The following is a 144179-nucleotide window of genomic DNA, read 5'->3' on the forward strand; positions in this document are numbered from 1 at the left end:
GATTGCAAATGGAGGAACAATAAATTTCTCTAGAAAGTGCCATAATATCAAGCTATCCATGGGAGAATATGTATTGACTAGCCCAATGCTTTCCATTCCAATGGGAGGTGCTGATGTTGTACTAGGAGTCCAATGGCTACAATCCCTGGGTACAATAGCTTTTAATTTTCAAGAACTTTTCATCAAATTTTCTATGGAAGGAAAGGAAGTTGAATTAAGGGGTATTGTAGGGAAACCAGGAAAGATAATCAGCTCTAATAGTATGAAAGAGCTTCTAAAAAAGGAGCAAAGAGGTGTAATTGCACAATTATGCTCGCTAGATGTTTCCACATTGGAATCATCTATTTCTCCAGATCTCCAAAAAGTCCTAGACAATCATTCCAAGGTATTTGAGACTCCCAAAGGTCTCCCACCTATGCGTGATCATGATCATGCTATTCATCTGATTCCAGGAAGTGTTCCTCCAAACATCAGGCCGTACAGATATCCCTATGTCCAAAAGAGTGAAATTGAACGTATGGTTGCAGAAATGCTAGAGGCTGGTATAATTCAACCGAGTCAAAGTTCTTTCTCTGCTCCAGTAGTATTGGTGCACAAGAAGGATGGATCATGGTGCATGTGTCTGGATTATAGGGAGCTCAACAAGCTCACTATTAAAGATAAGTTCCCCATTCCTGTCATTGATGAATTACTGGATGAATTGCATGGATCAATTTACTTCACCAAGTTGGATCTTCGTTCAGGATATCATCAAATCAGAATGAAGACTGAAGACATTTCGAAAACAGCATTTAGAACTCATGAGGGTCATTATGAATTTTTGGTCATGCCTTTTGGCCTTACCAATGCACCTTCAACATTTCAAGGTTTGATGAATTCAATTTTCAAACCATTCCTTAGAAAATTTGTGTTAGTATTTTTTGATGATATACTAATCTACAGCAAGTCTTGGAAGGATCATGTTGAACATGTTGACAGGGTGCTACAACTATTGAAGGAGAAACAATTATATGCAAAAAGATCCAAATGTTTCTTTGGAGTCCAGGAGGTGGAATATTTGGGTCATATTGTATCTCATGAAGGAGTTAAGGTAGACCCTAGAAAATTTAAAGCCATTAAGGAATGGAAAATCCCCACATCCATAAAGCATCTGCGAGGATTTCTTGGGTTGACAGGGTATTATCGCAAGTTTGTTAAGAATTATGGGAGAATAGCAGCACCTCTAACAACATTATTGAAGAAAGATGCATTTTCATGGACTCCAGAAGCAACAAAGGCCTTTGAACATCTTAAAGAGGCAATGTGCCAAGCACCAGTCTTAGCTACACCGGACTTCACAAAAACCTTTATTGTGGAATGTGATGCTTCAGGAAATGGAATTGGTGCTGTTCTAATGCAAGATGAAAGACCCATTGCTTTTGAAAGTCGTCCAATCAAGGGAAAGTTTTTAAGCAAAGCTATTTATGAGAAGGAAATGTTGGCAATACTCCATGCACTTAAGAAATGGCGACCCTACCTAATGGGAAGACACTTCAAGGTAAAAACAAATCATGATAGCCTTAAATACTTTTTAGAACAAAGATTATCCTCTGAAGAGCAACAAATGTGGGTCACAAAGATGTTGGGTTATGACTTTGAAATCATCTACAAAAAAGGGAAGCAAAATGTGGTGGCAGATGCACTCTCAAGAAAGGATGAGGATGTGGAAGCATTGTTGTGCGCCATTTCTATTATCCAACCAGATTGGATAAACGAAGCAAGGGAGGAATGGAAGAATGATGAAGAAGTGTGGGCACTTATTCGAAAGTTACAACAAGATTCCAGTACGCCTGATACATTTAGCTGGAAAAATGATTCGTTATGGTACAAAGATCGCTTATACCTCTGTAAGAATTCCCAGCTAAAACAAAAGATTGTTATGGAATTGCACACTTCTCCCTTAGGAGGGCACTCAGGATTTTTAAAAACTTACCACAGGGTTAAGAAGGAATTTTTTTGGGATGGCCTTAAATCATATATTCAAAAGTTTGTGGCAAAATTTTTGGTTTGCCAACAAAATAAAGTTGAAACAATTAAGACACCGAGTCTATTACAACCTTTATCCATTCCAAGCCAATGTTGGGAGGAGGTTTCAATGGATTTTATCACAGGTTTACCCAAGTCTGAGGGAAAGAGTGTCATCATGGTGGTAGTTGACAGACTTACCAAGTATGCACACTTTTGTGCATTATCACATCCATTTAAAGCCAGTACAGTTTCTACTGCATTTATGGAAACAATTCAAAAGCTACATGGAAACCCAAAGATTATTGTAAGTGACAGAGATCCCATTTTCACTGGAAATTTTTGGACAGAATTATTTTCTTGTCTTGGTACTCAGTTAGCTCATAGCTCATCTTATCATCCTCAATCTGATGGGCAAAATGAGATAGTAAACAAATGTTTGGAAGGATATCTTCGTTGCTTTGTATCTGATAAACAGACACAATGGGTCAAATGGTTGCCTCTGGCTGAATGGTGGTATAACACTTCCTTCCATACAGCAACAAAAATGACCCCATTTATGGAACTTTATGGGTATCAACCACCATCCATCACATCATATTTAAGAGAAAATTCTAAGGTTCAGGCAGTGGAACATCACATCGAACATCAACAACAAGTCCTCCAACTCTTAAATGATAACCTCGTGTTGGCACAAATTAGAATGAAACAACAGGCAGATCAACATCGCGGTGAAAGAAGTTTTGATGCAGGTGATTGGGTATTCCTACGGCTACAACCATATAAGCAAATGTCCCTCAAGCAAGCGAAGAAGGATGATAAATTATCACCAAAGTATTATGGGCCGTACAAGGTATTGCAAAAGATTGGTACTATGGCATACAAATTGGAGCTCCCTGCAGCTTCTCGATTGCACCCAGTTTTCCATGTTTCATGTTTAAAGAAGGTTATACGCGACAAGCTCCCAATTCAAACAGTATTGCCATAACTTGACGAGGAAGAAAAAACTATATTGGAACCGGAAGCAGTCACAGAAACAAGAACTCGACAGCTATGAAATCATTCAATTTCAGAGTATCTTATCAAGTGGAAGAACTTATCCGCTGAAGATTCCACATGGGAGGATGAGAATTTTATGCAGAAGTATCCAGAACTACTCAAGCGTTGAGGACAACACTTTTTTTAAGGAGAGGGGCATGTTGGGTCCCTATAATACTAGTGATTATCCCATTACTATTGTAGTTATACCCCTTATTAATATTTTTGTGCCCCTATTGCCCCCATATTGTTATTATTGTGCCCCATAGAATCCCTCTATTTTTATTTTTGTGGCTTTATATTATTATTGTTAGGTCAGCTGGATTATATTGTGACTCCTTAGACTCCTATATATAGAAAGGAGGTTTTGTCATTTTAATTATCCAATAATTGTTCATTTATGTAATGTAAAGGAGGTTTCCCCCTCGAAGAGGTTTAATTCTAAGGTGTTGACCTATCTTTTCTATCTTTTCTTGAGCTGGTTTCATAACATGGGGATTTACTAGAAAGGATTGCACAATTTCTTCTGGGAGGCTGGCTGACTGGCTACCAAAATTACACAAAAGGAAGTCTTGGCTATCTGGAGATGTTAGCTGGCTGTTGGATTTGCACAATGAGCAATCTAGGCTAGCCTACTGACTTCTAGAATTGTACAATGCACAATTTCAGCTAGCAGTGGTTGCAGGCCTAGTGAATGCATTACGTAATTTTATGGGCCAGTAGTCACTGTCCCTCAGAATTGCGCAAAGCATGCTTGGAGGATAGTCACCAGGCAAAGATGCACATTTCGTGACGGGAAGAGAGAGCCTTCTTTCTCAAGATTGTGTAATGTTTCCTTGGTGAGGCAGAGTCTGAGCCAAGGCTTGCCAAACCTATTAATGGGCAACTGAAAGCAAATGCGAAAGCGAATTCATGGCGATAGTCAGTTTAAGAAAGAGTGAAATTATTTTGCATGCAAACAGTGAATGAAAGATTCAAAAAATAGAGCAACATGCATGTGGGTGAAGCGAGTCACTGAATAGTCGACCTGATGAGCCTAGGTATTGTAACAAGAATGCTGCAACTACTAGGGCTACCATATTTACCTATCAACCCAGGGTTCATACAAACATGGAGGTGACTATGCTATATACACAAGTAGAAGTGAAGATACTGCCTGTTGTCAATACTCATCTGGCAAGATACCTAAGGGGTTCCGAGCGAAATTTTGTTAGGGTCAGAAGAAGCTTGATTTCGATGGAAGGACATCAAACCTAGTCTAGGGGAGAGCTATTCTACTGCATAAATGAATAAAGAAACATGCAATCCTAAATCACACCATAACCTAATTAGTATGGAAATGGTTATGCCTTAACAGAATTGGAAATTAACACTAACCTACTGCTACTATCTAAGTTGCAGAGGCAAAAAGCATCAAAATTGGGCTAAGGGGTAAACAATGGAAACTAAGCTAATTCTATGTCTAAGCATAAGAATGGTCAAAGATCAAAATGGTGAAAAGAGGACGTGAGGTAGAAACAACACATAAAGAGCATTGAATCAGGCAGGTGAAAGGAAAAGAAATAGGAGAGATCGGATCACAGGAGGGTACGTAGGAAAATGGGTGAACATGTTGAGCTAACAGGATGGACGGTTGGGATTATATCATGCAGGTGGGGTCAGGCGATGGATAGAGAGGATTAATTGGCACATGGATAATGGAGATTGGGTCATGAGAAAAAGGAATGTGTGGAAATGGTATCGAGTGAAGTGGCACCCATCGGATCAGCTGAGGCAGATCGAAGGTGGGAGGGCAAGGTGATAAAGTGATCAAGTAATGTGATGGTTATCATATGAGGAGACAAATAGATGGTGGAGATGGAAGTGGGAGAAGAAAATGTGCAGAAAATGGGAAAGCAGTTTTAGAGGGTGGTAAGTAGTATATCGTATGCCCTCAAAGTTGTAAGCAGTTTTGTAGAATTTCAAGCGAGTTGCCTCCCTGGCCGACACGCAGCATGGAGAAACCACCCATATCGTGTGCCCTCAGTTGGATAACGATCGGACGAAAATCCATGTGATATTGCATGATGGCCATCAGATCTGGCAAAGCAGATCTATGGTAGAGATTTGAGCAAGCTGGTTGGTGAGCAGGTGCATGATAACTGTTGGATCTAACAAGCCAAATCAACATTAGGGATTCAAAGGGTGAAAAGTAAAATGCAAAAAGAAATATGAGTAATGATTGGTCAGTTTTGTTGTGTGAGGTGATTTACCAACAAAAACTGTTTAAACATGATTTTAATAGCTTCTGCTCAAGAATTTCATGCTGAAGGAGGATGACATGGGAATGTGATTGACGTCTAATGACAGAAAGAGAGTGAAGGGGCAGATGACCGTGAAATGGTCAAAGTAATATGCAATGAACTTAGTGACTACATCAAACAAGAAACCCTCTGTGAAAACCAAAACCGTGTGTTTTTAGGGTTGCTACAGGGTTTCTTCCTCACATCATGGTCCTAGAGGGTGGAGGTGAGGCGGAGACACCTGGGAGCAACCTTTTGGATCTTTTCTTTATCACCCTACTGATTGAATGCAAGCATAAATGGAAGCAAACTAAACCACAACTAATCTACTCTACACTACTATAATCAAACTGCAACTATTTAAGCAAATGAATAGAGAATAGGAAGCTACTTATGTCAATGAGCAGGAAAGACATAAATCTATGTTGAACCACTGTAATGAAAATGCATCTACTTGAACAAATGAATAGTCAAACCATGCATCTATGCTACTGCTATAATGGAAATGATCTTCTTAAGTGAATGAACAGAAAATAGGAAGCTAAGCTAGAATAACAATACAATAAAGAGGAGCTTTGGCTGCTAGGGTCGAGCCCTAACCCAAGAGCTTCAACCCTCTGAGTTAACTCAGTTTTGGCTCAAATAGAAACTCATCTTCATTATAAAATAACACTGTATTACATCAAATAGTTACAAGTCTAGACTTGGCTATTGGTGGCTAACTAGTTGACTAATCATTGGCTAACTCCCTAAAAAAACCCGAGGTCCTAAGCCTCTCTATTTATACATCTGAAGTCTCAATGAATTCCCTCAAAATTAGGGAGGTACAACACCCAACTTAATGGTAACTTGTCCTTTCACATTCACTAGCTTGATTGCCTTCTAGTAGGGAGGTTGCTTGTACTTCTACTTGCTTGGTTGTCTTTTAGTACTCCTGATTTGGCTATTTGTACTTTTAGATGATGGAGGGATATTTGAATGGATGGGTAGTAAATGAGGAAGATTTACCTCATGTAATTCCTCTCCCTTGTCCCATTTGAGTTTTTACCAAGGTATTTTACCATAGTTCCTTGCTTTCACCTTTTATCCCTGCATTTCCATTGCTTTTATCCTTTATTCCTGCATTACATGCACATTAAACCACAAAGAAAAATATCCAACTCTAACTCAACCCATAAGAAAAATATATTCAAAAGTATGAAATAAGTTATGAGAATAGTTGGTTTGACTAAGCTAGGAGGTGAATTAAGGCCCACATAATTATTCAATGATGAGACTCATCATCACCTCCCTACTGAAAGTGTTGCTTATCCTCTAAGCAAATTAGTGGCTCTGGTAGCCTCTCTGACATCTCATGCTTCTACTGTAGTCTTTTCTTATGGTTTATAGTAACCTGCTTTCCTTTCTCCATCTGCCTACTAATATTCTCTGATCTTCAAGCTATGTGGTAGTGTTTTCCATATTTTTTAGCGAGTATGTTGTTATAGACATTTTTGTGCCTTACAACATAGAGCATGAAATGTCAATAATCTAAGGGATCCAAAGTCCCTAAACATGTTGTTCTTACCCTTAGAGGAACAAGGTCAGCAAACCACAGCACTGCAAATCAGTTCTCCACTGAAAAACACTCAAAAACAGGTCAATTTTGGATCAAAGCAGCTGCTCCAAAGGCTACCTGCGCTGCATAGCAAGTGCAACAAGGGCTACCTGCGCTGCATAGCAGGTGCAACAAAGGCTACCTGCGTTGGGCGTACTTGGACATGTGGAGGAATCTTTTTCTCAATGTGCCAGTGCCCAGGAAGCTTCCAAAAAGACACTTAATCATAAGATTCGCCTAATGATGAGTTAAGAGCTTCTAAAACTCCAAGTGGAAGACAGAAACTCCAAGTGAAGAACTGAAGAACAACTGGAGTTGAAGAGGACAACAAGTCATACATCAAGCTGACTTATCTTCACTCCAAAACTCTATATAAGGATCTCATCCCATGGGATCTGGAGGCCGGAATTTTGTGAAAAGAATTGCTGTTGGTTTACTGTTGAGAGTATTGGGTGATTGCTTGAGGGAGGTGAAGAAGAGATTTCTCTCCGTCGGGAAGGTGATGCTGGATTGGACCTCTCATGGTTGTATCACCGCCTGAACCTTACTTTCATATATTAATAAAGCATTTGAGGTTCTTCTATTCGCATGTGTTTCAATGGTGAATTGTCTTACTTGCATTTTTTATTTATGCTAATCCTTGAATCGATTATGAATGCATGCTTCTTGTAGTTTCCTCTTCTTGTCTTATTTGCAGGATCTCGTGTAGCTGGGCCCGTGAAAAGACTTGGAGCTGGGAGCAAGCGACAAACAAAGGAGATTGGATCGACCATTTGCGCAAGACATCGGTAAGTGGATCTCTCCCTTTTATCTCTTGCATGTCATAAAGAAGAAACTTTAGATAGCTTTGCTTTCAGCTGTTGCTAAGGAACTGTCACCCTTAGAGTGGGTTAGGGTCATTCCGAGTTGGATACTTTCCCCCACAACAGACTGGCAACTCCGCTGGTGATCGTGTCTTGTTGGTAGCTTGTGTTTATTGCTATTCATTTCTTAAACAAAGGGAGTACCGAATCGAACTGCATTCGAGTCCTTCGAATGCAAAGTAGAGGGCTGCTACTCTAGCCCAGTGCTGGGCATGTTTATGATCTGAAGAGCTGATCCACAAGGACTCTTTTTAGCTCTTTGTGATAGTGTTCATCTTCCTTTAATCATCCTCTAGTGTATACTTGACTGATAGCCTCTGATTTGGCCAAAAACCATTGATTTTTGAGCAAACTGTGACCCGGAATCTGAGAGAGACGAGAGTTGTCTCATCAGTGCAGCTACAGCAAAGGCTACCTGCACTGCAACGCAGGTCCCAAAGGGGCTACCTGCGCTGCATCTCAGATTGACAGTGCAGCACCTGCGCTGATCCAGTTTTGCCTTGTGCAACTAGGATTCCCCACTGTCTGTTGCCCAGTTTTCAGTATTGTTTTTGCAGCCTGTTGTCAACCTGTATACCCAGCTGAAACCACTTCTCTTTGCCTTCATTCCGCCTCAGTTGTATGAAGAAACCGTGATTTTTCTTATTGTATTTCTTGCTGTCATTCATAGTTTCCCATAGCTAAAGTGAACTAGTCTTGCTATGACCTCTTGGATCTAGACCTATGAGAAAGTGTCGTTGTGATTCTAAGAGTTAGTTTATTGTTGTTCATAGCTTCTTGAGCATTTGCTTTCGTTATATGGTTCGAATTTCAGTATTTCTTGTGTTGAAACGAGTGAATCTTAAGGTGTTCTTTTGATTATTGGACAAAAACTTGTTTTCTTTCGCTTGAAATTGAATTCGAAATTATACAACAACTTTCTTTTTGTAATACATCAACATTAATGAAGAAGAAAAGAAATACTTGCATTGTGCATGTGCATTTTGACAGCTTGCATGTCGATTTAGGAAAAGTGCATCAGTGAGTGCTCTATGATCTGTTTGAAAATATGATGTCTTTCTTTTCCTTCAGTAGTTAAGGTTTTCATAAGTTGAAAGAATTGAAAAAGCTTGCTTATCATTCTTAGACTGCATTTAGGAGTTGTATCATACATTACGTGGTGATCCGTAAAGGCAAACTGCTAAGCAAGATCAACCTAAAAAGAACTGAATTTATCTAACAACGCTTTGAAACATAACGAAACACAGTAGAGGTCTAGGTAGAGACGTGAACCGGCGTCGTTAAACATAGTGACTGTTGATCTCTACGAAGGTGGGTGATTCCTCCTGAGGGACGATAGCACTAATACGGACTTGTGCCCCCACGTACCGTCGCGTATATTGGGGGACCCCTATAGGAACAAAGCCTTTATCCATAGGAAGCTGTGTCGGCCGCCCTACTGATCGCGATGCAGTGAACACAGCATTCACGAAGATCGACCACTCGTACCGTAAAACGTATTCTGTGGTTTCGCGAAAGGTTTGGCACACCCTTGCCTAGAACTCCAGAGTAGTTTCTTTTGGCCTTTTTCAAACTCTATAACTGAAAAAGTCCATCCGAGCATTTGTCACTTCGGGCTCGTTAATACATCGAAGGAGACTAGAGTCATGTTTAGCTTTTTCTCGACTCTTAAAAAGTGAAAAAGCAAGTTGTGTCTAAAGCGTCGTCATATAAAATTCATCTTAAACGGAACATATTACCCCTAATTCCTGCGTTGATCTTAAGGTTGAGAACATGGAACACACCAACAAAGGGATTCCACATGATGGGACCCCTAGCCCTTTCTCCTCTTGGGGAGAAGTTGGTGCGCCCCACATGGCCACATTGTCGCTTCCAGGGCTGATAATTGGCCTGCCAGTTTGGCTATTCTCAACCGCTGTAGTTCAGACCACTGCGGTTCCTAAACAGTCGAGTCAATAGTTAGACCAGTCTAGAGCTACCCTCCAGCCTTCCACTTCTTATACACCTTCCTCCGATCCTTCTTCTTCGAAAGGTCAAGCCGCCAAAAGCGCGGCTCCCATAGAAAAGAAGAAGGAAAAGAAGAAGAAAGAAAAGAAGCAGAAGGAGCCAAAGGCGCCTGGGGGCAAGCAAAAGGTATCTAACGAAAACCCACACACAGCATGGACCGGGCCCAAATCGCCATGTGTCATATGTAGAGGGAACCACCTCCACCGTGATTGTCCCAGTATTCCCCGGATACTAAGGGACTGGTCCCCTCGTTTGCACAGTTCGGAAGCGTCAACCTCTGACAACCAGGTTGAATGCTTATCGTCGACCAGCGAAAGTGAAGGTTCTAGACGACGAAGGGGAATGAGATTCCCCTACGAACTGTGTGAAGGCAATCACACCCTTCGACGTTGTCCCTTTTTAGACGAAGCAAAGAGAGTTTTGGAAGATCAACCGGTTGCACCGTTACTACTTCCTCCTGGATACCAAAAACTCGCGCCAAGTCCTTCGTTGGTCGAAAATACAGCTGCCCCGCTCATAGGGCCAGCTGAAGTGTCAGTCACTGAAAGTGAACCTACTGAATCCGGACCGGACGAAAGTCCAAAGGTCAAAACGACAGTTGACCCGGTTCTCCCTTCAGAAGTTTCATCTTCGAATACCACAGTCACTGAGGATTCATCTTCAGTTGACACCCCCACCGAAGAGAGTAAGGATGACACCGTCCAGGTTCTCTTCATCAACACCGATTCTGATGGACATCAGGGCAATGTGCCCACTCCTTTATCGTAGGAAGGAGCGTCGTTAGGATCATATCTGGCCGTATATTCGGTCCCACCACCAAGCAACCTAGTTGTGTCCTTTGATTGGAACCAACTAGGCAGACCCCGGTTACCAGCCAGTATACCATTTAGAATTATAGTCCAAATATACAAAATGGTGATGGCTGGAACTATCATTGATGAAGGGGCGTCTGTGAGTATCCTGTCCTCTATTGCTTGGAAAGCATTGGGTTGCCCGGCGCTTTTGCCCGAGACAAGGCGTCTCTCGGGTTTTGACAAAGGAACCAGTCGACCATTAGGGATTCTACCTAATGTGCCTATTACACTGAAAGGGAAGGCTGTCAAGATGAATTTGATGGTCGTCCAAGGACCCTTGGATTATAACCTACTCCTTGGACGAGACTACGTATATTGCATGGAAGCAATAGTCTCCTCGCTCTTTCGAATAATGTGTTTTCCATACGAAGGAAGGATGGTCAAGCTCGTAGACCAACTTTCACTTCCGGGATCACTCATCGCAAGTAGTCACGTACCTATCCTCAATGGTCTATTTGATCAAGAAAGGTCTCTACCTTCGGTTCTTCTTCCTGATGAATGCGAGTAATTCGGGAAAGGAAGGCCGGAACCCAGGGGGCATGCATCCTGGTCTACTCTGGAGGCAGAAAAAACCTTGGGTGTAGAGTAGAATTTCCGCGGGAGAATATGACTAGTCCGTACCCCGTCCCCTCCTTCTTCTTTGTAAAATAGAAGAGCCGAGAAGAGCTCTCATGCGGAAGAAGGGGCTGTTAGGAATGGGGTTGTTCTGGAAAAAGATTCTTTTGTTAAAGTTATGTGGGAGGACGGGGGCCCGTTACTCACCTTTTTCTAAATAAGTAGGCTCTGCCAAAGAAGGGGATCCATTTGCGGCAGCAAGTAGTAACCATCTTTGGATTAAAGGCAAGCCTTACCCATTAAAACAAATGTTTTAGAGGATAAGTAGGGGCAGCCTCCAAAGAAAGAGATTCTATTGCTGCAACAAATTGTAACCATCTTTGAGTAACCTAATGATAGACATCGCCGAAGAAAGTTTCTGTTTGAAAGAATTAGCAGAACAATCTTTGGGTAACCTGAAAGAGGTAAGCCTCACCTGTTGAAAACAAAGGTTTTTGACGGAAAAAGTAAGGGCAGCCTTGAAATTAGACTTACACCTGGGGGCATGCAAACCTCTTGGAATGCAAGCGAGGGCGGCTTTTTAGTTTTAGGTAGGACTAACCCCTCTAACCCGTAGGATAGGCCGATACCCAGCTTGCATGAAGAGAGGATATGGAGCAAAGCGTAGGGAGATGAGGCTCCTTAAAAAATAGGAATCTTCCATGAGACCTTACTACTTTATGACTGGTAAAAACGAGCAGTTTTGGCAAAGTTCATGCTCGTTAAAAAATAAACGCAAGATCCGAGCAGTTTTAATGCAGAAATTCATGCTCGTTAAAAAATAAACATAAGCTTGTGAGAAGGCTTCCCCCAGTGTTCAAGCTCATTCAGAAAAAATGAACCGGTAAATAACCATTTGACACCGTAAATTCATCAGCCATAAAAGCCTTGGTCATGTTTGTGCACTGTCACCTCCACCTTTCATTTGGCCGATCATTCACATCCACTTGATTGTTTACCTATTTTGAGGAACAGCTGCGAAGAGTGATCCCACCTAGCCATCCTTGTAATACTGCCGTGATTGGAAAATTCCAACCTGTACCTGGAATTTGCTGCTATCCCTGTTTATCACTCGTTCCTCAAAAGACGAGTCTTCTTTGAGCTCTTTTCACTGACTTGTAAAAAATGAAAATTTTGCCGAGTTTTGGCCTTCCAACTCATTAAAAGGACCGGAAGAGCTATCCCTCCTCTAGATTTTAATCTTTTTGGACCTGAGGGATTATTGCACAAAAAGATCGAGCGCTTGTCTAGTTCGGCTCGATAAAGACATCGAACATTCATCCCTCCTGTATTGTGAAGCAGAAAATCTCTGGGATAACAGAAATATATATAAAAATGTTTTATTAATAAAATGAATAGACAGATGATGCTGATTTACACTGGGTTGCCTGGCTTATATACCGCCATGGGCACCCTTTGGGAAAAGGCATGATCTTATGATCGTGCCCTTTCGCCTAACTAAACCTAAATTAAATAATAAACCTAAAATTAACTAAATTTTTACATAACATTGCCTTCCTCTCGAAAGAATGCTTTGTCCTCAAAGCATAAGTAACGACGGATGTTGTTGGAGAATATTTCATTCTCCCAGAAAGCATCTTCTTCGGGTAAGTCCTTCCACTTGATCAGATACTCCAAGATGATCAAAGTCACATGCTTTAAAAGATCTTGAATTAATCTCTCAATTCCCGCTTTTTGGAGATGTGGATATCGGTATGGCTTGATGTTGATGGGGTTTGACTCTGTTTTAACTTCTGTTCTACGCTCAATTTCTGTATTAGGCGGCATCTTCATAGGTAGGTCTTGAATCTCTAGTGATTCTTCTCTGGTCATATTTGCAGATAACATTTCTAATTGGTGACATTGTATTGCATAAGCAGGTGCTCTTCTTCGACTCAGCTTCATCATCTGAGATGATGATACAACATGATTTTCTGGTGCTTGGAATCCATGTAGTTTGTACTTCTGACCTCCCCATTTGAATTTTATAAATTGTACTTGATGGTTGGCGGCATAAGTACCTAAAGTTCGTAGCCATTGGATACCTAAGACTACATCTACTCCTCCTAACGGTACTATGAAAAACGGAGACTCTAAACTGAAGTCTTGAATCTGCAATTTAAACTTATGGCATTTTCCCACCTTTTCAATCTTCTTACCGTTAGCTATCATCACTTTCATGTTTGGTAAGGGAAATGAAAATATATTGAGTCTCTTTGCCATGGTTGCATCTAAAAAATTGTGTGTGCTTCCAGAGTCGACGAGAACCACTACGTTGTTCTTCTTTATGTGTCCTTTTAACTTTAAAGTCTGAGGTTGTGATATACCTGTCATAGCTGATAATGATACTTGTGGAATACTTCCATCATCTAGTTCTGGTGAAAAGTCTGGAGCATCTTCTGTGTCTTCTACGTCATAATCTTCACTGTTTGAATCATTGGTTGCTTCACAATTATATAGGTTCTTTGGTTCTTTTCCCTTAGCACATCTATGTTTGGGGTCCCACTTCTCACCACAGCGTTTACATTTACCCTCTTTTATCCTTTGTATTTCCACATTAGATTTTTCATCTTCACGACGATGTGGTGGAACATATCTTGTATTATTTGAGTCCACATACTGGGGTATCCTTCGTCTTGCATAAGCTTTTTCTACTGTTGACCAAAATATTGGTTCGGATTTCTTTTCGGCTATTTTTGCTTTTCGTCTTGCTTCTTCTATAGATGTAATATCATGCATCTCAAGTTCTGCTTGTAAATGGGTTTTGAGTCCCAAGATGTATGACTGAATTAGACGAGATTCTGATAACCCAGGTACTCGTGTTACTAAGGTTTCCCATTCTTGAGTGTATTCATCCACACTTCCTTTTTGTCGTAATTTGATGAGTTTTGAAAAGAATTCTTCTTCCTTTACACCTTGGAATCTTTTGAAGAATGCATCTTTAAACTTTCTCCAGCTAATGACGTGTGTTGTTTTTTTCCACCACATATACCAGTTGTATGCTTCTCCTTCCATTTTCATGGATGCATGCCTGAGCTTTTCGTCATCGTCAGTGATGTCATATATCTCAAAGTATTCTTCTGCTTTATTTATCCATGCAACATTGTTTTTTTCGTTTCCATCGAATTTAGGCATTTCGACCTTTGCCCTTCGCTGGTATGTTGCCACTGGTTGAGCGAAAAAAGGGTGTTGATTGGTAAAGTTATCCCAGAGTTGCTTGTTTGTAAAGACTGTGTTACTTGCTTCTTGGTGGGGTGTCACTGATTTTTTTGGGGATTCAACCTTGTCATGCGAGTCTGTGGACTTAGTTGAATCCGACGAGACGTGTTCTTGATTCTCTTCACCTTCTTTCAGTAGTTGCTCGGGCGTACAATTCGACCTTTTACACAGAATTTTTAGCATTGTTAAGACCTCTTTGAAGTTGACTTCTGTTTGGACATGTTGACTTTCCATTTTTATCTCTATTCGATTTGTCGTATCTTCCAGATTTTTGATTTTGTCCGCTTGCTCCCCAAGCTTGCTCTCGACTTCATTTAATCTTTTACTGACCTCATCGTGGTTGTTATTTATCTTTTGCTCTGCATCCAACAACCCTTTTTGGAAATCCGCCATTGTCATTGTCGACATTGAGCGGGTTTGCGGAGGCGTGTATTTATTTGCTAGCTAAAATATTTTTCCTTCCCTACTTTTTTTTTGTGTTTTTTTTTAAATAATTAAATTAAATTAATTTAATAATTTAAATTAATTAATTATTATATATATATATATATATATATATATATATATATTTAAATTAAATTAAATTAATTTAATAATTTAATTTAACTAATATATTTTTTTTTAAATTAAATTAAATTAATTTAATAATTTAATTTAATTAATATTTTTTTTTTAATTATAAATTATAATAATTATAATTTATAATTATTATATATATATATATATAACATATATATAAATTAATAACTATATTATATATATTAGATATTATTATCGAACAGTCACTTTATATATATATTATATATATATGTTAATTAAATTATATGTAATATATATATATATATATATATATATATATATATCACCTTATATGTCACCTTATATATAAATATAAAAGTTTAATTAATGAAAATATATATATTATATATAATATAATTAAATAAAGTTATGTAATATATATATATATATAACATATATATAAATTAATAACTATATTATATATATTAGATATTATTATCGAACAGTCACTTTATATATATATTATATATATATGTTAATTAAATTATATGTAATATAATTATATAATTATATATATATATATATATGTATGTCACCTTATATGTCACCTTATATATATTATATATAATATATCGCACGTTATATATTTATGAGATATATATTATATATAAGGTTTATATGTCACGTTATATTTTTATTTTTTTTATATATATCATAAACTTCTGAACAGTCACGTCTATTCAGAAATATATCGAATATCACCGTAATTTTTTTTTAACGGACGCTGTTTTTTTTTTAAATCGTGAACAGTGCGGAGGCAGCGGCACAGTGCGGAGGCAGCGACAATTGGAACAGTGCGGGGGCAGCGGCACAGTGCGGAGGCAGCGACAATTGGAACAGTGCGGGGGCAGCAGCACAGTGCGGAGGCACTCTGAACAGTCCGTCGATGACTGTACGGACAATCGACAGGAGGACGGGGGACTGTGGAACAGTTGGTTTTGTGGTACTCTGGTGCAGGGATGGAATGAACAGCGTCGGGGTGGAGGGTCGAGTGAGGATATGCAGCGGAAGACACAGATAGAATGTCAAAATCTAGAGTTTGACAGGGTCAACGAGTGGTAAGGGAACAGCGGATGTGGACCAGCGATGGTGAGGGTGTGAGGAAGTATGGAATGGATGGTGAAACCAGCACAGGCAGGGGGATTCGATGGCTCTGATACCAGATGAAGCAGAAAATCTCTGGGATAACAGAAATATATATAAAAATGTTTTATTAATAAAATGAATAGACAGATGATGCTGATTTACACTGGGTTGCCTGGCTTATATACCGCCATGGGCACCCTTTGGGAAAAGGCATGATCTTATGATCGTGCCCTTTCGCCTAACTAAACCTAAATTAAATAATAAACCTAAAATTAACTAAATTTTTACATAACATATTGTTTTATACTTTTTCGGACTTAAGGGATTAGATGATGAAAAAGGACCCCTGGAGTCTACTTTATGTACCCTTTTCAGACTCTCTAAAAATGAAAAGGACCGAGTTGTCTTTGTCGCTGGGCTCGTTAAAAATATTAGATAGCGACAAACTTGTCTTTAGACAAGAACGAGTTTCCCTATTGCTAGGCTCGTTAAAACATAGCGATGGGCTTGCCCGAAGTGCAGGTTATAGATCAAGCATATGTTATCCTCCTCAAGCTTGACAAAAATAAAGAGGTACTGGTCAGAAATGACTGGGGAAAAATTGGGAAGAACCTCAAAGCTTAATGGTAGCAAGTCGCTCTTGAACATGACACTTTTGCCTCCATAAATATCGGGTTGGGTTATTATCATTCACCGGTCCATTCACCATGGTCTCGCCATACCATCCATACATGGGATAATGCTACCGATCCATCACATCAGTGTCGTTTTATGTTCAAGAGATGTCATTCAGAAAGTGTCAACCAGGTCCCATCCACTACCGTACATCATCTTTCATCCTTCCATGACCGCCACCCTGAATCATATTTCACAGATCGTTTTCACCATCATCACTAGCTCCGTTCCGTGTCACTGATGTGGGATTCATTAAGGCCCTCCTTTGACGGATCACTTCTTGTCGACATCAGCTCATTATCCAAGAAGTTGATCTAGGGACACCCCCTCAGTACTTTGAAGCTTGCATGCCTCAATGGCAAGTTTCTCACTCCCGGCGATAGGTATACATTAATGACCTTCGACCAGGAGACTTTGCGTGGTGTTCGACGTCAGATCCTATATTCACACCACGTGAATTGTGCTGCAGTACCTTGAGGGTCATCATCATTATCGATGATTCCTCTCGCGCTTGTTAACAGTTTACATTATTGACTGGTAATCAAGCGATGTCTTTCCATGTTCGACTTCAAGAAATTCTCACATGGATCGACTTGTACTAGAGTGAAGGTTGGACAAGTTTGAAGACCTCGGATCTAGTTTCATCCATCCGGGCTGCGATATATATTCAGGAGATAAAAACATAGACATGTGCAGCAGATGATCATCCTACTGAAAGGATGATAATTGAAAGCAGAGAATTATCAGTCTGTTATCAGACGATCATCTATTTATGTACAGCAAATGTATTTATAAAGCTGAGCATGGGAAATGCCCGCATCAGCTAGATCATGAAAAGAAAGTATGAAAATATAATGTATTGTATTGTATTTTTGTTACAGGTCACCTCCCGATGATTGAATGAACTTCGAACCCTCCTAATAAAGCATTTCACCCGATAAACGACCTCATACTTTAGGGGGCAACTGTTATAGACATTTTTGTGCCTTACAGCATAGAGCATGAAATGTCAATAATCTAAGGGATCCAAAGTCCCTAAACATGTTGTTCTTACCCTTAGAGGAACAAGGTCAACAAACCACAGCACTGCAAATCAGTTCTCCACTGAAAAACACTAAAAAACAGGTCAATTTTGGATCAAAGCAGCTGCTCCAAAGGCTACCTGCGCTGCATAGCAAGTGCAACAAGGGATACCTGCGCTGCATAGCAGGTGCAACAAAGGCTACCTGCGTTGGGCGTACTTAGACATGTGGAGGAATCTTTTTCTCAATGTGCCAGTGCCCAGGAAGCTTCCAAAAAGACACTTGATCATAAGATTCGCCTAATGATGAGTTAAGAGCTTCTAAAACTCCAAGTGGAAGACAGAAACTCCAAGTGAAGAACTGAAGAACAACTGGAGTTGAAGAGGACAACAAGTCACACATCAAGCTGACTTATCTTCACTCCAAAACTCTATATAAGGATCTCATCCCATGGGATCTGGAGGCCGGAATTTTGTGCAAAGAATTGCTGTTGGTTTACTGTTGAGAGTATTGGGTGATTGCTTGAGGGAGGTGAAGAAGAGATTTCTCTCCGTCGGGAAGGTGATGCTGGATTGGACCTCTCATGGTTGTATCACCGCCTGAACCTTACTTCCATATATTAATAAAGCATTTGAGGTTCTTCTATTCGCATGTGTTTCAATGGTGAATTGTCTTACTTGCGTTTTTTATTTATGCTAATCCTTGAATCGATTATGAATGCATGCTTCTTGTAGTTTCCTCTTCTTGTCTTATTTGTAGGATCTCGTGTAGCTGGGCCCGTGAAAAGACTTGGAGCTGGGAGCAAGCGGCAAACAAAGGAGATTGGATCGACCATTTGCGCAAGACATCGGTAAGTGGATCTCTCCCTTTTATCTCTTACATGTCATAAAGAAGAAACTTTAGATAGCTTTGCTTTTAGCTGTTGCTAAGGAACTGTCACCCTTAGAGTGGGTTAGGGTCATTCTGAGTTGGATACTTTCCCCCACAACACATGTATATTATCATTCTTTAGCAGCCTAAACATATCCTCAAAATGCAAAATTTCTTGCTCTTGGGCAACAAGATGTCTAAGTGCTAGTTGAGGATGATTTGCAATTAGATTATTGAGTGCTAATTAGGATCATGGGATTTCATTGTTCAACTTCTTACCTGTCCCTGAAGCCACTTAGCTCTTTTGTTTCTTGCTGCTCGTTTTTTTTTTTCACTACCTACTTTTTCTTCTATTGTAGCATCATGTTCCTTTGTGTTCTTCTTCATCATGTCCCTCTGTATTAGTTTCTTCTTTATCCATCTCATCCCCATCTAGATCTGTATCTGCTTTTCCTTGTTTTGTCTCCTCCTCACTGACAGAAGGACTAACACCATAGATGAAGTTTTTGATGTCATCCTCTGATGGTATGTTATTGAAGACTACCCATGTTATAGGGATCCTGAGGTTTTGGAGGTCATAGCCTCTTTTTAGAAGAAACTGGCCACCTTTTTACTTATAAACCAACTACCTCTTAACCTTTAAAACTTTTGATAAAATGATGCATATGATTGAGAGAGTGGGATACTTACCTGTGGCCTTAATGCCATGCTACAAGTGTCAAAGATTAGAGGTGTTGTTGATGGTCATTCTTCCTCTTCTTTTTTCTGCTAATGGTGTTTGTGACTACAGATCTGATGCTTTTGCTACTTTGTAGTCATCTTTCTTCCTCCCCTGCTATCTGCTGATGGTGTTTGTGAGGATGCTACAATGAATGGACAGAGGGAGTAGGAGTGTGTGTGGATGTAGGGATGATGGTCATGGTTATGGTGATTTTGCGGAAAACAAAATCTTCACCTAAATTGAAGCAATGAAGTGAAAAACAATGGAACAAATGAAGGGGTGCATGGTAAGGAGTGGAGGTGATGAGTACATGTGAGGTAGGCTTCCCTTTTGATATTCTATTTTCTCCCTGATTCATCCACCTACAAAAAAATTACTTTTTTCTTTTCTTATATATATATATATATATATATATTTAAAACACCTAGGCTGCTTCAGAGGTTTCTACCTTAGGTATCTGCCCTGAGTGCCTCAAGGAAGGTTTTCACCCAGGGATCTTCTTTTTATTTCCATTTTTCTTATACTCGGGCCGCCTCATGGAGGTTTTCACCTGAATCCTTATTCTGTTTTTTTCTTTTTCAGTGACCTGATGAGGGAGGAGCTGAAACTTGCTCCAACATCATCACTGTCTTATTGATGCTATCAACAAACTCTTGTTTAGATGAAGGCCTCTCGTATAATTTCAATTTGTGCCCATTAACTAGTAATGGAATGGCTTCTTCATCTATAGTCCTTATTCGCACTGTACCATTATCATGGCATCTTTCCACCCCATATGGTCTGAGCCATCTTGTTCTTAGCTTTCCCTTGAAGTTTTTGTACCTTGAATCATATAATAATTCCTAGTCTCCTTCTTTAAATAACTTCTCTTTAATATGCTTGTCATGCTAGATCTTTCTCTGAAGCTTAATTATCTCTCTATGGAGGAGGCCCTACATTCTGAATTCATCTAAGTCATTCATATGGAACAACCTCTTGTTATGTGCATGGCTGAGATCTAAATCTAATTGGGCTGCCATCCTTAATGTGTTATATTAAAATTCAATGGATAGCAAAGCCCTTTTCCCATAGACCAACTCATAGGGTGTAAATCTAGTGGTGGTCTTCCATGTTATATTATAGGCCCAGGTGGCCTCAACTAGTCTCTTATCCTAGTCCTTTCTGCTGTTGTTCACTACCTTGATCAGGATGTTCTCCAGTGCTTTGTTTGTCACTCCCACTTGCCTGTTAGGTTGTGGATGATTAGGAGTGTAGGTTTTATGCTTGATCTTGTGATGCTTAAGTAGTTCTTCAATCATGCTAGAGGTTAACTGGTTACCTTAGTTTGTGACTAGCTCTCTAGGGTACCCAAATTTGTAGAATATATTTTCCCTCAGGAAATTAGCTACCTTTTCTTCTATTGCTACCTTAATTCTTTAGTTTTAGCCCACTTAGTCAGATAATCGGTGCACACAATGATGTGTTATTTTTTCTTTGAAGGAGGCTTGATAGGCCTAATGAAGTCCATGTCCCACTTGTCAAATGGCTCGAAAGTCACTTGAGGTTGTAGTGGAATTTCATCTCTTGGAGTCAGCTTTCCCATCCTCTAGCACTGTTCACACTGACAAACATACTTCTTCACATCCTGATGAAGAGTAGGCCAATAATAGCCTGCCTGCAACACCTTGAAGGCAGTCCTTTTTGCTACAAAGTGACCTCCACAAGGCCCATCATGACAAGTCAAAAGGATGTCAAAGACATCCTCTTCCCTTACACATCTTCTCAAGATTTGATCTAGGCCAAGTTTGAATATATTTCCCCCAATCCAGGTTAAGTGGGTACTTTTCCTAATTATCTTGCTCTTCTCTCTGGAGGGCAGGTTTGGTGGGAATTGTGCTAACACCAGATAGTTTGTTATATCAACAAACCATGGGGAGAGAACTGAAATAGAAAACAAATTCTCATATGGGAACTGATCATCCATCATTCCTGCTTTACCTGTAGGAAGATTCATTCTAGACAAAAAGTCAGCAACAACATTTTCCTTACCAGGCTTATCAATTATAGTTAGATCAAACTGCTATAATAAAAGTAACCATCTTATGATTCTAGTGTTTACATATGGTTTATTCATCAAATATTTAATGGCATCATGATCAGTATGCACAAATGTCTGATAGCATGTAATGTAATGCCTAGACTTGTTTAATGAATGCACAATAGCTAGGAGTTCTTTTTCTGTCATAGTATTGTTTAGTTCAGCCTTTGACAGGTTTTTACTCGTAAAGTAGATGTCATAAGGCAATTTCTCTTCTACCTGACCTAAGGCTACTCCTATGGATCTATGTGAGGCATCAACGCCAATGTGAAAAGGGAGGGCCCAGTTTGGGCCTCTAAGGATTGCTGCAATGGTTACCTTACCCTTTAGAATGTCTAGGGCCTCTAGACAACTCTTTTACCATATAAATTCAGAATCTTTGGTTAATAATCCAAACAAAGGAGAGGCTAACTTACTAAAGTCTTTTATGAATCTTCTGTAATATCCAGCTAGCCCTAAGAAACTCCTAACATCTCTCTACTTTTGTGGAGGTGGGACCCTTTAAACGATTGCTACTTTGTTTGGGTCCACCTGTAGTCCTTGCCAAGATATTGAGTGACCTAGCACAGTCCCTTCAATCATTAAGAATTCACATTTTTCTAAACTGAGAGATAGGTTCATCTCTTTGCATTTGTGTAATACTTTTCCTAGGTTAGTTAGGGCCTCTTAGAAATCACATCCATAAGGTGTAAAATCATCCATGTAAATTTCCACAACGTCATGAGATAATTTAGCAAAGATACTCAGGACTGCTCTCTGGAAAGTGGAAGGAGCATTGCAAAGGCTGAAAGGAAGGACCCTATAGGAAAAATTACCCCAAGGACAGGTGAAAGTGGTCTTATCCTGGGCTTCTGGGCAGATTTGGATTTGGTTGTACCCACTGAATCCATCTAGGAAAGAAAATAACTTCTTCCCTTCTAGGCCATCTAACACTTGGTCAATGAAGGGTAAGGGAAAATTATCCTTCTTGGTGGCTTTGTTCAACGCCCTATAATCGACATAAATCCTCCACTTCCCATTTTTATTTGGAACTAACACTAAAGGAGATACCCACTCACTATTAGAAATAGGGTAAATGAACCCTACATCTAACAGTTTATGCAATTCCTCCTTGATTATGTCTTTGAGGGTTGGATTCATCCTCCTTTGTGGTTGCTTGACTAGATTGCAACCTTCCTTGATGTATATGTGTTGAGGACACACCAAGGGGTGTACTCCCTTCATTTCCTTGCAACTCCAAGAAAAGGCTTCTAAGTTTTCCTTCAACAAGCTTCATAGTTGTTCCTCTTCTAAAGTAGAAAGAGATGAATTAATCTTCAATGCTTTTTCTGGGCCAAATTCTATGGCTTTGAATCCGATTGGGTTGGAATCAACCAAGCATAAGTCAATTGGATGATTTTTCATTGTTTCCTTTACTTCTTCTTCTAGTCATAATGGACTAGGAGTTGGACTTTGGAGTAGGTGTTCAATTACATCATCCTCATCTCATTGTCCTCCTCCTACGATGGCTTCCAAAGTATACAATTCAGCAGAATAAATCTCATCTTATTCCTCCTCCTCCAACCATAAAGGTAAGTCATGTTATAGGAAGGGTTGAGCAGGAGGGTATAGGACTAATTTTTTGGACATATGCCCATTCGTGATGGTCATATTCCCAGCTCTGCAGCTAATGTAGGCATCAGGTGTGGACAATCATGGCCTCCCTAGGATGAGAGGGTAACCAGTGAGATTAGACTTAGGCTAGAGAACTAGGAAATCTATTGGGTACTCCCAGGAATAATTGGAGACCATCACATCCTCCGCAATTCCCTCAGGGGTGACTATGGAAAGATCTATAAGTTGCATCAATGTTGTGGTCTTCCTTAATGACCCTTGGAGGTTAAGCTTGAGCATGGTGTCCTTGGTCATCACATTAATGGCAGCCCCAAGATTAATCAGATTGTCTGGGACAATGGTACCATTGATGTGGACATCGACTACAGGGCTTCCAGGGTCTAAGTATTTTGGACATATTGCTTGCCATAGAATTAAGTCATATAATTTCCCAATGACATGAATGGTAGCGGCATCCCTTTTTCTTCTTCATGAATGCTCAAAGCACTTCTCCTTAATCAATTTATTGTAAAGAGGAACATCTCTGATTTCCTAGAGAAGGGGAATCTTTACACATAGGTTTTCCACTTCTCCCATAAGTTCAGTTTCTTCTCGGGTAGGCTGGTGTGTTTGGGCTAATTTTTCAGGAAAGGGTAGATTTGTTTTAATATTACTTTCCTCTCTTTTTTCCTCAACCTCCTTATGTGGAGAGGGAGGTTGGTTATCTGGGAGAATTCTCCTAGATCTCAAGTTGATCTACTGAATTTCAACAACATAATCTAGGTATGATGTCTCTCCACCATAAGTTTGCCTATTTTTTGGGTTTGGATTTGGCTGGGAAGGCATCTGGGGTTGCCTAGGTGGAGCAGAGTGCAGGAGTTGCAATTGGGTAGGTGATGGAGGCAATAGAGCTGGAACATTGTTGAATTGGGGCCTCCACCCTTGGAGTGGGGTATTCCACTAACGTTGTGGGTGATTATAAGGTTGAAATGACTGGTTCAGTGGCTAGGAATGATATTGAGATGCATAGGACCAAGGAGGGGCTATAGACTAGGAAGGATGAGTAGGGGGTCCCCAAGAAGGTGTGGTTGTGGTTTGGTTGGGTCTGTAATATGCATGGGATGTTCCCTGCATACCCTACAGGTATGGTCTAGGTCTAGGAGGTCTCCTTTGGTTTAACAAAGCTACTCAGTGACTCATTTAGGTCCTTGATATATGACTTTGAGCCTAAGTAAGGAAGGGAACTTGTCTATGGAGTGGTTTTCTTCATAGACTAAGCAAATCTCAATACAGTTTAATGGGCATTCATTCCTAAGATGCCTCTTGGTGCACCTAGGACAAAAGATGGCCAAGGCTCTCTCTGCTTCCTCTTGCTTCCTTATGATATTCATGGTATCCAATTGCAAGGTAAGGGTTTGCAGAATCTCACTTTTTAAGTCCTCTAGCATATTTCCAATTTCACCCTTGATGGATGAGTTGGAAGATGAGGTACTGGCCATAGGTTGACTACTTCTACACTTGTTTCTAGTTTCCCTAGAATGGTTTCTAAAGATATTCTGGATGTCCACATAGGGTAGTTGGTAGGTATATCGTCTTGCTAACATATGTAAGGTGTATAGGATATCCTCCCTTACTCCTCTAAGTAGGACCAACTTTAGTGACTCAAGGTCAACTGTGCACCTGACCCTTTTGTAACTGAGCTGGAATCTCTCTTTGTAGTCTTCTAGGGATTCATCATGGCCTATGATCATCGTAAAGATCTCATCTTTAGAGTCCCTTGACCTACAATAGTCCCTATATTTTTTGTTAAAGGCCTGTTGTATCTAAGCCCAAGTTGATATGCTATCCCCAAGTAAACCCATGAACCAGTGCAATGCTGCCTCCTTGAGGGTAGATGGAAACAGTTTCAACTTATGCTCATCATCTGTGTAGTCATAGGTTTGGTAGACAACAACAAACTCAAATAAGAAAGTGTCATGGTCCTTTGTGGTCAAGCCATGGAAGTGAGGTAGAGCAGAGGGGCTTATGTTCTTTATTTTAGTGTCCCCATTGGGTTCCCTGATGGGGAAGGCACCCTCAATTCTCCCTCTATTTCCTCTGTCATTTAGGTGTTCATCCATGGGTTCTTTAGGAATAGGTTCTTCCTCTTCTTCTTCCCCTATAGGTTCCTCAAATATTTCAGGGTTGCTCACCCAAAGGTTCTTCCAATTCACCATCAATGAAGAAGAAAGAAGGTTGACTATTGGATGAGGTGAGGGTGTTTGGCAAGAATTTTCCTGAATTATCCCTAATCCTACGAGGCATGAAAGGAAATGTTTTTGGGTTTTTGTGAGATTTTCTTTAAAGCTGGAAAGTACTCTTCAGAAGGGAAATTGATGATTAAATAAAAAAAGACTAACAGAATGGAAACTACTTTGCAGAATGAAATTGCTTAATTGAGTGAAAACCCTAACAAGAGGAACTACTTGTTGAATTGAAATTGTTGAATGAAAGACCATTGATAGAAAGAAAACTACTTGCTGAATTGAAATCCTACTTGCAGAATGGAAATGAAACTAGATTAACTTGAAGAACGGAAAGGAAAGGAAAGAAGATAAATGACAAAGTGAAAGAAAGAAACTAGATTACTTTTGTAGAAATACACAAATGGAAGAAATTTGGACACTAGAAAATAGAAGAAAAGAACAGTAATCACTACTACTTTGACACTTCCCTGGAAACGACACCAAAAAGTGATGAGCCTAGGTATTGCAACAAGAATGTTGCAACTCCCAAGGCTACCAACTTTACTTATCAACTTGGGATCCGTACAAAATTTGAGGTGATTGTGCTATATACACAAGTAGAAGTGACATTACTGCTTGTTGTCACTACTCATCTGGCAAGAAACCCCAGGGCTTCCATGCCAGACTTCTATAGGGTCAGAAGAAGCTTGATTTTGATGGAAGGAGAGAAAACCTACTCTAAGGGAGAGCTATTCTACTACATAATTGAAGAAAGCAACATGCAATCGTAAATCACACCATAACATAATTAACCATGGAAACAATTATGCCTTAACAGAATTGAAAATTAACACTAACCTACTACTATTATCTGAGTTGTAGAGTCAAAAATCATCAAATCTAGACTAAGGGGTAAATAATGGAAACTAGGCTAAGACTGTGTCTAAGTGGAAGAATGATCAGAGATCAAAATGGTGAAAAGAGGATGTGAGGGAACAACAATGCATAAAGACCGTTGGATCAGGCAGGTGAAGGAAAACAAATAGTTTAGATCGAATCGCAGGAGGGTATGTAGGTAAATGGGTGAACATGGTGAGCTAATAGGATTGACGGCTGTAATCATATCACGCGGGTGGGGTCAGAAGATGGATAGACAAGATTAATCAGCAGATGGATGGCGAAGATTAGGTTACGGGCAAATAGAATGTGTGGAAATGGTATCGGGTGAGATGACAGCCATCAAATTGGTTGAGGCAGATCGATGGTGGGATTTCAAGGTGATAAAGTGATCGGGTGATGTGATGGCCATCAGATTAGGAGATAGATCGATGGTGGAGATGGAAGCGCAAGAAGAAAACATGCAGAAAATGGGAAAGCGGGTTTAGAGGATGGTAAGCAGTATATCACACGCCCTCAAAGCTATAAGCAGTTTTGTAGAATTTCACACGATTAGCCTCCTCGGTCGACACGTAGCATGGGGAAACTGCCCATATCATGTGCCCTCAACTAGATAACGGTCAGATGTAAATCCACATGATATCACACGATGGTCGTCGGATATGGCAAGGCAAATCTACGGTGGAGATTTGAGCGAACTGGTTGGTGAGCGGGTGCACAATAATCATTGGATTTGACAAGGCAGATCAATGGTCGGGATTCAAAGGGTGAAAAGTCAAACGAAAAAATGAATTTGAGTGGTGATTGGTCAATTCTACTGTGTGAGGCGATTTACCAGCAAAAATCATTTAAACATGAACTTAACAGCGTCTACGCAGGTGTTTCATGTTGAAGGAGGATGACATGGGAATGTGAGTGAGGTTTGATGATAGAAAGAGAGCGTAGGGGAAGATGACCATTAAAGGGACAAAGTAATATGCAATGAACTTAGTGATTGAATCAAACAACAAACCCTCTGCAAAAACCAAAACCCTGTGTTGTTGGGGTTGTTTCAAGGTTTCTTCCTCACATCATGGTCCCAGAGGGAGGAGGTGAGGCAGAGACACCTGGGAGCAACCTTGTGGATATTTTCTTTACCACCCTACTGATTGAATGAAAGCATAAATGGAAGCAAAATAAACCACAACTAATCACCTCTGGACTAATATAATGAAACTACAACTATTCAAGTAAATGAACAAAAAACAGGAAGCTACTTAAGTCAATGAACAGGAAAACCATAAATCTATGCCAAACCACTATAATGAAAATTCATCTACTTGAACAAATGAACAATCAAACCACGCATCTATGCTACTGTTGTAATGGAAATGAACTACTTAAGTGAATGAGCAGAAAACAGGAAGCTAAGCTAGAATAATAATACAATAAAGAGGAGCTTTGGCTCCTAGGGTTGGGCCCTAACCGAGGAGCTTCAACCCTCTTAGTTAACTCAGTGCTGGCTCAAATAGAAACTCGTATTCATTATAAAAGAACATTGTATTACATCAAATTGTTGCAAGTTTGCACTTGACTATTGGTGACTGACTACTTGACTAATCACTGGCTAACTCCCTAAAAAAAACCGAGGTCCTAAGCCTCTCCATTTATACATCTGAAGTCTCAATGACTTCCCTCAAAATTAGGGAGGTACAGCTCCCAACTTGATGGTAACTTGTCCTTTCACTTTCACTAGCTCAGATGACTTCTAGTAGGGAGGGTTCTTGTAGTTCCACTTGCTTGGTTGTCCTTTAGTACTCCTGATTTGGTTGTTTGTACTTTTAGTTGATGGAGGGATATTCGAATGGATGGGTAGTAAATGACGAGGATTTACCTCCTGTAATTCCTGTCCCTTGTCCCAATTGAGTTTTTACCAAGGTATTTTACCATAGTGCCTTGCTTTCACCTTTCATCCCTGCATTTCCCTCACTTTCATCCTTTATTCCTGCATTACATGCACATTCGACCACAAAGAAAAATATCCTACTCTAACTCAACCCATAAGCAAAATATAATCAAAAGTATGCAATAAGTTGTGAGAATAGTTGGTTTGACTAAGCTAGGAGGTGAATTAAGGCCAATTAAGGCCGATATAAGTACTCAATGATGAGACTCATCACGATCATTCGTACAAAATAGTTTCATGCATGTGATAGCAGTGATATGCTAATGAAATAGAAATGGTGCTATTACAAGCTAGTATACATGTAAGCAACAACAAGCATTCACAAAAATCAAGCAAACAACACTCACAAAAGCAAAAACACAAAAAGTGACAGAAATGTTGTAAAAGAAAAGTTGAGGCCACTTACCCGTGAATAGCTGAGCTAGATGTGTTGAAGAGTCCTAGATGTACTTTGGGATGTTAGAGCTCCAAGATCGATGTGAAGAAATGAGTTCTGAAGCGTCGAATAAATAAGTTTGAAGCTCATGACACACATGCCACAAATCTAGGAAAAGGTGACACTTTGAGGAAAGATTCTGAAATGATCTTTCCATGTAACCTCCAGCTGCTAAAAAATAGCTCCCTAAATTCTAGGGATAATTTTTGCATGTAGCTTTCTCTATTCCATGAGAAAGTAGGCCATGCATGTAAGTCAAGTTTTCTTGGTCCCAGGTGGAACTAGTCAACTCAAATCCACATGCAATAGTATGCTCAACAAGGAGGAAAAAATTCACATTTCTGGGAGGGAGTTGGATAAGCTGCCCGGGAGATTTTCACAATTTCTGGGCAGAGCAACTAACTGCTACCTGGTATTGTGAAATTCCTCGGCTGAGTAGTGCTTCTGGGAAGAATTGTCCAATTTTCTCTATGAGGCTTGACTAGAAGATTTATGCAATTTTGGAGCCTAGTAGGCTGCCATAGAATTTCATAATTTCTAGAGGGAAGGTTGGTTACCCTCCAAAATTTCACAATTTCTTGAGAGAGCTACTCAACCTACAGTTGGACTAAGTCCAGAGAGATAGCTTGTGAGGGGAATGCAACAATATTTGATGGACAGGCTCTCATTCTGTAAGAAAATCACTGAATCATGTGTACTCGACGAAGCAAGACATGCTATTTTGAAAGGTTTGTAGGGAGGCTCCAAAATAAAGCTAAGGAAAAATTTTGGAGTGTGGTTCTAGCCGCTACAATAAAACTAATAATACCATCTATTGAACCTAATTTATATTAGGAAGCCCTTCGAGAGTTCGACAAATTGCAGGACCTTGTGTGAGTACTTGATCAGGTTGTATACCAAGCTTACATACAACAATCTGTTGAACTTTCTATGCTTACCATTGTAGAATCTACTTCATATTCCTAATCAATTCATCTAACATCAGTTCACCCTAGCTCTTCTGTAATTTCTACTACTCATCTAGTAGTATCACAAGTAATAACTCAATTAATTCCCACAAATCCTATATTTTCTCCTCCCTTAAGACTAAATATCATGGATGCTTGCTATGAACTCCTGGTTTTACCTTCCCAATTACATGATATGCCCCAAGAATACCAAACAAGGATTCCCCAATTTGATGGTACTATTGTTATCACTGCATAGAAGCACATAGATAGGATGAATGACTTTTTTGATCTTCGTGTTTTTTCTCAGAGCTTAGGTGGATAAGTCAGAAAGTGGTTCAAAAACTTAGTAGCAGGTAGTATAACTGACCTTGCTATTTTTCACCAATCTTTCCTAACTAGGTGGGAAATTAAAAAATTCCTCTGCAGATCCTTAATGACTATAAAAACCTTAAAATAGGACACAATGAAACTGTAGAAGAGTACTATGACATATTTAATAGGTTTTACAATGCAATTCCCATTGCCATTAAACCACCCCTGGGCTTGGCCCTGATACATTTGCTAGAATGATTCAATGTTGATATGGCATATCAACTAAAAGAAAGAGATCCTGTAACCTTAAAGGAGATGCAAGAAAACACACTTAAAGTAGAGGCTAATTTATTAGCCAAGAAAGCTAAGTTAAAGGCTGGAAAAAGAGTAATAATCAAAGAGGAACCTTCATCCTCTATTTCCGCTGATTACAAATTAGACAGTCTACTGAGAACAATACAAAAAATGATGGATAGAGTCAATATAGATGATAGGGCTACTGAGAGAGAAAATCAAACTGGGAAATAAGAAATCCAAATTATTGAAGAAATCAACCCTAGATAAAACAAAGGGATGCAAAAGGTCCAGACCATTAGGTAATACCTTCTTTCCAAGAAAGTTATAAATATGAGGAGGCTGAGATAGCTAATGATATAGAGGATGCTCAAATAAATCTCATGTGAGTAAATGATAATAACTATATTTTTCTTACTAAGGAAGAACAAGATCTTTTCATGTTATCCCAAAATGAAATAGAACCTAAAGAATCAGAGGATTAGAAGAAAGGTTTTGAGAAGGCCATTATGGAATTCCATAAGAAATACAACCTTAGGAGTAGGAAAACACCTGATACTCCAACAAAGAAACCATTTCAAAACACCTGCCAAAAGGAGTGTTAAGATTCTTACTACAAAGAATCTTGATGTTCTAATCCAGAAAATACCTGGTACTATATCCAAATAAATTCAAATTAATGATACCTCTACTAGCCAACCAATAGGTATACCCCAAAAGAAAGTGGCTGATAAACAAGAAGTTGCCAATTCAAATAAAGCACAAACATAATTTAATATAGAAAATGAATTGGAACAACTCAAAATACCCATTCCCTTAACGAAATTGATGAATAAAATTTCTTATAGATCCCATGTAATGAAAGCACTGAGCATAGGAGAAAATGCAGATGTATTTAATGTATCAGATGATCAACTTGACATACTATTTGGTGCAAAAGTTGATGTCAAATTTCAAGAGGGAGATGTGCCTCCCTTTTATGTTATCCTAACTATACATGATAAAACATTACACAATGCTATGCTTGACATAGTGGCCTCCCACAATCTTATTCCTAAAGTAATTATGGAGAAGTTGGGATTAGATATTACCAAAAGGTATAAAGACCTGTATTCATTTGATTCTAGCCAAGTTAAGTGCCTTGGACTTATAAAAGATTTATGTGTAAATTTAGTCCAAACTAGCCAAAAGTGTATTTATGGACATAGTTGTTGCCGATATCCCTTCCAAATACGGCATGTTGCTTTCCTATTCATGGGGAGCCAAAATTCAAGGAACCTTGTAGATGGATATGTCCTATGCAAAAATACTTGTCTTTGGTAAGAATGGAAGACTTTATAGAGAGAAACTTATGAAATTCATGGTCACCACTTAAGATAGGCCTAACAATTATCCTATATATTATGGTCATTCTAATTTGGACTCATGTATTCTGTACAATGATGTAAGTACATAAGAACAAGTTCCTAATCATAATACTGCTCTTTGTCTCAACACTGATGCTCAAACATTAATCAATGAGTAGGATAATTCACATGAAGTTTTATGGAATTTGAGTTTCGATGGATCAGTGAGTAAAGGAGTTGGTGCTGGAGTATGGGTTTCTAATACATATACTCATCACTCATAAGGTCACTCCTACAAATTGAATTTCCAGTGTTCAAATCATCTTGCAGTGTACGAAGCCTTAATATTAGGTTTAAATATTTTGAAGAAACATGGTGTTAAATGGATTTCCATTCATGGAGATTCCAAGTTAGTGATAAAACAAATCAAAGGAAAATACTTTGCAAAACATCCTAGGATGAAAGCTTATATAAATGTTGTGTTAGATTTTCTATAATCTTTTACTGAATATAATTTGTCTATGATTTCAATAGATCAAAGCATTCTGCCTAATGGTTTTGCTACTTCGGCAAGTACTTTTAAATTACCATTTCATCCTACTCGTCCATATACTGTCGAAGTGAAAAATATACCTACTATACCTAATAACATTAGGTACTGGCAGGTTTTTGGGGTTGATGCTTAGATTGAAATTTTTTTCAGTCTAAAGATGAATTTGAAGATGCTAATATAGATATATAATTTTATATAGAAGATATTGTACATAGTAGTGTGAATAAATTATAATTACATGAAATAGATGAAGAAAAACAAGAAACAAATATCTTACAATTGAAAGACAATATCCTACCTAGAGGGCTTGTTCCATTATAAGATTTATTCGATTTCAATGATGTAGCTAAGAAGCCTAAAATTGAACTCACTAGAGCTGGTGTTGAGGAACATAATATTGGGATTGAACTCCAACCTAAAATAATCAAACTATCCAAATCCTTACCCCCAGCTGAAAAGTTGAAGTACATTAAATTGTTCAAATAATTCATTGATGCTTTCACCTCGAGTTATGAGGACTTAAAATCATATGACACTAGTATCATACAACACAAAATTCCCTTGAAATAAGATCGTAAAGCATTTAAACAATAATTAAAGAGGATTAATCCCATGATTATGCCTCTGGTTGAAAAAGAGGTGAAAAGAATGTATGATGCAAAAATCATAGTACCTCTAAGATATTCCAAATGGGTGTCCAATTTGGTTCCCACTCAAAAGAATACTAGTGAAATTAGGCTCTGCATTGATTTCCAAAATTTAAATAAAGCCTCTCTAAAATATAATTAGCATTTTCCCAAGATGGACAGTATCCTACAGAAGATTGTTGGATCTAGCAATATTTCCTTGCTGGACGACTTTTCTTGTTATAACCAATTCTTAGTACATGTAGGCGATCAAGAGAAGACAACGTTTACCACACCTTGGGGCACTCTATTGTATGTAAAAATGCCTTTTTGTCTAATGAATGCTAGAGCAACTTTTCAAAGAGCCATGGATTTTACTTTTGTTAATGAAATGGGTCATTTCATAGTTATATATCTAGATGAAATCACTACTTTTCGAAAACAAATGATGAACACTTAAATCACCTAAGAAGAGTTTTTGAAAAATGTCAGAAATTTGGCATTTCCCTCAACCCCAAGAAAACATTATTCAGTTTGCAAGAAGGAAAACTATAGGGAAAAATAATTTCAAAAGAAGGAATCAAGATAGATCCTAGCAGAATCAAAGCTATACTAAAAATTAATCCCCAAGAAATATAAAGGAAGTTCAATATTTTAATGGACATATAAATTTTCTAAGGAGATTCATCCCAAATTTAGCTGAGCTTTTAAAGAATATAACCTATATGCTAAAGAAATACATTGAGGTGAAATGGAACATGGAAGCAAGACAATCATTTAACAGTGTAAAGAAGGCTTTAACTCAAGCATGTGTGCTCATTAGTCTAGATTTTACTAAAGATTTCCTTATTTTTTCATTCTCTTCTGAGCACACCATTTTTGTAGTTCTCTTACAAAAGAAAAATGAGGGCCATGAACAACCTATTTCCTTTTTTAGCAAAGATTTGAGAGATGCAACATTAAAATATGACATTATGGAAAAACAAGCTTTTGCCCTGGTAAAGGCCATAAAATATTCTACAGTGTATATTCTTCATTCAGACATCATTTCTTATATTCCAAGTGCAGTAGTAAAAGATATACTGACTCAAAATGATCCTAATGTGAAAAGGGTTATGTGGATTGTTGTTATATTAGAATATGATAATGAAATCCAACCGACTAGACTCATCAAAGTTCAAGGGTTAGCAAAATTAATGGAAGAATCTAACTTACATGCTTTAAATATAAATTTCGAGGAAATATTTAATGAACTAAATGAGTTGGTGACTCCATTGGTAGCGAGAGATTTTGCTACCTCTCCCTAGTATGCATACATTATTTATGTCCCACATAATTTACAAGATCCTCCTGGTTTAACTAAAACAAAGGCTAGATTTATTAAACTTAAAGATATTAAGTCTGGTATTTTGGATAAAAATCTATATTGGAAAGATGATGGTGGTGTTTTACTAAACTGTTTGTTGAAAAATGAAGCAGATAAAGTCATGCAAGAGTTCCATTAAGGAGCCTACGGTGGACACCTATATTGGAAGACTACGGAAAATAAGATTCGGAGGGCAGGTTTTTACTGGCCCACCCTATTTTCTGATATCCAAAAGAAGGTTACTTCATGCCACAAATGAAAAATATTTGAAGGTAAAATGAAGCTTTTTTCTTTACCCTTGAGGCCTATATTTGCTGAAACCCCTTTCCAACAATGGGGCCTTGACTTCATAGGAGAAATCCACCCCGCCTCATCTACCCAACACAAGTGGATTTTGAGCACTATTGCTTACTTTACAAAATGGATAGAAGCCATACCTACCAGACAAGCTCCACATGTTTTCATCATAAAATCCCTGGAGAGCAATATCCTTGCAAGATTTGGTTGCCCTAAAAAAATTATTTGTTGTGAACCAACTCACAAAAAGAAAGAAAATATAGATCAACAACTTCCAAATCATTCTCCCCAACGGGGCAACCTCCTTTACATTACACAAATGAACAATTCTTGGATGATACAAATAATTAAACCTCCTTTATATATATAAGAGTGTAAGGTGTCACAATATAATCAAAGCTGACAAAACAATAATAATATAAGGGCACAATAATAACAATAGTGGGCTTCTATCGGGCACACTAGTAATGGTATGGGGATAATAGGGGCACAATAATAACAATAAGGGCTACAGTGATAATAGTAATTGGGGAATCACTAGTATTATAGGGACCTAACATGATCCTCTCCTTCAAAAAAGTGTTGTCCTCAATGCTTGATAGTTTTGGATGCTTCTATATAAAATTATCATACTCCCATGTGGAATCTTCAGTAGGTAAGTTCTTCCACTTGATGAGATACTCTGAAATTGATCGATTTCGTAGGTGTCGTGTTCTTGTTTCTATGACTGCTTTAGGTTCCAATATGATTTTTCCTTCCTTGTCAATTTCTAACAATATTGTTTGAACTTGGAGCTTGTCAACTATAAACTTATTTAAATATGAAACCTTGAAAACTAGGTGCACTCGAGAAGCTGCAACAAGCTCTACTTTGTATGCCATAGTACAAATATTTTGCAACACCTTGTATGACCCATAATACTTTGGTAATAATTTATTATCCTTCTTAGCTTGATTGAGGGACATTTGTTTATATGGCTGGAGTCGTAGGAATACCCGGTCACGTACACCAAAATTTCTTTCGATGTGATGTTGATCTGCTTGTTGTTTCATTCTATTCTGCACCAAAGTTAGGTTATCCTTTAAGAGTTGGAGAACTTGTTATGATGCTTGATGTGATCTTCCACTGCTTGAACCTTAGAATTTCCTCTTAAATATGATGTGATGGATGGTGGACGATATCCATAAAGTTCCATAAATGGGGTCATTTTTGGTGTTGTATGGAAGGAAGTGGCATACCACCATTCAGCCAGATGCAACCATTTGACCCATTGTATATGTTTATAAAAGACAAAAAAACAAAGATATCCTTCCAAACATTTGTTTACTATCTCAATTTTCCCATCAGATTAAGGATGATAAGATGAGCTATGAGCTAATTGAGTACCAAGACAAGAAAATAATTATGTCTAAAAATTTCCAGTGAAAATGGGATCTCTGTCGCTTACAATAATCCTTGGGTTTCCATGTAGATTTTGAATTTTTTCCATAAATGTAGTAGAAAATGTACTGGCTTTAAATGGATGTCATAATGCACAAGAGTGTGCACACTTGGTAATTCTGTCAAATACCACCATGATGACACTCTTTCCTTCGTACTTGGGTAACCTATGATAAAATCCATTGAAACCTCCTCACAACATTGGCATGGAATGGATAAATGTTGTAATAGACCTGAGGTCTTAATTGTTTCAAAGTTAATTTGTTGGAAAACCAAAAATTCCACCACAAAATTTTGAATATCCAATTTAAGGCCATCCCTAAAGAATTCCTTCTTAACCCTGTGATAAGCTTTTAAAAATCCTGAGTGCCCTCCTAAGGGAGAAGTGTGTAATTCCATAAGAATATTTTGTTTGAGTTGGTAATTCTTACATAGTATAAGTGATCTTTGTACCATAACAAATAATTTTTCCATCTAAATGTATCAAATGTACTAGGATCTTGTTGTAACTTTTGAATAAGTGCCCACACATATTCGTCATTCTTTCCCTTGCTTCATTTATCCAATCTGGTTGGATAATAGAAATGGCACTAAGAAATTATTCCACATCCTCATCCTTTCTTGAGAGTGCATGTGCTACAACATTTTTCTTCCCTTTTTTGTAGATGATTTCAAATTCATAACCCAACATCTTTTTGAACCATTTTTTCTGCTCTTCTAAAGATAATATTTGTTCTAAAAAGTATTTATGACTATCATGATCCGCTTTTATCATGAAGTGTCTTCCCAATAGGTAGGGTCACCATTTCTTAAGTGCACGTAGTATTCCCAACATTTCCTTCACATAAATAGCTTTGTGTAAATACTTTCCTTTGATTGGATGACTTTTAAAAGAAATAGGTCTTTCTTCTTGCATTGAAACAACATCAATTCCATTTCCTGAGGCACCACATTCCACAATAAAGGTTTTTGTGAAGTTTGGCGTAGCTAAGACCGGTGCTTGGCATATTGCCTCTTTAAGATGTTAAAAGGCCTTTGTTGCTTCTGTAGTCCATGAAAATGCATCTTTCTTCAATAATTTTGTTAGATGTCCTACTATTCTCCCATAACTCTTAACAAACTTGTGATAATACCCTTTCAACCTGAGAAATCCTCGTAGATTCTTTATGGATGTGGGGATTTTCCATTCCTTAATAGCTTTAATTTTTCTAGGGTCTACCTCAACATCTTCATGAGATACAATATGACCTAGATATTCCACCTCTTGTACTCCAAAGAAACATTTGGAGCCTTTTGCATATAGTTGTTTCTCCTCCAATAGTTTGAGCACCCTGTCAGCATGTTGAACATGATCCTTCCAAGACTTCTTGTAGATTAGTATATCATCAAAAAATACTAACACAAATTTTCTAAGGGTTTGAAAATGGAATTGATCAAACCTTGAAATGTAGAAGGTGCATTGGTAAGGCCAAAAGGCATGACCAAAAATTCATAATGACCCTCGTGAGTTATAATAATTGTTTTTGAAATGTCTTCAGTCTTCATTCTGATTTGATGATATCCTAAACGAAGATCCAACTTGGAAAAGTAAATTGATCCACGTAATTCATACAATAATTGATGAATGACAAGAATAGGAAATTTATCTTTAATAGTGAGCTTGTTGAGATCCTTATAATCAGGACACATGTTCCATGATTTGTCCTTCTTGTGCACCAATACTACTGGAGCAGAGAAAGAACTTTGAACTAGTTCAATTATACCAACCTCTAGAATTTCTGAAACCATACATTCAATTTCACTCATTTGGGCATAGGGATATCTATAAGGCCTGATGTTTGGAGGAACACTTCCTAGAATCAAATGAATAGAATGATCATGATCAAGAATAGGTGGGAGGCCTTTGGGAGTCTCAAATACCTTAGAATGATTGTCCAAGACCTTTTGGAGATCTAGAGAAATATATGATTTTGATGTGGGAACCTCTAGCAAACATAATTGTGCAATTATTCATCTTTGTTATTTCTTTAGAAGCTTTGTCATTCCGTTAGAGCTGATTATCTTTCCCAGTTTCCCTATGATACCCCTTAATTCAACTTCCTTTCCTTCTGAACAAAATTTCATGAAATGTTCTTGAAAATTAAAAGTTATTTTACCCAAGGATTGTATCCATTGGACTCCTAGTACAACATTAGCACCACCTACTGGAATGGAAAGCATTGGGCTACTTGATACATATTATCCCATGGATAGCTTGATATTATGGCACTTTCTAGAGAAATTTATGGTTCCTCCACTTGTAACCATCACTTGACACTCTAGTGCTAGATATAGGAAGAAATTCAATTCCTTGGCTATCTTACAATGAATAAAATTATGGGTACTGCTCGAATCAATCAACACTATTACCTGTTTCTTCTTGATATGTCTTTCTACCTTGATAGTTTGAGGAGTGGTAATTCTAGACAATGCATTACAAGATATGGTCATATTCATTTCTTCTTTCTCTAGGGTTTGTTCCTGGTGTATATCCTCTTCTTTTGACATTTCTTGGTCCTTTTTTTCCTCCTCTTCACAATCTATGTAAGATAACTTCTTCTTAGCAGACATATGACCTTTAGTGTATTTGCTATCACAACTATAACAAATCCCTTTAGCTCTTTTTTCTTCCAATTGTTTTGGTGTCAAACTTGTAGGCTATGGAAGGCTAGGGGAACCAACAATTAAATCTTTGTAGGTGTGAGTGGTAGGCTTCCTGGTTACCATAATTTTTCTTTCCATTTTTCTTGCCAACCTGAATTCCTTCTCCAATGAATCAGGTTCCCAAAGGCGAACCTCATGTTGGATGTCATCCTTTAAAGTCCCTATGAACACAACAATCATATGCTCCTCTAGAATATTTTTTACCCTTATATTCAATTTTTGGAAGTCCTCAATGTGCTCCATCATTGAACCCTTTTGTTTGAGATTTATCAATTGGGTAAAAACAATGTTATTTTTTGTATCCTCATAATGTGTTATCATTTCTTACATAAAAATTTCCCAAGTGACAATTTTTTTTATGAAAGTAGAGGCATCGATACCATCCAAACTGATTTGGTTCCAAATATAAAGTTGCAATGCATACCTTTTTTGTGTTTTGCACATTATGGAGATGAAAATATTCCTCCATCTGTAGTATCCATGTTACAGGATTGTTGCCATCATACTTCCTCATATCGACCTTTGGAGCATGGTGGGTACGCAATCCAACACTAGAGTCTATGAAATCATGATTAACATTTCTTTTGTTCTCATCATGATGCACCGAACTCCTGTGCTCAATCCAATTAGGTTACAACTTATAGCACAACAACAATACAAACAGAAAAATTCTGTTTATCTTTAAGAAGGCGGAATGTCGAAATGAAAACCCTGTTACAATTAAATATGAGAACTAATTCTTTCGATTTGTTATACAGGCGCAGCCTTCCAATTCTTTTACCAACGCATAATAGGTAACATCCACTGGTTTCAAATGAAACAAAAACATTTGCCACCTATCTAGGTTGCATTCTTTGCAATTTACAAATGTCATCAAAACCAATTACGCCCCATCTGTGTTATTAGTGTTGCAATTAACGAATAAAATAACCATATATCGATTGAAACATTCCAATGCAATCTATTTCATTTGCCAGAACGTAAACATCACTAAATCGTTTTATATCTGTGTTAAAACGATTTTACACAATACATCTATACCTAAAAACGCTTTTCCACTATAGATTTACGTTTTAGCTTTGCTGGTCTGGAACAGGAGGTACTAAAACTTCGTTCTGCTCCCTTAACTTAGATCCATCTGCATTTTTTTCAATCTTTCGTGATTTGGAATGGCGCTGTCCATGATTGACTCCTCCCGAAATGGTGATTCGAACCCAACGCATCGGAAGCCACCAGATTCTGTTTCATATCGAATCCACTATTCGATATGGCCAAGTCAATTGCATTTTTTTTCCGTGATCCAATACACAACTGCCAGTTAATGCATATCCAATCTGATTCGTTCTACAACTGGCAATTAACAACCTCCAGGATTTTGAGGCGAAATTTCAGGAATCACAAATTCCAAATCCGCATTGTTCCGAAATCCACGCAGTCTGTTTTCTTGATTATCCTCTGTGGGAAGATTCCACGCAAAAAACTTAACACATATCACAGATATTTGAATTGAAACCATAGTTCAGCATTCCATTGATACGAATCTAATATGTTACATTTATAACACAGATTTCCATCACACATTGGCGCAAACAATATTTTTTTTATTCATAAGCAACAGCAACAGTAATAAAAAACAGAGATTTGTTTCGATGACTTCTCACAAAGAACGATCTCCAGTTTTATTCAAAAAAACACAGTCCTCTTATTTAATTAGAGCTTTTCGCCCAAAAACAAACATCCACACCACACCTACGCTCCCCCCCTCACACCTTCAACCTTTCTCTAATTTATACAAATATGAGAAACTATTCTTCTCAGAATAGATTTCTTCTAGAGTTTCTCAACAAACTAATACCCCCTATTATTTAGCATTTTCCCTATTTTGGTTCTATTCCACGCAGGGAAAGAAACCAACTCTATTATTATGCCGTATTTAATTAAACAACTACAATTCTCCTAAAATAAATAGCAAATTTAATAAAATATATTATTTAAACTATTTCTAGTCTAATATATTTTTAACTAGCCACAACATGTAACCAAGATGTCAAATTGCTGGCTAAGTGCTTGATGCTCCTGCATCAGACTCCCGGGGAAGAAAACTAATCTTGTAGTTGTTTAGAGTTGATCCTCATTCTCTGTAGCTCTACTGACGTCCTCTACTGGTTCCTCTTTCCACTTGGTCAAACACTGATAATGAGTCTGACTCCTGGTTCTCTTTAGCACTTTCTTTTTCCTTTTCCCTGCTTTGGGCTTCCGTCTGTTATGGGGTCTCTTTGTGGTTATTCTTCTGGCTTTTAGAATAGGTACTATTCTGGCTCGCTGCTTGTCTTTGCTACTGCATTCCTGCCATCTGCTTTTGACATCTCCCTCAAATATGCTTCTAGGAGTTAGCCAATTCACATATACTTGGATCTTCTTCGGACTGAGTGCTATTGGCACAGAACATGGATTAAGGCTTCCACTGATTAGCCATTTATCCATCAACTCTTTCACTTGTGTTCTAGCTTCGACATTTTCCTGCATTACCCTGTAGGCTACTTTATTCGACACACTGACTCCCGATATTAGATCATTATGTTCACTAATACTCCTGATGGGTAATAACTCATCCACAACAATATCAGCACAATAATTCAAGAAATTCTGAATTTCTTCAGGTAAATCTTCTAAATTTGTAGAAGTTAAAATTACCTTGGGTTTGCCAACACTAGTAAGATGCATCTCCTTACCCTTCTCATCTTCCTGCAACAGGATCTTCTCATTCATATATGTAACACTGTTTCCAGCTGCTTCTTTATCAGCTTTAGCTTTCAACGGCAGTAGTGTATGCTTATTCCCATCTTTTTCCAAAGTATAAGTATTTCTTCTGCCATCATGAATGGCATTTCGGTCAAATTGCCAGGGCCTTCCAAGCAATATGTGGCATACATCTATCGACATTACATCATATAAAATGACATCATTATAAGTACCAATCTGAATTTCAACTTGACATTGTTCAGTTACAAAAATTTGATGGCCCTTTTGAAGCCACGATACTTTGTAAGGAGTGGGGTGTACTGTTCTCTCCAACTTCAACTTGTCCACCATCTCTATAGAAACAAGGTTGTCAGTACTACCACTATCAATTATCAACTTGCAACACTTACCCTTGGACTTACATACAGTTCTGAATAAAATCTTCCTTTGAACTAGTTCTTTAGCTTCCTTAGCTCCTTCCAATAATACCCTCTTCAGTAATAGGGACTCTCCATCTTCTGGTGGTTCCTCTTTAGCTTCAGGTTGAGGAATCTCTTCCTTGGCTTCTGCAACATTCACGTTGCGCTGGTTTGCTGATCTCTGATGAGGACAATCCCATTGTACATGTCCCCATTCACCACATGCAAAGCACCGGACATCTCTTCCTCGGCCTCTGCCTCTGGGCACAAACCTTCCACGGCCAAAATCTCCTCTTTGTGGTGCTCTATTGCTTGCACTCCCTGCCTCATTCTGAGAGTGTTGAACTTTGGATTCAAGTATCCTTCCTTCTTTCGCTGGATTCTTACCTTTGTTTCTCTGGTTTTGTTTGCGCAACAGTTTTTCCTCTGCCTTCAAGGCTGCTTGATAGGCATCCTCAACATTTTTTAAACTTAACAGGCTAATCTCATCTTGGATCTCATACCTTAGCCCATTAATATACCTGGCTACTTTCTCCAAATCATCTTCTACATGCCCTGTTCTGATATTTAACCTGTAAAATTCTTCAGTGTATTCTTTAACAAACATTCCTTTCTGCTTCAGATTTTGCATCTGCTTAAAAAGATTCAAATGATAGTCTTTAGGCAAAAACTTGGCTTTTAGTTTACTTACCATTTTATCCCACTGCTTGATCTTAGATTTCCCCTTTCTCGCTCTTGATGTCTGTAACTCGTCTCACCAGATGGCTGCATGGCCCTTCAGTCTAGTGACTGCAAACTTCACCCTCTTATTCTCCTCAATCTCTTCATAATCGAAATATTGATCTATGGATCTGATCCAATCCATGAGCTCCTCAGCATTTAAACTTCCTTCATACATAGGAATTTCTATCTTGGGTTTGCTTCCAAATTTTGCCAGCATCTTGAGGACTTTGGTAGTTTCATTTTCTTCTCCTGCTTCCTCCTCTTCATCAGATTCTTCTGAAGAACTCTCAGTTCTCTCATCAGGTGCTCTTCTCTGGGCTGTTTCCATTGTCTCCATTCGTTCACGCAGTCTCCGCACTTCTTCTATCAGGACTGCATGTGGTTCTGGTCTTCCTCGACCAATTCCTCGCCTTGGCGGCATCTTTGCTGCAACACCTGTGACTGGCTCTGATACCAAAAATTGATGCACCGAACTCCTATGCTCAATCCAATTAGGTTACAACTTATAGCACAACAACAATACAAACAGAAAAATTCCGTTTATCTTTAAGAAGGCGGAATGTCGAAATGAAAACCCTGTTACAATTAAATATGAGAACTAATTCTTTCGATTTGTTATACAGGCGCAGCCTTCCAATTCTTTTACCAACGCATAATAGGTAACATCCACTGGTTTCAAATGAAACAAAAACATTTGCCACCTATCTACGTTGCATTCTTTGCAATTTACAAATGTCATCAAAACCAATTACGCCCCATCTGTGTTATTAGTGTTGCAATTAACGAATAAAATAACCATATATCGATTGAAACATTCCAATGCAATCTATTTCATTTGCCATAATGTAAACATCACTAAATCATTTTATATCTGTGTTAAAACGATTTTACACAATACATCTATACCCAAAAACGCTTTTCCACTGTAGATTTATGTTTTAGCTTTGCTGGTCTGGAACAGGAGGTACTAAAACTTTGCTCTGCTCCCTTAAATTAGATCCATCTGCATTTTTTTCAATCTGACGTGATTTGGAATGGTGCTGTCCATGATTGACTCCTCCCGAAATGGTGATTCGAACCCAACATATCGGAAGCCACCAGATTCTGTTTCATATCGAATCCACTATTCGATATGGCCAAGTCAATTGCATTTTTTTTCCCGTGATCCCATACACAACTGCCAGTTAATGCGTATCCAATCTGATTCATTCTACAACTAGCAATTAACAACCTCCAGGATTTTGAGGCGAAATTTCAGGAATCACAAATTCCAAATCCGCATTGTTCCGAAATCCACGCAGTCTGTTTTCTTGATTATCCTCTGTGGGAAGATTCCACACACAAAACTTAACACATATCACAGATATTTGAATTGAAACCACAGTTCAGCATTCCATTGATACGAATCTAATCTGTTACATTTATAACACAGATTTCCATCACACATTGGCGCAAACAATATTTTTTTTATTCATAAGCAACAACAACAGTAATAAAAAACAGAGATTTGTTTCGATGACTTCTCACAAAGAACGATCTCCAGTTTTATTCAAAAAAACACAGTCCTCTTATTTAATTAGAGCTTTTCGCCCAAAAACAAACAACCACACCACACCTACGCTCCCCCCCTCACACCTTCAACCTTTCTCTAATTTATACAAATATGAGAAACTATTCTTCTCATAATAGATTTCTTCTAGAGTTTCTCAACAAACTAATACCCCCTATTATTTAGCATTTTCCCTATTTTGGGTCTATTCCATGCAGGGAAAGAAACCAACTCTATTATTATGCCGTATTTAATTAAACAACTACAATTCTCCTAAAATAAATAGCAAATTTAATAAAATATATTATTTAAACTATTTCTAGTTTAATATATTTTTAACTAGCCACAACATGTAACCAAGATGTCACATTGCTGGCTAAGTGCTTGATGCTCCTGCATCACATCATGAGTTTCCTTTACTACCCTTTCACCAATAGTAAACATTTCTTGTAGCAACTTTGTCAAATCTGTCTTCAAACCTTTCATTTTTCCTTCCATCTTAGCTTCCCATAGCTTCTATGACTTTCTTTAAACCATCCATCTTAGCTTCTGTTAATTTTTGTGAGATTGAATTTTGTTGTACTTGGTCTCGTAATTTTGATATATCATGTTGCATTTCCTCCTCTTCTTCATCAATCGTGCTAGATATTTCAAGTTTATTACTAGGTTTTTCCATTTTCTTTCTTCGGGGAATCAATTAGTGATAAGTGTTCTTCACTATGCCCTTCGAAATCATTCAAACTAATTTTTCAAACCAAAGTTATGCAAAATTAAAAAAAAAACTATACACTTTTTTTCACTTTGTAGAAGCTTGATATTGAATCTGATGTATCTATGAAATTTCAGATCTCCAAGGTTTGAAATTATGAACTATGGTAGCTCTCTGAGTCCTATTTCCAATGCCACCAGTCTAATCAAAATTGGATTCTATAAGAAAGAGTTATGCCCAATCTCCCATGATGGCTTGATTATACACTTTTTCAGTAGAGCGAACTTGTATGAAGTGCCACGTGTCACTGTTTCAACCTTCGGACATGAAAACAATTTATAGAAAACTACGATCCATCCTATTTTCGCAAATTTTTACAAAATTTCAATCTGATACTCAGAGAGAAGGCTAATGAAGATTTTCCCAAGGTCACATGTTTGGGATATATTTCGGGAGCCTGCAAAAACCCTAACTTCCTTAGATCACATCTTCGAAAATATAGTGAGACAATATTTGAAATTCAGACCCGAGGATCATTGCGCTTCCTTATCAAATGATTTTTTAGCTTCTAAAACATCGCAAAAAAAACATTATAGCGAAAATTCCATGATGACCTGTTTGGAGCAGCAAAACCCTAGAATCCAAACCTCTAATACCAAATGTCATGAACCAACTCACAAAAAGATAGAAAAGATAGATCAACAACTTCAAAATCAACCTCTTCAAGGGGGAAACCTCCTTTAAATTACACAAATGAACAATTCTTGGATGATACAAATGACTAAACCTCCTTTCTATAAATAGGAGTCTAAGGGGTCAGAATATAATCAAAGTTGACATAACAATAATAATATAAGGGCACAACAATAACAATAGTGGGCTTCTATGGAGCACACTAATAACAATATGGGGACAATATGGGCATAATAATAACAATAAGGTCTACAATGACAATAGTAATGGGGGAATCACTAGTATTATAGGGACCTAACATTATTACTTACAATGTTGCATCTTTCAGGTCCAAAAGGATGGTGGATTTTTGGAACAAGTATCAGATAACATTGGGACATTCTACAACCCCTAAGGGAAATGGACTCAAAGAATATTCCAATAAAATATTAGTTAACATTATTAAAAATTTGTTGCATGAAAATAAAAAATCATGGCACAAGAAGCTGGTTAATGCATTGTGGGAAGATAGACTTACTACCAAAAAGTTAATAGGCATGTCTCCATATCAACTAGTTTATGGGATAGATGTCATTTTTCCAACTTCGTTGGGATTTCCTGCGTTAAAGATGATGCAAGAATTGGAAGTGGAAACAAATGATTTACAAAGGAGAATAAACCAGACCATTCATTTGCATCAGACCAAAGAAGCAGTTCATAACAAAACTTAGTTGATCCAAGATAGCATCAAGAAGACGTTTGACCAAAGGACTAAAGTTGATGACTTTTGGATCAGAAATAATGTTCTAAAATGGGATTCCAAAAGGGAAGAAAAAGGGAAACATGGTAAGTTTGAAAACTTCTGGCTGGGACCTTACATTATTGATTCTTACTGAGGTAACAGTGCACTTTTTCTGAAGAACACAGATGGAATCGAATTACCTAGAGGACATGTCAATGGAAGGATGCTAAAGCATTATGTTTTTCAGTACTAACAAAGTGTTTTATCACACACATTGTAGATACCATTTACCTTTGTACTATGATGAGTGGGTAGCTTATGTCTGAAAGTTGAAGCACATGAAGAAGGACCTGAAATTTGAGGCATTTTTCCACTATAACTACAAAAAACAAAAAAATCAAATGTAGCCAATACTAAAGATGAGGATTCGAGGCTACTAGTCTACGTTGTTCTTGACACCTCATTTGGAAGTGCCATTTCCAGTTGGAGCTGCTATTAGGGTCCTATAATATTTAGGATCAAATGATCATTGAATAATTACTTTCATTATTTCATATTGTAAATAATATTGCTTGCTGCAAATGATTTCCAAAAAAAAAAGATAGAAAAATGAAAATAAAAAATGAAAATAGGTATAAATACAAAAAATAGAAAAGAAAAGGAAAAGGAAAAGAAACGATAAATGAACCCCACAAAAAAATCAATAAAAGTGAAAGTGATGCTAGCTTAAGTACCACTACTAGCCTTTCGGCTTGTTAAAGAATAAATTCATGAAATTGTGTGAAACTTGTTTAAAATTCCACAATCCCTTTCTACTTGTAACATATAGTTTAATAATGTTCAAGCTAGTTTCAATTTATGTTAAATTTGATTACAATAAATAACTTAGCCAAACAGTGTAATCTTGGCTAAGATTAGATAGGTAGAATAGGTTAATAAAGTTAATCCAATAGTTTAATTTGGATTAATTTAGTTGATTAGATTAGTTTAATATAAATATTCTTAATCTCTTTAGAAGGAAAAAATTGACAGGGTTTGCATGTTTAAAAGCAGCGTCAGTTGATTTAAAAGAGAATTTAGGATAGGAAAATAAAGGTTTTTTTCATTGTAATAGTCTATGGTGGTTCATTGTCCAAACTATTGGACTTTGGGTTATAATACATATGAACGAAACATGTTGTGGAACCAACTAGTGTTATGCCCCGCTCTTTTCACGCACTCCTGATCATCTATCACATTGATCCGACAAGCTAGGGTTGTTTCTAGACCTCCCCGTAGTAATAATTTTTAATGGTAGGGGGGTCCAAAAAGTAGTTTCCCACCCCCCACATGTCAACACCATAGGATTTCAGACCCCCCCCCCCCCCCTCCCGCCCAAATCGCTTACCGGATACCAGCTACCCCCCTTTTTTCCTCCCGTCATAACCTGCTTTCACGCCAACTATCACCTCCTCATCTCATCTCAGCCACCATTCCCATCACACCATGTGTCCCTCCTCCCATCACTCCCACTAACTGTCCCACACCATTCGCCCACCAAACCTCAACTACCACGTCCACGACCATTGCACCTGTCCTTGAGTTTCTTTCTATTCACCCGCACCATTACAGAAAGTAATGCTATATCAAGACTGTTAAGCCAACAGTTAAGCCTAGTCTGCAACCAATAAAAAATGAATTTTCCTCTTCGATTACACATTTCCTTCCTCACTTAATGAATATTTCTCCCGCCCGTGTGTGCTTTGATTTTCAGAGTAGCATTCCCATTGCTTGTCTCTGATTAGTTAACAAAGGTGCTTCCATTTAATTCCCCTAAATTATTGAAACTTACTGCCAATTCCTTATTTTACATCCTTCCCTTTTTATTCTTCAGCTATAATGGCACCCAAAATTTCCCTTCTAGTGAATCCTATTCTCACTCCCCCTGTCAACTTAGACCACATTCCACTCACTGACAAAGACTATAAGATTTCCAAAACACAGTGTGAATTCAACCTCTTCGAATTATGCTGATGGTTTCACGATAATTTCCATGATCAAACCAGTGAAATAAACCTCTGGAAATCTAGACTTCCTCTGTTTTCCCCCAAGTCCTATCCTTTTCTTGAATTGTTTTTAAAATTCCAAGCCTCCTACCTTTCATGTAGGAGGGCTATTATTTCCACAAATGGTGAAATTCTCTTCACCATTATAGCTGAGAGCATAAATTAAATGTTGTTGGTCCCCCACAGTGATTCCCTCACCCCTTTTTCCCTTGAAGCTCTAAAAGAAATGTATTATAAAGTAACCTTTCCCCAGAAAGCTACAATTTTTGAAATTTTCCTCCCCAAAGAGTCTCAACTCCATAAGAAAAATCCCTCATATCCCTCTTCTATGTTCCCTCAAAGGACCAGACAAATTATCTCTATGTTGACATCCATTCTTGGTTACTATTCAGATGAATGGGTAGATGATCCTATTCTAGTCTTTCTATCCATGTTTTCTTCAGAAGAAGGACCATCCATCACCTTTGACTATGGTCACTTCTTAGCAAATTTAATTCATGGAAAATTTCTTCAATTTCTAACTGAAGGAATGTTCAGACATTATTTAATTCTCATGTACATGTTTATTATCTTTCAAATAGAAAAGTTTCCATTTGCAATGTAGAAGCTTTCTCAACAAGGAGAACCACGGTTTGTGGTCTTCTGGACTTCCTTAATTAGAAGACAATCACAAGAATTTAGCTTCATAGACTTCATCGATCATTTATCTATGCAACAACATGTTTTTTGAGTGGCTAGTAGTTTCCAAGGATTAGTAAAGACATTTAGAAGGTTTTATAGCTCAGTGAATAGGTGGAAATAGGGGATTGGTACCTCTACCAGTCATTCACAAAAATTAGAGTGTATGGTTTAGAGTTGCCACCATATAAGCTTCCTAAGTATTTTCCAATGAAAATATTTTTCTTGGAGTAAATCAGGCTAATAATTCATTCCGATAACATCAATTTCATGGCAGCCAAGAAGAAATCTCAATTCTAGATGAAAGCACAAATAGGACCTTTCATCCACAATAGTAGAGCAATAGGAGAGGAAGCAAACCTCCTGCTGAAACAAATGAACTTCCCTCTCAATTTCACTTGGTCCTATGACCCATTTGGGGTAATTCCGAGTTAAGAGTGGAACAAAAAGATACACCCTATGTTCATACTCAAAGGCCAAAAATAGAGAAGTATATGAACCAACACACTTGGGTCGAAAATACATTGCAAGAGGCTGAGGAGCAAGTACCTTCCAGGACAGCTTCAGAGAATCCCATACCCAAAGAAAAGATAGATAAGATACTGAGAGAGGATTATTCTCCATTATTTATAGAAGTCTCAGGTAAAGAGTTCAAAATATACACAAAGACGATTAAAACAACCTCTAAAATATACTTCACATCACTGGAGGACACACAAGGCACTATTGTACTCTCAAGTTTGCAGACTTTTAAGTTGGATAGTGGTAAGACAAATTCCCCATAATCCTCGGGTACTAAAGAGGTTCCAAATACTATACCTCAGACACCAAAATCATCCACAGAGTAGAGGCAACTGGATATTTTTCAGAGATATAAGGAGATTAAGCAGAGGAATGAATTTATTCATGATAATAAATCTACTCAATTGAGGAAGCAATCTTCCTCCATCCATCACAGGATCATCTCAACATATGATACAGAGAAGGGAAGGATGCATATGGCATTCTTGCAGGCCTAGGTCCCTCAACCAAAGTCAGCGGAAAATTTCAAACAACCTACTTTTGAATTTGAGGCAAAGGATGTACATCCCTTAGATCAAATAGATATGCATGAGCAAGGTGGAGAAATGGTATACTACACTTTCACACATACTACTATCACTGGTTCTAAAATAGAGCTTACTTTGAATAATGTGCAGTCTCAGCGTACATTGGAGAATGTGTTCTCACCTGCCAAAGTTAGTAGCATAAAATACTTGGAGCAAATGGTGATAAAAGTATACTTTTATCTAGACAATTCAAAATCCATGGAGGAGATAATTAGAAAGAAAAATGTTGACATAGCAGCCCTAAAGAAGAAATTTTAGTTGCCAACAACATAAGACCCCCAAGCCAAGGAACTTGGAGATACAGAGCTACAAAAGGAAGAGATGTTGAAGCTTCTAGTGGAACAAAGTGCATAGTTCAAAGCAATGGAAGTAGAAATGGACAAGCTAAACAGGTGTCCCCACAGCAACCATGACATTAGGAACATCATCTTCTACCCCGCTTAATGATTTTTGTTATCAATTGTATGATTATGAAAATAAAAAAATAATTAGGAGCAGGGATGTCATATTCAATGAAAAAGTCTTCTATAAGGATTAGATGTAGGAAAAGAAACAAGAAAAATAAAACGAAGAATACGTAGTGCTTGATGAGATCACCAAAAAAGTAAATGTACCCGAAAATCATAATGATCAACAACCACAACAATGTTATGCAACCAACTCACAAATAGATAGATCAATGAATTGAAAATTATCCTCTTCGAGGGGGAAACCTCCTTTACATTACATAAATGAAAAATTCTTGGATGATTCAAATGAAAAAACTTCCTTTGTATATATAGGAGTCTAAGGGGTCATAATACAATCAAAACCAACATAACAATAATAATGTAAGGGCACAAAATTAAAAATAGTGGGCTTCTATGGGGAACAATAATACAATATTGGGACTAAATGGGCAAAAAAATAACAATAAGTGGGCTACATTGACAATACAATAAGAGATACACTAGTATTATAAGGACCTAACATGCCCCTCTCCTTCACAAATTTATTGTCCTCATTCTTGAGTAGTTTGGATGTTTCTGTATAAAATTCTCATCCTCCCATGTGGAGTATTCAATGGGTAAGTTCTTCCACTTGATGTGGTACTCTGGAATTGATCAATTTCATAGATTTCAAGTTCTTGTTTCGATTACTACTTCAGGTTCCAATATGGTTTTTCCTTCCTTGTCAAGTTTTGGCAATGTTGTTTGAACTGGGAGCTCCAATTTGTATGTCATAGTACCAATCGTTTGCAACACCTTGTATGGACCATAATACTTCAGTGATAATTTATTAGCCTTCTTAGCTTTCTTGAGGGATATTTTTTTTTTTTTATGGTTGTAGTAGTAAAAATGCCAGTTGCCTACATCAAAACTTCTTTCACTTCGATGGTGATCTACCTGTTGTTTAATTTTATTCTGTGCCAAAGTGAGGTTATCCTTTAAGAGTTGGAGAACTTGTTTTTGACACTTGATGTGATCTTCCACTACTTGAACTTGAGAATTTTCTCTTAAAGATGATGTGATGGACAGTGGATGATATCCATAAAGTTCCATAAATGGGATCATTTTTGTTGTAGTATGGAGGGAAATGTTATACCATCATTTAGCCAGAGGTAACCACTTGAGCCATTGTGTATGTTTATCAGATACAAAGTAATGAAGATATCCTTCCAAACATTTCTTCAGTATCTCCATTTTCCCATAAGATTGAGGGTGATAAGATGAGCTATGAGCTAATTGAGTACCCAGAGAAGAAAACAATTTCATCCAAAAATTTCCAGTGAAAATGGGATATCTGTTGCTTACCATAATCTTTTGGCTTGCATGCAACTACTGAATTTTTTCCATAAATCTAGTAGAACCTGTACTATATTTAAATGGACGATATAACACACAAAAGTGTGCATACTTGGTAAGTCTATCAACTACCACCATGATGACACTCTTTCCTTTGGACTTGGGTAAACCTACGATAAAATCCATTCAAAACCTCCTCCCAACGTTGACTTGGAATGGATAAAGGTTGTAAGAGTCCCAGGGTCTTAATTGTCTCAACTTAATTTTGTTGGAAAACCAAACATTTCGCCACAAACTTTTGAATATCAGATTTAAGGCCATCCCAAAAAAAATCCTTCTCAACCCTATGGTAAGTCTTTAAAACACCTGAGTTCCCTCCTAAGCGAGAGGTGTACAATTTGAAAAGAATATTTTGTTTGAGTTGGGAATTCTTACAAAGGTACAAGAGATATTTGTACCATAATGAATCATTTTTCTAACTAAATGTATCATATGTACTGGGATATTTCTGTAACTTTTGAATGAGTGCCCATACTTCTTCATAATTCTTCCACTCATCCCTTGCATTAGTTAGCCAATCCGGTTGGATAATAGAAATGGAACAAATAAATGCTTTCACATCCTCATCCTTTCTTGAGAGTGCATCTGCAATAACATTTTTCTTCCCTTTTTTGTATATGATTTCAAAGTCATAACCCAACATCTTTGTGACCCATTTTTGTTTCTCTTATGGGGATAATATTTGTTCTAAAAGGTATTTAAGACTATCATGATCTGTTTTTACCTTGAAGTGTCTTCCCATTAGGTAAGTTCGTCATTTCTTAAGTGATGATGATGATGATGGTTAACGTCCACTGAGACCAAATTGGTCTATCGGACCTACAATTCTCTTAATGTTTACTTATCTGGCTCCTCGTCTTTCTTGGCAAGATTGGTGTTGTAGCTTTCTTTTTTTTCTCTACGGTCTTCCAACTTCCTTTATCTTGCATCTCCTTCATCTCTTCTGGTTCTTGGGACATTGGTGTCTTAGCTTCGCAATCTATTGTGTTCGTTCTTTTGAAGATAATCGGAGAAGAAGTTTGGTCTAGGAGATCTGCTTTGTTGTTAAATGAAGATTTATTTTGTGCGGTATTCGAATCCTCATAATCGTTGGTTTGTTGGGGCAGGCTTTCTCCTTGCTTGTGTTGAGAGCTGTCTCTTTCTTCCCTGATTTCTTGTGACTCAGAGTTTTCTCTAGAATATTCTTCTTTGATGACAGTGTAGTGTTCTTTTTGTGCTTCTTCCCACCATGTAGATCTGTGGTGGTTTTTTCTAGCAAAATTTTTCTCAGAGGCTTTTGGGCAATTTTTAGCTAGATGCCCTGTCTCAAAGCAGGATCGACATCTGAAGAGGACACTTTCATAATCAAGTTTATGGTTCCACACATAGTCTTTACTTGTTAGGTTTATTTCAGCTGGGAATCTGACACTGAAGTCCATTTCCACACAGATGCGTGCATAGGTGGTTCTGGCATATTCCTCTATTTCTGGGCACCTGCAGTAAAATTTCCCAATTGCATTTTTGATGGCTTTTAGCGAGGAGAGATTCCAGAGATGCAACGGTAGGCTTAGCAATCTCACCCAAACTGGTGCTAAGGTTATCACTGTTGTAGAGGGATCGAATGATGGGTTCCATGGCTTCATGAATAGCCCTGATTTTTCCCAAAACCAAGGGCCGAAATCTAGAATACATCTGCTTTCAAGATTTTCAAAATCTACTATAAAGAAGCCCCTAGCACAGGGGTATATATTAATTTCATCAGAAATGACAGGCTTCCATACCTCCGAGATCCAATTGTGGAGTGCTGTCAGCCGCGGCCAAAAACCATTGAACCGACAGATTAGGGCACTTTCAGAAAGCTTCAAAGCTTCATCGAGTGAGGCCTGGACCACTTGGATAGTGGGAGCTGGGGCTTTGCTGACGATATGGGCAGGAGATTGCCCTCCAGAGGTGGATGAGCCACCAGTTATTTTTGCGAAGCTAGGAGCCATATTTTACTTGCCCGTAGAACCCAACCACAGAAAAATAAGGTAGAAGATAAGATTATATCTAGATCTAGATGCAGAAAATTAGATCCAGAACTTAGCCGCCTAGATCTAGATCTAGCCGCAAAAAATTAGATCTAAAACCTAGCCGTGAAGGGGAATGGAATTACCTTCAAAAATACCGCTGGATCTGCAAAGCATCACACAATGGCCTGCATGTTGGATCAAATCTTGCGGCTTGAAAAGTAAGATCTGATCAAATTCAATATAAGTCTCTCCTTTTCCGCAGGTCTCGCTGACTTCAGATCTAAATTACGACTTAATCCATGCCGATTCAGGTCTCTTCCCGTAGTGGTTCTACCCTATCAGAGACCGAGAGTTGGAGCCACCAGCATCCATGGCAGGTGTTAAACGTTATACGAAGGGGCGTCAGGCCTGTAGCACTGGAGATATTCTAAATTCCCTTTAGGATAAACCCAACTGGATCTACTGGATTCGCCTCCGCAGTCACGCTTGGCTCTATTCCATTTACAGCAACACATTCCTGTGAGTTCAGAGACTACGTAGAAACTGAAATATCGTGGATAGTTAAATATAAAATAATAATCCCGCGAAATAGGAGCCGCAGGAGGTCTTACGAGACCGGAATTGCCAACAAGTGCATGTAGTATTGCCAACCTTTCCTTCTCATAAATAGATTTGTGTAAATACTTTCCTTTGATTGGACCACTTTCAAAATAAATAGGTCTTCCTTCTTGTATTAAAACAACATCAATTCCATTTCATGGTGCATCATGTTCCACAATAAAGGCTTTTGTGAAGTCTGGCATAACGAATACCGGTGCTTGGAACATTGTGTATTTAGGATGTTCAAATGCCCTAGATGCTTCTAGAGTCTAAGAAAATGCATATTTCTTCAGTATTTTTGTTAGAGGTGCTGCTATTCTCCCATAATTATAACAAGCCTATGATAATACCATGTCAACCTGAGAAATCCTCGCAGATGCTTTATGGATGTGGGGATTTTACATTCCTTAATTGATTTAATTTTTCTATGTTCTACCTTAACACCCTTACGAGATACAATATGACCAAAATATTCCACCTCGTGTACTCCAAAGAAACATTTGGGGGTTGTTGCATATAATTGTTTCTCCTCCAATAGCTTGAGCACCCTGTCAACACATTGGACATGATCCTTCCAAGACTTGTTTTAGATTAGTATATCATCAAAAAATACTATCACAATTTTTTTAAGGAAGGGTTTGAAAATGGTATTCATCAAACCTTGAAATGTAGAAGGTGCATTGGTAAGGCCAAAAGGCATGACCAAAAATTCATAATGACCCTCATCAGTTCTAAATGTTTTTTTGGAATGTCTTCAGTATTGATACTGATTTGATGATATCCAGAATGGAGATCCAACTTGGTGAAGTAAATTGATCCATGTAATTCATCAATGACAGGAATGGGAAAATTATCTTTAATAGTGAGCTTACTGAGCTCCCTATAATCCAAAAACTACACCATGATCCATCCTTCTTGTGTACCAATGCTACTAGAGGAAAGAAAGAACTTTGACTAAGTTGAATTATACCAACCTCTAACATTTTTTCAACCATACGTTCAATTTCACTCTTTTTAGCATAGGGATATCTTTAAGGCCTGATATTTAGAGGATGGCTTATTGGAATCAAATGAATAGCATGATAATGATAATGAATAGGTGGGAGGCCTTTGGGAGTCTCAAATACCTTTGAATGATTGTCCAAGACTTTTTGGAGATCTGGAGAAATAGATGATTTCGATGTGTGAACCTCTAGTGAACATAATTGAGCAATTACGCCTCGTTGTTCTTTATTTACAATATTTGTCATGCCATTATAGCTGATTATCTTTCCTAGTTTCCCTTCGATACCTCCTAATTCAACTTCAGTTCCTTCCCAAAAAAATTCAAGAAAATTTCTTGAAAATTAAAAGCTATCGTACAAAAAGATTGTACTATTGGAATCTTAGTACAACATCAAAACCACCCATTGGAATGGAAATCATTGGAATACTAAATACATATTCTCCCATGGATAACTTGATATTATAGCACTTTCTAGAGAAATTTATGGTTCCTCCATTTTTAACCATCACCTGACAGATTGGTGTTGAATATAGGAAGCAATTCAATTCCTTGTCTATCTTTCAATGAATAAAATTATGGGTACTACCCAAACCTATCAACACTATTACGTTTTTCTTCTTGATATTTCCTTCTATCTTGAGAGCTTGAGGAGTGGTAATTCTTTCCAATGAATTACAAGATATGCTCAGATTCATTTCCTCCTTCTCTGGGGTTGGTTCTTGGTGTATATCCTCTTATTTTGATGTTTCTTGTTCCTTTCTTCCTACTCTTCATAATCTATGTAAAATAATTTCTTCTCAACACACTTATGACCTTTAGTGTATTTTCTATCAAAATGGTAACAAATCCCTTTTGCTCTTTTTTCTTCCAATTGTTGTGGTGTCAACCTAGTAGATTGTGGAAGTGTAGGGAAAGCAACACTTCCATCTTTATAGTTGTGAGTGCTAGGCTTCCTTCTTGCCATAATTTTTCTTTCAATTTTTCATGCCAACCTAAATGCCTTCTCCAATGAATCGGGTTCCCAAAGGTGAACCTCATGTTGGATGTTATCCTTCAAAGCCCCTATGAACAAATCAATCCTATGTTCCTCTGGAATATCATTTACCCTTATATTCAATTTTTTGAACTCCTTAATGTTATTCACCATTGAACCATTTTGTTTGAGATTTATTAATTAGCTAAAGAAGGTGTTTCTCTTTGTATCCTCATAATTTGCTATCATTTCCTCCATAAAAATCAACCAAGTGACAAGTGGTTTATGAGAACAAAGCCATCGATACCATATAAATTGATTTCATCATAAATATAAAGTTTCAATGCATACCTTTTGTTTGTGTTGCACGTTATGAAGATAAAAATATTTCTCCATTTGTAGTATCCATGTTAGTAGATCCTTGCCAACAAAATTCCTCATATCGATCTTTCGAACATGGTGGGTCTTCAATCCAATGTTATAGTCTATGAAATCATGATTAAAATTTCTTTTTGTTCTCATCATGAGTTTCATCTAATATATTTTTCCATTCAGAAAAATTTCTTGTAGCAACTTTGTCAAACCTTCCTTCAAACCTTCCATGTTTTCTTTTAAACCATTCTTCAAATATTCCTTGTTGCCTTTCATTTTTACTTCTATACCATCCATATTAGCTTTCATGCTATCGATATTAGCTTTCATTCCATCCTTCAAACCTTCCATGTCTAATTTGAAGCTATTCTTCAAACCATCCATCTTAGCTTCAATTTCATTCTTGGTTACACTTTGTGAGAGAGACATTTGTGTCACTTGATCTCGTAATTTTGATATATCATGTTGAATTTATTCTTCTTCTTTATGCATCATGTTGGCTTGAGGGGCCTGACCTAGGTTCAGCGTTAGTTAGCCAAATAAATCCCTACACTACAAGCCGTTTCGGCATCAGCCCGCGGGGTGTGGGCTGAAGTCTCACTAGAAGCAGTATCAGGGGATGTTGGAACCAAGTTTCCACACCCTTAAGATGGTTGTGATGTCAAGCTATCCTAGCTATACCTGCCTATGCACAGGTTGCTTATTCCTCTATTCCACCCTTCAGTACCTACATGGAAGGATATGATCGACTTTCGCGCAGCCCTAACCTGGAGCTAATACACTTTCGCACTACTATGGCAACGAATTGCAATATCTCCTAAACTAGGCTAAGTGTATTTACTTATATTATCAAGCAATCTTAGTTAACTTTGCATAAATAGATGTTCTTATTTGTGTTTTCTTAACCAACACATTTACATACATTCGTGCATCGTATAATCATTATAAGTGAAATTCATACCTAATATAAAGGATGCATAAACAAGAAATAAAGACATAGAAATTATAGAATCCTTCTCTTTAGTGATAATTGGGGACAATTGCAGACTCGACCTGCCCTGCACACTCAGCTACAAGGGTCCGCACACTCAGCTGTAGACTTCTAGGCCTCTGCGCACTCAGCTGTAGAGCCTCTACCTATCCTACAACCCAAGCTTAGACTTCTACTTCAGAGCTATCTCTCATACATGTCAATGCCTTCTTCATTACCTATAACTACTTAGAGCTTAGCTCTATTTATACAATCCCATGGTCTGCAGACCATGTGTAGATCTTTTACAGCTAACATTACATTTCCAAAATAAGGGTGGACAACCCTATGACTCATTAGCACCTACGCGCTTTGCGACGAAAAAATGTTGAGTCTTTACATTTGGATTAAAAAATTGGACCAAAATATGGGCTTTTAGCCCAAAAACTTCCCTTGGGGTATCCCACGCCCAACAGGTCCCCAAAACAAACATCATGACTCACCCTTGAGTCACTCTACAGGTGCGAAGATCTTAGCGCAAAGACCTCCCAGCTCCATTTGGATCACCGCAACTTTGGCAGTGCACTGAGATGCCGCCTGTTGGACTTCTTCCACTTGCTACTCGGTGAGTGCTGCTGAACTCCTACCCTGAATCTTTTACTGAGCTGCTTGCATTTGTGAGAGCTTTCCATCAATGGATGTTTTGATCACATAAGCCTCATCTATCCATGTCTGTAGGTGTGCTTTCAAGACCACTTATTTGTGCTGAGAAGCATCCACCTATTCCTTGAGCACCTTGGCCTCTTGCATTCATGCAAGCCTCTGTGTAAGGGAAACCATCTGTGCGGTGCCTTTAACCTCATCATATTTTTGTTGTAGCTCACACACCTCTGTTTCTAGGCGCTCTACATTCAGGTCCTCCTATAGGGTGGTTAGGACCTTGAATGACTGTTCAAAAAGTTGCTTGTAGTCTACTACTACACTATCGACCGCTGCTATTTCTGTTGTAATAGCAGTGGTATGCTGTTCCCTGACTTTCGGCAGAGTTGAAGGCTGAGCCCTCAACTACACTTTTTCAATTTTCAGGTTCAGCTCCAACTGAACCTGGGCCATCTCTTCTTGAGCATCACCCACCCTTGTGGCCAACTTGTGGATCCATGCCTCTACCAGTTCTTTTGCCTAAATGTCGAACTCTGGGACCATTTGGCAGGCTTAATCCACTACGTGAATTATTTTCTTATTCTACTCCACAGTCTCATTACGCTGCAGGCCCAATTGCTCGATGTTGATGCGCTTCTCGCTCATCACCTGTAGAGAGCGACTCTCCTAGGCTAAAAGTTTCGTTGTGACTCCATCCTGGAAGAGGTAGAGCATCTCTCGAGGGAGCGCAGCCATATTCAATCCTACCATTTTCAGACTGCTGACCATGGACCTATCAGCCCCATTCTCTATAATAAGTGCCCCATCTAGTAGCACTGTCGTGTTGGTCACCCTTGTGCACAACATCTCCTTGGTAATTGAAGTGCCGATCGCCAGGCTGGTGGACTGTTTAGTCAATTTAGTGTTATCTAAATTGCTAGTATTAATTGTCAACCCGGGGCTCGTAAGCTGATGAAGTGAAGGTGTACTATATGTACTTAAGCAACCTCTTAGAGTTTTTTTATCGTTGGGGGTGTAGTTTGTGGTTAATTTATCTTCCTAAGATGGAGTGGTGATTTATAAATAGATGAGTGATAGTGTGTGTGGATTGAATCCTAAATGAGTGAGAGTGTGTGATTAGTGATCTCTAACTACTTGCTTGAAAGGAAATGCTTGAAAGAAATAAATAACTTGAAATAACTTGAAAGCAAAGAACCACTTCCAATGGCACTAGACACCATTCATGCTGCTGCAAATAAAAGAAAAGAAAGTCACTTTTAAAACCAAAGATAATGATTATCTCTCCCTAACTCCCTGCTTCAAACACATAGTGCTGTGTAAAGCACGATTAGGAAGTAGCTTAAGTTGAATTAGAAAAGTGATTAAAAATGAGAAAAATCTACTTTAAAGACTAGTGATAACGTTTTGCTCTTTCTAACTCTCTACTTCTACCATATGTACTATGAAAAGTATGATTAGAAAGTAGTGAAAGATTTGTCTAAAAAGAACTCAAAGCCAACTGCAAGTTAGTGGTATTCTGATCCTTAAAAGATAACAATTTATGATAAAAGATCATTCATGTGTTAGCAGAACTTTGAGAAATAAGACTAAAAATCAGCTATAAAAACAAAGGCAGCAACTTGAACCTGTCAACTTCAAATACCATTAGTTTGTAAAGCAAATACACAAACATAAAAACAAATCCCGGGCTAAAAACCTGCAAGGAAATAATACTGATCAGCTTGAAAGAAAAGAAATCAAATAAATCAAACTATACATGTTTAAAGAAATGTTGAATGAGAAAATAAAGAAATGTTGAACATAAAATACTTTACAGAGGCTAACATGAACAGGGGCCCTCCATTCATTCAGCCACAAGAAGACTTAAGGAACTGAAAGCTTCAAAACAGCACTGTTTCTATTGCTCCATTTGCAGAAATGTACAAAACAGAGTGCTAGAACAGCACTATAAAAACAGAGTTTACAAATGCTCTTAAAATTATCACAAGTTCAGAAAGTACAACAGCTAAAAGTAAAATAAGCGTACGCAGACGCAAGTATATATAGGCATCTGAAGGATGGCCTAACACGTACAGCTAATAACTGAAAAACAACTAACTGTAATGCGTATTTAAGGTTCATTGACACATCATAAGGCTGCGTGGATGAGCTGGAGGTTGTGTCGTCATGGCCAATGAATCCAGTGTTGGATCATGTCCCCTACCACCTGCAAAACGTAGACAAGTCATCGTTTGAGCTGACGTGACCTAACAGCTTACAATCACCGTTAAGCTACCTTTATTTGACCGTAACTTGACCAGTTTTGACCGGAGGTACAGATGACGTGAATGGTTGAACAAATGGCACAGGAACCTCGAGCACATTGATACCTAAGTGCCCATGTGGCTCATTTGGCAAACTGACACGTGGAACCTTGAGTTTAACAAAAAGGCTGCGGGATCATCAGATGGCTGCGGAATCGCTGAATGGCTGCGAGATTGCCAGACAGCTGCGGAATTCTTGCAAGTATGTCAAAATCTAAACAAAACAGTCACCCATTAGAAAAACTCACTTGATCATGCTTAATGACACCTAATGTAATGATCTGGGTGGTTTTACAGTGAAAATGAGGCAAAAGTGAAGAAAAGCTGAGGAAAAACTGAGGGAAATGGTAGACAAGTAGGTGTAAAGTAGAGGCTCTACATGGACACCATGCCAACCTGTGGATGCGAACCTGCAACTCCTATAGCTCTGTCTAGAGAGACCCCAATATCAACTGCTACTATTCTTTGAACTATTGGAGGACCTTCGTGGTGACATCCCTCACCATTTCACTGATATTGTGCCAATCCCCCTTGGTGAGGGTGATTGGGTCCAAGGATGTCTTTGAAGCCTTGGTTTTCTTTCGCGATGTAGCCTTCTATTGTGGGTGCAGACGCCTGAGTTGGGTGGACATCATTTGCGGGTCAGCACCACCTTATTCTTTTGGCTCATATGTTTCTGCCTCAGCCATGGGAAAAGGTGGCTTCTTCCCTTCATGTGCTTCTTCTCCTATCTTATGTTGTTCCACCATTTTTGCGACATCACGTGCTACCTTGGCCTTAGCCTCCGCTTCCTCCTTTCTGTGCTTCTCAGCTAGCTACACCATTTGGAGTTTTGTTTCTTCCTTCTTGCACTACATGGTGGACTTGTCCATTTCCACTACGGAGTCAGCTCGAGCACACCAATCTGGTGGCAAAAACTCGAGGGTCCTTCCACCACCCTAATAAAGACATGGTGGAAATCCACTTTGAACTCCGTAAAACTCTAGAAACTAGCGTATACCATGGGTGACAATAGTGACTTATCTAAATACTCATCTCCATCAAGATCCAAAATATCTTTCTTTAATTAATTCGTTGCACATCCTTGGTCACCCACAGTGAAGCATACTTTGCTACCTCTGGAAGGTTCGGCATGACCAAAAGGAATTAGCTGTCTTCAGGCAGCTCCCATGTAACTAGTATGATTGACAACAGGAGCCATGCATAGTAAAATGCCTTGCCCTGCTCCTGTGCCTCACGATAGTTCGCAAGGAACTCGCCGCATAGATAATTCACCCAGTTGAATTGGACTCCTTCAACACATTGGGCTGCCAGTGCAATCACAGACACAAGAACCTCATCCGTCTGACACTTCTGCATCACTTTCCCTACTAGTATTTGTGTTACGACCTTGACTCCTGGGTTGTTAATGCTGGAGATGGCATATCCTCAATTCTCCTTCTCCAAATTGAATTTCTTATTCATAGATTCCACTGTGTAATTCGATGAATCAAGTGGTCTGTGATGGGAATGGGCTCCTCCATCCACAAACACCCATCGTGCAGCAAGAAGAGCAGCTGCCTGATGATGAAGACGGTCACTGGGGTGTGGTGGTAATACGACACCCAGAGCAGGTTAAGAAACCCAGATTTCTCTACACCCTTGAGCCAGGTACATGGCTCCAATTCAATTGTTATAGCAATCGTGTCAATCTGTCAGTGCATTAGTTGCTCAGTCGCTATATGTGGGAATTTCTCGTGATCTTTGAGGTGCTAATATTCGAATTCAAGTACAAGAACTCCCACTAAGTGCAGTTCTTAAAAAAGAATATCATTAGGGAGCAATGAAGTTTCAGTGAGTTCTTTCTCTCGTCTATGTCCTTTGGCACCCTAGATTTGCCCTTGTGTGGAGGAACATATTTTGATAACCAGGTAATAGGGTATGCACCCTGGGTTTCAACTTCCATTTCCATGTCCTCCTCATCCAGCAAGATTTCTTCATATTCTTCCCTATCGGCCTCTATATTAATTGCCTTCCCCTTTTCCTACAAGGTGAGATTAGTCCTCTTTGGGTTTCTTGGTGAGACGCGCACGAAGATCATAGCATGCTTATCCTTCTTAGGTCTATGTGGTCTGGGTGATTTAGGGATCTTAGCTATTACTCTCGCTCTCTCTGGGGCTTCTACTACTGCAATTTCCTATGTGGCTTCCTCGGGCATCGACATCATTCTAGTCCGGAGGTCCTACGTCTCCTTTAGCAATCTCTCAAACACTGAACTTTCTTTTAAAGCCTTGAAATTCAAAATGTCCATACACAACTGATAGCGCAACAACTGAATTTTTAAAATGCTAAGTGTTTTTTGCTAGATAGCCACTTGTAATTTATAGGGATTTTTGAATTTAAATTCGATCATTCCCCCAACATTTGGCCCATTAATGCTATATTGGTGGTAGATTTTTAAGAATCTAACCCATAAATTTTGCCTTAAGTGCCTGCTGCCCACTCCATTTGGCCTCAAACCAACCATCAAATTGTGAATAGTGACATTAACAGTCAATTTCTAGTGGACCTGTGTGCTAGCACAACTGTCTTCGTGTTGTCGCAAACCATGTGACACTTAGTTGTTTCACATAGTCTTGACATCACACAGCTCCCCAACTTGGGAAGTGTAGTTTATAGTCCCACACCTCCTTTCAGCTCCCTCAAGCACTAAGACTGTTCTTCTATTGCATAGTAAGATGGTTGAGCCACCTATGTATGGCTTCAATTGACTACCATTCACCTTTCCTAGGAAGGGTTCTCCATTTTACTTGACCAGCTGTACCTTGCCTCCGTCAGTAATCTCGTTCATAGCATACGACCCTAACAAGTGCATCCTAAATTTTCCGGGGAATTTATCAAACTTACTATCATACAACAAAACTAGATCGTTTACCCTAAAGGTGTACATCTTAATATGTCAGTCATGGTATGCTCTTTCACGTTGCTTTTGGACCTGCTGGTGAAATCCAGCCAAAAATCTCTCTTCTTTGAGCTCGTCTAACTACATGAGCCTCTCTTCCAAGGCTCTGCAATCTATCATACCTGTGAGCACTGCTATCAAGGATAATTTTAGGGGCGAATGTTCGCCCTTTGGCGAAATTATGGGGTTTTAAATTTTTAGTGGGCGAATATTTTGTATCATAGTACATTTTTACAAATCACCTCAAATAGCCCACCTTATTTTAAGGGAGAGGGTAAAAAAGGTAAATTTAGCCCTTGAAATTAGGACTTACAACCTTCCATTCGCCCATTTTCAAGAATACGTTTTATTTAAGTGAATCCATTCACCCATTTTCAAGAATAGGTTTTATTTAAGAGAATCCTATGGGCCAAATACCATATTTATAAAAGAGGTATGGTAAATTAATAAAAATATAAATAAATGAGAGGTATGGTAAATAAATAAAACATTTTTTATATTTACTCCATAAGTCAACTTATATACATGTAAGGGTGTAAACAAATAAAAATATAAGTAAAGTGGAGGTATGGTAAACAAATAAAACGTATTTTTATACTTACTTGAAAGGTATGGTAAATAAATAAAAATATAAATAAACTAGACGTATCGTAAATAAATAAAACCTCTTTTTATATTTAGTCCATAACCCTCCTTCTATTTATGAAGGCTCAAGAAAGAGGTTTTATTTAAGTGAATCCTATGGGCCAAATACCATATTTGTAAAAGAGGTATGGTAAATTAATAAAAATATAAATAAACGAGAGGTATGGTAAACAAATAAAACATTTTTTTATATTTACTCCATAAATCATCTTATATTTACGAACACTCAAAAAATGGGTTATATTTAAGTGAAACCTATGGCCAAAATACTATGAGACAAATACCATGGACTAGATTGTTATTAATACCATGCAAAAAACCATTATTAACCCTAATATTAGAATTAATAAAAATAAAAATGGCACATGGTATTGACCCATGGTATTCACCAAACTGGCACATGGTATTGACCCATGGTATTCACCAAAATGGCACATGGTATTGACCCATGGTATTCACTTGGAATGTAGCCTATTTAAATGGGGGAATTAAACCAGCATGTAGCCTATGCTAAGATTCACTAGGAATTTACAAAGTTTTATTATTTAGTGAAAGACTCGCCAAGATCTTACAAGATTTTATAATTGAGTAAAATATTCGCCATGCCTGGTGAGAGATTCGCCAAAAAATTATATATACATATTATATTATTGATAAAATCTCCTTCCATTTTTCCTATATACCATGGATATTCGCCCATTTATTATATTTATAGATTTAGGGGGGTTCTTAAAATTTTCCCTGACTGCTATGCACTGACTAGGCATAATTTATTCCATAGGCATCATCGCTTCAACCCCGTATACCAGCCTAAAGGGTGTCTATCCAGCAAGGATAATTTTAGGGGCGAATGTTCGCCCTTTGGCGAAATTAAGGGGTTTTAAATTTTTAGTGGGCGAATATTTTGTATCATAGTACATTTTTACAAATCACCTCAAATAGCCCACCTTATTTTAAGGGAGAGTGTAAAAAAAGGTAAATTTAGCCCTTGAAATTAGGACTTACAACCTTCCATTCGCCCATTTTCAAGAATAGGTTTTATTTAAGTGAATCCATTCGCCCATTTTCAAGAATAGGTTTTATTTAAGTGAATCCTATGGGCCAAATACCATATTTATAAAAGAGGTATGGTAAATTAATAAAAATATAAATAAATGAGAGGTATGGTAAATAAATAAAACATTTTTTATATTTACTCCATAAGTCACCTTATATACATATAAGGGTGTAAACAAATAAAAATATAAGTAAAGTGGAGGTATGGTAAATAAATAAAACGTCTTTTTATACTTACTCAAAAGGTATGGTAAATAAATAAAAATATAAATAAACTAGACTTATCGTAAATAAATAAAACCTCTTTTTATATTTAGTCCATAACCCTCATTCTATTTGTGAAGGCTCAAGAAAGAGTTTTTATTTAAGTGAATCCTATGGGACAAATACCGTATTTGTAAAAGAGGTATGGTAAATTAATAAAAATATAAATAAACAGAGGTATGGTAAACAAATAAAACATTTTTTATATTTACTCCATAAGTCAGCTTATATTTACGAACACTCAAAAAATGGGTTATATTTAGGTGAAACCTATGGCCAAGATACTATGGGACAAATACCATGGACTAAACTGTTATTAATACCATGCAAAAAACCATTATTAACCCTAATATTAGAATTAATAAAAATAAAAATGGCACATGGTATTGACCCATGGTATTCACCAAAATGACACATGGTATTGACCCATGGTATTCACCTGGAATGTAGCCTATTTAAATGGGGGAATTAAACCAGCATGTAGCCTATGCTAAGATTCACTAGGACTTTACAAAGTTTTATTATTTAGTGAAAGACTCGCCAAGATCTTACAAGATTTTATAATTGAGTAGAATATTCGCCATGCCTGGTGAGAGATTCGCCAAAAAATTATATATACATATTATATTATTGATAAAATCGCCTTCCATTTTTCCTATATACCATGGAGATTCGCCCATTTATTATACTTATAAATTTAAGGGGGGTTCTTAAAATTTTCCCTGCTATCCAGTTAGCTTTTTGCATGTTGTCTGATAAGCCAATAACAATGTAGGTATTCATAGGTCCCAACCACTTCACTGATCATTGCATACCTTGGTTAGCATGTTTTCAAGCACCTTAATAAATGCCTCCACTATCCCATTATCCTATGGGTGATAAGGAGTGCACTTTTGGTCATACACCTGAAATTCCTCTGTTAGTGCGCTGATCGTCTCATTCAGGAAGTGCGTACCATGATCACTCATCAAGATCTTTCAACATCCAAATTGCGTCAGTACATGGTAAAATAGAAACTTCACGGCAGTTGCACCCGTGTAATCCTTCATCGGCTGCACTTCTGCCAAACAAGTCAAATACTCCATCACAATGATAATCTACCTCATTCCTATCTTTCCTTAGGGCTTAGTAGGTCCTACAAAATCTATTGCCCACTTTTCTAAGGGTTGCAAGATTATTTGTGGGTTTAAAGGTATTTCATTCCTCTGAGATGGCCTGCCTGTTCTTTGACATACATCACATGCCTTGCAATATGATTTTGAATCCTGATGAAGGGTTGGCCACCACAATCATGTGCACAGAATCTTCTACATAGTTTCTCTCCCTATATAATGTCCTCCCGTGGTGCCCCCATGAGCATCCATGAGGATGTTTCTTCATTCAAACTCAGGTACATACCTTCATAGTATTTCATCATTCACCATCTTGTATAGATGCCCAACAATGACAGAGAATTTTGTCGCATGCACCACTAATTCCTTCTTTTACTAGACATAGTATCCTTCCAGTGTAGTTCCAGCTGTTAGAAAGTGTAGTATATCCTCGAAATGTCCATCCATGATGTGCACAAAAAAAAGCTGCGTGTCAGGTAATCCTTCCTCCAAATTAGTAGGTTCCTCCCCTGTTTCGATGCGTCACAGATGGTCTGGTCCCGTGTTCAACCTTCCAAGCTTCACAACAACTTAAAAATTGTACTCTTCAAACAATAAGAGCCATCTGCAAATTCAACCCCCCAACATAGGCTTACTGACCAGGTACTTCAGCACAAAGTGGTCCGTATACATCTTAAAGGGGCCTCCTTACAAGTAGTGTTGGTACTTTTGGAGCACGTACACCATAGATAACCCCTCACCTTAAGTGGTAGAATATTTCTTATCTGCTTTGGATAATCTGCGGCTTGTGAATGTGAAAGGATGGTCCAAGCCTTCCCCTCCATCCTGTGTTAGTACTGCCCACAATGCTATACATGACACGTCAACATGTACATGAAACCCTTTCTTGTAGTTTTGGAAGACTAGAATTGACACGGTAACCATCTTTTATTTCAATATATCCAAGGTTTTCTTACAATTATCATTCCAGTAGAACATGACATCCTTCTTCAGCAATTTTTCCATTGGCGTGGTCATTTGGGCATAGTCCTTGATAAACTTTTTGTAATATCTTGTGTGTCCTAGAGTAGCGCACAACTGTTTCACACTCCTTGGTGCTTCCAAGTTTAGAATCATCGTGATCTTTGTGGAGTCTACCATCATCCATTTTCTACAAACCACATGCCCCAACAAGTTCCCAAAAGGAACACAAAACAGACACTTCTTGAGGTTGAGCGTGATCTGGTATCTTCGACAGGTATCCAACATCAAGCCCAAGCTCACTACATGGCACTTAACCAACCCAAATATAGACCAATCATCAAAACGGATCTTTAGGAACTTCTGAATAAATTCCTTGAATGCTGCAAAAACCACGCGTGGAAAGATAGCAGGCGCATTCTTCAATCCAAATGGCATTACAGTATATTAAAAGAAACCCCACACAATCGTGAAGGTCATCTTACTCCTGTCCTCTAGTGCGATTTTTGATTTGGTGGTACCCAAAGAACCCATCAGTGAATGAGTATGCTTCTTGGCGACCTACATTGACCAACACTTCATCTGTGAACGGATTTGGGAAGGGATCATGCACACAAGCATCATTCAATTTTCTAAGATCTGCACATATCCTTATTTCATCCTTTTGCTTCTTCTCTTGCACCACCATTGGGCTTACCCAATCGGACTCCTCCACAGGCTCAATGATGCTTGCTGCTAGAATTTTAGCTAGTTCTAAGTGGACCTTCTCCTTGTATTTTAGGTTTAGGAGGTAAGGCCTCTGCTTCACTGGCTTCACGTCAGGCTTTAATGTGATCTTCATCACCACTAGATCTCCAATTGTTGCTTTCAAATCTGAAAAATTTGTTGGGAAAAAGTCTTGATATTTGCGGAGTAATTCAATGACCTTATCCATCACATGTCATCCCATTAGTCTCCAATTTTAGCGAATTTGGGTTCTACCTCCGTTTCAATGTTCACCTGCTTAGTTCTCACTGGTGCGGTTATATCGGGGTTCTTAATCTGTGGCCCATGAACCTCGCAGTGGCCTTCTATTTCTGGAATTTTAATCTTCTACAAGCCTTCATCCCCCACTTCAGAAGTTACTTTATAATAGTCTAGTGCACAACTCATTTTAGTAGCCCATTCAGGCTGAATCAGGTCTAAAGGATCCTGTGGTATCCTAAAGATGGTTGCTTTCACCTCTTGTAGTGCTTTATCAATACTGTCAAATCCATCCTAAAAACTAAATGTCATCATGCTTCCTTCACGTAGGATATCCCATTCACCTATCCCATGGTGTAGCTCTGTTTCTATATACCAATTCATTAGGATAACATCCAGGGTATGACAGAACATGTGCACTCACTTAGGTTGTGGCTTTTCTCCATAGGACTACATCCATTTGGCTAGATGCGCACGCGGATAATCCTGTCCATCATACTTTTCAGTTAGTGACATCTTAGGTTTCCCAAATCGTGTTCTCATCATCCTCCTACATTCGCGTCAATCATCAAAGCTTCCTTTGTGCGTACCCGACCATCTTGCAGACGTAGCGCATAGTACCTAGTCCAAGGTTTGGAAGCATTTCTTGTCCAGCACCTCCCTTTCAAAAGCATCCAAAAAGGTATCTAACTCAATTAGAACATGATAAGTAGGTAGATTTCTTATCTCTGAAAGCACACAACGTAGCGACTGGGTCATCATGTTCCAATTCAGGGTAGTTACTTTGTGTAACCAATTTTGCCAGCGTTTTATTTCTTCGTCAGAACCAAAGTGCAGGAACTCTCGTGATCCAATGTAATCCATTCATCTGTGGTGGGATTCACCTAGTCTTGGTCTCACACTGTTATCTTATAGATGCAATCTAGATCATCATCACTCTCATAGTCGCAGACTAGTTTTGTATAGCGCGATCCTTCAGCAAGATCTAGGTGTATTATTATGCAGAGTGATTTCTTCTCAAATATCATCTTTCACTTCTTCAAATTGATTACCCCATTCATATCAGTATCCCAGTGTTGTGGGGAAAAGTATCCGACTCGGACGACCCTATCCCTACTCTAAAGGTGACAGTCTTTAGCAACAACTGAAAGTAAAGCTTTAATGTTTTCCTTTATGAAAGTACAGAGAGAAGGAAGAAAAGATTAACCAACCGGTGTCTTTCGCTTTTGTCGATCCTTATCATCTCTCTTTGTCTCTTGTTCCCAGCTCCTTGCTCCCTTTGCCGGTCCAGCTACACACAGATCCTGCACAACAGAGAGAAGAAAACTACAAGATACATGTACTCATAACTGATGCATGGATTAGAGTGAATCAAATATACAAGTAAATACAATACATCAATGCAATACAAGTATATAGGAGAACATTCAAAGCTTTATTGATAAAAGTAACAGGGTTCTGAGAAGGTTACAACCATCAATGGCTCCAATCCAGCAGCACCTCCCCAGCAGCAAGAAGTCTCCTCTTCACCTCTGGAAAAACAATCACCCAATAGCTCTAACTGTAAACCAACAGCACTTCCTTACTTTGCACAAAATTCCAGCCTCCCTAGACCTCATAGAAGAGCTCTATATATAGGAGAGAAGAAGAGAGGATGAGTCAGCTTGAGGCTGGCATGAAGCTGACTAGTGTCCCCTCCCTCTTCAGTTAAACTTCAGTTCTTGAGTCCACTTGGAGATCCTTGCTTACACATGGAGATCAAGTACCTCTTACTCATCACAGGGCGAATCCCTTGAACCAAGTGTCAGTTTGGAAGCTTCATGGGCAATTGACACCTTGCAGAATGACTGTGCCACTTGGCCAATCTCGCCCAGCGCAGGTAGCCTTCATTAGATTTGACTTTCAGCGCAGGTACAAGGAGGAGCAGTTGCATTCCAGCGCAGATGCTCAGTGGAGCAGCTGACATGATTCAAAAATAGCCTGTTTTTGAGTGTTTTCAGGTGGAGAACTGATGGGAAGTGCTGTGGTTTGCTGACCTTGTTCTTATAAGGGTAAGAACAACATGTTTAGGGACTGAGGATCCCTGTAATTATCGACATTTCATGCTCCATGCTGCGAGGCACAAAAATGTCTATAACAGTTGCCCCCCTAAAGTATGAGGCCGTTTATCGGGTGAAATGCTTTATCCAGAGGGTCCGAAGTTCATTCAAGTGCTGAGAGGTGCCCTGTAATACAATACAATACAATACATTATTTTTCATTCTGTTTTCATGATCTAGCTGAGGCGGGCATTCCCATGCTCAGCTTTATAAATACATTTTGGTACATAGAACAGACGATCGTCTGATGGTAGACTGATAATTTTCTGCTGAAATTATCATCCTTTGAGTAGGATGATCATCTGCTGCAATGATGTATATGACAAATGCTTTTATATTTCCTGAATATGTATCACAGCCCGGATGGATGAAACTAGATCCGGGGTCTTCAAACTCGTTCGATCTTCACTCTAAGTACAAGTCGATCCATGAGAATTTCGCTGAAGTCGAACATGGAAAGACATCGCTTGATTACCGGTCAATGATGAAAACCGTTAACAAGCGCGAGAGGAATCACCGATAATGATAATGACCCTCAAGGTACTGCAGTACAATTCACGTGGCGTGAATAAAGGACTTGGCGTCGAAGGCCATTGAGGCATGCAAGCTTCAAAGTACTGATGGGGTTGTTCCTAGATCAACTTCTTGGATAATGAGCTGAAGTCGACAAGAAGTGATCCGTCAAAGGAGGGCCTTAATGAATCCCACATCAATGACACGGAATGGAGCTAATGATTTTAGTGGAGGTGAAAACAAACTGTGATATATGATTTAGGGTGGCGATCATGAATGGATGAAGGATAATGTATGGCAGTGGATGGGACACGGTTGACACTTTCAGAATGACCCCTCTTGAACATATAATGACACTGATGCGATGGATCGGTAGCATTACCCCAAATGTGGATGGTTTGGCGAAGACCATGGTGATGAGACCGGTGAATGAAACAACCCAACCCGATGTGGAACGGAGGAAAAGTGTCATGTTCAAGAGCGACTTGCTACCATTAAACTTTGATGTTCTCCCAATTTTTCCCCAGTCATTTCTGACCAGTACCTCTTTATTTTTGTCAAGCTTGAGGAGGATAACATATGCTTGTTCTATAACCTACCCTTCGGGCAAGCCCATCGCTATGATTTAACGAGCTTAGCGATAGGGAAACTCGTTCTCGTCTAAAGACAAGTTTGTCGCTATTTAATCATTTTAACGAGTCTAACGACAAAGAAAACTCGGCCCTTTTCTTTTTTAGAGAGTCTGGAAAGGTACAGAAAGTTAACTCCATAATTCCTTTTTCGTCATCTAATCCCTTAAGTCCGAAAAAGTATAAAACAATACAGAAGGGATGAGTTTTCGATTGCTTTAACGAGCCGAACAAAACAAGCGCTCGATCTTTTTGTGCAATAATCCCTCAGGTCCAAAAAAGATTAAAATCTAGAGGAGGGATAGCGTTCCGGTCGTTTAACGAGCTAGAAGGCTAAAACTCGGCAAACTTTTCATATTTTACGAGTCAGTGAAAAGAGCTCAAAGAAGACTCGTCTTTTGAGGAAACGAGTGATAAACAGGGATAGCAGCAGATTCCCGGTACAGGTTGGAATTTTTCAATCACGGCAGTGTCACAAGGATGGCTAGGTGAAATCACTCTTCGCAGCTGTTTCTCAAAAGAGGTAAACACACAAATGGAGGTGAATGATCGGCCAAATGAACAGTGGAGGTGACGGTGCACAAACACGACCAAGGCTTTTATGGCTGATGAATTTACGATCTCAAAAGGTTATTTACCAGTTCGTTTTTTCTGAATGAGCTTGAACTCTGAAGGAAAGCCTGCTCATAAACTTATGTTTATTTTTTAACGAGCATGAACTATGTGCTAAAACTGCTCGATATACCAGTCATAATAAGAACGCCTCCTGTGAGATAGCTATTTTTTAAGGAGCTTTATCTCACGAAGCTATGCTCCAATTTTGGCAAGTTTTTACCTTTGCCCCACAGGCTTTCTTCATGTAAGGTCGGAAACGGCTAATCCTACGAGTTTAAAGGGTTAGACCTACGGGTTTAAAGGGAGGACCTAAAAATTTAAAAAATAAATAGTCGTCCCTTGCTTACATTCCAAAAGTTTGCATGCCCCCAGGCGTAGGACAGAATTTTCGAGGCTGCCCCTCCTCTCCCCTACTTCTGCTTTTCTTTGGGTGTTCACAGTTACTTGTCATCTTTCCCATCTAATGTTAACGATACTAGTCTTCTCGTTATTTTAGGGGGTCTTATGCGGTACTCAGGCTTCCCGTCGGCCCAACTTTTAACGAACAGCTATTTGTGACAAGAGAAGAACACTACTCAAAGACAAAACATTGGTATTAATGAGGGAGGCTTGCCTCTTTCTTATTATCCGAAGAGGGTTCTATTTGCTGCCGCAAATCAATCTCTTTCTTCGGCGATGTCTATTATCAGGTTACTAAAGATGGCGACCACCTGTTGCAGCAATAGAATCTCTTTCTTTGGAGGCTGCCCCTACTTATCCTTCAAAACATATGTTTTAATGGGTGAGGCTTGTCTTCAAAGATGGTTACTACTTGCTACCGCAAATGGTCCCCTTCCTCGGTATCCTGATTATTTAGACAAGGGGAGCGAGAAGCTGATTATCTCACTCACATAACTTTGACAAAAGAATATTATTCTAGAACAACCCCTCTTCCACCACCGGACGGGGTACGGACTAGTCTATTCTTCTGCGGAAATTCTTCCTTACACCCAGGGTTTCTTCTGCCCGAAGCAGACCAGGGTGCATGCCCCCTGGGTTCCAGTCTTTCTTTCCGAATCACTCGCACTCATCGGGAAGGAGGACTGGGGGTGGAGGCGAATCTTGAGTGAACAGACCATTTAGGAATGGTATTTGACTATTTGCGATGCGAGATCCCGGAAACGAAAGTTGGTCTACGAGCTTGACCACCCTTCCTTCGTGTGGAAAACACATTACTCTAAAGAGTGAGGAGACTATCGCTCCCATGCAATAAATATAGTCGCGTCCAAGGAGTAGGTTATAATCCAAGGGTCCTTGGACGACCATCACGTTCAAATTAACGGTCTTCCCTTTCAACGTGACAGGCACATTGGGGAGGATTCCTAATGGTCGACTGGTTCCTTTATCAAAACCTGAGAGATTTCTTAACTCAAGTAAAAGCGCCGGGGAACCCAGTGCTTTCCAAGCAACAGAGGAAAAGATACTCACAGACGCCCCTTCATCAATGATAGTACCAGCCATGATCATTCTATAGATCTGGACAATGATTCTGAATGGTACACTGGCTGGTAACCGGGGTCTGCCTAGTTGATTCCAATCAAAGGATACAACCAGGTTGCTTGGTGGTGGGACCGAATATACGGCCGGATATGACCCTGATGATGTTCCTTCCTGCGATAAAGGAATGGGCGCATTGCCCTGACGCTCATCAGAGTCGGTGCTGATGAAAAGAACCTGGATGGTGTCATCCTTATTCTCTTCAGTGAGGGTGTCGCATGAAGATGACTCTTTGGCGACGGTGTCATTTGAAGATGAAACTTCTGAAGGTAGAACCGGGTCAACTGCCGTATCGACCTTTGGACTTTCGTCCGGTCTGGATTCAGTAGGTTCATTTTCAGTGACTGACGCTTCAGCCGACCACTTGAGCGGGCCAGCTGTATTTTCAACTATCGAGGGATTAGGCACGAGTTTTTGGTATCCAGGAGGAAGTCGTAACGGTGATACCGGACGATCTTCCAAAAATCTCTTCGCCTCATCTAAGAATGGACATCGGTGAATGGCGTGATCGCCTTCACACAACATACAGGGTGATCTTGGTCTCCCTTTTCGTCCTTCACTCTCGCTAGTTGACGGACTGCAATCAACATGACTACCAGAGGTTGAAGCTACCGGATTGTGCAACCTGGGGGACCAGTCCCTTAGTATCCGGGGAATACAAGGACAATCACGATGGAAGTGGGTCCCTTTGCAAATGACACATGGCGATTTAGGCCCGGTCGGTGCAGTGTGTGGGTTTTTGTCAGCTGCCTTTTGCTTGCCCCCAGTCGCCTTCGCCATAGGCCCCTTCTGCTTCTTTTCTCTCTTCTTCTTTTCCTTCTTCTCCTTGGGAGGCTGACTTTTGCCAGCTCCACCTTGCGAAGAGGAAGGATCAGAGGAAGTATTGTAAGAAGTGGAAGGCTGGTGGGTAGTTCTAGACTGCTCTCACTGTTGATTCGACTGCTCAGGATTAGTGGCGATCTGGACTACATTAGTTGAAAAGAGCCATACAGGTAGGCCAATTGTCAATCCTGGAAGTGACAATGTTGCCATATGAGGCGCACCAACATCTCCCCAAGAGGAGAAGGGATTTGGACTTCTGCCAAGGTTGCTTCCTTGGTTGGTGGGCTCCATACTTTTCAACTGAAAGATCAACGTGGGAATAACAGGTGATTATCTTCCGCTTAAATTAAATTTTATTAACGACGCTTTTAGACACAAACTTGCTTTTTCATGTTTTAAGAGTCGAGAAAAAGCTAAAGATGACTCTAGTCGCCTTCGATGTTTTCACGAGCCCGAAGTGACAAATGCTCGGTTGGACTTTTTCAGTTATAGAGTTTGAAAAAGGCCAAAAGAAACTGCTCTGGAGATCTAGGCAGAGGGTGTGCCAAACCTTTCGCGAAACCACAGAATACGTTTTACGGTACGGGTGGTCGATCTTCGTGAATGCTGTGTTCACTGCATCGCGATCAGTAGGGCGGCCGACACGGCTTCCTAAGGATAAAGGATAAATGCCTATAGGGGTCTCCCAATATACGCGACGGTACGCGGGAGCACAAGTCCGTATTAGTGCCACCGACTCTCAAGAGGAATCACCCACCTTCGTAGAGATCGACAGTCACTATGTTTAACGACGCCGGAACACGTCTCTACCTAGACCTCTAGATGTTTGCGTTATGTTACAAAGCGTTGTTATGTAAATTGGATTTATTTTAATGTTGATCTTGCTTAGCAGTTTGCCTTTAAGGATCACCACGAGATGTATATATACAACTTCCTAAATGCAATCTAAGATGAGAAGCAAAACTTTTCAATCTTTCAACTTTGAAAACCTTAATCTACTGAGGGAAAAGAAAGACACAACTTTTCGCACAGATCATAGAACACACACTAAAATGCAAATTTTCCTAAATCGTCAAGCACACAGTCAAATGCAAAAATGCACAATGCAGATATTTCTTTTCGTTTTCCTTAATGTTGATGTAAAACAGAAAGGAAACTGTTGTATAATTTCGAATCTAATTTCAAGCGAAAATAAACAAGCTTGTCCAAAATCAAAAGACACCTTAAGATCGACTTGTTTAGACATTGGAAATGTATAGATTCAAACCATAAAATGAAAAACAAACAAACTCAAACAACCATGAACAGTAATAAAACTAGCTCTTAAGATCACAAAGACACTTTTACAGTTCAGGATCTAAGAGGCCACAGCTATACTGGTTCGCTTTTCACAATGGGAAACTGTAACTGAAGCAAGAAATACTGAAAGAACAATCACAGTTTCATCACACAACTGAGGCGGAATAATGTCAAGGAAAGTTGGTTTACAGCAAGTACAATGACAAGCAATCAGCAGCAAAATAACAGTGAAAACAGGGCTAAGACACAGTGGGAAACCTCAGGAAGACATAGCCTAACTGGATCAGCGCAGGCTCTGGTATGTCAAATTGACTCTCAGCGCAGTTCCCAAAGGGAGTACCTGCGCTAGAATGCAGACTGCCTGTGGACAACCTGCACTGAGACACGAGAGTTGCGTTTACAAAGATTTCCGGGTCATAAAAAGCTCAAAAATGCACTGTTTTTGCTGAAATAAAAAGCTATAGGTCAAGTACAAGCTAAGGGATGATCAAGAGGATGAAAAGCTATCACAAAGAGTACAAGAGTCTTTTGTAGATCAGCTCTTCAAATCATGAATCTGCTCAAAAATGAGCAAGAGTAGCAACCCCTCTACTTCGCTTTTGATATAGTCAAAAGCTTTTCGATTTGGTACTCTTTGGTTCAAGAAATGAATAGCAAAGATACTACAAACACCAACAAGATACTAGGCTCCCCAGCGGAGTCGCTAGTTTGTTGTGGGGAAAAGTATCCGACTCGGATGACTCTATCCCTACTCTAAAGGTGACAGTCTTTAGCAACAACTGAAAGTAAAGCTTTAATGTTTTCCTTTATGAAAGTACAGAGAGAAGGAAGAAAAGATTAACCAACCAGTGTCTTTCGCTTTTGTCGATCCTTATCCTCTCTCTTTGTCTCTTGTTCCCAGCTCCTTGCTCCCTTTGCCGGTCCAGCTACACACAGATCCTGCACAACAGAGAGAAGAAAACTACAAGATACATGTACTCATAACTGATGCATGGATTAGAGTGAATCAAATATACAAGTAAATACAATACATCAATGCAATACAAGTATATAGGAGAACATTCAAAGCTTTATTGATAAAAGTAACAGGGTTCTGAGAAGGTTACAACCATCAATGGCTCCAATCCAGCAGCACCTCCCCAGCAGCAAGAAGTCTCCTCTTCACCTCTGGAAAAACAATCACCCAATAGCTCTAACTGTAAACCAACAGCACTTCCTTACTTTGCACAAAATTCCAGCCTCCCTAGACCTCATAGAAGAGCTCTATATATAGGAGAGAAGAAGAGAGGATGAGTCAGCTTGAGGCTGGCATGAAGCTGACTAGTGTCCCCTCCCTCTTCAGTTAAACTTCAGTTCTTGAGTCCACTTGGAGATCCTTGCTTACACATGGAGATCAAGTACCTCTTACTCATCACAGGGTGAATCCCTTGAACCAAGTGTCAGTTTGGAAGCTTCCTGGGCAATTGACACCTTGCAGAATGACTGTGCCACTTGGCCAATCTCACCCAGCGCAGGTAGCCTTCATTAGATTTGACTTTCAGTGCAGGTACAAGGAGGAGCAGTTGCATTCCAGCGCAGATGCTCAGTGGAGCAGCTGACATGATTCAAAAATAGCCTGTTTTTGAGTGTTTTCAGGTGGAGAACTGATGGGAAGTGCTGTGGTTTGCTGACCTTGTTCTTCTAGGGGTAAGAAAAACATGTTTAGGGACTGAGGATCCCTATAATTATTGACATTTCATGCTCCATGCTGCGAGGCACAAAAATGTCTATAACACCTAGTCAATTCCCAAGATCATAGGGTAGGTATTTCTATCATCAACAATCTCTATTACGTCAAAATATTCCAGTGTTCTTGCTCCCTCAATATCCACAGTCACTGCTGTAGCCGCCCCATGGGTATGATTTTCTGATGATTCGCCATCCTTAGCTAAATCAGAGACCATTGCACTATAGGTAACCCCATTCACTCCCAAATATACTTTAGTAGGACATTCACATGCGATGTTGGGTCAAAAATGACCTGATCCATTTCATACTCTCCTATTTGTGCGGTCAGTCTCATCTCTCATCTCGTCCTTGTCTTATACCTTCCCATCTTTTGCACTACATGTGGTTCACCTAGCGTGGTTCCACCGCATATATTGATGAGTTCTTATAGCCCTTTTATAGCCTTACTGTTGCACAATAACTTCATACAAGTTTGCAAGAAAGTTTTGAGCATAAAGGGGTCCATTTCGGGCTCAGGCTTATCTTAGCTTCCTGAAGTGGAGGCATCAGCGAAGCTCTCCTTAGCTTCCATGAATGCTTCCCAAGCACGCTCCAAATGAAACTCAACCTCTTTTGTCGAGGCCTTGCGAACCCATGTACTATCTTTTGGTTCTTTCCCCTTGTCATCTCCTCTTGTGATTCCACTACAGAGCACTATATTCACATTTGGATCTTCCTTGTGCGTATCAAATCTCATCATCTGCAGGTTCTGAGTTGGGGTAGGTGGTAGCACCCCTTTGTCACATATCCTAGCTATCAATGTGGGGAAATATTTTGTATCATGATCAAACATCATGCAATAATTGCGCGATGGATGCGTTGGATTAGTGCAGTCATGGGAATAGTGTCGTGGTCCTCTGCAATTGTAGCAAATCAATTGTCCTCGACCTCTACTAGGTCCTCCTTACCTCGGCCTTGATTGTGCCCCTGAAATCTTGTCCACATCATTCCTGCATTCTCATCAAGGGGCCACTTTTTGGCCTGAAAATTGTAGGCGATATTTCTATCCATCCTCAATTCATAGCTCCTACAAGTATGCTCATCATGTCCTATTGGCGTACAAAAATTTCAGAACAACTGTTGCGGTGCTTCCACATACTTCTGTAGCAAGTGATAGTTGTCTATGGCATGTTTTCTGGCTACCTGAAAAATAACACACCATATGGCAGGTGCCGCGCTAGGTCCTACTTGAGCTTCCAACCTTAAAGGAATCAGTCCTCCTTTTATAAGGTAATTTGTGAAGACTGGGTAGTCGTCTTTGTCATGACCCTGAATCTTGCATTTCAAGCACCACACCTCTTCACGTACCTCTGATTGAACTGTCCTATCCTGCTTCAAACTTTGCATCTCAAGGAACAAATTTTTCAGCTGTGCACGGATCTGCTAGACTCCTAGATTAGGATCCTACATCAGAGTCTCATGTAATCTCATGGCATTCTCCAAGGCCATTGCCTAAGTGGTTATCTTCTACTATGACAACGCACTCCTTAAGTGTGGTAGTAGCGAACCCACAAACCACTTGCGATGTTGTCCATATGTCAAATTCATGTTGGCTTCATGAATTGTACATTCCATCCTCTGATCCATCTCCCAAAGTGTCTCGCCTGATTGCATCACTATCTCTTTGAATCCCACAGTCAACTACGGTTCAGATTTAGGCCTACTAAATTCCCTATTTAGTGATGCTTGGATGTCCGCTACTCTAGAATTTGGGTTATCATTGGAGTACTTAATATACTAGGTCAGTGCGTGATCCTGTAGAGCACTAACCAGTGTCGTTTTCTTTATATGGTCATCTATAAAACCTCAATCTTCACATACAACCATCATAACAAACTAGAATTGGTCTAGGTCCTCATTTCCTAAGCCTTTGAAGAAAGGTAACTTCATTGTGTTTTCCATACTGAATCGCAGTGGAGGTGGAGGTGGTACAGGTGAAGTTGGAGGTGATGGCATGGGCAGAGGTGGTATTGACGGGAATCTTTGTTTTATCAACTAAATAACACTTCACAGAGAGACCTTCGTGATCCCTTCTTCATCCCCTCATGGAGGTGAAATCAAGGGGCTATGCTCTGGACCCTTATCTCCTCCATTTCTGTAAAATCTTCTGCTTCGCATAGCCTTGAACATCAAGGTCACTCCATAACCCATCTTTTGCAAAACAACATCTTAATCCAAGTATTCAAATATTTTATGTACTTACCTCGCGGTCCTTTGAAAAGGAATCACTCTGGCTCGCTATAGCTGACTGAGGTGTCGACTGCGAATTCAGTCACAAATCCTCCTACGACGCGTTCGAGCTAATGATCGACAACATGAGCGATATTTTCCTCTGATGCTTCCAACCTTCGCACTAGCTCTGGGGCCCACACAATAGGATTGTCAAGTTTCCACCTTCCTTGGCTATCTACTAGCTTCATGATCCAGTCATATAGCTCAGTAGGAAAGGAGGTGAGAATATTTCATGGATCTCCGTATATAGGTATCAGTCCAACCACTGTTCTTTTGATAGTCGTGAGTTTCTACTTTCTTGTGCTGTGAACTCATGAATCCTTCTATCCAACCAGCCTTCGATTTCTTTCTTAGTTGGATTCCCATGATATGACATCACACATCTCTTATGAAGATTCCGATCCTGGCAATGGAACCATTTGTTGGCTTGAGTGGGCCTGACCCAGGTTCAATGTTAGTTAGCCAAATAAATCCCTACACTACTGGCCCTTTTGGCATCAACCCACAGGGTGTGGACTAAAGTCTCACCCGAAGCAGTATGGGGGGATGCTAGAGCCAAGTTTCCACACCCTTGAGATGGTTTTGATGTCAAGTTATCCTGACTATACCTGCCTACGTGCAGGTTGCTTAGCCCTCTGTTCCACCCTTCAGTACCTCCATGGAAGGATACGATCGACTTTCGCGTAGCCCTAACCTAGTGCTAATACACTTTCATACTACTAGGGTAGAAAACTGCAATATCCCCTGAACTAGGCTAGGTGTCTTTACTTATATTATTAACCAATATTAGTTAACTTCACATAAACATATGTTCTTATTTTCTTTATCTTAGCCAACACATTTACATAGATTTGCGCATCATATAATCATTATAAGTGAAATTCGTACCTAATATAACAGATGCATAAATAGGAAATAAAGATGCATAAATGATAGAGTCCTTCTCTTTAGTGATAATTCCAGACAATTATAGACTCGACCCGCCCTGTGCACTCAGCTGCAGGGGTCTACGCACTCAGTTGTAGAGCCTCTACCTATGCTACAACCCAAGCTTAGACTTCTACCTCAGAGTTATCTCTCATACATGTCGATGCCTTCTTCATTCCCTCTAACTACTTAGAGCTTAGCTCTATTTATCCAATCCCATGGTCTGCGGACCATGGGTAGATCTTTTACAGCCGACATTACATTTCCAAAATAAGGGCGGACAACACTATGAATCTTTAACACCTACGTGCTCCACGACCAGAAAATGTGGATTATTTACATCTGGATTATAGAATTGAATCAAAATATGGGCTTTTAGCCCCAAAACTTCCCTTGGGGGATCCAACACTCAACACATCATAATATATATTTCAGGTTGCTTACCAGGTTTTTCCATTTTCATGGTTTGAGGCATTTTATGACCTTTGAATCACTTCCAACTGATTTTTCAAACAAAAGTTATGCAATTTAACAAAAAAATACACACATTTTTATTGTTTTTAGAAGCTCGATCCTAAAACAATTATAACTCTATAATTTCAGATCTCCAAGTTCTAAAATTTATTCTTGTGGAAGCACTCTGAATCTAATTTCGAACCTGACAAGTGTGATCAAGGTTGGATAACGAGTTCTGCCAAATCTCCCATGATGACTTGATTGTAGAATATTTTAGTAGAGTGAAGTTATACAGGATTCGACGTGTCACTATTTCAACCTTTGGACCTGACATTGTTACAAAAAACACTACATTCAATGCACTTTCATCCACTTCTTACAAAATTCAAATCGGATGCCTGAAACAAAAGTTACGATGAATTTCCCGCGGTCACATGTTTGAGAGAAAATTATATAGCCTACAAAAAACCTAATTTCCTCAAAGCATATCTCCAAAAATGTAGTGAACCAAGATTTGAAATGTTTACAAAAATTTATATGAGGTTTCCGCTCCACCTAAAAATTTTAGTTTCTAAAGCTGCGTAGAAAAAATGTTATAGAAAAAATTCTAAGGTGACTGGTTTGAAGAAGTGAAACCCTAGAATCCAAAGTTTTGATAACAAATGTTATGCAACCATCTCCCAAATAGATAGATCAACGACTTAAATATTATCCCCTTCAAGGGGAAACCTGCTTTACATTACATAAATGAAGAATGCTTAGATGATTCAAATGAAAAGAACCTTCTTTCTATATATAGGATTCTAAGGGGTCACAATATAATCATAGTCGACATAACAATAATAATGCAATGGTACAAAAATAAAAATAGTGGGATTCTATGGGGCACAATAATATAATATGGGGACTACATGGGCACAACAATAACAATAAGGGGTTTAAAGTTACAACAACAATAGGAAATACACCAGTATTCTAGTGATGTATGTGATACTTTCAAGAAATGGAATTCTTTTGTTGAGAATGAGACAGGAAAGAAGTTTAAGTGTCTTAGATCATACAATGGAGGTGAATAATACCAAAAATATTTTGATAACTACTATTCAAAGTAGGCAAAGTTTTAGGGGCTAATATTCGCAAGTGAGCTAATTTTCGATGATTTTTCCCAAAAAAGGATTCGATAATTTCTAATTTTTCTAAAAAATGATTCACCCACATTTTATAGCATAAAATTATTTTACCTTAAAAATCACCAAAACGTTATATAGACTAATATAAAATCATTATAAACATAAATATTTTTACAAACATATTGCCAAACATTTTACAATTAGCATTTTACGTACTACTAAGATTCGCCAAGGTTTCTAAAATTTAAGATAAACTTCCATCCTTAAAATTTTCCTTGGTTGAGAGCATGAAATTCGTAGAGACAAGATAGTTCCACGAAAACCACAACAAAATAGTGTGTCACAAAGGATAAACATGACAAACATGGAATGTACAAGGTGCATGAGATTGCATGAATGATTTCCCTTATAATTTTGGGTAGATATTGTAGATACTGTTATTTGTCTAATAAACGGAGGGCCTACAAGTTCCTTGGATGGTGGTATTCTATAGGAGGCTTGGACAAGTAGAAAGTTAAATTACTCATTCTTAAGGGCTTTTGGTTATGAAGCCTTTTTCCACATCAATAAAGGAAATAGAACAAATTTTGAGGAAAAATCAAAGAAATGTACTTTTATTGGATATGGTGTTATTGTTTTTGGTTATCACTTATATGATTATGAAAATAAAAAAATAATTAGGAGTGGAGATGTCATATTCAATGAAAGGGTCTTGTATAAGGATTAGATGTAGGAAAAGAAACAAGGAAAATAAAACAAAGAATACACGGTGCTTGATGAGATGATTGAAAAAGTAAAGGTTCTTGACAATCATTATGATCTGTTAGCACTCTGATTTTCCCTTAGAAGTTATCAAAAGAAAGGACACTTCGAGGTAACCACAAACCAATATTTTAAGTATAGAATCTAGCTAATCTGTACTCAAAGAGGGCTATCTCTTTATGATTTAGCTTTGTTTTGTGAGATATTAGGCTAGCTATGAAAGTTTGTAGTGGATTTTTGTTTGGATCATGGAATTCTAGGAATAGATGGATAGAGCAAGGCCTTCAAGCCATTGGGCTATGGAGTCAATTGAATACTGGCATAACTAGATCAGATCACTTACTAGAGGGAAAATTCGCAGGGCAAGGTAGTAAAACAAAAGGAAAATGTCAAGTTCAAGTGGATAAGATGGTTTTAACCAGGGAGAAAGGGCAATGAAGAATCCTTTAACTGGGATCAAGATGAGGAATAGAACAGGCCTATTAACAAAGAGAAATGAAGAATTCTTTGTTCAATTGAGCCAAGGGACAAACTACAAAGTAAGGGAGCATTCAACAATTCCCTAACTATGATAGTCTAGTAGAAAACATTGAGAAGATAAACAGTTTAAAACAGAGTGTAGTAAAGTAATTTCTGAAAAATCATTACTTGTTTAACATTCAGATTTCATGAAAACACATTTGAATATTAATAAACAAAAGGGAAACAGTAAAACACAAGAGATATAGAATAATTATTTGATTTTTGTTTGACACAAGTATCCTGTAAACTACCTTAGCTTTATTCCTTGATCCAGCAAGCCATACAAATGTTGGCGCAAAAGCACTTCAATTCCAGAAGAAAATGCCTCTAGAAATCTTGTAGAATCCACCACTAATACTTTGAATGAAGAAGTATTTATACAAAGTTTACAATCAAAATATCTCATAACCAGATGAGATTTATTCTAGTAAAATAAAATATCTATTTACACAAATATAGAGACATATGGTCTCGAATATAAAAACAGAAAGTGAATTGATTGTTCTGTCCTTGTTTTCGTTGAAGGAGCTGGAGGCATGTCCTATGACTTTGCATCTTATTGTTGTCTTAGTAACTTTGTGTTGGATATCCGATTTGATCTTTTTAACTAATACTCTTTCACCTGTAAATGATACACTTTACCTGTTTGCTAGCTTTCATCCTTTTTACCAATATTTACTGTGGTAATTATTTCTATTTACCTCGTTGTTTACCATGGTAATTTATAGGGTGTCAGTCATATTGGCCCACCAATTATCCTTTGGTATTCTTGTCCTAGTCAGCTTCCTGTAACTTTCATATGCTTCTATATATCTTACAAAATTGGGATATACTAGGAATAAGTGCTTTACTTCATGTTGAATGAAAAGGAGGTTCTCTAAAATGTCATATAGCACTTTCCCTGTTGGTAATGCCTTGGCTGAGGATGAACTATCTTAATTGTCAGCCTATTGATGTAATTTGTTAATGTACTCAATCTGAACCATTAACTTATCAATGATGACTAAAGGACAGGGAAGTCCTTTCACTCTTAAGATGTCAAATTTCTTCATAAACTCATCTATATCTTCCTACATGCTTTGAAATCTACGTTCCAAGCCTTGCATCGGGTTCCTTTTGGTCAATACTTTCTTTATTTTGAGGATGGTAGTAGTCACATCCTCAATGTCTAGTTGCTCTAACTGTTTCCTGCTTTTACTATTTAGAAAATTTATTAACTAGACTGCTTCTTCAGGCGTTTTACCCAGTTCTTCTCTCGTCTTCTAAATCTCTTCAAGAGAAAGCTTTACTAGATCAATCTACTAACAAATAATTTGAATTAATGGCCAAATATCATTGATGGAATCAATGTTATTGGTCCATAATATTTTGTTGGTGTCTTTCAAAGGATTTTCAAATGATAGATCCTTCTCGAATGCTTTAATTTGTTGTGTCATGCCTTTGTTTTCTCTTGTTTCTTTTGCATAATTAATATTTGATATATCATATTTATGCTCTAAGACAGTGAATTTTTCTTTTACTTTCTGTAGCTCTGTGACCTACAGCTTCATCTCCTCCATGGACTTAATCAAGTCCTCTGTGCTCTGTGTACGTGTACCTGTCTATGATGTACATGTTGCCTTTATGGGTGCAGTTGTTGCCAAACGAATGTTTGGTGCTAAAACAGTTGCCAATGTAGAAGGGACTACTGTTGAAACAATTGGCACTATAGTTTGAGGCTGTGTGGTTGACTCACTCTGCCTTGACTGCACTACTTTTTCCAATTCATGCTCTATTTCTTTTAGTTTCTCGTTTAACTTAAGGACCAAGTCCATAATTTCTTCTTCATTTTTCTTCTCTATCACTTCAACTGTCTGAGGGTGAACGAGTGGTGGAAACTTCAACTATTTCATTCCTTTTCTTAATTAAGCTTTCTGCTGCCTTAACATCTTTTGTGTCATGACCCAAATCAATTACTAACTCCTCCACTGATTTTTTCCTATTATCTTTTGCCTCTGAGGAGGCTTTCTCCAGCTGCAATTGGGTTGTAGTGTTGCTCAATGAATTTTGCAACCTATGAGCCATAATTTCTTTGCTAGCCAGTGTTGAGTGGACCATCTCACCCTTTTTCTTATGTAATTCAATCTGATCAATAGGGTGGATGTCTTTAGCCATGACTTCAAAGTTAGTTTTGAGATAATCTGCCAACGATTTTGGCAGCACTGTGGGCTTTAGGAAACTCATTTGCATTTTACCCTCTTTGATGTCAAAGGTTGACATTAATCTGGTTTGTTTTGTAAGGGCCATGTTTAAGTATTGAGCATAGGTTTGGGCCTTCGGTTGCTCATTCGTTGCCTTGATTTCCTTAAACTTCCCCTTTATATCTATAATTTTATTAGAAGAATACCTGAGAGATGAAACTTACATACTTTGTTGTCTTTGTAGTTCTTGCCTCTATGAGCTTGAAGGTTTCCCACCTTTTGGGAATGTTTGAAAACTATTTGTGCCTTCCTTCCTCATGCTTTATGTAGTTTCTCCTATGAATTCCTCCTTTGAATATGGATTCAACCTTTGCTTCTTAGCAAATGGTTGATATGTTGGTATGTTTGGAGGGATAGCTATTTCCCTGTCTCTTTTTAGATTCTTTTCCTCATTTAGCGGAGTCTAGAGTATTGGAGAATTTCCCATATTAGTTTGAGCTGGATGTGGCTATGGTGGGTTCAAATCTACAGATATTTCAGGCCGATGCTCTGATTTCTCTGGCTGTTATGTTGTCTTTGGTTGTTCTGATGTAGATGGACCTATTTCCTGAGTTTTCCTTTGTGAAGGCTTATTTGTGGGAGCACTGGTTTGTTGGGCTGACCTTTGGGAAGACTCTATATGCACCTATACAAAAGAGTCCAGGTCAAGTCTCTTCTCGAAATCTTTCATTACATTTTCAACCTCAACCTAATCACTATCTTGTTCTATCAAAGTCCCTTACCTCCATTCATTCAAGTTGGCATATTGTTCTATCTCAGGAATTCTATGATGGAAGTAGGGTGAAAATTTGTGTTTCATTCTTCTATCATAGATGAAACTGTGTGGATCATAAGTCCAAATAAAACTCTTTTTCAATCTTAGTCTCTCAAGGATTGTTTCTACTTCTTTTCCTGCTCTTCTATTATTAAAAATAAAGGGACCTAGGTGATCCTTTATTCTTAGTTGGACTTTCTTCTTTGCTTGCATGAAATGGGTTTCATCGGAGTTGATCATTTCCCTGTAGTACTCTAGGGCAAACAATCTCATGGGAAGATATTTAGGTAGCTTGAAAGGAGGCAACTCACATCCATAGATTCTAATCTCAGTGTGATTATGGTACAAGTACTAGTCACCTATCTTATACGGCTTTGACAATTGGAGAATTCACTTTATATCATCACTGATCCTAGGAGGAGTGTGTCCTAGTAGCAATGTGATTATTGGATACCCAAATAAATCTATAAACTCTGTGTATGTGTTGGAGCTATGAAACACAAGGGTCCAAAAAATGATTGACATGGGATTACCTTTGGTATCAAGCTTTTGTATAGAAAATGGGAATTTGTCACTTTGGTAATAGATAAATAGGTGATACAAGACTGAAGATTACTTGAACACTCTTTCATTATCGAATCTCATGAATTGATCATGTATCTTTTCAGCAATGAACTTGGCATAATCGAATTTTACCATTGGAGGCTGACCAGGAGTGAAAATGGACAGGTAGGCAAAAATAATCTCCTCAACAATCTCACTGGTAGTGAAACCTAAGACAGCTGAAATGATGTTGATAATGTCCCTCCAAAGCTAAGAAAACATGGTAGTGACATAAGGTGGGGGGTTTTTTGGCATGTATTTCTCAGCGAATATGAATGTTTGTAGGATTTGGGTTTTTCTTTCACCGGACAACCTAGCAAATCTTTCAAGTAAATCGTAAATAGTGAGTGGAGTTAGGTTTTCCTCATTTGGCAGCTAGAGCCTCTCATTAATGGATTCAGGTGTGATTATGAACAAAACTCCATTATCTGCAGACATTACAACTTTCATAGAGGGTTCATATTTGGCATGGTAATAGGGAACTGATTTAGGGAACACATGTACACTTGGAAACTGGTATTTTGGCAAATTGGATTCCCATAAACCTATATTGTCTGCTCAATTTAGGTAGTTGTCTTGGCATCTGCAGTGACACTTCAATGGGGATGCTTCCAAACAAATGTCTTTAATTTGGAAGTCTTTATTAGCCAAGGGAAGGTGGTCTACATCCCCATGGGGAGTAGAAATTGGCATAACATTTAGGGCCACAGGGGTTTCCATCTCTAGTTCTTGTGGATTTAGAGATGAAAATGGGGCTTTTTGAGTGAAAATAGGTGAAACAAAGGTCTTGGGAGTTTTTTATTTTAAGCCTTGCAACTGAATTACACTGGAATTTTGGGTTTCAACGTAATTGCAGATGAATTTTAGTATTTAATAGGGTTTCTGGAAGAAAACTAGTAAATACCTGTTATTGAGTGACTGGTAGTGGTGTACTTGTTGACTAAAAGCACATAGTAGACCGAAGTGGCATCGGGCAGCAACTTTCAGGGTAGTTGATGGTTTGGGTATGATTTGGTTGATTTCTATGTACTGACTCCATCCATGGCTTGTTCAGGATAAAGGGCGAAAATATATTATACTTTGATTTTATGCAAAAATCAATTTTTTGGTGGGTTCGTGACACAGACAGGTTGCGTTAGCGGGGGTGATTTGACATTTTTGTCGTTTGCAGGAAGCGGTAAGTGGGTTTCATCAAACCGCTTATGGGAGGTGGGCGGTACTGAAGGAGGACCGCACGATTCCACACATCTTTCAACACGTAGCATCGACACTATTTGGGAAACTACTCACATCGCACGCTAAAGGTTGACCGAAAGGCCTGTGCGATATGAGAGATATCTATCAGATCCGAGGTATTCGATCAGACAGTGTCGACAATGGGAAGTGGTGGAAGGTTAACAGAGGGTGGGCCCAATAATAATTAAAGGAGTTAATCATATCAGGGGCGGTTTGATTGGTCACTGAGATATTAATTAGTCCTGGTGACTAATTAATCCTCATATGGTATGGCAAGGGTTTGAGTTCTTAATTAACCACAGATTGGTTAATTAATTCCATTTATTAACTTTATTAAGGTTATATTTAACCGCAGGATGAGATATGTAAATATTTGGGATTTTTATAATAATACGGGTGTGGGTAGTGTTGTCTTATTTAGGAATTACTTTAGGAATTACATAATAATACAAGTTAAAAGTTAATATGACTTATGGAATATGAATGTGCGCTAAGTTAAAAATGTTTCTGAAAGCTCTGAAAGAATTTTCATCATACAAATTTAAGACATAGGATAATATGAGGGTTTAGGGATAAAATGTTTTAATATTCCTAAGTAAAATAGGATTTTACTTAGGAAAAGTTTTATAAAGGGAATGGATGATTTTATGAAGGGGTATTTGTTGATGAAAGGGACTTAAGTACTTTAGGCATTCTAAATTATTGGGCTGAGGATCTGGTCCCTCCAATAGTTAGAGAAATGCTCTGAGCCCCTTTGACTTGATAGATACCTTGGTACTTCGGGGAAATTAGTGAATTTTTAGGGGAAAATGGAGTAGGGAAGTTGATTCATTTGACTTTGTTTGCTTGATGTGTTGTCTCCACTGTGAATTATGCTTTGTCCAAGTGATGAAAGAAAAATATTTAAGCATTAAACTTAACCATTCACCACACATTTATTCTACAACCATCATCTACTTACCCTACCTACTTTATCCTAACATTTTCACTTCTTTATTACGGTGCACTTAGACTGGCAAATCCTTTTCACACTTTCTTTTCTTTTACGTAGTGATATCTATCTAAATCTACACTTATTACATCCAAGGGCTCAGATTAAATTGTTGAGCTCCTTTTATTCACTCTACCTATCTACTTATCTTCCAATATTAAACAGTTTGGTCAGATTTTATTATGTATCTCTGTAAACATGAAATTGAAAACATGGAACAACCAAGTTTAAACTAATTGGCTACCATGGATTGTGGCATAGGTGACAAGATGCACACAATCTTTATTACACAACAAGTAAATAGTAGTGGCGTTTAGACTTGCACACTTTCATGGTCTTTTCTTTTTTGTTGTGGTTCATTTTGTTTTCATTTTTTGACCTTTTCTTTATTCTTTTTACCCTTTTATTCTTTTTCTAGGGTATACCCTCTTTAAAATTTTTAAATTTTTTCTTCTTCACAAATATGAAAAACATTTGCAACAAGCAAAAGTATGAACATATTTCAGAGTTAAACCAAATCAATCATGACATATGACACGTATTGGTATAGGGGCATAACAGTGGCTCCACTTGGGGACGACTTTCCTTGGTGGAAAGTCAAGAATAGTAGATCAATGGCCTTTTGAACAGATCTTGATTATGCTTTGCAATCTTCCTCTTGCCTGATGATTATTTGTATGTATGATAGTAATTCTTTTGAAGCTTAGGGCCTTCTCTTCGGGCTTTAGCTTCATAATTTTACCATCCAATCCTCACTGAACATTATAAAGAATATATTATGTACAGTTAGAAATCTAATCAGAGTTAAAAACTAGGGTCAAAGTAATGTTTCAAAATCCAACCATTGACTGGTCCTCCTTCAAGTTCTGCACCATCTAACTCTTTAAGAAAATATGCATTGTTTCCTCCTAAAGCATATATTATATATGGTCCTTTCCACAAGAAGTCAAACTTTCCATGTTTTCCTTTTTCCTCCCTCCTAGAATCCCATTTTAATACTTTGTCTCCCAGATAGAAATCTTCTACTTTGGTCCTTCTGTCAAAGATTTTCTTGAGTTTTTCTTGTAACACTTGTGATCTTTGGTACACCTCCTCTCTAGTTTGCTGCAAATGGATGGTCTGGTTTATCCTTCTCTGTATATCATTTGGTTCCACTTGAGCTTCTTGGAGCAGTTTCATGACAAGAACCACTAAAGATGAGGGAAAAACAACCTCTATGCCATATACTAGCTCATAGGGACTAGTTCCAATGGATTTTTTGGTTGTAAGCCTATCTACCCATAAAGCATTGATCAATTTTTTGTTCCAAGTTTTCTTATTCTCTTCCAATAATTTTTTGATAATATTAATTATACTTTTGTTGGAATATTTTGCAATTCCATTCCCTTGAGGCTAGTAGGTTGTGGACTGACCTAGTGTGATATGATACTTGTTACAGAAATTAATCATTTTCTTTGACTTAAAGATTGTAGTATTATCTATGATAATTTTATCTGGACAACCAAATTTGGATAGAATATTGGCCTCTAGAAATTCTATGATGACAGTGTCTGTGGCTTGTTTGGAGGGAATAGCTTCTATCCATTTGGTAAAATAGTCAGTTGCAGTAAGTATCCATTTATGTTGGCCAAAAGAGGGTTGATGAATTTCCCCAATGAAGTCAAGACCTCATTGCTAAAAAGGTTTCTCGGTGGAAATAGGTTTCAATGGTAAAGGTAACAATTTCCTTTTTCCTTGAAATATTTGGCATTTGTGGAAAGAAGTTACAAATTTCTTTACATCTGCAAAAAAGGTTGGCCAATAAAAAGCAGCTCTTAGAATTTTGTCAACAGTTGACTTCCAATAGAGGTGTCCACCACAGTCCCCTGCATGAAATTCTTGGAGAGCCTTGTCAGCTTCTTCTTTCAATAAACAACTTAACAAAATGGCTTCATGATTTTTCCAAAATAAAGAGTTATCTAAGATGCAAAATTTTGAAGAATTCATTTTTAAAAATCTATTCTTGTTTCTGGATAGCCCCGGAGGAGCTTGCAGGCTTTGTAGCACATAAATAATATCATCATACCAAGGTGAATCTAAAAAGGCCTGGCTGATCTATGGAGTTGCCATCTCCTGCTCGTTATCCAGCTCTGCAATGAGATTTATGTCTAGGGCTTGACAATTAGTTTCTGCCATGAGTTTAGCCAATCCCTGACCTTTAATCAGCTTAGTAGGTTTTATCTCTAAATCATTTCTAAGATAGTTTCTATCCATTTTCCTCTTTTTCCATCAACTCCATCCTGAGTTAGGATGTCTTTTACTACTACATTTGGAACATAAGCTACTATATGAGAATACAAAATATAGACCCTGAAATCTTTGAGAGAATTTACCAATGCAAAAGCTTGTTTCTCCATTATTTTTTATTTTAATGATGCATCTCTAAGAGCTTTACTAAAAAATTCTATGGGTTTTTCACATCCTGGATAATATTTTTGTAGTAAAACTGCAGCTATGGTGTGTTCTAATGCAAAAGAAAAAATGATGAAGTCTCTATCAAACTGTGGGCTTGTGAGCACTGGTGTTCTTGTTAAGGCTATTTTAATTTCTTCAAATGATTGTTTAGCCTCAATTGTCCAATTAATGGTCGAATCCTTCTTTAAAATGTTATTTAATGATCTAATGAGTTCAGCTAAGTTAGAGATAAACCTTCTTAAAAAATTAATCTTTCCTAAAAATGCCTATAACTCTTTAATGTTTCTAGGATAGGGAATTTGTAAAATAGCTTCAATCCTAGAGGGGTCAATTCAGATGCCATCCTTAGAAATGATGTGACCTAACAATTTTCCTTCCTCCAATCTGAACAAAGACTTCTTTGGATTCAAATAAATACCATATTTTCTGCACTTTAAAAAGACTTTCGTGAGATGCTCCAAGTGTTGCTGATCTGATTTAGAAAAAACAATGAGATCATCAAGATATATAACAAGAAAATCATGAATTTCTTTTGAAAAGGCAATGTCCATTTCTCTTTGAAAGGTTTCTCCTGCATTTTTAAGTCCAAAGGGAATTTTAATGTATATGAAGGTACCTCATGGTGTGGTGAATGTAGTTTTCTATTGGTCATCAGGGTGAAATGGCATTTGGTTATAACCTGAAAACCCATCTAAAAGTGAGATTCTAGAAGAACCAACTACCCTTTGTAATATATGGTCCATTTTGGGTAAAGGATAGTTAACTTTAAGAGAGACCTTGTTCACATTTCTCAGGTCAACACATAATCTTATTTCACCTATTTTCTTCCTAGTAGGTACCAGATCAGACACCCACTCTGAGAATCTAATAGGGGCAATAATCCCTTCTTCATACATGTGTTTGATTTCTTTCTCAATTGATGGTAATAACACAGAGTTAATTCTTCTGAGTTTTTGTTTAAATGGATTTTGATTTTCTTTTAGAGGTATAGTGTGTTGAATGATAGAGGTGTCATAGGATTTCAAATCTTCCTAACTCCAGGAAAAAACATACTGGAATTCTCTTATAAGTCCAAAATACTTTAGCTTCTGATAAGGAGGTAAAGATTTTGACAATTTTATCAATTTGGGATTACCCTGTGTTCCTAAGTTATACTCTTCGATGTCTGCCTTTAAAGGCTCCATTTTAGGTTTCTTTGGAGTGTCATTAGAATCAAACAAATCTTCTAGAGGAGTCAATTCTTTGGGTAAATGATTTTCCTTTAGGTTGATAACCTCTGTTTCTTCTTCAATTACTTCATCTAGATCCATTTGTTTTAGTTCTTGAATTTCCTTTTGTGTGAATTTGGTAGGGTGAAGCAAATTTATTAAATTTTCTTCCGAAGTGTTAATCTCTACCTCATTTAATTGATTAAAACTAGTAGCTGTATCAACATCTATTTTAAGGCTAAAAAATTCCTCATCTAAAGTTAAAAAATTATTAATCTGCTTATCACTATCAAAAACCTACCATTTCTTAAGATTATCAGGTATGGCTGGTCTGTGCCTAATCTCATTAGTACATTGATGATTATGTTGAAAAGGTAATTTGCGAGTGCTGGCAAACATGGCCAGGCTGTGGGCTTGCATGTTGTGCTTTCTAGGAATAGTTGCAAGCTGGGTTTCTAAAAAGGTGTTGAGGATTTCTATGAATCTTCCCCTATAATATCCTAGTCTAGGATCCCTAGTTGAGTAAGTTCCTTTAATCTATTTAACTATCAATTCTAAATCTCCCATGATGGACACCCTTATAACTCCTAATCTTTTAACAAGTTTAAGACCTAACAAAAGAGCCTCATATTCTACCATATTATTGGTGCATATAAAATTTAATCTATAGGCATGGCCTTCTGCATTATCATTTTCTAAATTGTACACCCAAACTCACACTCCTGCTCCTTGTTTATTTACTGATCCATCAAACTCTAAATGCTAAAGGATTTCATGTTCATAATTTGTGTCTGGTGTAGTAGGAACTTGTTTAACCATTACATTTGGGTTTTCATTGTCATCTGATTTTTCTTTGTTATTTGATATTTCTTGAATATGAACAATTGATTTTTATTTTTCAATTTTTTTTGGTTCTGCTGCTAAAACATCTAAAGTATTTGAAGGGTTGGCTTCTCCATTATAAATAATGAAAGAATCCATATCAGAATGTACTGAGTAGATGGGGAAATTTTGGGGTTTTTCCTGACTACTTACTACATATTTCATCAATGTTTCTCTGTATAGTTTCTTGGGTTGTCCAAAAACCAATATAGTGGCATATGACATATCCAGTTGAAGAGATCCCTGAAGCTTACCACCCCAAGATCTTGACAAAAGAATGCCATATTTGGGTGGTATATCAGCTACGACTATGTCCATTAATATTGTTTTTGCAAGGTATTGAACTAATGAAACACACAAGTCTTTAATCAATCCTAAACATCTCACTTGGCTGGAATCAAAAGAAAACAAATCTTTGTATGGTCTAATGATGTTTAGGTCTAGCTTTCCCATGACAGATTTGGGCATAAGATTGTGAGATGCCCTGGAATTGTGAAGAATCTTATCATGTATGTTTAGGCTAACATAGAAGGGAGGAATTCCTCCTTCCAATGGTTTCTTGTTCACTTCTGGGCCAAAGATTAACTCGGGTTGATAATCATAAATATTAACTGAGTCTTCAGTTCCAATAATTTTCAGTGATCTATTCATTTGAGTACAATAAACATCATGTTTAGCTAATTCAGATAATGGGACAGAAATTTTCAGTGTGTTAACTTCTGCTTCCAAATTAAAGGACTTTTCTATTTGGGCTCTTGGATTTTGAGTAGTTGTGTTTTCTATGTCTTTCTCCATTTCAGGACTAGAGTGATGATTGGTTGATTTTCCTAAATCAACCTCTGGAGGTTCTTCCACAGTTTCCTTGGAAGGAAGGGGAGTGGAAGGCTTTCCATTGTTTGGTTGATTATCAGAGACATCTTCAATTATGAGGTCAGGAGGATCAGTGTTTGGTCTAGAAAAAATATGCAAAGGTATGGTTACTATCTCACCTTTTTTGGGCCGATTTGGGACTATTTTCTTGTTTGTTCCAGGGACATCAATTTTCCTACCTCTTAGATTATATTGCTTGTGCACCTCAAAGATGGCAGAGTCATATCTCTGCCTAAAGTTGAATGATTCTCCTGATTTAGTTTGGAATTGTTTAAGTATGGGGGATTCTTGATCATCTTGGGATAAGAAAACTTCTTCTTTATCATCAAGCCCCATCAAATTGATTTGAGTATCTTCTTTTGCGCCTTCAGAGTGAGAAGCTTATGCATAGTTCTCCTGGAAAGGGGGTCAGATATTCTGGTCTGGGCCACTCTTTCCAACGTTCTGGTTTTGATTTTTCCTAAAATTAGGATTCCTCCCTATGTTATTTGGTTGATTATCCCAAGGGGATTTCCTTTCAATTATCTCCACTTTGTCTCCTAGTATATCCATTCCTTTAATTATGGAATCTAGCTTTTGTTCGATGGGTGACCTTTCTTCTTTTAAAGGTATCCTCCTTTCACTCCTAACTTTGGATCTTTTGGAGAGCAGGTTGGCTTCAATGCTTACTGCTATGCTTTGCATATCTTCCAATGTGGGAGGGTTTCGTTCTCTCAACTAGAAAGCCATATCAGAATCAAATCCATCAGGGAATTTGATTAAGGCTAAACCAGGTGGAGGCCTAAGATCAAGGGGAATGGCACTATACACACTGTCAAATCTAGTGCGATAGTCCTGAACAGTTTCTTGTGGTCCCCTCTTGAGGTTCTCGTATTCAGATAAGGTCTGGAGGGGGTCTTTTCTTTTCTCCCATCCATTCAGGAACTATTGGTAGAGGGTTCTAACACTGTCTATACTATTGTGTGTTAAGGCTCTAAACCAGGTTCTAACATCTCCAGTAAGGCTTTGCACAAAAATTTTCATTTTCACATCAGCAATGTCTATTTCTTACATTTTGAAATAATCAGTCATTCTCCTAGTATGTTACTGGGATGTATAGGTTCTAGTGCCATCAAAGGATGTGATCTTACTTTGATAATCAAGAGGCATTGCACCTAGATTGGCTGGCAGCACATGAGGAGCATATTTGTTAGCCATTTCTATAGGTAGTGTTGAAACAAAGACTGGAGTTTGGGTAACAGTGGGTGTTTGTGGTGTGGATGGAGGACTAGGGGTTAAAGTCAACTATGGAGTGGTTTGAGGTTGAGAGATATGAGGGACAGATGATGAGCTTGTAGAAAAAGAAGTGACTACAGAAGGATTAGGGGTTCCTTCAGTGGTAAGATAAGATTGAGATGAGTTCTGCATTTGTCTATCAATTAAAAAATTAGCTCTTTGGACCTCGATTTCTCTGATGAACTCTGGGTGTTGGACTAGGTCTATTAATTCAGTATCAGATGAAGTTCGAAACAAAGATGTTTCAAAGTATTCATCAAGGGGAAGGTCTTCTAGGAATAACCACTCAACAGGACAAGATTGAGATCTAAATATGGGTTGAGGGCTAACAAAACTTTCATGTCTTCTAAGAATTCTGGGGATAAAATTGGTGTTCTCGAACACCGGGGGTGGATTAGGGTCAGGATTAGCCATAGTGTACTGAGTTCTTTCTGAAGCCAAGTTTAAGGTCTTTCGTTTTGAAATTTATTATAAAGACATCAAAATAAGTTCTATGAATTCTTTAAGATGCATGTAATCGAACTTTGTGTTTCTTAAAGATTTGTTTTGACTAAGGAATTAGTCTTTCCCCAGTGGATTCGCCACTATGTTAGCACTCAGATTTTCCCTTGGAAGTTATCAAAAGAAAGGACATTCCGAGGTAACCACAAGCCAATCTTTTAAGTACAGAATCTAGCCAATATCTACTCAGAGAGGGCTCTCTCTTTATTATTTAGCTTTGTTTTGTGAGATATTAGGCTAGCTATGAAAGTTTGTAGGCAATTTTTGTATGGATGGTGGAATTTTGGGAACAGATGGATAGAGCAAGGCCATCAAGCCATCGGGATATGGAGTCAATTGAACAGTGGCATAACTGGATCAGATGACATACTAGAGGGAAAACTCGTAGGGCAAGGTAGTAAAACAAAAGGCAAATGTCAAGTTCAGGTGGATGAGATGGTTTCAACTAGGGAGAAAGGGCAATGAAGAATCCTTTAAACGGGATCAAGATGAGGAATAGAAGAGGCCTATTAACAGAGAGCAATGAATAAATCTTTGTTCAGTTGAGCCAAGGGACAAACTATGAAGTAAGGGAGCATTCAAGAATTCCCTTACTATGATAGTCTAGCAGAAAACATTGAGAAGATAAACAGTTTAAAACAGAGTGCAGTAAAGCAATTTCTAAAAAATCATTACTTGTTTATCATTCAGATTTCATGAAAACACATGTGAATATTAATAACCAGAAGGGAAACAGTAAAACACAAGAGATATAGAATATTTATTTGATTTTTGTTTGACACAAGTATCCTGTAAACTGCCTTAGCTTTATTCCTTGATCCAGCAAGCCATACAAATGTTGGTGAATAGCACTTCAATTCCAGAAGAAAATGTCTACAAAAATGTTGTAGAATCCACCACTAGTACTTCAAATGAAGAAGTATTTATACAAAGTTTACAATCAAAGCATCTCATAACTAGATGAGATTTATTCTAGGAAAATAAAATATCTATTTACACAAATATAAAGATAGATGGTCTCGAATATAGAAACAGAAAGTGAACTGATTGTGCTGTCCTTGTTTTCGTTGAAGGAGCTAGAGGCAGGTCCTATGAATTTGCATCTTGTTGCTTTCTTAGTAAGTTTTTGATGGATATCCAATTTGATCTTTATAACTGACACTCCTTCACTTGTAACTGATACACTTTCCCTATTTTCCAGCTTTCATCCTTTTTACCAATATTTATTGTGGTAATTATTTCTATTTAGCTCGTTGTTTACCATGGTAATTTATAGGATGTTATTCATGTTGGCCCACCAATCATCCTTTGTTGTTGTTGTCTTGGTCAGCTTCTTGTAAATTTCATCTACTTCTGTATATTTAAAAAAAATGGGTTGTACTGGGAATTAGTGCTTTACTTCATGTTCAATGGAAAAAGAGTTCTCTAAACTATCATATAGCACTTTCCCTATTGGTAACGCCTTGGCTGAGGATGAACTAGCTTGACTATCAGCCTGCTGATGTAATTTGTTAATGTACTCAATCTGAACCATTAACTTATCATTGATGACTAAAGGAGAGGGAAGTCCTTTCACTCTTAAGATGTCAAATTTCTTCATAAACTCATCTATATCTTCCTGCATGCTTTGACATCGACCTTCTAGGCCTTGCATCAGGTTCCTTTTGGTCAATACTTTCTCTATTTCAAGGATGGTAGCAGTCATATCCTCAATGTCTAGTTGCTCTAACTATTTCCTGTTTTTACTATTTAGAAAATTTATTAACTAGACTGCTTCTTCCAGCTTTCTACCCAGTTCTTCTCTAGCCTTCTGAATCTCTTCAAGAGAGAGCTTTACTAGAACAATCTGCTCAAAAATAATTTGAATTGATGGCCAAATATCATTGATGGAATCAATGATATTGGTCCATAATATTTTGCTGACGTCTTTCAAAGGCTTTTCAAATGATAGATCCTTCTCCAATGCTTTAATTTGTTGTGTCATACCTTTGTTTTTTCTCATTTCTTCTGCATAATTCATCTTTGGTATATCATATTTCTACTCCAAGACAGTGAAATTTTCTTTTAATTTCTGCAGCTCTGTGACCTGAAGCTTCATCTCCTCCATGGACTTAATCAACTCCTCTGTGCTCTACGTAGGTGTACCTATCTGTGATGTACCTGTTTCCTCTATGGGTGCAGCTATTGCCAACGGAATGTTTGGTGCTAAAACAATTGTCAGTTTAGAAGGGACTGCTATTGAACCAATTGGCACTATAGTTTGAGGCTGTGTGGTTGACTCACTCTGCCTTGAATTCATTAATTTTTCCAATTCATGCTCTATTTCCTTCAGTTTCTCGTTTAACTTAAGGACCAAGTCCATAAGTTCTTCATTTTTCTTCTCTATCACTTCAGCAGTCTAAGGGTGAATGAGTGGTGGAAACTACCACTATTTCCTAAGTGCAGCTATGTCTTCATTCTTTTTCTTAATTAAGCTTTCTACTACCTTAACATCTTTTGGGTCATGACCCAACTCAATTACTAACTCCTCCAGTGATTTTATCCTGTTATCTTTTGCCTGTGAGGAGGCTTTCTCCAGCTACAATTGGGCTGTAGTGTTGCTCAATGAATTTTGCAATCTATGAGCCATCATTGCTTTGTTGGTTAGTGTTGAGTAGACCATCTCACCCATTTGCTTATGTAATTCAATATAATCAATAGGGTGGATGTATTTAGCCATGACTTCAAAGTCAGTTTTGAGATAATCTGCCAAGGATTTTGGCTACAACACTATGGGCTTTAGGAAACTCATTTGCATTTTGCCCTCTTTGATGTCAAAGGCTGACATCAATCTGGTTTGGTTTGTATGGGCCATCTTTAAGTACTGAGCATAGGCTTGGGCCTTCAGTTGCTCATTCTTTTCCTTGATTTCTTTAAACTTCCCCTTTATATCTATAATTTTCTTAGAAGAAGACCTGAGAGATGAAACTTCTATACTTTGTTGTCTTTCTAGTTCTTACCTCTGTCAACTTGAAGATGTCCCACCTATTGGGAATGTTTGAAAACTATCTGTACCTTCCTTCCTCATGCTTTCTATAGTTTCTCCTATGAATTCCTCCTCTGAATATGGATTCAACCTTTGCCTCTTAGCACATGGTTGATCTGTGGGTATGTTTGGAGGGGTAGCTACTTCCCTATCTCTTTTTAGATTCTTTTCCTCATTTAGAGGAGTCTGTAGTATTGGAGGATTTCCCATATTAGTTTGAGCTAGATGTGGCTATGGTGGGTCCAACTCTACAGAGATTTCAGGCTGCTACTCTGATTTCTCTGGCTGTTCTGTTGTCTCTGGTTGTTCTAATGTAGATGGACCTGTTTCCTCAGTTTGCCTTTGTGAAGGCTCAGCTGTGGGAGCACTATTTCTTGGGTTGGCCTTTGGGAAGACTCTGTATGCACTTGTAAAAAGGAGTCCAGATCAAGTGTCTTCACCAAATCTTTCATTACATTGTCAACTTCAACCAGATCACTATCCTGTTCTATCAAAGTCCCTTCCCTCCATTCATTCAAGTTGGCATATTGTTCTATCTTAGGAATTCTGTGATGGAAGTAGGGTGAAAATTTGTGTTTCATTCTTCTATCATAAATGAAACTGTGTGGATCATAAGTCCAGATAAAACTCTTTTTCAATCTTATTCTCTCAAGGATTGTTTCTGCTTCTTTGCCTGCTCTTTTGTTATTGCAAATAAAGGGACCTAGGTGATCCCTTATCCTCAGTTGGGCTTTCTGCTTTGCCTTCGTGAAATGGGTTTCATCGGAGTTGATCATTTTCCTGTAGTACTCCAAGGCAAAAAATCTCATGGGAATTTATTTAGGTAGCTTGAAAGGAGGCAACTCACACCCATAGATTCTATCTCAGTGTGATTCTGGTACAAGTACCAGTCACCTATCTTATACGGCTTTGAAAATTGGAGAATTCTATTTATATCATCAATAATCCTAGGAGGAGGGTGTCCTAGTAGCAATGTGATTGTTGGATGTACAAATAAATCTATAAACTCTGTGTATGTGTTGGAGCTATGAAACACAGGGGTCCAGAAAATGACTGACCTAGGATTACCTTTGGTATCAAGCTTTTGTACAGAAAATGGGAATTTGTCACTTTGGTAATAGATAAATAGGTGATACAAGACTAAAGAGTACTTGAACACTCTTTTTTTCTCGAATCTCATGAATTGATTATGTATCTTTTCAACAATGAACTTGGCATAATCAAATTTTACCGCTGGAGGCTGACGAGGAGTGAAAATGGATAGGTAGGAAAAAACAATCTCCTTAACAAACTCACTGGTAGTGAAACCTAAGACAGTTAAAATCATGTTGATAATGTCCCTCCCAAGATGAGAAAAAATGGTAGTGACATAAGGTGGGGGGTCTTTTGGCATGTATTTCTCAGCGAATATGAATGTTTGTAGGATTTGGGTTTTTCTTTCATCGGACAACCTAGAAAATCTTTCAAGTAAATTAGAAATAGTGAGTGGAGTTAGGTTTTCCTCATTTGGTTGCTGGAGCATCTCATTAATGGATTCAGGTGTGGTTTTGAACAAAAATTCATTATCTACAGACATTACGGCTTTCATAGTGGGTTCATATTTGGCATGGAAGTAGTGGACTATTTCAGGGAACACATGTACACTTGGAAACTGGTATTTTGGAAAATTGGATTCCCATAAACCTATTTTGTCTGCTCGATTCAGGTAGTTGTCTCGACATTTATAGTGACACTTTAGTGGGGATTCTTCCAAACAAATGCCTTTAATTTGGAAGTCTTCATTGACTAAGGGAAGGTGGTCTAGATCCCTATGGGCAGTAGAAATCGGCATAACATTTAGGGCCACGGGGGTTTCCATCTTTGGTTCTTATGGATTCATAGATGAAAATGGGGCTTTTTGAGTGAAAATAGGTGAAACAGTGGTCCTGGGAGTCTTTGATTTTAAGCCTTACAACAAAATTACACTAGAATTCTGGGTTTCAATGTAATTGCGGAGGAATTTTAGTATTTAACAGGGTTTCTGGAAGAAAACTGGTAAATACCTGTTATTGAGCAATTGGTAGTGGTGTACTTGTTCACTGAAAGCACGCAGTGGACTAGAGTGGCATCGGGCAGAAACTTTCAGGGTAGTTGATGGTTTGGGTACAAGTTTGTTGATTTCTATGTACTGACTCTATGCATGGGTTGTTCAGGATAAAGGGAGAAAATAGATTATACTTTGTTTTTATGCAAAAATCAATTTTTTGGCAAGTTTGTGACATGGACAGGTTGCGTCAACGGGGGTGATTTGACAGGTTTTTCATTTTTGGGAAGCGGTAAGTAGGTTTCATCTCACCGCTTATGGGAGGTGGGTGGTATTGAAGGAGCGTCGTGCGATTCCACACATCTTTCGACACGTACCATCGACACTATTTAGGAAACCTCTCACATTGCACACTAAAGGTCGACCAAAAGGCTTGTGCGATATGAGCCATATCTATCAGATCTGAGGGATCCGATTGGACGGTGGTCAGCAACGGGAAGTGGTGTAAGGCTAACGGAGGGTGGGCCCAATAATAATTAAAGGAGTTAATCATATCAGGGGCAGTTTGATTGGTCACTGAGTTATTAATTAGTCTTGGCGACTAATTAATCCTCATATAGTATGGCGGGGGTTCGGGTTCTTAATTAACCATAGATTCGTTAATTAATTCCGTTTATTGACTTTGTTGAGGTCATATTTAACCATGGGATGGGATATGTAAATATTTGGGATTTTTATAATAATACGGGCGTGGGTAGTGTTGTTTTATTTACGAATTACATAATAATACAGGTTAAAATTACATAATAATACAGGTTAAAAGTTAATACGACTTATGGAATATGAATGTGCACTAAGTTAAAAATGTTTTTGAAAGCTCTGAAAGCATTTTCATCGTACACAATTAAGACTTAGGATAATACGAGGGTTTAGGGATAAAATGTTTTAATTTTTCCAAGTAAAATAGGATTTTACTTAGGAAAAGTTTTATAAAGGGAATGAGTGACTTTATGAAGGGGTAATTGTTGATGAGAGGGACTTAAGTACTTTAGGAATTCTAAGTTATTGGGCCAAGGGTCCAGTCCCTCCAATAGTCAAAGAAATGCTTGAGCCCCTCTGACTTTATAGATACCTTGGCACTTAGGGGAAATTATTGAATTTTTAGGGGAAAATGGAGTATGGAAATTAATTCATTTGACTTTATTTGCTTGATGTGTTGTCTCCACTGTGAATTTTGCTTTGTCCAAGTGATGAAAGAAAAAGATTTAAGCATTAAACTTAACCATTCACCGCACATTTATTCTACAACCGTCATCTACTTACCCTACCTACTTTATCTTAACATTTTCACTTCTTTATTAGGGTGCACCTAGACTGGGAAACCCTTTTCACACTTTCTTTTCTTTTACATAGTGATATCTATCTGAATCTACACTTATTACACCAAGGGCAATTAAACTATTGAGCTTCTTTTATTCACTGTACCTATCTACTTATCTACCAAAATTAAATAGTTTTGTCAGATTTTATTCTCTATCTTTGTAAACATGAAATTGAAAACATGGAATAACCAAGTTTAAAATATTTGGCTACCATGGATTGCAGCATAGGTGACAAGCTGCACACAATCTTTATTACACAACAAGTAAATAGTAGTGGCATTTAGACTTGCACACTTTCATGGTCTTTTCTTTTTTCTTGGGGTTCATTTTGTTTCATTTTTTGACCTTTTCTTTATTCTTTTTACCCTTTTGTTCTTTTTCTAGGGTATACCCTCTTTACATTTTTTTAATTTTTTGTTCTTCACAAATATGAAAAACTTTCGCAACAAGCAAAGGTATGAACATATTTCAGAGTTAAACCAAATCAATCATGATATATGACACCTATTGGTATAGGGGCATAACATGATTAACAACCACAACAACAACAAAAACCAAAATAGCAAAAAGCACCTCAAACACTTGAATGTGGTGTTGAGAGATATGTCAGGATGCGTAGAACCCCGGAATGATACTATCCTTCATTATATTATGTATTGTTGACTGATTATGGTGAACCAAAAAGATTTGAAGAAGGAATGCATCTAGAAACCCGGAAGAAGTGGGAAAAAGCCATGGAAGAAGAGATGGACTCCTTGATGCATAACCAAACTTGGGACTTAGTCAAGTTGTTGATAGGTAAAATGTCATTGCAGAATAAATGGATTTACAAGTTAAAGGAATAATATGGAAGTAAACAAAGGTATAAGGCTAGAATTGTGGTGAAGAGGTTTGCACAAAAGAAAGGTATAAACTTTGATGAAATTTTTTCTCCTATTGTTAAAATGACTTCAATCAGAACTATATTAATTCTAGTGGCAGAAAAAGGTTTGCATCTTGAGTATCTAGATGTAAAGACAACCTTTCACCATGGGGGTTTGGAGAAATAAATATATATGTAGTAGCCCCAAGGGTATCAGTTCAAAGGAAAGGAGAAATTAGTGTGAAAATTGAAGAAGATCATGTATCACTTAAAATAGGTTCCAAGGCAGTGGTATCTAAAATTTTATAGGTCTATGTCTAAACAAGGTTTTCACTCTCACCATTTTGTTTATGTTAAAAAGAAAAATGGTGGAATCTATATTATATTTCTATTGCATGTAGATGACATGATTGTTGCAAGGTCTAACATGTGGGAAATAAATGTGCTCAAAGGAAAATTCAAAAATTCATTTGCAATGAAGGATTTTGGCATTGGAAAAAAAATCCTTGGTATGTTGTATCAGAGTGAATAGATATAAAATGTGTTGGAAATATTTAATATGAAGAATATGAAACCAATTACTACACCTTTGGCTAACCATTAAAAGCCAAGGAGATGTATCCCAAGACTCAGGAAGAGATGGATTATATTTGTAAAGTTCCATATGCATCAATAGTTGGAAGCTTAATGTATGTAATGTTGTGCACAAGGCCTGATATTGCACATGCAGTGGGAGTTGTAAGCGGGTATATGAAAAATCCATGAAAATAACATTTGATGGCAGTGAAGTGGATTCAAAAGTATTTGAGAGGTACCACAAATCAACCAATGTGCTTTGGTGGTTCAAACATTTCTCTATAGGGACATGTTGATGAAACTATGGTAGGTGATAGAGATATAGGAGGACAACCATAGGGTAAGTGTCTACTATAGGTGTAATAACCGTCAGTTTGGTTTCAACATTTCAAAATATTGTTGCACATTAAACAATGGAAGTAGAGTATGTTGCTGCTACAGAGGCTAGTAAAGAAATGATTTGGTTACAAAGGGTTATGGATGAATTGGGAAAGAAGTAGGAGATGGGTAGGTTATATATTGACATCCAGACTGCGATTCATCTTGCAAAGAACTCAACATTTCATTCCAATACTAAACATATACAACTGAAGTACCATTTCAAACGGTCACTTCTAGAAGATGGACAGTTCAAGATGGAAAATATACACACTAGCCAAAATCCTTCAGAGATGTTAACAAATGTGTAACCATGGATAAACTAATTTTATTGTTAGTTTCAATTGGTTTTCAAGTATGATGATGAATATGAAAAACAAATAGGTCCAAAGTGGAAGCATTGTCGAACAAGTGAAGCAATAATGCAGTCCCTATAATCAATCTCAAAGTGGGAGATTGTTAAGTGTGAACATTGATTAAATTCCTGATTTAGAGGTCTTGTTTTAGTTGGGTGTATGACTCAGAAAGAATGTACACCCATCCATGTAGGGGGAGCTTATCCCCCCTGTGGGGTTTCAATGGCTAGTAGGCCCCTGCTGAGGGTTGAGCGGCAGTGCCCCCAAAGCTAAAAATAGATGAAAATTTTTCTTGTAAAATATTGTAATTTCCTATTCAATATGGGCCATTCATTAGGCAGATGTTCTGATGGTAGAAGCTACATTAATTTAGCATTTTTCACCCTAGAAGGAAACAAGGCAACCCTCAATTTATATGAGGCAAGTTTGTTGCAGTGGTATGATTATTTTTCTGAGAGAGAAAGAGAGAGGAGACTATGTGATAGAAAAGAGTAAATTACAATGGATCTATTGTGGGTTATACCTATTCATTTTGCTAGATCATATAAAAGGAAGAATTACCTGTTTCTCTATAGATCTAGCCCAAATTGGGTGAACAAAGTATATCTTTGTATCTCTTGTTTTATGCATTTTTTTTGCAATATTCTATGTTTCATTTCTCCATCAATTATTTTGTAATAGATAAGTGATGAGGTATTGCCATCAACGCCAAAGGAGGAGATTGTTGGAAAAGTAGCATTGATGTTGGTAGTTGTTAACACTAGAGAATCATACACACATTTGTACAACCCAAATGGAACCCAAATTCGTCCAACATAATGTACAAGTGATGATTTTTTAGTTGAAGATATCACGAAAATTCAAACGTTTAAATTCTCAAAAGGTATCATATGTAAAATTGAGTATGAGGTAGAGGTGTCAGATATTCTATACGACCTATCTAAAGGCCAAAATTAACAACCACGTGAATTTTCCTTCGATAGTCATGCAGTCAAAGAAAAATTCAACTCATTAATTTGAGACCACTTCACACACTTGGAAGATGAGATTCCCTGACGTGCTTCAATCAAGGACAGTCGAATTTCAGTCGCCCTTAAGATATGCAACCGCTAAGGGATCTTGTTATCCTATTCATGGGTCATTCTCTCATTAATGGATTAAGAGAGGGAATAGGGATTCAAAATTATATATAAACAAGCAAATAGAGGACCAAAGACAAGGAAATGTTATGCTAGAAAAATTTTTCTCAAACAATCCTACATTACATTGTTAAAGAAGAAGTAGATCATTATTGTGTTGGAAAAATTGTTTCTCAACAATCCAACACTCTAGTCTAGAGAGGATTTCACCATTGAGAGAGACTTGATACTTTTTTGAGAGAGAGGAGCAACTTGCAAAGAGAGTGAAGAAAGGAACCTCCTTGTTGAGGTTTTTTTAGCACCATTTCTCGAATAATTCTCTCCAAGTGTTTAGTACTCATCTATAGTATTCATATTCTACTTTAAGAAATCAATAAATGGATCCCTTTTCCATTATGTTATTGACTTGTCATCTTCATCAAGCATTATTTATGTGTTATATTTTTTAGTTTTTAGTATCTATTATCTGTGCATTGTTCTCATCATTTGCAATGTTTTTTCTCATGTTTGTTTATTAGCAACAACCAATTCTATATGTGATTTCTTTGTAGGGAACAACCAACTGCTAATAAGATGTCTTTTGGTACCCCATTGCTACAAAAACATCAACACAATGGTAGTAGGTGTGCTTCCATTGATCTTAACCATAATATCATTCATGTCCATTGAGGTAGAATTGGTGTGCATAGTGTGTCAAGCTCAGGTGAATCCCTATGGCTTGAGCAGCCTTTAGTAGATGACCACCATAGTAGAAAAATAAGGAAAAGAATCTATAAAATCTTATAGTTATGATGGGTGGATGAACTAGGTTTTGAGAGAATTATGCCTCAAGAGGTTGACTCCTTTTCTCCTCAAAATGGTGTTGTTTGATAGTTCTCGAAAAGCAATTTCCAATACTATATTGATATCATAAAATAACCTCCTGGATCAAAAGTTATTGCTAGTCAAAGTTTAGCTCCCTAAAGTCAACATGGGTGAGTTAAATGTGGCTTAGGGTCAAGATGGTGATCAATTTTGGTAGTCACCCAAAGTTGGAAAAGTAGCTAGCAAAGGTGACTATTTAAAACATAGGTAAGTTCATGGGGGAATCTGCCACCACACATCCCCATGAGGAAATTGATGTAATTGTGACAAGGTGTGTCACCTGGAAATTAAAGTGTAGAGGGGTGGAGAAAATTTGTTTGGATAAGTCGTTGATCACAAGATCAATGAATTAGGTTGATTGAAACACCATCCTCCCCAAAACCACAAAAAATCAACAAGAGGGGGGATCAAAACCACGAGTGAGTTTTTTGAGGACTGGGTAGATGTGGATCTGATAGTAGAAGTAGCAAACATTTTAATTGGCCAGTGGAGGTCCCACCTAACATCTCAGCCAACAGGACTTACCCAGGAAGTTTCATTGAGTCCAAAAAGGAGGAGGCCTAGGATGGAAATGAATTTGTTGAAAAATGCAAGGCCTGAAATCCTTTCTATCTCCAGACATATGGCAACATTTAATTGACCAGATGGTGGAGCCCATGACAGCTCATCCCACTGGACCAAGCCCAAAGGTTAAAAGTGCACACATAAGTTAATCATCAAAGTATATGAGTGGTAATAGGCAATGTCAACACTAACACAAATTGAGTTTGGTACATTGGACACATGGTAGTTGTTTTTGGAGTTTTTAGGTACCCTAGTGGGCCATTTCTGAGTGACATATGTCACCACTCAAAAGGCATCACTTGGGTGTTGGCACTATGACATAGGTGTTGTCCTTGATGGCAACTCACTCAGATGAACAAATCACAGTTCAGGATCAAAGAATGAAGAAAGAAAGGTATACGCAGGTTCCTCATTGACCAAGCCGTGTGTACACGCGGGTTCGTAGACCAAAAGGCACATATAGCATACGCACACACTTTCACAGAAGGAAAGGCATGTACACTTTGGAAAAAATGGTTTTGGTCCATGGTACTTGGTCCATGGTATTTTGATCCATGGTATTGGTCCAAGGTATCTTGTCCAAAGTGTTGACCCCAGGTATTTGGTCCAAGGTATTGATTCTAAGTGGTTTTGGACCATGGTATTGAGTAAGGTCTAAGACTATAAAAGGAGGAGAAGATCATTAGGCAAAGTCACTGATGAATTGAATATATAATGAAGAGCAAGATCTAGAATATAGGTCATTGGGTTATTATGCACAGCTAGATCTGAATCAAGGATGAACCTCAACGCTTAATGAAGGATAAGATCTATTGATGGGTCAAGATCTTAAGGCTTGAAGTGAAGTATCTCTGTGTGGTTTTGATATTTTATCTGAATAATTGACGCATGTTGTAATCTGTAAATATGATGATTTGGGTATAACTGATGTCTGAATAGTTGTAAAGGTTAAATCATCATCTACGGATATGTACGCAGGTTCAATATAGAAAAGGCACGTATACACGCTGGTTTGGCATTTCAAAACAATGTATATATAGGTTTTCCTTGAGAAAAGAGTGTATGCACACAGGTTTGACATGTTGAAGTAATGTACACCTCATAAAATATGCTTTAGCTACTTCTATTTGTTGTTGCAGTGTTCTGGGTTCTGGCTTGGGTTATGGTTACTGTTACTGTATTTTGGTTACAACATTTTGAGAAGTGATCGTTTGTTTTAGTTTTGGTTGGTGCAAAGGAAATTGGTTGATGTAGATATATCTTATGTTTGATTAATGTTATTAGTGGATCCAGTCTGAAAATTTATGAAATGTGGTCCCTAGAAGAAAAGTGAAGGTTGTAGCCTTCTGTAGGCCAGCACCTACATACTAGTAAACACATCAGCTAGTACAAGAGCTAGGGGGTTGTAGCTCCCTTCAAGGAGAAGCTGGAGAATGAGAGAAGGTTGTAGCCTTCTGCAGGTAAAATCCTACGTACTGGTATAAGACTACATGAGTACAAAAATTGTAAGAAGAAGTTTCTTATTAAAAGGAAGATAGAGACGATTGTAGCAAGTGGTTTTCACCCACATTGGGTTTCCACCTTATATCTTGTGTTCATGTGTGTGATTATTTGTTTTGTTTTTACTGCTCCTGGTTAATGTTTATATGGTTCTGATGTATATGAAGAATTAACTAAATTATAAGTTTACAGGGTATACGCTAGTTTCCTTACATAGAGTTGCGTATACACGCAAGTTTCATTAACTGAGGTAGCGTATATGAATCTAAATATGGAAATGAAATATTATCGACTTGCTAATACTGATTCACCCGCCCCCCTCTCAGTATTATTTCCAACAATTGGAATCAGAGCAGGTCCTTCAGAAGAAGCTTGATTGTTTGAAGGAAGATCTATCATCATGAATAACTACCAAAGAGAGGGATCCAATAGACCACCAATCTTTGATGGGAGAAACTTTGTTTATTGGAAGGTAAGGACTACAACCTATCTTCAATCTCTTGGAACAGATGTCTAGGAAATCGTGGAAGGAGGATATACATTTCCATCCTATAGGTACGGCAGGTAAGAAGCAATATGAAACCAATGCCAAGGCTATCAATACATTATTAGGGAGTCTGTCACAATCAGAATTTTTCAAAGTTATGGAGCTCAAAACCACCAAAGAAATATGGGACAAGATTGTTCTAAGCTATGAAGGAGACAATTAGGTAAAACGTGCAAAACTGCAATCTCTCAGAACTCAATATGAAACTCTCAAAATGCACAATGTTGAAAGTATCGCTAGTTACTTCTTATGAATAGATGAGATTGTTAATTGCATGAAGAACTTGGGTGAAGAGAAAAAAATAAGTTACTTTAGTTGAAAACGTTTTAAGATCCTTGTCTAATAAGTTTGAATCAAAAGTATCTGCCATAGAAGAAAAGCAGGATCTTCAGACCATTACTATGACACGGCTGTACGGAATCTTAATTGCATTCAAAATGAGAAAAGGAGGTCCATCAGATATGAGGGAAGCCACATTCAAAGCTTCAGGAAGAGAAGAATTCCATGAATCAGGACATATTTCAGAAGGAGAAGAAGAAGCAAACTTTGTCAAGAACCTTCAATGGAGTTCCAGGAGATTCAGAGGTAAACCACCTTTCAAATGTTTTGCTTGTTGAAGAGTCAGTCATTACACTGCAAAATGTCCTCATAAAGATAAGCTTGATAAAGGTAAGGAATCAACAAAATGGAATAGAAAACCAAATGTAAGTAAGAAGAGATACTATACTCATGAAGATAGTGATGGTTTATCAAATAGTGATGAAGATGAAAATATTAATGACTAGAGACTTCTAATGGCTTTTGAAGATGATGATTTCTTGGATGATTTAGATGAAGATGACCGTTATGAAGAAATCTCTAAACTCAAAATCTACTTAGAAGAAAAGAATATTATTATAGATAATTTGACATTCCAGCTTGCTGAAAGAGAAAAACACAATGAAAAACTAGAATGTGAAATTGTGGGTCTAAAGAATGATATTGAGAAAACAAAAGCTCTCAATCTCAAATTTTCTAAAGGATCAGAAAATTTAGATGAAATTACCAAAGTGTAGTGCTCTCCTCTGATAAAGATAGGGCTTGAATATACTAAAGAAGCATCTCAAGTGCAAAAGTTGTCTACCTCCACTAAAAGCTATCTTGATGCAACAAAGAGAAGTGAACAGTTTGAAAATCGTCAACAAAGGCATAAAGTAGATCACCAGGTAAATCGGGTTCAATCTACTTCAAGAATGAATAGAAATTACAACCAACCTCAGGTAAATCATACTCAATTTGCTTCAAGAATGAATATCAATGGAAACTACAATCACTAGGTCAGTAGATTCGATAATCGCAGGAACTTCTTTAATGGCCAATGTTTTTCATGTCATAACCTTGGACACAAAGCTGCTCAATGTGTTGCCTACAACACCATCATGACTAGAGAAGCACGAAATCAAAGGAATGTGAGTGGGATCATGAAAAGGACCTATAATAACTTTTCTCCTCTTGAAAATGAACTAGAATGCTCTATCTGTAACAACTTCAGTCATGAAGATTATGAATGTAGGAGAAAATTTCAGAAAACATCTCAGAAGAAGCAGACTTGATTGGGCCCCAAAACATGGAGAAAGAAAGAAACACAAACAAAATATGTGGTATAGCCTTGTATGCAGAAGGACAAGAAAATTAGTGGTACATTGACAGTGGATGCTTAAAACACATGATAGGTGATAAAGAAAAATTTGAGTCATATAATACCTTAGAAAAGGGAAAGAAGGTTTCATTTGGAAATGACACTCTTACTTTCATAAAAGGTAAAGGTTCTATTCTCTTAAAGGAAAAGGTTAAAGCTGGGAATGTTATGTATGTTGATGATCTATAGCATAACCTATTGAGTGTCAGTCAAATGTGTGATCAAGGAAATGAAGTAGTATTTCGATCAAATGGATGTGTTGTTCGTGAGCTTGATATAGGAGAAACTGTGATCAAAAGCATAAGAACTCCAAACAACTTATACATACTCAAGGGAGGACAACAACAATGTTATCTAAGCAAAAATGATGAACACTAGCTATGGCACAGAAGATTGGGGCATCTAATCTTCCCACAAATAAGGAAAGCATGCAAATTCTAGGTTTTTCCTGATCTTCCTGATATCAGCATTCCAAAAAATACAATATGAAAATCATGTCAATCTGGTAAGTAAACCAGAGCACATTTCCCTGAGAAGGAAGGATCAGCTAGTAAGCCTCTTGAACTTTTTCATACTGATTTATGTGTTCCATCAAGGAAAAAGTCACCTTGTGGAGAAGAATACTTTATATTGTTCATTGACAATTTTTCCAAAATGCGTTGGATAAGAATTTTAAAACATAAATATGAAGCATTTGAAAAGTTCAAAGCCTTCAAAGCTTTGGTTGAAAATGAATCAGATCGCAAAATCAAATGCCTCAGATCTGATCGAGGAGGAGAATTTACGTCAGATGAATGCTTCGACTTTTGTGAAGAACATGGAATAAAAAGAGAATTCTCCACCACAAGGACTCCTCAACAAAATGGAGTGGTAGAAAGGATGAACAGAACTGTTCAACAAATGGCTAGTGCCATGCTAGATGAGTTTGGAACTCCTGCAACCTTCTGAGATGAAGCTGCGTTTGCTACCATCACTATCCTCAACAAAGAAAACATTCAAGTAAACAACACTCAAACTCCACATGAACTTTGGTGTAGCATGACTCCTACTGTAAAATACTTCAAAGTTTTTGGAATCAAATCTTACATCAAAAGGACTGATGAAAAACTTGGCAAGTTTTAACCTAGATAAAATGAAGGCATTCTCCTTGGTTACTCTTCTTGAAGTAAAGGATATAAGTGTTATAATAAAAGACTTCGGAAAATTATTGAAAGTATTGATGTTGTGGTTGATGAAGCAGGCAAAAATCCAAAGCAGGTAAAAACCAAAGAGTGTGAAGAAGATGAGGATTATCCTTCAACATCAAATTAGACAATTTCTGAAGAAGAAGCCAATGAAGCACCAGAAGAACAGACAAAGGCAGAAGAAAAGACTCCATCCAGGTATGTTCAGAAAAGTCATCCAGAGACTTAAATTTTGGGATAGAAAAAGGTAGGTTTGCAGAAAAGAATAACTATTACAGAAGCTTCAAGCTATCTAGCATTACTTTCCTTCATTGAACCGCAACATGTAAATGATGCATGCAAAGATGAATGTTGGGTCAAGGCCATGAATGAAGAACTTGAGAAATTGAAAATAATAATACATGGGAATTAGTTCCTAGACCTAATGATAAGAATGTCATAGGAACCAAATGGATATTCAAAAATAAGTTGAATGAAAATGGAGAAGTTATTAGAAACAAGGCTAGACTTGTTTCTAAAGGGTATGCTCAACAAGAAGGTATAGATTTTGGAGAAAATTTTGCACCTGTTTCTATACTTTTAGTCATAAGAATGTTCCTTTCTCTTTCTAGCTTTTAGAAATTCAAAGTATACCAAATGGATGTAAAATATGCCTTTCTTAATGGAGAATTAGAAGAAGAAGTATATGTTGAGAAACTAAATGGATTCATCCTTGGAAATGATCCAAAACTTGTATGCAGACTCAAAAATTCTCTCTATGGTCTAAAACAAGCTCCAAGGGCCTGGTATTACTGTCTTGACAAATACCTCCATCAACAAGGTTTTTCAAAAGGATTGGCTGACAAAAATATATATACAAATATTGACAATGATAAATTGCTAATACTTGTTGTGTATGTTGATCATATCATTTTTGGTAGAAATGAAGAAGCCATGAGTCAAAACTTTGCTTTGGTAATGTATAAATAATTTGAAATCTCCCTGCTTGGTGAACTCACATATTTTCTTGGTTTACAAGTTCAACAAAATAAAGATGGTATCTTTCTATCACAAACCAAGTACCTCAAGCAGATCTTGAAAAAATATGGCATGGAATATTCTAAACAGTATGTACCCCTATCATAACAAGATGCAATCTTAGCTCAAATGATGAATCAACAGTAGTACATCAACCAACCTACAGATCCATGATTGGCAGTTTGCTTTATCTAACAGGTACCCAACTAGACATCATGCATACAGTGGGAATAGTTGGAAGATTCCAAGTCAGGCAGTCAAAAGGATCTTCAAATATCTTCAAGGAACTCAGAATTTTGATTTATCGTATCCTAGGGACACAGATCTTACACTTCATGCATATACAAATGTAGATTGGGCAGGAAGTGTGGATGATATAAAAATCACTAGTGGTGGTGCATTCTATATGGGTTCCATATTAGTGTCTTGGTTCAATAAGAAACAAAGATCAATTGCATTATCTACAGCTGAAGCAGAATATGTGGCTGCTACATCTTGCTGCACACAACTCCTATGCATGATGCAAGCATTGCAAGACACTCAAATCACATGTACTCCACCCATATCCATTCTATGTGATAATACAAGTACAATCAACATTTCAAAGAATCCAGTCATGCATTCCAAGACCAAGCACATACCCATCAAATATCATTTTCTATGTGAACAAGTACTTGAACAAAAGGTCAAATTGGAGTATGTTCCCTCCAAAGAATAGGTTGCTGATATATTCACCAAACCATTACCTAGAGAGATATTTGAATATCTCAAGCAAAAGCTAGGAGTAGTTGATGCATCATCTTGCTGTTAAAACTTATCTATTTCAGAGAAAAGTGGTTGTACGTGAGTTTCATGAAGTGTATCCACGTACATAATCTGGTTGCTATGGATATGTCCCTTATATGTTGGTTTGAAGAAAATCACTGGCTGAAAGGAGTCTGATATGGGTCTCACAGTAATCATCTGGCACAAGTTCAGGAGGAGCATATACTTATATTAATGCATTGTTGGCATTATCTTAGAAGTTCTTGGTACAACTTCGTAGTTGTTGTTGATTCAGGTGGAATAGGTTCAGGGGGAGATCATGGTTTCTAGTCTAATGGTGATTAACAGATGTTGCCGATGATAGTTGCTGATAACTATCATAGTCCTGTTTTAGATATTTGGTGTCTATGTCATGTATATCTTTTATTGTCAAGGTCATGAAACGACCTATTTTGTTTCCCCACTATGCATAGGATTGATGATGTAATATTTTTGTTCTAACGTGTATAAACATTTGGTATATACCTACTTGGTTGGGTGGATGAGTCAAACTTGGTATATCCCAACTTGGTTGGGAGATGGGTGTATGTATGAGTCATTAGTGATAGGAAGGTCATTTATGATGTATGTATAAAGTCATCTTTTTGTAGACCATGCTTATATTCGGGGGGAGCATGGACAGCACACATTAGTATATGAGAGAATTCAGCATGTACTCAAGGAGGCATAACCCTTTGCCTTTGATGACAAAGGGGGAGAGTGACTTGGGGTTGCCATCAAGTCCAAAGGGGGAGATTTTTGGCACTATGACATAGATGTTGTCCTTTATGGCAAGTCACTCAAATGAATAGATCACAGTTCAGGCTCACAGAATGAAGAAAGAAATATATATGCAGGTTCCCATTGACCAAGCCACGTGTACACATGCGTTCGTAGAACAAAAGGCACGTATAGTGTATGCATGCACTTTCATAGAAGGAAAGGCACGTACATGATGGAAAAAATGGTTTTGGTCCCTGCTATTTGGTCCATGGTATTTTGATCCATGGTATTGGTCCAAAGTATCTTGTCCAAAGTGTTGACCCCAGGTATTTGGTCCAAGGTATTGATTCTAAGTGGTTTTGGACCATGGTATTGACTAAGGCCTAAGACTATAAAAGGAGGAGAATATCATTAGGAAAAGTCACTCTTGAATTGAATATCTAATGAAGAGAAAGACCAGAATACAGGTCATTGGGTTATTATGCACAACTAGATCTGAATCAAGGATGAACCTCAACGCTTGATGAAGGATAAGATCTATTAATGGGTCAAGATATTAAGGCTTGAGGTGAAGTATCTTTGTGTAGTTTTGATATTTTATCTAAATAATTAGTGCATGTCGTAATCTGTAATTATGATGATCTAGGTATAACTGATTTCTGAATAGTTTTAAAGGTTAAATCATCATTTACAAATCTGTATGCAGGTTCACTATAGAAAAGGTGTGTATACACGCAGGTTCGGCATTTCAAAACAGTGTATACGCATGTTTGTCTTGAGAATAGAGCGTATGTACGCATGTTCGACACATTGAAGTAGCGTACACCTCATAAAATATGCTTTAGCTACTTCTATTTGTTGTTGTAGTGTTCTAGGTTCTGGCTTGGGTTCTGGTTACTGTCACTGTATTCTAGTTACAACATTCTGAGAAGTGATTGTTTGTTTCAATTTTGGTTGGTGCAAAGGAAATTGGTTGATGCAGATATATTTGATGTTTGATTGATGTTATTAAATGATCCAGTCTAAAAATTTATGAAACGTGGTCCCTGGAAGAAAAGAGAAGGTTGTAGCCTTCTGTAGGCCAACAACTACATACTAGTAAACACATCAGGTAGTACAAGAGCTAGGGGGTTGTAGCTCCCTTCCAGGAGAAGATAGAAAATGAGAGAAGGTTGTAGCCTTCTCCAGGTAGAAGCCTGCGTACTGGTATAAGACTGCACCAGCACAAAAATTGTAAAAAGAAGTTTCTTATTAAAAGGAAGATAGAGACGATTGCAGCAAGTGGTTTTCACCCACATTGGGTTTCCACCTTATATCTTGTGTTTATGTGTGTGATTGTCTGTTCCGCTTTTACTGCTCCCATTTACTATTTATATGGTTCTAATGTATAGATTGAAGATCAACATATGAAGAGTTAATTAAATTATAAGTTTACAGGGTATACACTAGTTTAGTTACATACAGTTGGATATACATGAAAGTTTCATCAACTGAAGTAGCATATATGAATCTAAATATGGAAATGAAATATTATTGACTTGCTAATACTGATTTACCCCCCCTCTCAATATTATTTCGAACTTTGGGGATAATGACACATGCATAATTCCATTTCTTAGGTTTGATCCCAAAAGGTTAAAGTGATGCACATAAAGGAGTCAGCGAGTTGACTTGTTAGTGGGCTATGTGGTGGAAGATTATTGCCTTAGAGGTTTAATGGGAGGATCCACTAGGATAACTCATCCCGCAAGTATGAATCTATAATGTTTGAAGCAGTTCTCAGAGAAAATTTGGTGGAATGAGTTGACAACAGGCTAGGTGGTGTTATATTATTGATGTAAAGGATTAAAGGGAGGACGCACTAGGACACATCATCCATGAGGTTGCATCTCAAAAGGTTTTCAAGATAACAAAGAGGACACTACAAACTGATGAGACACTTAGCTAGTGTAGGAGAGCCAAGGTCCAATGAGAGAAGAGTGGGAGGAATCCATTAGACACATCATCTCGCAAGGCTCATCCTTGAGGAAATAAAATGGGCACAATTTTTTGGTTGAGATAGAAGCGTTGGGACATGTTAGCAAGACAACTGATAGTCAGTGACCAATGGTAGGAGGCACAACGTGGGCCCATGGTACAAGTCATCCCATAAGGTAGACCTCAGAATGTTTTCAATGGCACAAAAGAATAGCATTAGGATAAACGTAGTCAGGGACTAAAGTAAAGTGCAAGGAACCATTTTTGTGTGGGGCTTGTGACTATTGGCATGAAAGGATTAATGTTGACTTTTAAGCCTTCATTGCTACAGTTTAAAGAGGGGCCTAAGAGTTTTTTTGCGGTGGTATTGCATGTTAACATGACTCAAGGTCTTTGGGAAATTTTCAATTTAAAAGACATAGCGGGAAAACATTTTAAGGGCAGATGGGTAATATTTAAATCGTGTTGTACATATTAGAAAAGGTCTGAGTGTTGTGGAGTTTGAACTGGCCAATAACTACTTTGGTAGGTTTCCACCATACTTGATAGTTGTGCCATAATTGGCTATGGCTATAGTTGGAGCTAGAAAAGCTTGGAGCATAGTGTTAAAGTCATGGATGAGTCAGAAGCTTCAAAAAAATTCCATGTTTAGCAGGTGTGCCAAATGTGGCATTGCGCCACACCTATGGATAATTGAGAATAAAATGAGTCAACAACCGAACTAGTTGATGAAGACAATGGCAAAACCTGAGAGCTATAGATCAATGTAATAAGGACCATGATTGGGTAGAATCAATTAATGTAGCCTGTCTTGAATAAAATCAAGACACCTCTATTATTACTTGCATTCTAAGAAGAATTAAACATAAAATATTGCTAATTTCATCAAATTTGATCACAAACCAAGAGAGCCATGCTTGAAGTACAATCTAAGCTCTGTGGGAAATTAAGAAGGAATGGAGAACCATGTTGTTTATGTAGAAAAAATCGTGATTGGTAGTCCTTGAGTTTGTAGATAAGATAGAGAGTAAATTTTAAGTATGGATAAATGCTTAGTAGCCCATTCCCTATGATTAATGTTGTTGTAGTGGCCATGTAATCTAAAATAACAACAATGTGGAAAGCCATGTGTTTTTGTATAGTCTTGGGTAGTGTGGATGATAGAATGACTATAAAGATTATTTTTCTCTTTACAACAAAGGAAAAAAACCAAGGATCACAATTGTGTAATGAGGAATGAAACATTTTTGAGTGAGCTTAGTGGAAACTCTAAGAGTGGGTAAGTTTTTGTAAGAGGCCAATAGTGCTTGTGGTACTGTGAGAGGTCGAGAGCCTGCGTGTGTAAAAAAGGAGGCTAATAGTGTTTTTGTACTTGTGCTCTATGGGAGGCCAAGAGAGCCTATGGAATAAAAGGGGTTGAGACTTGAGTGTATGTTGTTGAGATCAGAGGGCAAAGAGTTACATTTTTATGTGTTTCTATAGTGTGAGAAGGCTAATTAGGATAGAGGGCCACGTTGAAGAAAACTTAGCTGAAATTAGGAAGAGTGGTTGTCATTTATAGTGTATTGATTTCCTTTTTGAGTGTGGGTTGGAGTCTAAATACAGGGAGTTGGTGCTTCCATCTGAGTTGATATCTAAGTAGACCTTGGGGGTTGGTGCCTCCTATAATTTGGTTCTTTCATAAATTTAAGAAGCTGAAAGTTGGATCTTACAACAAATCTGAGAAGTCGAAGCTCTAGTTGGTGTTTTTGGTAAGTAGGTGAGGTGTCCAAAAGAGAAGGGAGTTGGTGCTTCCTGCTAATGGGTGCTAGAAAATAATCAAAGGGAGTTGGTTCTTCCTGTGAGTCATGGCTCACAAAAAAATTGATGTAATAGAGTAGGAGATTGTTTTTACATCAAAAATGAAGCAAGCTTTAGTGTTTTTCTCCCAAGAGGATTTCCATATTAAATCCTCTGTGTCATATGTGCTTGCTATTGATAGTGTATGTGTTTATATGTTGATTTTATAGTGTTGCCACATGATATGTTGTTGATGATTATATGGATGGTTTCCAAGTTTTAATGTGAATTTATAAATGTGAATGTGAATTTATAATCATATGACATGAATGAGTGAGTAGAAAAACTTTATGGAACCATGTTTAAAGGCATAAATGGGTCAATAGCTAGTTTGGCACTATGTGCCATATTTGGAAGTTATGACATACATAGAGATTCGCTAGAGTTTGGAATTATGCTAAAACTTCTTGTTGGAATTAATGGAAATTTCATAGGATTGAGAAGCAAGGAAGCGAGGACCACAAAGCTCATAGAAATAATTGAGCATTGTCTAAATTAAAGAGAGTCGTCCATTATCACTGTATTTATACAAAATATCATTTAATAAGTAAGGAGGGTCATGTTCTGTAATTAAAATCTATGATAGCATGCTAACAAATATGGAGAGTCTTATAATGCCATCTGATTTGCTAAGAGTTCCCATAGCCATTTTCTTTATTGAAGACTGGTAAGCCATACTAAGGTATGTGTGGGTTGATTGACAAGTTGTCTGACTACATCATTCTATGTGTAGTCTGAGGAACAAAAAATCTGAAATGTTGTGACGAGGGTGTGATGTTCTTGTTTTGGGTCTAAGCGAGAGAGTGTGACTCTGCAAGAGAGTAAGTCGATAAATGAATGTTCTAACTATATCTAGGATGAGAAAAAAAGTGTGAAGTGGTGTGCACCTGTGAGAAAAGTCTGAATTAGAGGGTGCTTATGTTGAGGTGGTAAGCGAAGAGTAGTGTGTACAGCAAAGCTAAAGATGCAGAGAGAAGGTAAGTTGACTGTTCAGATATAGACTAGAGGGGAAGGATTTATAAGAGACAATAGTTTAGGTTCTTTATGCTTTTATGTAATAGTGGTAGGCCACAATTTTAGTCTAAAAAATGAAAAATAGGACAATTGGTTGAAGCAGGTTGTGGCTTGGACCCTCTTGGAAATTTGTGGCTTACTAATTTGAAGGGGCTTGGAGCCTCTTGTGCATTAGTGCTAAAAAACGTTGATGTAATTGAGTAGGAGCTAAGATTATATCCTAATAGAAAATAAAATAGTAGTTTTTCACTTTTGGGTTTCCTTTTTAAATCTCTATCTCCATATGTATATTTTTCTCATGTTGATGATATGTGTTCATGTGAATGGTTTATGTTGTTTCTTGTGTATTTCATTGTGAGTGCTCACATGAGTGATTTCCAAGTTAAAAGAGAAAAAAAGAATTGGGACTAAAATTTAAAAATAATTAATTATTGATTCAACCTCCCCTCTGATTACTTCATTATTACAAAAAATGATTCTTAGCCTTATCCTTTCAGAAGAGGTTAGGTAAAAAATCATTTCTCTTTTTCTATTAATTTGTAATTTTTTGTTAATTTGTGGTATTCGTGGTGTTGGAAAACTGATCAGGGAAGCATCTTTAATCTAATGTTTCCCTTACATGACATTTACTTGTGATATTAGGATCTTCTTCAGAATTATGATTATGTTTTCATCATCAGATAAATTCCAAAAAACAAATGTGAACACAAGATATAGCCTCTGTGCTAGGCAAAAACCAAACGAAGGGGAAAACCCATCAAAACTTCTCTTCTTATCTATTTTTCAAAGGAAACTTCCAAGACCCAACACAAGACCTCTAACTTCCGTGAAGATACAAGTGAACCATCCAATAAATATTCATTTATGAACTTCATTACTTATCTACTTCTACAAATTTGGTCCTGTGGAAACCCTAATCGAATATTTCCAAATAGCAGACTAGAAAACACAGGGATATGTGAACTTCACTCTTATCTTTCTTCCATCCCTTGTTAAGCTCTTATGCCCTCCAAATGATATTCACATGCCTCTCTAAAATTGTAGACTTAATTTAGATGATGATGCTCTCAAATGAGGTTGATCTTGTTTTCTATATAGCCTTCCAAAAGCAGTTCATTAGCCTTCTATAGGTCGACATCCACCAGTTGGATAACTTGATATATCAAAATAAATTTGTCTTTTCTTGATATAATTGCCTAAATGGGTCTTTTACATAAGAGTAATGACCACGAATCATGACAAAAACTTAAAATCATACAAAGTATGCTTGACCTATTGACCAAACGACATAAGCATGAAACCCATGCTTTATAAATATGTTTCTTTTACATTTTGTGTCTTCTTATTCTTTGAAAAATATAAAAATTACAACATATCATGTACCAAACAATAATTATGAAGACTGATACTAGTTACATTTTCGAACACTCCTTGTTAACTAGGGAGGTATTCATAATTGTTTAACTGATACAAGGACAATACTCACATTGAAAAGTTATCATAAGAAGAGTATCACAAAAATGTACATTGTTATAAATCTAGATACTATCTAAGCTAACTGCCAAAGCATTAACTGATCTAGTGACCATCTAGGATATCTTCCAAGGTACTATCCCAACAAGGATGTAGGTTTCATCTAGTCTACCTGCCAAGACACCAGGTGTCATCTAGGATACCTTCCAAGAAACCAACCCTAAAAGGGTTCTACGTATCATCTAAGTGACCTGCCAAGAAACCAACTCAATAAGAAACCAAGTGTCATCTAGGGTACCTACAAAGAAACCAACTCAAAAAGGATCCATGTGTCATCTAGGCTAACTACCAAGACACAAATTCAATAAGGATCCATGTTCCATCTAGGCTACTTTCCAAGACACGAAATCAACAAGGATCCACATGTGATTTAGGCTATCTCTTAAGGCCCGAACACGGATCTAGGTACCATATAGGCTACCTTCCAAGGTACCAACCATAATAGGGATATGGATATCATCTAGGTAATGATACCATTTATAACTGGGATTTAGGTATTATCTAGACCAAGATATCCACCCTAATAGGGTTTTAGGTATCGTTTAGGCTAACTTCCAAAATACCAACCTTAAGTACCATCATACATGATATTTAGGCTATGGTACACCAGCTCATCAAAATTATTTCTATGGTCATTATTTTATTTGTTGAAAAATGCAGCAACAAATTCAAAATTTGATTTTACCTTGATTAAATTGAGAAATTTTAAATTTCCACATCAACAAACAACTCAGATGCAGCTAGTTGTGTGACATAGGTTGTGTCACCCAGTTTACTTAGTAAATTCAATCTAGAGGAGTTAGATTTCAATTAAGCATATGTGATTGCTAACTTATAGAAATCAAAGTCAATTATCTCAAGTTGTTTTTAGTTAAACTAGTTCCAATTGTTGGAGGAACTAGTGGAAGGTCAACTGTGTAGTGGGACTTCAATCAAAATCAGTGATCATCTAGTTAACTTATCAATCATCCCAAAATAGATAGTGCATGTACAGAGTTCAAGTTCCCAAGATGTGGCGGAGATTCCAACGAAATGTAACGTCAGTTATAGACTAGTCTTGAGTGTATGAGGGTTGCATGTAGTCAGATGATCAACTTTGGCAAATGTGTAATCCAATTTGGAGAAATTTATAAATAAGAGGGGCCTAATTTCTTAAGGAATTATGCAAGGAAATAGGGGCTTAAGCAAAGGAAAAAGTTGAATAAGTCTGGGTCATAGCTGATTGGTGAGAAAAGAGATAGTTTATTCACTTGTAGGTTGTGCTCAATTGAGAAAAGCAATTGTAGTACATATCTATTTATCAAGTTAATGCAAGCAAACATTGGGGTTTTGGGAAGATTTCTTTCTCTATGAATAGTATTGTGTGATGTGTGTTATTTCTTATTTCATGTCTGGAATTTTTGTTATAAATTGTGAATTGACTTCCACATAGTAATAAAGTAGGTTTGTGCCATGTGATTTTGATTATAACTTCATGAGCAATTGCAAATCTACACTATAATTTCTACATGGTATCAGAGTAGGATTTACATTAGGTAGGAATTTTGAAGTTGTTTCTCAGGATGTTCAAATTTGTAGTTCAGTGTAGAAATATCTTTTCATAGCTGAGAAGATGACCTTCAATGGGATGAGGCTAGAGTATGCCTTAGAATGAAATTCTAATTTAATTGCAAGGAAGGATCACATGGAGGTGGTATTCGATGGCAATGGACTACTAGAATACATCAATAGAGATGTTGTAAAGCTAGTGGAATCTGATGGCCAGAACCTTGCTTAGTGGAATAAATATGAAGCCAAGCCAAGGAGAATAATATTGGAGGGAGTATGGGACCATATTATCACCAATATCCATGGGAAAGAAAATCCCTATGCAATGTGGCAGGCACTGACATATCTGTTCCAGAATAGTAGTGACCACATGAAGCTAGTTCTCAAGGATAAACTTCAAAATATCAAGATGTAGAAGAATGATACTATCCCATAGTATCTAATAAGGTTCACACAAGTTCATGATCATCTTGTAGGAGTTGGTGTTACTATTTTAGAGGATTAATTTCTAATCCTAGCCCTTCTAAGCATTACCAAGAGTTCACATAATTATCAAGATTCAGTGAATGGGAGGGAGAAAATACCTAATTGGGAATTCTTATGGTCTGATTTGGTACATGGGGAAATAAGGTAGATTACTAGAAATATGACCTCATCTAAGGGCGAGGATGAAGAAAAATTGCATTGGTTGGAAAGGGAAAAAAAGGAAAAGGGAATACATATCAAACCAAACTAGAATCTAGCTAAGGAGGCAAGAAGAAATATTTATCCAAAATTAAATGCTTTCATTTTCATGAATTTAGGCACTATGCCACAAATTGTCCAACACAAAAATGCCAGAAAAAATATCTCAGGAGGAGAAGTAGGTGAAGCCTTGGCTTCACATTTCAAGCTTGAATTTACCCTTATCACATGCATGGCCAACACAATGATGGAGAGGGTGTGGTACTTGGACTCAAGTACCTCATTCCACATGACAGGGTGTAGAGATTTTTTCAGTGGCCTGGAGGAGAAAGATATCCAAATTCACATCGAACTAGGGGATGATGGAAGGTACATCATGCACAAGATCAGTACACTCAAATTTCATAGGGCTTCAGGCTCCCCTCTCATGTTCAAGGATGTCATTTTTGTTCCAGAACTAAAGAAAAATCTTATCTCTGTTTTAGTTTTCGAAGAATGTGGTTATGATGTGATCTTCAAAAAAGGGAAATAATTCCCGAGACACATAGGCATGGGATAGGTGAAGAATATTGAGGTTTGTGGGAATAACTTGTATAAGATAAATGTGGAGGATTTTTCTACATTAAGCACTAAGGTGGAGAAAGTGTAGGGTCCCAATGTCAGTAAAATTGGTATAGAGGACTTAGCATTTTGAATCATAGCAGCTTGAATATTATGCAACAAATAACCACTTTCCTCCTTAAAGGATCACTTGAGCAGCAAGATGTATGTAAAGGATGTACCTTGGGGAAGTAAACAAAATCCACCTTTCCTGATAGAGACAACAAATCACATGCAGTACTAGAAATGATCTATTTTGATGTATGGGGACCTTACTTGACGACCTCCACTACTAGACACAAATATATTGTCATTTTTATTAGTGAATTCTCACAGAAGTGTTGTATCTTCTTCACACGGAAGAAATCTGATACATTCTCCAAGTTTGTAGAATTCAAGGAACTAGTTTAAAAAGAAACCAAGAAGATGGTGAAGGTGATTAGGATTAGCCATAATGAAGGAGAGTACATATTGAATGAATTTATTTTTTTTTGTGCAAAGGAAGGCATTTGACGAGAGTTGATAGCACCTGACAACCCACAACATAATGGGATGGTTGAGAGAAAGAATTATTGTATTGTGGGAGAAACGAGGGTGATGTTGCAAGAACAAGGTGTACCTTTGCATTTGTTGGATGAAGCATTCAACACAACAATCTATTTGTAGAACTGGAGTTGTCATCAAATTCTTGGTATGATTACACTAGGGGAGGATTTCTTGAGGAGGAAGTTGGATGTGTCATACTTCAAGATTTTTGGAGCCTTTGTTTACTACCATGTCTCCAAAGAATCAAGGAAGAAGATTGAGTTGTCAATAGAGTTTGGGGTATTTGTGGGTTATACAGAAACTCCACACCACTATTGTGCATACTTTCCATCCCTTAGAATGACAGTTGTGAAAAGTGATATAAATTTAAATGAGGAGAAATAAATGAGATGTTGTCCTGAGAGGGAGATTCAGATCCCACCAGAAGATGAGTTTTTATCTCCAAAGGAGGAGCCTCAACAAGTTGTGGAGCAATCAAAAATTGAGGAGTGGAGAGTAGAGGAAGCCACTCAAGCATAACCATCCAAAGAAGGCAGGAAAAGAATTAGGGAAGTTGATAGGATTGTGCGGGATGTGAGGGAGAATGTGTGATCTCCTTCAAATTTACGTGAGAAGAGGAGGTCACCTGATTGATAGACCAGCTACATGGATCTAATGACTGAGCTTGTAGAAACTGACCCAACCTATTTTGAGGAAGCAATAGAGAAACCTATATGGGTGGATGCAATAATGGAGGAATATGAATCCCTTGTAAAGAACAATTTTTGGGAAGTCGTCCCAAGAGTAGCAGATAAATTAGTATTGGGCTCATGATGAATATTCAAGGTGAAGCAAGTAATAGGTAGAAGCATAGAGAAGTATAAGGCCATATTTGTGGCCAATGAGTACTCTGAAGTTGAGGGAATTGACTATGAGGAGACTTTTTCTTGTGTATCAAGGTAATCATCCATTAGATCAATTCTTTCACTAGTTGCGCAGATGGGTGGAATATCCACCAGATGGATGTAAAAATATAATTTATCAATTAAGTTATTGAGGATGAGGTGATGTAGGTTTTGAGAAATTTTATCAAGAAACTCATGTGTCTAGACTCAAGCGATCATTTGTGCACCAGGATTGATAGTTATCTCACTAGTTTGGGGTTCACCAAAAGTGAAGAAGATGAAAACCTATATCACATCTTGGTAGAAGGTAAATTGCTTATTATTGTCTTATATGTTAATGATTTGATTGTAACTGGTGATGAGCAACTAATTAGATTTTTTAAGCATGACCTTGCAAGGGAATTTCAAATGAAGTACATGGGCCTGATGTAGTACTTACTCGAGATAGAAGTATGGAAAGGCGATGGGGAACTATTTGTGTCTCAAGGAAAGTATGAAAATGTGAAACTATAGAGATTCCACATGGAGATTTGCGAACCAATGTAGACACCTCTAGCGATCAAATGGAGGAAGAAGGATGGAACTTCAGGTGAGGAAGTGGATGATACCATTTATTAGTAGGAAGTGGGTTCACTAATATCTTGTGAACACATGATGAGATATGAGCTATGCAATCAATCGGTTGAGGCAAGATATGGTTAGGCCAACCAAATTATTTTGGAAGGCAACTAAGAATTTTTATGGTACCTCAAAGGCACTACCCAGTTTGGACTATGGTATAGATGGATAGAGGGAGTGAATTTCTATGGTTTCACAGATGTAGATTGGGTGAGGAGTCCATCAAACTGAAAGAGTACATCAGGCGGAATTCTCAGCATTGGGTTCACAACTATTTCTTGGTACAATAGGAAGCAAAGATCTGTGGCACTGAAATCAACAACAAAAAAATACATGGCTACAAGACAAGCAACATGTGAGGTAATATGGATGAGAAAGATACTTGTTGTATGGTTTGGTGAGATGATGGATCCAACTGTGATCTACTGTGATAACCATAGTTTCATATTTAAGAATCCTATATTTCATGATCTATCTAATCATATAGATATCTGGTATCACCATTTACGAGACTTTGTGCAAAGGTGCTTAATGTTGCTACACAACATTTTGATAAAGGAATAAGATGCTGGCATCTTGACAAAATATTTTTCAAGAAGGAATTTTGAGTTCCTTAGGTGTAGGATAGGGGTGGTCAATAGTGCCTTTCTTTCTGAGAGAGAGTGTTTAAAAATACAGCAAGAAATTCTCAATTTGATTTTGCCTTGATTAAATTGAGAAAATTCAAATTTCCACATCAACAAACAACTTGGATGCAGTTAACTTCTATGACATGGCTTGTGTCACCAAGTTTACTCAGTAAATTTGAGTTAGAAGAGTTAGAGTTTAGTTAAGCATGTGTGATTGTTAATTTGTAGCAATCAAAGTCAGTTATGTCAAGTTGTTTTTAGTGAAACTAGTTCCAATTGTTGGAGGAAATAGTGGAAGGTTAGTTGTGTAGTGGGACTTTAGTCAGACTCAGTGACCATTGACTTAACTAACCAATTAGTGCAAAATATCTAGTGCATCTAGAGAATTAAAGTTCCCCAACTATGGTGGACATTCCAAGGTAGTGTAACATCAGTTCTAGACTAGTCTTGAGTGTACAAGTTCTGTATGCAGTCAAATCATCAACCTTGGGAATTGCAAAATCCATTTTGGAGAAATTCTTAAATAATAGGTACCTAATTTCTCAACAAATTGTGCAAGGAAATAGGGGCTCAAGGAAAGGTATAAATTGACTAAGTTTGGGTCAGATATTCTCAGTGAGGTGGAGAGATAGGTTATTAATTTTCAAGTTGTGCTTAGTTGAGAAAAACAATTATAATACATATCTATTCATGAGATTAATGCAAGAAAGCATTACAATTTTTAGGAGATTTATTTCCCCAGGAAAAATACTATGTGCATGTGTGTTATTTCTTATTGCATGTCTGAATTTTTTATTCTAAATTGTGAATTAAATTCTTCAGAGAAGTAGAGTAGCTTTGTGTTTTGGGTTTTGATTAAAACTTCATGACAAGTTGCGAATCTACACCATAATTCTACATTCTTTGCACATTCCATTTTCAAGTAACAATGAGGTACAATTCCATATTTAAATCATGAATGTGGAATCTTCAATATCATCATAGTAGCTCCCTGTTTCCATCATTTGTATCAACAATGTTCCTATAACTTCGTCTTTCCATTATTCCTATCATGAAGTATTTCTTAGGCACAACAATATTTCTCATACAATCATGTGGTTTGATTTTCCAAGGCTCCCTCTGAATGAAGGCTTCTCCTTCAAAATTATTCTAAAATTCAAATTTTCCTTCTAGGATCCCAGTGAGTCTAGCTACAACCTCTTGGCTTCATATTCAACAAACAAACTTTAAAATATATCTACAATATTATTAAAAATAAAAGGTATAGTTAAATAAACTTAGACATGGAATAAGCAATAATATAATGAAGAAGAAAAGGAATAAAATGCTTATCTCCTGATAATAGAAGAAGCTTCATTTTTCCTCTACATCTCATTGTATAGATTGTCCTTCCTTTCATCAGATCATGGAGTTATCTTTTCATGACAGGTTCCAAGTCATCCATTTTTCACATCACTTTGATCTAGTATTCATTCATGAAGGCATTTTGTCCCATACTTTATGTTGATCATAATTTCCTCCCAAAAGTGATCTTCCTTTTAGACCTTTACTTTGTTTTATCACACTACTACATTCAAATCGAAGATGAGCACATCCTTATCTTCAGAGATGTTAGTTACCAAATTTTGAGTTTTCTCTGAACATCCACATAGTTGAACTTCTTTCAACTGTCATCATATATGACAATATTCTTCAATAAGGCATCAACATCCGTATAGTCCATCTCCATATGAATCTTTCATTAGGTATCATAGTACCTAAGGATCCAACTTTATTACCAAGTTACCATTCTCTTTTGGAGATTGTGTTAGATGTTGAAAATTATAAAGAGAAAGTCTGCACATTCTATCCTTTCTAGAGTAAGTCAAATTCATCTTCCTAGGAATCATATCATATACTAAACATATTTCATGTCTAAAAAGTTTCTTAAATATGCACTCCCTATTCAACCATCTAGCTATATGCCCTAAAATGAGGCTGCAACTTATACATAAGAGAAATATCATCTTGACCTACTGTATTCCTTCATCCATAGCCTTGTCATAATGTTTCTTTCAATGACATTCGCAATATGATTGTCCTAATAGGATCATGATGGTCAAATTAGGAAAAATGACCATCTCTAAGACAATGCATGAATGAATAAAAGGATCCTAAGATTTTACAAATTACAATGACTAGATGATCCTTATGCCAAGTATACTTACATGTTTCTATATTAAATAAAAAAATACAATGATTCATGATTACTCCTTTAATGAACTAGATATCATTAATAATTCTAGGATCCTTACAGTTCCTTCCTTCCAACATGTTCACCAAAGCACACAAAATTCTTTACTCCTCATGCTGCTTCATTCATTTTGTCATTACATTATTTAGTGACAAGTACGACCAAGAAAAATATACAAGTACAAGAGTATGATGCTAATTGATTTAATCTACAAATTTCATGGTATCTTAGAGGGTGAATGCCTAGGATTTTCAAATACAAAGCCTAACCAACTCTAGGGACATGATTTCATACCCTAGACTTTATTCAATTCCATTCTCACTAGGTTTTGGACTACCAACAAACCTTAGAAATCAAGAGATAGGCTTTCTGTGCAAGAACAAATATATTAGGGTTAGGGCTTCATATGAGTAGGATTTTTAAGGTCCTTTTGGGGTTTTAAATTCTTAGATATCAATAACCTTTAATGAGAGGAAGATTACAAACCTTGAAATTAAAAAATGTCACAAAAGACAAAATATAGTTCATGTTATATCCTTTCAACATAGAAATACTTGTACGTACCTTATAGACAAGGATTACATACCTTATTCCTTCATTAATTTTGGAAGTCTACCACAAATCCTTCCTTTTGATCCCACAATATTATTGTTGTTTTCAAGAGTTGAAAACTTCAAAGATACCAAAGTCAAAAAAATTCCTTCCAGTGATAAAAAAAGAAACTTATTCTCGAGGTGACTAACGATATCTTATCTTGAATGTCATAGTCCTTCAAGCTTGTTTTCTCATTTTCATCTATAACAAAAAATCCCTTTGTTGTCAATTACTACACCCTGTTAAAATTGTGCCAAATGATGTCACATGAGTGCAAAATGGTGAAAGAGAAGAACAAATCTCATAGGTTGAAAGTTCAAAGAGTATGTCAAGAAACAAAATTATAAGTTTCAAAGCCAAAGAGAAAGACGAGTTTCAAAGAAGAGTGTCAATGTTGAGGAGCTGATAATATTGGAACCTGATATCAGAGGGATGGGGAGTGAAACATATCAGAGAAGGAAGGCATATTGGAGGCTAGTTCTTTGGAGGATTGAAACCCTCAAATCTTCAATTTAATTCCTTTTTCAAAAACTCCCGATGAAAAGAGATCTGATTTAGTCTAGAACTTAGCAAAAAGAACTTCACAGGACCAAGGGCATAGGGCTAGGGTTCGAGAATTGTGAGCTTCGAGTTCATCAGGCGGAGATTATTGTAACTCTATTTTAATTCCCCTTTGGAAAAGTTCCAATGAAGGGGGCTTCCGGTAGAGGTCATCACTTGGTCACGAAATATCCACAGGACCTAGAGCCAAGCAAGAGTTAACACCCAAGAGCTAGGATCTCATTGAAGGTGGATCATATCGTAACTTCAATGTAAATCCGAATTTGAAAAGTTCTGATGAAAAGGCGATTTCCAATATGGGCTGGAACTTGGTAACAAATGTTCCAAAGGAGAAAGGGGCACGAAAAATATAGGACCTCAGATCATTTTCCACTGGAATGTCAGAGTTTTGTAACTCTTGAACAAATGCCTCTTTTGAAAGCATCAAAATCTTGGAGGAAAGGGAAATACACAAAAAACCTTTGAAAATATAAAGACCCCAAGGATATTTTCTCTCTCCTCTAAAGAAGGCACGTGGTAGCTGGTGGTTGATTGTGATGATCTGACAGGGAAGATTGTGTCAGCATGACATGCTGAGACATGGACACATGGCAGGTAGTTTTGTCATATTGAGGGGCCTAAGGAGACAAATGTGGGTGACACGTGTCACCACTAAGGAAGCACCGCATGGAGGTGGTGATGAAAGAATATGGTCACTTCAAAGGTCTACATTTCGGAGGATGGTATCCATCATACCTTTTTTTTTCTTCTTTAAATATATTTTGAAGGAGGGAGCTCTAAAATCTTATTGCAGTTGGTCACAAGGGCTTCAAGGGACCAAGGATGAAGGGTAGAGTATCAAAAGGTTTGATTCCATCATAAGTGGAAGTCATCGTAAATCCAAATTTAATTTCCCATTTGAAAAATTCCGATGAGAGGGGCTCTGAAATCTACAAGCACTCACTCATGGAAATCTAAAGGGACCAAGAGTGCAGGGTTCGTTGGGTTGCCTAAGTGGTAAGATGAAATTTTGGAGGATGCCATCGTGAGTCTGTTTTAATTCCTCTTTGAAAATCTTCTGATGGAGGGAGCTCCAAAATCCGATGGCACTTAGTTGCAATCATTCAAAAGAAATGAGAGTAGAAAATGATTACAAAGAAAGATAAGCCCTAACAGGAGCCCAAAGCCTTAAGCACCCAAGAACCAAGCCTCTGGTAACCACCCCTAGTCCCATGGAGGAAAAAAATAAATGGGCTAAACAAGAGGAGCTAGAAGGCCTCAAAACTTTACTATTTTGGAAGGATATTTAAAATGAAGTTATGACAGAGAAAGGATATGATATAGCAGCCCCTCATCACTAAGCATTTGGTCATGTCATCCAGTTCTGTGGTAAAATTCTGATAAGAAGGCCAGTGGAAAAGGAGCTTATTGTCATTGAAACTTTACAATTTCGGAAGGATATTTCAAATAAGAGTTATGATGAGAGAAGGCTCTGATATGCCAGCTGCTATGATTTAAAGCCTTTCTTCACAATGAGTGCTCCCATAGTTGAGAATAAATAAGGAACTAAGAAGAAGAGGGCTGAAGACATCGCAAGGTTGTGTTTTCATAATGCCACTTTAAATGAAATTACAATGAGTTGTGGCTCTGAAGTGGAATTGTGGAAATGTTATAGGACATATGGGGCTCTAATAGTGTAACGCAGAGTGAGTACATATGGATTACTAGGAAGCTACGTTACAAATAAACACTAAAGCCACCACCATTGACTGTTTCAAGCTCCAACAAGTGGGAATTCAAGTTGTTAAGGCAAAAGCAACAGATAAATCAGATGAGTAACTTAAGAGGAATATTGTGGTAAAATATGTGGCATTATTAGAGGCAATCACATACATGGCATGGTGATATTTTTATTAACCATCATTCATTTTTTTCCCATTTTTTTTATTCTATAATTTTATATATTTTAAAGAATATAATCAAATCCATTTCAACGATTTGGGAAGCAGAACCTTCACATGCTGAGACAGCTAGCTGATTAGACAACTGGAGCTCAGTTGAGATATTTTGTAACTATTTTTCAAAGCTTACCCTCTTGATATAATAAGAGGGAAGAAATAATTTAGAAAGGTTCCCAATTGCTGCATTCGAGGGCCCAAATTCTATTTGGAAAATTTTGAGTTCTGATTATAAATAACGTGGTTCCACTTTGCTTCAATTTGTTTTTTCATGAAGTGCTTGGGCTTATACAATTGTTAAATGTGATGGATTGTTGGTTTGGACTCCATATTCAAATATCAATCAAGAAATTATGTTGATTCCAATCAAAGCAATGTGCAGTATGTTTTCCCTTTGTATAACATTTTGTGTATGTCTTTCCTCCTCTAAAATTTTGTCATGAATCTGTCGATTTCACTCTCATTTATGGATGTATATATGCTACTAAGTAGTGAAAAATATATGTTCAAATGACATATTTACTTTTGTTAATTTTAATTCTTATAGTAACTCTGTGTGCAAAGATTTACTAATTATTGTTTTGGTGAGAAATGTGTCCATGAGGCATAAAGAATTAGACCTTAATTCACGCTCCATTTCTTCTTCATTTTCATCTCCTCACCCTTACATATTTCTACCAAAACTTGTTGCGTAGGATTCTGCATTATACCCAACCCTCCACATTGACTTCCCTCCTTGCCTTCATCCTGCTCATTTATACCACAACATAAATATTAAGCTTCATATTGTTATGTGTCAACCACCAAAATCATGAAATTCCTCTTTGAGATAAGCCATATCTACCCCAATATTTAAATCTGTGTGTTTGCTCAAATATACCTTGGTGAAGGGCTGTTGAACCAAATCTATGAATTATCTCGTTTCAATTTATGTGACATATGGAGTACAATAGGAAGCCCTCAGATAATCTTCAAAATCACTCCTCTTGGATGCCCTAGGCACTGACCCTTTCCTTCAACCCTGGGGTTGTCTCTCGGAGGCTTCTACATCTTCTGAAGCAATTTTGTGATGGGAGATAGGAAAAGACACAACACCCTTCTTGAAATTTTGAATAATAAGTATTTTATTTATCTCAAACTTCTAAAGATTGTATCATAGATCACAAGACAATGATGTTCTAGCTTTCTTAGAACAACCAACCAAGCATACTTCTTTTATTAACTATGGATTTTAGTAACCCTGAATTTGATTGCCAGAATGGAGGTATTCTGCCCTCTGGTTAGGGATTCCCACTTTTATTTCTGTATATGTATATAGAAAAGGATTATAAATTATTCTATGTGATTCAACCTCTATTAGGAATTCCTTCGCTAAGTTATAAGAGCTACATCAAAATATATCACTTTTTCAATTCTAAAAAAATTGTCCTTTCAAGGAATCTTGTATTTCTGAAAATGATGAAAGGGTTTCCTTTTTTTCCTCTTCTCCATTTCATGTGATGTATGTTCCTATAGTTTTGTTCATTGTCACATAGGTCTCGGCCTCATAGTAAAATTACCACAGATATGTGAAAAAAACAATTTATGCATAACTAGACTTCTTGTTAGGTCTTGGTCCCTCTTTCATTAGCTCTTGTTACAATGCTTCTTAGCCTTTTCTAAATCCTCGACCTTCTAACATAGATCTTTAGTCTTGAGTAAGCATCTTATATACCTGAGTTCCTTCTATATTTTCTTTTCATCCTTCTCATGTACAACTAACTCATAATAGTTTAGATCTTGTTCTAGGAGGCTTGAACTTACAAATGATCATTTTTCCTATATTTAGAAAAATGTAAGCCATCATTCTTGTTATCCTCCTACTACCTACAAAGTGAACCAAGGTGTAATACCATGTTGGAAAACTGATTAGAGAAGCACATTTTATTTAATGTTTTCCTTACATGAGATATACTTGTGATATATGGATTTTATTCTTAATTTTGATTATGTTCTCATCATCAAATAAATTCCAAAATACAAATGTAAACACAAGATATAGGCTCTGCACTAGGGAAAAATCCCGCCAAGGGGAAACCCATCAAAACTTCTCTTCTTATCAATTTTTCAAAAGAGACTTCCAAGACCCAACACAAGACCTCAAACTCCCATCAATATACAAGTCAACCAACCAATCAATATTCACTTCTCCAACTTCATTACTTCTCTATATCTGCAAATTTTGTCTTGTGGAAACCCTAATGAATTATTTCCAAACCAAAGACCAAAAAACACATAGATATGTGAACTTATCTCTTGTCTTTATTTCATGCCTTGTTGGGCTACTCTATCCTCCAAATGATATTTTTTTTCCTCTCTAAATCTATGAATCAAATTTAGATGATGGTTCTTTCAAATGTGGCTGATCCTTATTTATATATGGCCTTGCAAAAGGGGTTCAATAGATTTCTCTAGGCTGACATCCAATGGATGGCCAACTTGATCTTTGGACTATACCTAGACACTTCTATATCAAAATAAATCTCTCTTTTCTTCATCTAAGTGCCCAAATGGGTCATTTTACATAATTGTAATGACCAATAATCATGACAAAAACCTAAAAGCATACAAGGATGCTTGTCCTATTGACCAAACAACATAGGCAGGAAACCCATGCTTTATAAATATTTTTCTTTTACATTTTGGTTCTTCTTATTAATTTGAAATATTTAATAATTACATCATATCATGAACCAAACAATGATTATGAAGATTGATACTAGTTACATTTTCCAACATGTGGAAGGAAGCATGGATATTGTTGGATTTGTAGCTCTAGTATGCCACAACATGCTTCTTTAAGCCTTCAATTTAGAGGTTACAGTGAAAAGTTGTATTCATAGGGAAGAGACCTCAGTTTTATTTAATTTTACTTCGTTGTTCATATTTTTCCATTCTTATTATATTTGAATTACTCGATTCTCTACTTTTTTTGATTTATATATGTAGAAAAATACTTATTTATTTTTGGTATTAATGAAAAATGTTGAAAAGCGACAATGAAAAGTGTTATTAAATATAATATTATATTTTGGCAATACTATTTTTCTGAAAACAAAAATATGTAATCATTTTACTTAATATTTACACATCTAGTGGAGCCCTACCACATGGGAAATGATGACCTCCTATAGAATGATTATCTAGAATATTACTACTATTATGGAAACACATCTACTATTATTCATATAAAAAAAATACAGTATTAGAACTACTACCTTATATATAGCATAACAAAAGGAGTTTTAAGAGAACTATCCTCAAATAATAGAGGAAGGAGTTCTTTCATCCAAACTAATTTCTAAGGTTATCTCCTCTTTTGCTGGGGGTTAAAGTTTTTCCTTTGCACTAGCTTTAGGTTTTTGATCTACTAGGAATGGATCCTCATGAATGATGATGCAACTATCATTTTTCCTACATGAGCCACAAGAACCTTCAACATTTTAAGTCTTTGTGGCTTCACCATTTCTTCAAGTTTCTACTTTGCACTAGCTTTATGTTTTTTATCTAATAGGGATGGATCCTCATGAATGATGATATGACCATCATGCGTCTCACGTGAGCCACAAGAACTTTTCACCTTATCATGTTTTGTGGATTCACCATTGACCAAAGTAATATAGATGCCAACATCAAACACAACATTGTGGAATGAATTGAATCTTAGTTAAAGAGGCGAATAATATGTTTGAGGTTATATATCTCATATTTCTTTACTACTAATTCTTTAGCTCCCATTTCCTTTGTCAACACAGTAATATTCTACCATCCAAAATTACTCAATCTTTGAGGTTCTTGAGTTACCCAGGTTGTAACCCTAACCTTCCACGTCATCCATTAATTATGCATATGGGATGTCTATTCTTTTCATTTTGATCTGTTATTATTATGTGTTAGCCTTCCACCCTTGTACTTTATGGTGTTTAGGGTGAATAGTACTAGAGTATGTGCTTTACAAGTTCACTCATTTGTTGCAAAACATGTGCATCACAACACATCAATTGATTCATAATTAATTACCATCATGGTTGGGGTGTATGATGGTGGGTGATGTCTCCCATAGCCATTCCTTAACTATACCATTTGCATAAAATATGGATCTATCTCTATGTACCACATTAAAAAATTGTTGTGAACAATCAAATCCATGTGCCATGAGCTATTCATATTTCTTTTCCCTTGAAATAACATCCCATGAAACTTTTAACAATAATATTAGGTCAGAGTAATTGATATAATTAAATGAGAGACTATATTTTCTGAAAGGTAATTAGAAATGTATTATATGGTGTCTATTCAAATATATCAACCACCTATACAATGTTTGTATTAGCATAGACATATATTGAATGAGTAAATATTTTATATAAAACTAACAATAAATAATAAATTTAATATAAATTAAATATAAATTATTCATAAATTGTTATATATAAATATAAATAATCTCATATTAAACAAAACTATACCAAAAATTAAAACAAAGAAATCTAAATCAATTTTTGTTTAAATACATATATGAAATTAATATTTGAAAATTAATCTAAACTAACATATTACAACTTGAGAATGTAGCTTTTCATAATGATTAATTTTGTTTGAACTTTCTATAGGCAAATTGTGTTCAAGAATATGAAACTTCTAATATTCCAAGTGGACACTCTATCCATCATCATCATCTAGGAGACAGAACGATTTAGATTAATAATAAGAAAAAATGTAGTGGTTTAAATTTATAAAGTTATTTTTTATAATTGTGGGGAGAAAAAAATTATAACAAAAAGTTAGCAATTATGTAAAATAGATAAACAAATATTATTGTAAACTAAAGGAATTGAAAATAAATTAATAGAAATAGGAAAAAGAAAGAGATTTTATAATTTTAATATAAACTTAAGAGAAGGGGAAACTGAAGATTCTTCTATCCTTACCACATCGACATGGTTTCATTAGCCTCATTATATAACCCATGATGTCAACTAGATTTTAACCAAAGGAAACAAGGTTATCCTATGCAATAAAATTCGTTTCGTCATGGGATAAAATTCATTTCAGCACATCAGATCTTAAGTTCTTAGCACATGAGGTTTTCTAGCTTCATCTTAATATTAGATTTATTATTAGTTTGTATCTTTGGTCTGTCATTAATACAAGATGATATATTGCATCCCATATTTTCCTTTCTTTGAATTAACTTTTGTTGAAAAAATTAGCAAATTTGGCAAATTTGACTCCAAGTTGTAGGCTACACAACTTTACCATGATCATTAATCCAACTTTGAATATCTCTCTAATAATTTCTCTATCCCATCCATTGAAAATGAGTATTTTATCCCTATTTCACATCACCTAAGACTCAATTCAATTCCCATAAGTCCCATATTAATTTCACATATCTCCATGGTTTCATCAACTTCTTTCATGTCCTAATATTCTGCACACATGGCCCCTAAATTTCACGTTTTCTTGATCTAGCTCCATAATTGCATCTTTATATTTTTATCCTCACACTCTATGTGTGCATCCTCATTTTTTCAATCTAGATGTATTACATTCTCCACCATGTTCCTCCTTGCATATTCACTCTCTACATCTTCACCTTCCTTACCTCTCTCAAACTTTGCAGCCTCTCTGTCGAAATATCATGTCCGTAGATTGTGTGCCCTTGTCTACATACTATATGATTTGAACATGAACACTAAATTTCTCCTCAACTTGGCTATTTTTACTTAAGCTTAGTTCTGTAGCTCACATTTCTTTGGAAATCACATACGATTCTTCAAACTTTGGATGAACCACTGTGTATTTTTATGTTTTTCCTTTTTTAAGCACTAATATTTGTAGGTGGGCTAATTTTTCGTGCCTTTAAAAAAAAGATATTTGCTTATTTCTATTTTTCTAAAAGTGATTTACCCAAAATTCATATTATAAAATTATTATACCTTAAAAATATCTACAAGTTTATAGATAGTATATAAAATCATTACAAATTTGAATATAAAAAAAAAAAAAAAAAAAAAAAAAAAAAAAAAAAAAAAAAAAAAAAAAAAAAACCAAACAAACAAACAAACAAAACAAAACAAAACAAAAACGAACTTTGTTATATTTTTCATATTAGAAAATCTTAATATTCACCGTAGTTTCTAAAAATTATTATAAATTTCCATTCCTTAAATTGATATGCTAATTTCCATTTCAAATGACTATTAAATGCATAATTATTCTCTCATTAATGAATCTCTTTTGAACCCTAATTCTCCTTTGATTATTTATAATACTTCAAGCTCCTCTTTTATTAGACACCATTGCTCTATTCTTACATCACAAAATCATTGTTGTCTCCCTTTAATCTCTAAAGAAAATTCTAATTTATCTTGTATCATTCATGATATCTCTATCCTTTCCACTATTTCCAATACTGATATAAGAAATAACAACTTTATTATGGCTAATAATATTGTTGATTTGGAAAACCGCAATTCTCCTAAAGATTTTAGCTCCAACTTAGGAAAATTCCATCCCTTATTCCCCTCAATTCCTTTCCTGCCCTAATCCACTTCTTACCCATCTATAGTCAAAATCTCGTCCCCATCAATTTAGAATCAAAATTTGGCCAAATCTCATCCATTACTTATGTCAATCCATTCATCACACTAATCCAATTTTTATGCATCTATTGTCAAAAATAAATACTGACTAATTTAGACCCGAAAGGGATTCAATATTTTCCTTGCCTCCATCACATTCTAGTGGAAAATTTTATCTACTCTATTAATGAATAAACAACATACCATATCTTAACATTTGAAGATGAAAATATTCAACAAGAGCGTAGTATAAGTCTTGGTCATTCTAAATCTCCTAAACCAAACCTATCTAAAGATGAATTTTAATACATTCATCATGTTAATGAAAAGATTGATGCTTCTATTTTAAAAGATGATAAAGACAGGGTTATCATTACCACAAATTATTATGAATCTAAACTTCTTGAAATTATTTCATCTTTGTCTTACAAATCCCTGCATATGAACCCAATAAATGAAGTGACTAAATTAATCATTGAGGCCATTAAATCCTCATCCTTAGACCCTTATATCCAAAAGTGTTTTAGATCCACAAAACCCTTAAGCCCCCTGGAACTATGGAAAGCCTATAATTCATAAAAATGACATCCATCTTATAAGTATAGTTAGCACTATTAGAGATCTCACTAATGTCATCTCTCATTTCCTTGTTAGAAAGATGCAATCATGGTGAGCTCCAGTATTGTAGCAATAATGCTACAACTCCTGGGGCTTCCTGTCTCTCATTTTATCAACCCGGTAGTTCGTACAAACTTGGAAGCGACGGTGCTATATGCACAAGTACTAGCTCTTGTCCCAGCTGTCACTTGGTCAGCTGGCACAAGTCCGCTAGGGCTCAAGCCAACTTCTATGGGCTCTCAGAAGAAGCTTGCTAATTGATGGACGAAAGCTAATCTCAAAGGAAAGCTACTTTACTTGACAAAAATGAACTGAAAGCAAATCAAAACATGTAAACCTAGGAAACCCTAATTTAACTAGTCTAACCTCTACAGTGCAAGGAATGTAAATGCAACTTCTACCAATGCTGTCACTACCTCTAATAAATGAAAATGCATGGATCTAAACTACTTGCATCATGAAAGTTATGTTTTTGTATTTTTCCTTTAAGTGTGTGGAATGATGGTGATCTTGTGCTAACTAGGGTTTGGTTGTGCAGATGGGATGGAGAAGGAAGGAAAGCGTGGGATACGTTGGGGAGGCTAGGAGAGGTCCGTAGGGATCCTTAGCATCCATCCACAGAGGTTCCTCACATTCAGATGCTCAGCAATCGAGAGAGTGGCCTCCTACAGGATGGTTGTGGAGGATCCTACAGGATACTCTGTTTTCTACAGGATGTCTACAAATGGCTACAAGATGACCTACCGTGAGTGTTTGGAGTGATGGAGGAGTAATGGAATGGTAGGGGGAGATGTGTAAGGTAGGAATAAGGCTGGTGATGGCTTTAGAAGTGGAAGAATAGGATGGGAAGTGAGTGTAGGGAGGAGGATGGAAGGTAAAGGGCTATGTCAACGAAAGGGCTAGAGAATGGAAGTACGTGAGGAGTGAAAGACTTTGGGAGATAACAGAGCGGAGCAGGGGTCAAAGAGATGTCTTCATGCGTGATCAAGATGGAGGACGAAGTGATGGAATGAGAGAGAGTAGTGTAAGTGAAACAAATGCTTATGACTGTCACTCAACCAAAAATGCATTAACCTAAACTACCTGTGCTTGTAAATTCAATGAGCAGCAATCTAAACGCGAAGGAGAATGTGCATGAAGCTATGGTAAGGGAGTGTGGTGCAGGTGTGAATCATGTGGAAGCATCTAACATAACGTGACTGTGTTTGCAGCAACCATGGAAGAAAGAAATGTGTATTTTTGGTGGTTAGTCATGGACTTCACTCCAATCCCAGATGAGACGGCAGTGAGCCTTAACAACCTTTTTGTTGGAGCTCTAATCGATTATATCTATCCTCTGCTACACTAAGAAACTGGAAACAAATTCACCATAAGCAATTCCTATCTAACTCATGAAAAAGACCAACTCAACAACCTGTAATTTGAATTGCATGTGCAAATGAAAAGCTCAAAGTGCTGAAATGAAATGGAAACAACACTACAGCAGAGGGGATCTATGGCTCTCAGGTTGGGCCCTAACCTGAGAGCTATAGTCTCCTTAAGAAAAACTCAGAACTAGATCAGAATCTGCCTTCTTTATTCATAATCTGATATCATGCCAAATTGGCTTACAAAAAGGAACGAAAACTGAGCTGTGCTCCAAAATTACAATAGCAATACGAGAGTTTCAACAACCTATCTAAGGCTAAGGCCTCCATACTTATACAAAAACGATGATCCAACAAGTGTCCTTCATTTTAGGAGCTCGGCTGTCCAACTAGAGTTTAACTGCTGATCGTGTAGGATGGTCATAATTGCTGTTCCTGTAGAGCAGTTTATAACTGCTGTTCCCGTAGAACAGCTGGCTGCTTTTAAGCTCGGAGGGGAGATGGATTAGAGCTCGGAGTTCTTGGTGGGAATCACGAGGGATGTCCCTAGAACCGTGGACAACCTCTCCTAAAACCCGCAGTGCCACCTCGTTGTCTCCTTATCTCCTTTTTCGTTGTCTTTTGCTCCCTTTTAATGCAAAAACCTGGAATCATAATGCATTAGTCACGTGGAGAGAGTGCCTACCCTTCTTCCTACAAACAACATGAATAAACTAAGAAATTCATGCATAAGCAATAAAAAATGAATGGTTTGAGCAAGTAGAATAGGCCAAAATGAGCCCAAATTGTACCAAAATTGGGGCTCATCATCACCCCCCAGCTGAACCATTTGCTCATCCTTGAGAAACCTTGCTCCTGCTCCTTTTCCTTGGCCGAGGACTCGGGACCGGAACAAGCTCTTTCTTTTCTGCTTTTGATGGCCCTGCCTTCTCTGCCCCTGGTGGTGATGAGGGTGATGCTTCCTTCCCCTTTTCTATTTCCTTGAGTCGGGCTTCGGAAGGCGACTGGCCTATCTTTCATGTCCAGGAAGTTACTTTTGGGCTCTCCTTTTCGGGGGTGGCTGATGTTTTAGAGGGGGTCCTTGCACTGGGTGAAGTAGGGACATCCCCTGAAGTGGTTTGGCTGCTGGGTGGAGGCTGTGGCTTGTCCGTGGTCATCCTCTTGCTTCTCCTGGCTTCAGGTGGTAGAGGGGTCTCCCTCTCCCTTTTCTCTTTCGGTTTTGGAGGTGTGCTGAGGGCAGCCAGTGCCACTGCTGCCTCTTTTTCGAGAATGCCAGCCTTCTCTTTATTGCGTTTTGCTCTCTCGGAGCTCCTTGTAGAGGGCCTCTCCTTTTTAGATTTCGGGCTTTCTGTGGAGGATTCTTTCTTTGTCTTCGGACTCTCTATAGGAGGCTGTTTCTCAATGACCTTCGGGCCTCTTGTAGAAGCCCCTCTTTCCAATCTCGGGCTTCTTGTAGAAGCCCCTGTCTCTGTCTTCGGGCTTCCTGTAGAAGCCTGTGGTTGCACTTTCGGGCTTCCTGTAGAAGCCTCTTTCTCCATTTTTGGGCCTCCTGTAGAAGCCTGTCCTCCAATGATTTTCGGGCTTCCTGTAGAAGCCTTGGTTGTTGCTCTTGGGCTTCCTGTAGAAGCCTGCTCCTTACTGATCTTCAGGCTTCCTGTAGAAACCTTTGTCTTTGTTTTCGGGCTTCCTTTAGAAGCCTGTTTTTGTGTTTTCGGGCTTCCTGTAGAAGCATGTGCTTGGGTTCCTGCAGATGCAACTCTCGCCACCTTTTCTTGCTTGGCTGCATGGATTTTGCTTTTGGCTTTGACTGCAGGAGCTGACGAGGTGCTTGGGCTGGCAGGGACCACCTCAGTTTTGATTGCCCTGCTTTTCAACCTCTGTTCCCTTGCTGACAGGATGGGGGTGTCCTCTTTTGCTCTGTCATCCTTTCCCTCCTCCTTCTCCTTTCGTTCTTTCTTCTGTGTTGGAGTCGGGACCTTTTTGCTTTTCCCTTTCTTACTCTTGGCTACGGGCTCTTCTTCTTCACTGCTAGAGGACCCCGTTTCTTCAAGCAACATTTTTATGTCCCCTTCTCTTGTTAAGTTCCTAAATGATTCCCATGCGAGGGGGACTTTATATGAGTGGAGAGCATCCTCCACAAGCAATTTTATCAACCCATGATGGGCTATCTGATCGGGGATTCCGTCCTTGAGCTTTGTAGAGCATTCCATCAAGGACTGCTGTAAAAAGTAAGGAATGCTCAGCCTCTGTGCTGCAGGGAGGTCAATCTGGTGTCTTAGTTCATTGAGCAGCCTGAAGTGATACGCATATATGATGCTGTAACGACCCTCACAGGTGATATATTTCATAATCTGCAAACTGACTTCGTTCCACGGTGGCAACAGGCTTGTCCTTTTCACCCCATTTTTGTCCTCTGTGAATGATTCTTCAGGTGGGAAGAACTCCTTCTTTGCTTGCTGGCTCTGCTTCTACTCTTCTTTATCCCACGGCAGACCCATGGGCAGTTCTGTGATTCGACTTATATGCTCTGGGGTGAGTTGGAGGCTGAGACCTTTGAATCTTACCGTGGCCAGTGTCAGGGATTTAGGCTTCAAGGCCTGCAAGAATTCCTCGGCTACTTCATCATCGTAGCCTTGTAGCTTATCACAAAAAGGCATCCATTGTGCCCTGGTAAAGAGATCTACCACTGCTGGATTTCTCCTTAATTTGGCGGAATCTGTGGGTTCTCGCCTGATAAATCCACCCGGCATGATGCACAATTTTCTTAACCGGAGGTGGTGATGGTGGAAGAGAGTTTAGTTTCGGTGACAGAGTGCAGAACAATGCGTATAACCCACAAAAATTTTACAACACAGTATAACCACGCAACAATCCTGTAGAATTGCAGTATGGGCACACAGACAGCAA

Source organism: Pinus tabuliformis, chromosome 5_2 (assembly GCF_031772625.1).
Source record: "Pinus tabuliformis cultivar Carrire ecotype Pingquan chromosome 5_2, CPIR1, whole genome shotgun sequence".
NCBI lineage: Eukaryota > Viridiplantae > Streptophyta > Pinopsida > Pinales > Pinaceae > Pinus > Pinus tabuliformis.